This window comes from Abrus precatorius, unplaced genomic scaffold (assembly GCF_003935025.1).
Source record: "Abrus precatorius isolate BTA unplaced genomic scaffold, Abrus_2018 Scaffold11, whole genome shotgun sequence".
NCBI lineage: Eukaryota > Viridiplantae > Streptophyta > Magnoliopsida > Fabales > Fabaceae > Abrus > Abrus precatorius.
This window is the reverse complement of record NW_020874303.1, coordinates 5,761,817-5,883,712: the sequence shown is the minus strand read 5'-3', so window position 1 is coordinate 5,883,712 and position 121,896 is coordinate 5,761,817. Positions and strand designations below refer to the sequence as shown.

General features: G+C 29.2%; 11 protein-coding genes and 1 pseudogene across 38 annotated transcripts in view; 3 read left to right on the top strand and 9 right to left on the bottom strand.

Moving 5' to 3' along the window:
- Nucleotides 1-9,052: 9,052 nt before the first annotated feature.
- Nucleotides 9,053-10,923, bottom strand: LOC113854659 (protein SRG1-like). Its single transcript, XM_027485800.1, has 4 exons — nucleotides 10,669-10,923; nucleotides 9,993-10,240; nucleotides 9,572-9,896; nucleotides 9,053-9,307 (listed from the first exon to the last, which is right to left on the bottom strand). The coding sequence occupies exons 1-4, from the start codon at nucleotides 10,921-10,923 to the stop codon at nucleotides 9,053-9,055; spliced, it is 1,083 nt and encodes a 360-aa protein (XP_027341601.1).
- Nucleotides 10,924-14,569: 3,646 nt separating this feature from the next.
- On the bottom strand, nucleotides 14,570-16,677 carry LOC113854657 (protein SRG1-like). Its single transcript, XM_027485798.1, has 4 exons — nucleotides 16,413-16,677; nucleotides 15,842-16,089; nucleotides 15,242-15,566; nucleotides 14,570-14,827 (listed from the first exon to the last, which is right to left on the bottom strand). Exons 1-4 carry the CDS (start codon nucleotides 16,665-16,667, stop codon nucleotides 14,570-14,572), a joined length of 1,086 nt encoding a protein of 361 aa, XP_027341599.1. The 5' UTR covers nucleotides 16,668-16,677.
- Nucleotides 16,678-23,184: 6,507 nt separating this feature from the next.
- Nucleotides 23,185-25,782, bottom strand: LOC113854656 (protein SRG1-like). Its single transcript, XM_027485797.1, has 4 exons — nucleotides 25,473-25,782; nucleotides 25,073-25,320; nucleotides 24,646-24,970; nucleotides 23,185-23,649 (listed from the first exon to the last, which is right to left on the bottom strand). Exons 1-4 carry the CDS (start codon nucleotides 25,725-25,727, stop codon nucleotides 23,407-23,409), a joined length of 1,071 nt encoding a protein of 356 aa, XP_027341598.1. The 5' UTR covers nucleotides 25,728-25,782; the 3' UTR covers nucleotides 23,185-23,406.
- LOC113854660 (protein NEOXANTHIN-DEFICIENT 1) lies at nucleotides 24,535-33,386 on the bottom strand. 2 transcript variants are annotated; one of them, XM_027485801.1, is made up of 14 exons: nucleotides 33,111-33,386; nucleotides 32,892-32,959; nucleotides 32,584-32,667; nucleotides 32,113-32,176; nucleotides 31,861-31,907; nucleotides 30,154-30,208; nucleotides 29,647-29,685; nucleotides 29,123-29,297; nucleotides 28,697-28,760; nucleotides 28,566-28,622; nucleotides 28,185-28,431; nucleotides 25,473-25,813; nucleotides 25,073-25,320; nucleotides 24,535-24,970 (listed from the first exon to the last, which is right to left on the bottom strand). In XM_027485801.1, exons 2-12 carry the CDS (start codon nucleotides 32,954-32,956, stop codon nucleotides 25,781-25,783), a joined length of 930 nt encoding a protein of 309 aa, XP_027341602.1. In that variant the 5' UTR covers nucleotides 32,957-32,959; nucleotides 33,111-33,386; the 3' UTR covers nucleotides 24,535-24,970; nucleotides 25,073-25,320; nucleotides 25,473-25,780. The 2 variants fall into 2 exon arrangements, with proteins under 2 accessions (XP_027341602.1, XP_027341603.1); XM_027485802.1 differs by lacking the exons at nucleotides 24,535-24,970; nucleotides 25,073-25,320; nucleotides 25,473-25,813 and having other exon boundaries at nucleotides 26,082-28,431; nucleotides 32,892-32,973; nucleotides 33,161-33,385.
- A 1,536-nt stretch (nucleotides 33,387-34,922) lies between these two features.
- Nucleotides 34,923-35,888, bottom strand: LOC113854661 (alpha-amylase/subtilisin inhibitor-like). The gene has a single exon (XM_027485803.1). It carries the CDS (start codon nucleotides 35,809-35,811, stop codon nucleotides 35,224-35,226), a length of 588 nt encoding a protein of 195 aa, XP_027341604.1. The 5' UTR covers nucleotides 35,812-35,888; the 3' UTR covers nucleotides 34,923-35,223.
- A 3,587-nt stretch (nucleotides 35,889-39,475) lies between these two features.
- On the bottom strand, nucleotides 39,476-42,692 carry LOC113854654 (probable sodium/metabolite cotransporter BASS1, chloroplastic). The gene is made up of 7 exons (XM_027485793.1): nucleotides 42,102-42,692; nucleotides 41,436-41,529; nucleotides 41,301-41,334; nucleotides 41,173-41,227; nucleotides 40,295-40,378; nucleotides 39,892-40,179; nucleotides 39,476-39,779 (listed from the first exon to the last, which is right to left on the bottom strand). Exons 1-7 carry the CDS (start codon nucleotides 42,624-42,626, stop codon nucleotides 39,630-39,632), a joined length of 1,230 nt encoding a protein of 409 aa, XP_027341594.1. The 5' UTR covers nucleotides 42,627-42,692; the 3' UTR covers nucleotides 39,476-39,629.
- A 1,922-nt stretch (nucleotides 42,693-44,614) lies between these two features.
- LOC113855519 lies at nucleotides 44,615-51,500 on the bottom strand (annotated as a pseudogene).
- Nucleotides 51,501-51,957: 457 nt separating this feature from the next.
- Nucleotides 51,958-55,167, bottom strand: LOC113854453 (bidirectional sugar transporter SWEET2-like). Of its 5 annotated transcripts, none has more exons than XM_027485429.1 (7): nucleotides 54,875-55,164; nucleotides 54,676-54,712; nucleotides 54,364-54,580; nucleotides 54,103-54,261; nucleotides 53,891-54,010; nucleotides 53,625-53,761; nucleotides 51,958-53,254 (listed from the first exon to the last, which is right to left on the bottom strand). In XM_027485429.1, exons 1-6 carry the CDS (start codon nucleotides 54,933-54,935, stop codon nucleotides 53,648-53,650), a joined length of 708 nt encoding a protein of 235 aa, XP_027341230.1. In that variant the 5' UTR covers nucleotides 54,936-55,164; the 3' UTR covers nucleotides 51,958-53,254; nucleotides 53,625-53,647. The 5 variants fall into 5 exon arrangements, with proteins under 5 accessions (XP_027341230.1, XP_027341232.1, XP_027341234.1 ...); XM_027485431.1 differs by having other exon boundaries at nucleotides 52,846-53,761; nucleotides 54,875-54,948; nucleotides 55,059-55,166; XM_027485433.1 differs by having other exon boundaries at nucleotides 52,872-53,254; nucleotides 54,676-54,781; nucleotides 54,875-55,167.
- Nucleotides 55,168-66,980: 11,813 nt separating this feature from the next.
- On the top strand, nucleotides 66,981-70,598 carry LOC113854707 (trifunctional UDP-glucose 4,6-dehydratase/UDP-4-keto-6-deoxy-D-glucose 3,5-epimerase/UDP-4-keto-L-rhamnose-reductase RHM1-like). 6 transcript variants are annotated; one of them, XM_027485875.1, is made up of 4 exons: nucleotides 66,981-67,137; nucleotides 67,295-67,424; nucleotides 68,100-69,671; nucleotides 69,752-70,595. In XM_027485875.1, the coding sequence occupies exons 3-4, from the start codon at nucleotides 68,109-68,111 to the stop codon at nucleotides 70,196-70,198; spliced, it is 2,010 nt and encodes a 669-aa protein (XP_027341676.1). In that variant the 5' UTR covers nucleotides 66,981-67,137; nucleotides 67,295-67,424; nucleotides 68,100-68,108; the 3' UTR covers nucleotides 70,199-70,595. The 6 variants fall into 6 exon arrangements, with proteins under 6 accessions (XP_027341676.1, XP_027341674.1, XP_027341677.1 ...); XM_027485876.1 differs by having other exon boundaries at nucleotides 67,003-67,137; nucleotides 68,097-69,671; XM_027485873.1 differs by lacking the exon at nucleotides 67,295-67,424 and having other exon boundaries at nucleotides 68,097-69,671; nucleotides 69,752-70,598.
- Nucleotides 70,599-70,898: 300 nt separating this feature from the next.
- LOC113856428 (alpha,alpha-trehalose-phosphate synthase [UDP-forming] 1) lies at nucleotides 70,899-90,572 on the bottom strand. 17 transcript variants are annotated; one of them, XM_027488236.1, is made up of 20 exons: nucleotides 90,322-90,414; nucleotides 89,364-89,632; nucleotides 83,074-83,123; nucleotides 82,097-82,550; nucleotides 81,769-81,866; nucleotides 81,261-81,649; nucleotides 80,002-80,116; nucleotides 79,715-79,816; nucleotides 79,214-79,364; nucleotides 78,090-78,178; nucleotides 76,340-76,388; nucleotides 75,941-76,041; nucleotides 75,578-75,765; nucleotides 74,645-74,762; nucleotides 73,231-73,398; nucleotides 73,039-73,161; nucleotides 72,871-72,958; nucleotides 72,658-72,788; nucleotides 72,476-72,574; nucleotides 70,918-71,575 (listed from the first exon to the last, which is right to left on the bottom strand). In XM_027488236.1, exons 4-20 carry the CDS (start codon nucleotides 82,506-82,508, stop codon nucleotides 71,177-71,179), a joined length of 2,820 nt encoding a protein of 939 aa, XP_027344037.1. In that variant the 5' UTR covers nucleotides 82,509-82,550; nucleotides 83,074-83,123; nucleotides 89,364-89,632; nucleotides 90,322-90,414; the 3' UTR covers nucleotides 70,918-71,176. The 17 variants fall into 17 exon arrangements, with proteins under 17 accessions (XP_027344030.1, XP_027344038.1, XP_027344046.1 ...); XM_027488237.1 differs by lacking the exons at nucleotides 89,364-89,632; nucleotides 90,322-90,414 and adding an exon at nucleotides 83,386-83,437 and having other exon boundaries at nucleotides 70,900-71,575; XM_027488234.1 differs by lacking the exon at nucleotides 83,074-83,123 and having other exon boundaries at nucleotides 70,912-71,575; nucleotides 89,324-89,632; nucleotides 90,322-90,411.
- Nucleotides 90,573-100,684: 10,112 nt separating this feature from the next.
- Nucleotides 100,685-101,674, top strand: LOC113855518. Its single transcript, XM_027487159.1, has 3 exons — nucleotides 100,685-100,807; nucleotides 100,864-101,301; nucleotides 101,513-101,674. Exons 1-3 carry the CDS (start codon nucleotides 100,685-100,687, stop codon nucleotides 101,672-101,674), a joined length of 723 nt encoding a protein of 240 aa, XP_027342960.1.
- An 18,190-nt stretch (nucleotides 101,675-119,864) lies between these two features.
- Nucleotides 119,865-121,896, top strand: part of LOC113855388 (NADH kinase) — a 3,502-nt gene continuing 1,470 nt past the window's right edge. Inside the window, exons 1-3 of one of the 2 annotated variants that reach the window (XM_027487015.1) lie at nucleotides 119,865-120,017; nucleotides 120,804-121,049; nucleotides 121,198-121,278. In XM_027487015.1, coding sequence (XP_027342816.1) covers nucleotides 119,937-120,017; nucleotides 120,804-121,049; nucleotides 121,198-121,278 — 408 coding nt within the window. In that variant the 5' untranslated portion in view covers nucleotides 119,865-119,936. Of the gene's footprint in view, nucleotides 120,286-120,803; nucleotides 121,050-121,197; nucleotides 121,279-121,896 lie in introns of both variants that reach the window. The other variant, XM_027487014.1, reaches the window with a different exon arrangement.

The window sequence follows — 121,896 nt, the reverse complement described above, 5'->3', positions numbered from 1 at the left end:
CCAGACCTATCCAGATGAATGAACAACTCCTTCATTATTGTCAGAAAGAGATTAAAGATCTCTTAGACAAAAATCTCATTAGAAAAAGTAAGAGTCATTGGTCGTGTTCTGCCTTTTATGTTAATAAACCGGCAGAAATTGAGAGAGGCACTCCCAAGCTTGTCATCAATTACAAACCTCTTAACCAAGCCCTTCAATGGATTAGGCATCCTATCCCCAACAAAAAAGACCTTCTTAACAGATTAAACTCTGCTAAGATCTTTTCAAAATTTGATATGAAATCTGGATTTTGGCAAATCCAAATTTGTGAAAATGATAGGTACAAGACTGTCTTTACTGTCCCCTTTGGGCATTACGAATGGAATGTTATGTCGTTTGGTTTAAAAAATGCTCCTTCTGAATTTCAGAAAATTATGAATGACATTTTTAATCCTTATTCAAAATTTGTCATTGTTTATATCGATGATGTTTTAATTTTTTTCCAATCCATTGATCAACATTTCAAACACATAAATGTTTTCATCAATGTCATCAAATAGAACGGACTTGCTGCTTCCAAGACAAAAATTAATCTCTTTCAAACCAATATTAGATTCCTTGGTCACAATATCCACCAGGGAACCATCATTCCTATCAGCAGGTCTATTGAATTTGCTAATAAATTTCCAGATAGAGTCCTAGATAAAACCCAATTACAAAGGTTTTTAGGATGTCTCAATTATGTAGGTGATTTTATTCCTCACCTAAACAATATCATCAAACCTTTACATGATAAGCTTAAGAAAAATCCTCCTTCTTGGACTGATGTTCATACCAATGTCGTCAAAGAAATCAAAAATAGAGTCAGGAAGATAAATTGCTTATATCTTTCCATTCCTCAAGCTTTTAAAATTGTTGAAACTGATGCCTCAGACATAGGTTACGGGGGTATCCTCAAACAGAGAATTGAGTCACATGAGCATATCATTGCATATACTTCAAAACATTGGAATTCTGCACAACAGAATTACTCTATTGTTAAAAAGGAAGTTTTGGCAATTGTTTTATGTGTTTCAAAATTTTAATCTGATTTACTAAACCAAAAATTTCTTATTATAGTAGACTGTAAATCTGCTAAAGAAATTTTACAAAAGGATGTAAAAAACCTTGCCTCAAAACAAATCTTTGCTAGATGGCAAACAATTTTAAGTGTTTTTGATTTTGATATTGAATATCTCAAAGGCACTTCAAATTCTCTTCCTGACTACCTTACCCGTGAATATTTACAGGATAAGTAAGATGCCTAGAAAGGCAACTACCCCTTCCAAGGGAGGGACATCTAGAGGCGGCAGAGTCAGGCTGGCCCTGACTTTAAACAAATCAAAACCACAATATGCTTTGGCAGATTCAAAATCCTCTTCTTCTGGGTCATCCACCCCCATTGAGTCATCGACTCAGAAAGCAATCCAAATTGTTGAGTCATCGACACAGCAATCTGGAACTCCAAAAGAATCTTCCAAAAAGACTGATTCTTCTTTTAAAACTACAAAACAAACCAAAGCAGAATATGCTCTCCCAATAAGCACACTCTTAGCTGTCCAACAAGGAAGCCTAACTAGCCTACCAAAAAAATATGGGTTGACATTGCCTCTGAAGAAAACATGGAAATAGATTTAACAAGTCTAAACACCATACTCCAGTCAACCATTATGTGGCCAAAGGGAAATTTTCCTCAGTTATACAAATGGAACCTGAATTTTGGGACAAAAACCCAAACAAAGCTATTACCAAAGTCTTCCCACCTGGATTTCATTTTAGACCTTATGCGGCAAATAAAACCAGGCAATTCTATGAGTTTATTTTAGTGGATTCAGACTCTGTCTCCATCAAACACTATAAAGACCAAAAAGATCCATCGATCATAACCCATTGCACAATCCAGATCTTAAAAATCTTAACCCCAAAGGCTTTTGGAAAAAATCTGAACTCTTATAAAAAGTTTTCCCAACCTTTTGACCCAGTAGGATACAATTACTGAGATTATATAGATGCATGGACAAGAACTTTCTGGTTCCAAAATAAGCTTAACCGACATTCTTAGTTAATATATTTCAAGAAGAATCAGAGTTATGATTTTCCAAATTGGTTTCTCCAATGGTGGGACTATTTTGGGCCAATCGAAGAAATCCTTCTTACACCTGTCAAAGAAGGATACAGAATTTATAAGGGAAGATATCTGCGAGAATCAAGAATTCCAGCAGACCTCAAATACTTCTCTGACTTTGCCTTAGCATGGGTATTCTCTTGGCAGTATAGATACGGCAAGACAGAAAATGAAGATACTCTCCCACTACTTCATAGATATTCCTTTGTGAAATGGTGGGATCAATTCAATGCTGACCATGCCGGTCCAGAAGGTGTTGCTGAATATTTTGGCAAGAATCCAAAATTATTAAATTTAGCAGATCCAGCAACATTTCAATTCCTAAATCAAAAATAAAAAATTGCAGCATTTTTATCAAGCTGTGATTCAAAAGAAAAGATGAAGAAAAATTTGCAAGATGTTCTTCTTCTCTTACAAAGCCAAGAAGAAGGAGAGTCTTCTACAAAACAAGATACCAATATTGAAGAAATGTATCAAAATGAAGATGACTGCTTCGGCATTGACATCCAAGAGCTTTAAAACCGGTACTATAGTAAACAGTTCTAATTACCAACCGGAATTGTAGAAATAGTACTCAATTTTTTTTTTAAAAAGAGTCCTAGACCATGTTGTGAGTTACCCTTAGATTAAGCAAGTTTAGAGAGATTTAGAGAGAGAAGCTCTGAGAGAAACAATCCTTTGTAAGCTTTCCTCTTTGAGATCTTTTCAATAAAATTTGCTGTTTCAAATTATTTTTCTCTCTTCTCCCTCTTAGCCGGTTCTATTCGAACTACCGTCGTCCGGCTTTCTTCCCTTCTCCCATTACTAGATTTGTGTCGGTTATACCGCCGTTCTAGTTTCTTATATTTTAATACATCATTTTACATTCTGCATTTTTCTTTTCTACAAATCATTTAGTAGTCCTGCTACTGCCTACTTTCCTTTCAGTCTGTTATTTGTTCTTTCCTTGATCCACTTCGGGTTATCTGGTATCAGAGCCTGATGGGGGAGTAGGAATATAACTGTTGATTATTTGTAACTATGTTCTTCTGGATCTGGACTTTAAATTTCTTTATGAAATTTCTGTAACCATGGTTTATAGGATGGACAGCTGACAGGCCCTTTGGGTGAGACTTGTAATAGTCGTCCCTTTCTATAACAACGCCACGAACTAATGGTTCTGAAATATTGCTTTTGTACAGTTCTTTATTTTTATGAAAATCTTTTACTGGAAGTACAACAGTTCTTAGTTCTTTTGAATAAAGCTGTAGCAGTAAGACCCGTGTGGAGATAGGACAGTAAGGCTAATTTGACGATGCTGTATTCAAAAGGAACAAAGATGATAGTTAGTGGCTATGGTAAAAGAATTTTAGAATTTTCAAATTAAAAAAAAATCCACAAATAACCAGATCTAGTTGAATAAGTTATAAATAATTAACAGATATATTATTACGGAACCAGATGAAGGTGATGTGCCAGATGTATTTTTATAATGTCTAGACTTTTACGTTCTTTCTCCCGGATCTCTTTCCGTTCTGGCTCTAGTTCATCTTCTTCCTCTCCAACCAAAAACAATCTTTTTAACGAACAGGAGAAACAAACTCCTGAGATCACACCCAAACATAACCTCTTCGATGAAGAAGTTCGCTTCGAAGAAATCAACCAAAGCATGGATGACTGGACCATTCCAGAAATCTCTCAGGATATATTATATGTTCCTGAAGAACATTTCAAGAAAAACAGTTTTGATTATATTATTAAGACTGTTGAAAATAACATTCCTTTAGGAAAAGACCTAGGAGAAGAATTCCATCTCCTGTCCAAATCTTCCATCAATGAGCACAAGCGTAAATACAAATACCTCCACATAGGATGTGTTCAGGTAGCCATTAAGCCCCTCATAGACATAGGTATAGATGCTGTTATCCTAATGTCTCTTAGAGATGCTCGTCATAATGACTTCAACGACTCCCTTATAGGAACTGTTGAGACCAGCCTTGGTCAAGGACCAATTTATTTTAATTGTTTTCCTAACAAAACAGTGAGTCTTTTAGATGACCATATTCTTGACTCTCTGTTCCTCAATGTCTGCTTTCATGGGTTAAACATGAAAAAGGGATCTATTCCCGCAGCCTTAATTTATAGGATTCAGTACAAGGCCATGAATTCCTGTGCTTCTCGGGTCCTTCTTAAACCCCAAAGAGGTGAGACTACTTTGTTTATCACTGATATGACAAAGGCCAATGTCTCTCTTCCTAGAATTATTAAGTGGGATGAAGTTTCCCTTCCAGAAAAGTGGGTCTTGGATAAGGCTTCGCCTTGTGTCCCTAGACCTGCTCCTCAAATTGAAAATATTTCTCAGGACAATTCTGGGAAAGTTGAAATAACCTTTGATAGAAGAAACTCCTTCTCTTCCAGAATTGATGCTTGTAGCGGTCGATCTAGTTTCGCTACTACTAGGAGGTCATTCTCTTACAGGTCCCATTCTACTAGATCAGAAATTCCCAGATCTATTAACCATGATCCTTCCATAAACCTACAGGGTTTAGATACTTCTTCTAGGATTCCTATAAATGTTTACCAGACTTCTGAAAAAGAAGAAGAGAATCAGAGTATCCAATCTCCAACCTATTCTTCCTTAAATGAGTCTTATGATGTTATCTCATAAATTCATTATCGATAAGAAAACCCTTAGGAAAGATATCTACTCTGAGGAATGGAAACCTCAAAGAGAGTGGTTCTTTCAAAAGTATAAGGGAAAAGACAGATCTGATATCCAAGAGAAATTCTACCAATTTCTCGAAAATGTCAAACAGAACATCTCATTCTTTGGTTGGTATCATGCTTATACCATTCATAATAACATAAATTACCCTTGGCAAGAGGATGTCATTAGTACCTCCTCTGCTAATGTCATATCCTGGCAGATCAAAGATGGACAAATAGTTCAAAGTGAACTGCCACCCGCTTCTCAGTACCAATTACCTAATCTGAAAGATAAGGGCGGTAACCCTGTTACTGCTACTCCTTTTAAATCAAAGAACCCTAAAGAGTCTATCACTCCTAATGACATCCAAGGCCTCATGGAACAGGCCAATTATACCAATAAGTACCTTCAGGTTCTAGGAGAAAAAATCTCTGTTAATCCTGTCAAACCTAAAGTTGAAGAAATTGCTTCTTCATCCTCTCAACCTCAATTAGAAAAACCTCTTTTTAAACCATTTAAGATTAGTGCCAAAGCTAAACAAAAAATCTTAGAACTCAGACAGAGAGAAAAAACCAGAGTGAACGAGGATAATCAGAATGAGTTGCTTAGTAAAATTACTAGTCTTCTTACTACTATTCCCGACACTCCTCAACCCTCTGAAGAATCTAGTGCTAAACCTAGAACTAGATCCCTTACCAAAACTGTCAATGCTATTTCCAAAACTGATTCAGAACATTATTCTGAAACAGATTCTGTTTTAGCCATTAATCCTATCAACAATTGGAAAAATTCTTCCAAGCTTTATTATAATAGAGCTACTGCTCCTGATCTTATTTTAGAAGAAAACAAGATTTTATTCAAAGTTTCAATTCTAATAATATTTATATTTGGAATATTGATGGATTATCTGAATATAATATCATTGCCAAACTCCAAAATATGTCGGTTGTCACCATGGGTTATTTTACTAATCAAAATATGCCTGAAGACACCATTGTGTATATTCTTGTAGCTGGTTTTACTGGCCAACTCAAAGGAAGGTGGGATAATTATCTCACTGAAGCTGATAGAGAAAACATCCTCTCTGCAGTGAAAATTGATGATAAGGAAAAAACTATTGTCAGTGACAATGAGCGTCTTCCTGATGCAGTGTATACATTGTTATACACAATATCCCAACACTTCCTGGGTGATCCTTCTCTTTGGAGAGAAAGATCAGGTGAACTCCTTTCAAACCTCAAGTGTGATTCCTTAGAACATTTCAAATGGTATAAAGATACCTTCATGTCTAGGGTCCTAACCAGAGAAGATTGCAACCAAGCCTATTGGAAAGAAAAATATCTAGATGGGCTTCCCAAAGCTTTCGGAGATCTTATTAGAAGCAAACTCCGAAGTCATTCTCCTACTGGATAAATCAATTATGACAGTTATGACTATGGACAGCTTACTGTCATTATTATTCATAACGGTATCAAAGCTTGCCAGAAGGATAAACTCCAAAAGCAGCTTGCCAAAAAAAAAGGCCTTGAGTAAGAAAGAATTAGGATCTTTCTACGAGCAGTTTGGTCTTCCATCTTGCTCCACCAAAAAGAAGAAACACGCCCCCAAGAAAGAGGCTGTTGAACCTTATAAGAAGCCTTACAAATGTAAGTACAATAGAAAACCTATTCCTAAGAAGCAAGGGGATAATGTCATCCTTACCAATATTCCCAAAAAAACTCAGGACAGGCGTAACCTATTACAATTGTGGAAACTCCTCCATATAGTTCAAATAACAGACTGTTGAAATATATATATATATAAAAGATGATATGAAAAATTTGGCTGTTTGAGACTGACTTTTATGTTTAGGAAAAAGTTTTTGGAAGAAAATAGAGGAGAGGATATATTTTTTAATTTTAAATTAAAAGAATTATATATTATTTTTAATAATAAATACATTATTAATACATTAAATTTTTGTTGATATATTAATTTATATCTTTTATTTTTAAAAATATTAATTTTAAATATATTTATTTAAAATATAAATTTATGTTCTTTCCTCCAAAATTTCCCTTCTCAAATGTTTAAGAGGAGAAGGTAAGAAAAAAGAAGAATTAAGAGGAGTTAACTTTTGTTTAGGAGTTATTTAATTAAGATAGGAAGGGTTTGGGGTCCAAAAAACTCTTAATGCTAGTTTGTTGAGTTTCTTCAATTTGGAGTTTTATTTCTTTCACTAGTTCCTATTCTTTGGTGATTAAGATTTTAACTTTTTTTTTTTTTGTTAAATGTTAATTTTTTATGTAAGAATTTTTTTAAAAAAGTTTATAAAAAATAAAAATATTAATTTTAAAAATATTAATTTTTAGAAAAATTAAAATATTTATTTTTTTATTTTTTAGAAAATAAAAAAATATAAATAAAAGATATAAAATATAATAATATCATTTATATAATTAATCTCTATTACCATTTTCTCTCAATATTAAATCTTCGAACAAAAAAGGGGTTTAACCTCTTTCCATTCTCATTCCTTTCCCTCTTTACTTTTTTCCTTCAAATCCTTTCTCTTCCTCCTTTTCAAACTCTTAAACAAAGCTTTTGAAATTTTTTAGAGTTTTTTTTTTGTCACGAATAGAACCCATAGAAAATAGTACCTAAAAGTTTAATTACTTGTAAAAAAAATATTAATATTTGATTATTGTGTCTGGGCATGTGTTTTATTGTGCTGTCTCTTTGATTATTGTTGAGCTGAATTTCCTGCGTTGTGCTTTGCTTAGCACATATCCTTTATTTAAGTACGACATTTTATGCAATTCAGGGACAACATTTTCCTGTTTTTAAATTCACATTGGTTTTGATTCTCATGGGTCTTACTAACCAGTACTTCAAAGCCAGTTAGTTAAAGAATAAATAAAAGTTAATCTTGATCACTCATATATAATTACATGGCACAGTTATTTTCTTCACTCTGATGTAAAATTAATTTTCTCAGATAATTCCTCATTCATATATTGCATTTAATTTTGCTTCAGTTACTCATTAAGAAGTACTTTTTTTTATTGGATTGAAGATGTAGAATACCTCGAATGAAGCCAATGAAAGTTGGCACAAAATGCCAATGATTCAAACAAAAAATTCTCTAATGCTAAATAAAGGGTTAGTTTGATAAGGTTGTAATGCAATTGAGTGAAAATTTACTCGCAGTTTAGGCTTGTGCGATGATCTTATGAAGTTGGTCTTTGCTGGTCTCCCCAACAATGGTACAAACTCACTAGGATTTTAGGCGTCATCTCGTTCTTAACCATTTTTTCTACAATAAAAAATGTATTTGCAATATTCTTAATTATAGATGTAATGAAATATTTTTTTTATTTGAATTGTTCTTTAAGTACATATATCTAAGTGTAAAAAACATATTTTCAATACAACTTTACTGATATAATATATATATATATATAAATTTTTTAATTAACATTCGTTTTCAAAATTCTTGTGAGTGACATTATTATAATATATTTATGCTGATTATCTCATATATATCACTGTTATCTGATGAAAAACTCAAATATTATTAAGTCTTCAATCTACAATGATTTGCACCTTCGAGCTAAAATAAACAAAAGAGAAAGAGTAAAATTTGATGAGAATATGAGTTAATAGCTATTATTAGTGTTTATTTCTATTTTATAAGTTTTAATTATAGAAACTATGAGTTAAAATCAATTTTGAGTTATAATTTTTTTGTATTTAAAAATTGTCAATATCAATAAAAATGTGTTTTTAACTTTTTAAGTTCATGGCCTTTTAAATTTCTCTTAGTTACAACAAAATTACATCTCCATTAGCCAATTTGAGCTCTGGACTCAACCAGATCCAATCTGATGCAAATATTGGACTTATACAAACTGAGTTGAAAAAATACTAAAATTATTTGGACTTGTATAATTGTAGCCTAAGCTCGATTCTGTGTGGATAGCAAAGTAGACTAAACAAACTGGAATTTATTCGAGCCTTAAATTTGATGGTCCAAACCTTACATTTTGATAGTTATATTATATTCAGGTCTTCAATATGTTTTTGTACATTATTTAGACTAAAAATAACATCAACAAGAACAAATTTAGCCGACTTTATTGTTGTTATAGTAATAGATTTGTTCATAGATGCACACAATTGGGCTACAATCTAGAATTGGCATATAATGCCAATACCAAGCCCGTAGCTAGTTTTAATCAACTTCAATTTCGATGCTCTACTCTCAGGGTATATAGGTAAGACTTTCCATCAAGTTTACGAGCAAATAAACCCTTAAAGTATTCCTCCATTCTAATTCTTTTGTACTGTGCAGCCGTTTGTTCAGTGATTAAGCTAGCCCCAGGACCTACCTCAACCTCTTGATTAGGATTGCAGAATGTTGCAATTGAAAGCCTTTCTTTTTCAGAGTTCACTGTTGCTCTGTGCTCCACACTTTGGTATATCCCATTGGTTATAATCTGTCATGTAACAAATATTTCTGCCCTTAGCCTTTGAATTTACTTATAATCATATACATTTATATAGTAATCTATTCAATTATATAACCAAGGGTTAAACTCTCACATTTAATGATTATTGATAGCTAAATTGAAGCAAACTATGCAGTAATCACTAATCAACATCACAACATAACTATAATAATGCAAGTCGAATTTCAAGAGAGTTATTATTAAACAAATTGGTCTCATAGAAATGCCTAGGATGAATGGTCATATGTTTACCTCAAGTATCTCACCAACGTTTACAATGAAAGCATTAGGCAGGGGCTTAATAGGAACCCACATGCCATCTTTCTTTATTTGGAGTCCTTCTACTTCGTTGACTTGTAGGAGGATAGTGAGACCAACTCCATCTGAATGAGGTGCGAGGCCTATAACCTTCTCTGGTTGTGGACATGGAGGGTAGTAGTTCATCCTCATAGATTGTCTCATGTCTTCAAATAAATTCATTATTTCCATTTCTTCCATCTTAAGAGCTTTCTCCAAATGTGCAATAATAACCATGGCTAAATTTTTCAACTCTTGTGAGTAAAGCTCTATAGTGTCTCTGCATGACAGAGTAGTGATTAAACATACAAACTCTTTGAGACATGAATATATAAATATATACCAACATACACACATTCATAGAAAGAGAAAGAACCTGAAAGGAAGAGGAAGGTGGGGAAATAAGTTGGGCATTCTCAATTGTTTTGGAAATGTGGTCATATAGAACATATCACCCCAATCAAGTTTTTGGTCTTCATTCACAACAAATGCTTGTCCAAACCCCTCCATATGCTGTGGACTCTGCCATAACTTTCTCTTCTCTGACATTGGAAGGTTGAAGAAATCCTCAATCTCCAACTTTACTTTCTCCACCAAGGAAGAGCTAACTCCATGGTTTATCAGCTATAAAAAAATATTTTTACAAATAAGTCAACTACTAATACAAATTAGGCATATTTTAACACTACAATTATAACACTAGCCTTTTCTTCCTAGTACATTGAGTTGACTACATTGATCTCAATCAAAAATTAATTTCTCAGGCATATTTTTCATCATTGAGCATACATTAACACTACTTAGGTGATTTCCTTTTGTATAACTAAAATTTCTAAATCCAAGTGTTTTGGCCGCATAAAATTTTCTCTCCAAATATTTAACGCCCATGTAGGACTTGAATTTGAGATCTCTGAACAAGCTGAAACAACTATTTTTCAGTTAGTTCATGCGTTTAATGATAAATAAATGATTTATAATTTGCTTGCATAAAGTCTTCAGACCAGCCAGCACACGATCAAAGTTTCAAGAAATTAAAAACAAATAAAAAAGACCTGAAAAAATCCCCAATCTTTGCATGCAAGATGAAGCTTGGTCAACTCAGAACTATCAGATTCTCTAGAAAGTAAGCTCTGCATATCAATAACTGGAATCTCAAGTCTTCTATTAGCTTCTTCAGATATGACCACCACGTTTTCATGTTGAGGCTGAATGTATCTCTGTGGAACCTTAGATATATTTTCTTTTGCCAATTCTTGAACTGATGGCACCAGAAGAGAAGTCCCTAATGGTTTTTTGATTTCTTCCATGGCCTATGACTAAAGCACTGCTCTCATATTCTTCTCAATATAAAATGAAATGGTTTATTATTACATTCCCAATGTCTTTTGTTCTTTTGTTTAATATTGTTTAAACAAATAAAACGTGTCAAGTTTAATATACATCGATTGAAATTATTGTCTGTTTTTATGCCTGTTTTAATGTTTCTCTTGTAACAAATATTCGGCATTATTGAGCATCCAATGTTTGAATAGTACTAAAAAAACAAAAATTTCCTAGACCCCCATAAAAGCTGCTAGATCATCTTAGCATTTGTAAATGCATTTTTGCTCGGAAAGTCCAGCTCATACCTTTGATTAAGATTAAGTTTAGAAAATTAATTGTTTCTTTTTAAAAAATCTTTCTTAAAAATAATTACTTTTCTAAACTAAACTAAACTAAAACTTAATTTAATTAAATTCTAAGAAAAAATTATAAGAGAAAAAAATAAAACATAAAATAATTAAAATTTATTTCATAAGTTATAAAGAACTTATTTTTCTATTCTATCATTTAATTTCTAAAATTGGAGGAAGAAAGTTATTTTTAACTTGTAAAATAAGTTTTATTATATATTTATACTAATTCTTTTATAACAACTTTAAATAAGTTTATTTAAATTGAATTTTAAATGAGAAATATGCTTAAATTAACAATTAAGTAGTTGCAAGCTCGATATTATTCATGTGTCATTCACCTTTAAAGCACACTTGACCTAACTTTTTTTATAAATTATGTATAAAAGGTTGATTGTTGCATGACTTATAATAATTATTACACTGAAATTAGACATTTAGTAGTCCTCTTAAATTTAATTATATATTTATAATGTGTATACATACTCTATATTTGTGTCACTTGTTACAAAATAATTTTTAGAGTTCAAATTGATTAAAAATATAATTTTGAAAGGAGAATGCAAGCCTGGGTTTTACAGGTCCATTTAAGTTATAGCCCACTTTGGTTCAGCCCATTTATATATTGGTCCATCGTTGATAAAGTTGCCACTAACAGGCCTCAAGTTAAGGGGTATTACGGGCTCTCAAAGTTGGCTCTTACCCGTAAGTCAACTTGATTTGTCATCAGTTTTTAATAAATTAACAAAATTTAGCTCATAAGCTATTTATATTTTTTTTATTATCCATTTCACTTAACTCACTGGTTAAACGATTCAATTGAGGTAAATTAGATCAACTCGTGAATTTTTTATTTAAATTATTATTTTTATTAATGACAAAAATAAATACAAAATAATATAAAGACTTCACTAAGTATATATTAGCTACTAAATGATAATGAATAAATTTTTATGATATTTTAATATATTTTTTATATATTATTTAAAATTTGGTGAGTTACGTTGGTTGGTTGATTAATATTTTTCTAACTCACTACAAAAGTTAATTAAGCTTAATTAGTTTATTGGTGACTCCAAATCATAATGGGTGAGCTAAGTAAGTTGTATTAGCTTGTTTTTTGGTTAGTAGTATTGATATAAACTAATAATTTTACAAGTTTAAAGATGACTACAAATTTTTTGAATAAGAGATTCTAAACTCTTAACATTAAAATTAACCAAATAAACAACCAATTTATAATCCATCTCTATATACATTTTTAAAATAAAAGTTTCTAATTTACCTAAGATGCCAAAAAGGCCCCAAATTAAGCCCAGAAATCACAACGTCAGAGGAATGAAGATTACAAATAAAGTGAATCACAAAATCACTATAAGTAATGCAAATCAACTCATTACATTTACGGCCAACCATTTTTTCATATATATATCGAGTCATTCACGCTGAGTTAATTTATCCACATTATATTTTAGACAAATTAATTAAAAAATTTTAAAAATATAATAAAAAAATATTTTTGATAAAAAAAAGTTTAGAATTTTGTTAACCTTAATTTTTAATACTGAGATAAGCAGTTAATAATAATAAAATTTTATTAAAAAGAGAAGTATTTATTTATTTTTATAACTTTAATACAATAAATATATATATTTTTTATAAATTTTTTTTATTTGTGAATACTTTAACTCAGTTCAAGACTAATGTTAACAAAATCTAAAAATTTAAATTATACTTTTATTTTTCATAAATACTTGTTAAAAAATTAATCTAAACTTTTTCTATTGTAACCATAAAACAATTGAAACTCTCCACCACATTATTAAATCCTAGCAAACTGAAACTCCTCATCAGGTCGTGCAATTTTTCATTTTCTAGTTCATCTAACAATACGTGCTCTTTTTCTCAAACGTGGCAATTCTGCATCGAACATTAGTATGCTGCCAAGATAGATTTTGGTCCAATTTAAATTACCTTCTCTGTAAGTATATTCAAGAGAAGGGTTAAGAAAATAAATATGATTTTATAAATTAAAATTAAATTATGTACTTTTAATCTTTAGAGATGCTAATAAACCTTCCTAGACAATAATTTGTTGACTTGTAATATCAATAATTTAATATCATTCCCATGCGTGATTATGACAACCCTACAACATATTATATAACTATAGTGTTTGAATCAATTTAATTTTTTTGAAAAAATATTAAATAGTTTCATAAAATTATAAATGATAGAGATTTTTAGTTTTTTTTCATCTATTGAATTTAAAAATTAAAGCGAATCATATTTTCAACTTTTAAGGGTTTTTTTTTTTCCAGTTAACAAGTTAAGTATTCACTCAAAATGAGCATATATCGTATTATAATTTTTTTGACAAATATTAATTTAATGTTAAATATTATTGACTAATTTTATAAGGAGATTAATTCAGCAATAAAATTATTATAATAAACTTATACGAATTCGAGATATTATATATACACGTATCATGATAATAATAAAAAGTCATTTATCAATTGTGTGATATTAGGCTAGTCTTATCAATAACATATATATAAAAAATAGTCTTATCAATGTCGTTTCCTAACCGACACGCACTAATATGTTAGTATAAATAATGTAAGTTTATACTAATAATGCAGTATGTTATACATATTAAAAAAATTGTTAGGAAAAAATATTGATATAAATTATCAATATACATCAAATCCAGTATAATTTATTTTATTGTTAGTATGTATGGTTATCCAATATATATTAACAATTTAACTTTGATTAGAGCAAGATTAAATTATAAAAGATAATTATAAAATTTTATTATTTTTGTTTGTAAGTAAATGAGTAAATGATAATTTGTATACTGTATATGTATATAAAATCACTGACTCATAAAGATTACAAATTTTTTATTTAATTAGTTTATATCTATTATTTCTTTTTTATAATTTTGAAGAGTTAATACGATCGATATTTCATTTTCTTGGATGAAAAAAATCATCAAAATGAATCTAGGTCGTGCGAAAAGGAACAAATTCACCTAAAGATTACAGAAAAAATATGGAGAGTCAAATAAAGGTAAAGTATAAAAACTGAGAATTGTTTATTCCTTGCAATATTAATTATTCAAATGCAAATCAACAAGAAAATATGACCAGTTTGGCTAGGCCTTATTGATTATAACATTAGTTTTACAAGGCTTCATTCCGGTGTGACTTCATAATAACAGCAATTCACTAACTTCATAAAGTGCAGTAAATGGATATTAATTTGATTGGCTTCAAGGGTGATCATGCTCAATTCTCATGGCGTCTACGTAAGACTTTCCCTCAAGTTTACGAGAAAAAAGACACTTAAAGTACTCCTTTACTCCAATTCTTTTGAATTGTGCAGGTGTTTGTTCAGTGATCAAACTTGTCGCAGGACCCATCATTCCATCTTGATTTGGGCTATAGAATGTTGCAATTGAAAGTCTTTCTTTTTCAGAATTTACTGTTGCTCGATGTTCAATACTTCGGTATATTCCATTCGTTATAATCTAACATGTAAAAATATGATCAGTAAATAAAATTAAAATCAAGTAAGGTACTCCATACTCATGAATTGACAATAAGACTTCTTAATTTGTTTTTATCCCTTTCAGTCCAATCATGACTCAGCTAATGATATTAGAGTAACCCAATATTTTGACAACGCTACAAAATTTGAAGAAGGCATACATGTAAATTCATAAAATTTTAAAATGTTTTATAATATATATTTCAAATCAAACATATCAATATTAATTAAAGTATTGATTAGAACATCCACTTATAAGTGAAAATTTACTCATAAATTAACATGAACATGAAATCAAGTTATGGACTCAACATGCATGCTCTAAGTGGAAATTCATGGATCTTCTTGAACCAGTTGATATTGTAAAATTGCACAATAAGAAGGGATATATTACCTCCAATATGTCTCCAACATTGACAATGAAGGCATTAGGTAAGGGTTTCACTGGAATCCAAACATCATCTTTTCTTATTTGGAGTCCATCAACTTCATTGGCTTGTAGGAGAATAGTGAGTCCTATTCCATCTGAATGGGGAGTGAGGCCAATAACCTTTTCTGGTTGTGGACATGGTGGGTAATAATTCATCCTCATCAATTGTAACCCATCTTCAAATAATTCTCTCATTTCCTTTTCTTCCATCTTCAAAGCCTTTCCCATGTGGAAAATTAAAACCATGGCTAGATCTTTCATCTCCTGTGAGTAAAGCTCTAGGGTGTCCCTACAAGACAAAGAGAAGTGAAGAAGGTATGCGAATTCTAAGATCTAGGACTTGCTTGTTTTATAGTTGGATAGTCAATTAATTGTTGCATTTTTCAATACAAGCATACATTCCAATAAAAATATGTGGTTAAAATTAATTTATATCCACACATCTTAAAAACATTCAAAATTAATTTGATCAATATCATATTTACTCAAGTTTATATCAAACAGACATTAAATAAGCACTCAAATAGTACTTGAGGACTACAGTGAGGGAAAGAAAGAGAGAACCTGAACGGAAGAGGGAGTTGTGGAAATAAGTGGCGCATTCTGGAGCTTTTGGGAAGGGTGGTCATGTAAAAAAGGTCAGCCCAGTCAAGTTTTTGGTCTTCACTCATAACAAATGCTTGTCCAAACCCCTCCATATGTTGCGGACTCTGCCAAAACTTTCTCTTCTCTGACATTGGAAGGTTGAAGAAATCCTCAATCCCCAACTTCACTTTCTCCACCAAGGAAGAGTTAACACCATGATTCACCAGCTACCAAAAGATTAACAATTTCATTATTTAAATCAATTCATAATTTTCAAAATTTTGAATTTATCAGCATATATAACCTGCTATATATTAGTTAATTAGTTTTTCTATTCAAGTACACATAATAAAAGAATCTATATAATAATATTTTTTTATAAGGAATCAAAGTAATCTATTTATGATATTAAAGATGATGATTCTTAATTTTTAAAAATTATTATTTATTAATTTTTAATACATATAAAATAATCTAGAATCAAAGTCCAAAAGAACGATATGTGATATATAGCTATTTGGAAAATGAAGGACAAAGAGAGAAAAGAGACCTGAAAGAAACCCCATTCTTTGCAAGCAAGGTGAAGCTTATTCAATTCTGAACTCCCATATTCTAGAGAAAGCAAGCTTTGCATGTCAATAACTGGAATCTCAAGGATACTATTATCTTGAGAGAAGAGCACCATGTCTTCATGCTGTTGAGGCTGAATGTATCTTTGTGGAACCGTAGACAAGTTTTGTTTAGTCAATTCTTGAACTGATGGTACCAAAAGTGAAGTCCCTGATGGGTTCTTTATCTCTTCCATTATTTGAACTAGCCTTCGTCCTATGTATGTTATTCTCAATATATATAATTTCGAGTAACTCACAACTTTGTCCTATGTACAATGCTTGTGTGTACGTGTTATCTAGGGCATGGTACAAGAGCAAACTCCCATGATGCGTGTATGAAACATCAAATATCTATTTGTATAAATATGAATTGGGAGGTGGTGGATAGCCTCAATACATTAGTATAAGATACTAGGCTTAAATGTATTATCCTAAATTAAGTTTACTTTTTATGTAAATATTTACGACAATATTGATTGTTATTTTTCTCTAATATTCTAAGTATAATAAATGAAATATGTATACTAATTAAGTATTTAAAAGATTAAAAATATTAATCAAAAATCAATTAAACAATTATTGAATAATAATAATAATTTTATTATTGATATAGTTTTGTAAGATAAATAAATAAAAATAATATTCATTCTGAAAAATATAAAAAATATTTTATTATTTGAAAATTATATATTATTTTTTAAATACTTAAAAAGATTGCTTTTAATAAACTGTAAAAGTAGTTACGAATAATAATATATCTCAACGTGTGTTTTAATATCGATTTACCAGTAGGCATGACATTAAGAGTTTAGGTAGTAGTAAAGCTGCTGATTTAGGATCATTAATATTAAATTTAGTCAAATCTAAATATATTTTAATGTTGTAAATAATATTTTTTATGTTAAAATATAATTTATCGTGATTTTACTGTATTTTCAAATGCATATATAAAGGATTTGTTCAGAATGCCCTTCGGTTTAGGTGACTGGCCTAACTTTGGTTTATGTTTAATCCCTTCTCTCTCTCCTTTTTTTTTTTATGAATTTTTACTATTAGGTTGACTGGTATTAAAGAATTTGGACTCACGTTATATTTAATGAAACTTACATACTTTTTTTTAATAATAAAAAAGTATTCACTTTCATAAAACAAAATAAAAGTATAAAATTTATCCGATCAAGCAAATTTTCATCTCTCCACTCATATATATTATGCTCTACTTAGTGAAAAAGTTATCAATAATATCATTTTACAAAAGGCCATTTACACCAAATCATTATAAATAAAAAAAAATACTTTCAAACGAATTTATTGAATAATATATTATTGGGTTTATTTCTCACAGCTATATGAATTGTGAAAAAAGTTACGTCTCACGCAAAATTTTTTTTTTTAAATCTCAATAACTTGTACTATGGTAACAAAAAAAAACTCTCTAAATTATTTATCTAAAATATTAACTGTGAATTTGAAGTTTAAAAATTTTTAATAAATTTTTATTATAAAATAAAATTAATTAATTTTTATATTTAAATTTGAGTTTATATGTTTAAATATAAAAAAAATTTCTTTATAAAATTTTTATTATAAATCAAAATTGATTCATTGTCTCGTTAAAATTTAAACTTGTATGTTATATTAACTAAATAGTCTACGTTCAAATAAACAAAATATTAATAAATAAATAAAAAGATCAAAGTAATATAAAATTTACAGAGAGACAAAAAAAACGAAAGAAATATAAAAAAAATACTCTTAATTATGAAAATGATTAACTTTATTAGCATAAAAAAACAACAAGACAGAAGATATTTAAAATGCTACTATGAGTTAAACAGTATTTTATCCTTACATTCATTTATAATTTAGAAGGTATTAAATTTTATTAAAGTTTTAATTTGTAAGAATGATTCACATATTATCTCTCTCTAAAGTTTTGAGCAATTGTATGAATTTGTGCCGAAGTAAAAAATGTAAAATAGTGTAGCATTGTTTATATCAATTTTCTAACTTTTAATACTTTAATTTTTAAACACAGTTTATATTTATTTTGTTTATATACTCTAAAGAAATTTACTTACCAATAATTAAAAATAAGATAGGATCCATTGACACCAGGACTTACACTTAGTGTCAATAGATCCTATCCCATATATAATTAAGAATCAAATTTATACAAAATATTTGAAGAATTTAACAATTTATTAATAATTTTTTTCAAATCATGTGTATTTAATTATATATTTTTTTGTACTTTTTGTTTTGTTTTCCATCTAGTTTAATATGGATCTAATCCTGTACTTTGCATACACAAGGATTCTTGAAACCTTAATTAAATAATACTGAACTGCTTGTCACTCAAACTAATTTTTGTTAATTTTTTTTTTACTTTTTTAAGTAGTGTACATCTTTAAATAATATAAAAATAAAATAAAAATATTATTGTATACATGTCAGTAATTCTTAAAACAATGTGATTTCTTAATTATTAAGCAATGATATCATAAGTAATGGACCTTTATTTTTTACTTAGGTAGATCTACAGATATATTTTATTCATGGTAATTATATTTAAGCTGAATAACATTATTACAAGCAATAAAATTTATATTCAAAAGATCACATATTAAACTAGAATGGTATGGATTAGTTGATCCACTAAAAATATATAAAAATTTTGTTTTATTTTCAATAACATTATCGATTATATTTTTTTTTCTCTTTCATTTTTTTTAAAAACCTCCCTTGTCCTTCTATTGATCCTAATAAATTATGTGAGTCTCGACATATAATTATCATATGATGTTATCGTTTTAGATGCATCTCTTGACTTTTTTAAAACTAAAAATGCATTTTGTTTTAAAAGAAAGGTGGTGTTTGTCCGATCGAAGACATATTGAGAAGGTGTGCTTAATTTTCTTTTAAGAATTATCTCCCATTTATGTCTCGTGACTAAAAGTTAAATAATAAAAATATCCCGTGAATAAATTTATCTAACTCGACTTAAATAATTGAAATATAATATAATCATTAAATATCAAGTAACTAAAAAATTTCAAAGGCACAGTAAATAGATGACTACAAAATATTTAGGTGTGAGAAGTATTTAGTGAGACCCACCAGTTTCTATTATTTGTACAAAGTCTCGAGCAATTCTGCTTTAGTGACACATTCGCATAATCTTGAGTAAAAGTTACGGCTTTGACTTCAATGCCCGCATAATAATTGGGAGCATGCATGTTCAAAATACTCTTGTCCCTTCTTTTAAATAATAAATAAATAGATGGCTCAGATCAACGACATATACATAACCTAAAAGATGGAATAAAAATGAAAAACAACAAAAATTAGCATCTTAGTCCATCTAAAATATTTGTTTGAATTTTCACCATGCTTTTCTCTTGGTGCTTTGAATATGGAAGCTTTAACACTCAAATTAATCGTGTGTTTGATTCTGTGTTTTTATTCAAGAGTTAGCACACAATATTCACGCTACCGAAAGTAAAGTACAAATTGAAAAGGTGCGCGTCTTAAAATATATTTGAAAGTTAGAAAAGGAAGAGGAAGACAATTTTTATTTTTAATTAATATTTTTATTTTCTACTTTTTAAAATAACATATTAATATAATTTAATATTTGATATTTTATTTATTTTATAAATATTAATAACTATTTAAAAATAAAATATTTATCTCTTCCGTCCGTTTCTTCCTAAACTCAACTCTGAAGTTGCATTTCAAACGGTAACTAATAATGGTTAAAGGTTCTCGAGACACTTCCTACTACCTCATTGTGCCGGCGGAAGGGGAAGGAGAGGCAAACTTGGAAATGAAAACCGACGAGGACGTTGATACATACATTCTGGGGTTTGAAAAAATTATGATTATCTTAAAATTTTAAAAAAAGTTAGCACATACTTTTAAAAATAATTTTTAACATATATCTCATTAAGTATATATTAAAGAAATTATTTAATAAAATAACTATTTTGAATTTATATACTATGTATAGTTTAATAATTTATTATAACTTAAATATAAATTTTTATTTAATAAAAATAAATATTAACAATATCTAAAAACTATAAAATTTTGTCGAACAAAAAAAATTAAGTTTTATTTGAAGTGATGCAAAACAACATTGGATCAAAAGATAGTTGTGGTTAAACCTCCACCAATCAACACTCCCTTATTTAACGCGGTTAAGTTAGCACTTGAACCACAACCAATGATTTCTTAAGTGAGGACAAATGTCCACAATACCTATTTCATCATAAGCACAACTTGCGCATCAAAGTTCTTGATTTGGAAAAGTCAAATTTACTTGAAACCTGCTACAACCGTCAAATGTAGTTCATGTCACTATAAATTCAAGCCAAAAGATAAACTAATGTCTATATAAAGGAAGAAAACTTCAGACTTTAGAGATGTTACACACACTTTGCCTTACATATATTCTTTAGCTTCATGCCCTTTCTTCAATAGTCAGAAAGTTTTTTATTACAAACTAAAATTAATTTATTACATTTAAACTTAAATTTATATATTTGATATTCAAATTTTTTTTATATTTATCTCAAATCAAAATTGAAACTTAAATTTTACGTTACGTTAACTAAATAGTTCAAATCTACATAAACTAAGGTAAATAGAGAAAAAAAGAGAACAGATTATTTTTTTCATTCGTCTTCTTTGTTCTTCTGATTTTTCATGAAAATTTTCATGTATTTAAGACAAAACTTGTGTAAAGAGTACGTTCTTTGTTGATTTCGTGTTTGTATCTTCAATTTGAGGTAAGGGAGACTCTACTCCATCTCATTGTGCTTTGTATTCGTTTATTTGACTATTTATTTCAATGTGGTTAGGATAAAATGTAGAGATATATGTGTGTTGATGTACATTTTGTGTTGATCATGAATCGTGTTGAAAATAATGTGTGTTTGAATATAATGCAATTGGATGTAGGTATACGTGCCGTGTGTGAATGTGAATATTGGTATGTAATTTAGATTGTAGATGAAATTATGTGTTAGCATGTTATCGCTTGATATTGAATAATTTAAATGGTTAGAAATGTATGTGAATGATATGTTAGATGCGATTATGAATATTTTGGAAATTATGAATAGTTCAACGATACACTAGAGTGTGAAAGATGGGGCGGTAGAAATACCTTGGGAAAAAAGGGTGGTGGTGACATCAACAATGAGCGTGGGTGCACCATATGCCACACACTCTCTTCCTAACTCGACTTCTGACTAATACCTTTGCTAAGAGATCTGTGACTGCACACATTGTATCCGTTAGGTGGGAGTTATTCGGTGACTATATATGGTGTGAATATGTTATTATTGAATTCAATTATAATTAATCATTTACAAGTGCAAGTGCAACAAGAGTAGATAAAATTATTTTATTACTCTCAATTAGAGAAGACATTTTGTTAACCTAACAATAGAAAAAAAAATAATGAAAAAGAATTATATATAATATAAACAAGTATACAAAAAGATGATAAATGAGACAGACTAATGATAAACATAATCAAGACAGTAAAAATGCAAACTAACTATATGCATATAAGATATATCAAATAATAGTAATACAAAAGACTCTAATAAATATGATTCTATCTATTAGTAGATATATAGTAAAACACTCTTTAACTCAAACGAAAAATATTAGAATTTATAATTTAATATTTTATTTATTTTAAAATTTAATTTATTTAATATAATATAATATTATAATTTTTATATAAAATTATTTAATATATTATTATAAATTTTATGAATTTAAATAAGTCAAGTAAAGTTAAGCTTTAAAAATATAGGTTATAAGGCCCTGTGAGAGCATTAATCCATTTTCATCCTTAACCGCATCTCATAATGAAAATAAATGTAGAGTTAAAATTTGTTGCCTAAATCTATAGCTATTGGAAAGCTTTGATCACTTATATACATCAAATGCTATCTTAAATGCTTCACTCCCTCATGGTCCCTAGTCGAAACCCTTTACTTCCTTTGCCCCTTAGCAACAACAAATCTCCCTCCAATGCTACCTTCAATTTCTTAAAAAATTTAAAATTTTTTACCAACACATTTTGATGATGTTTGTAAGCAAAAATGTTGAACAAAAATATGCAGTGCAGCCCTTGTTTAAGTAAGCAATATTAAAGGATGATCCTTTGATAACACTAACTGATCTTTCTTCCCTTTTTAATTTTCTCTGTGCTTCAATGTTCTTCTTTGCATAGCAACCTTAACTATCTCTACTACCCTAAACTTCCATTCAACATAGCTTAACCCTTAAATTTCTATCTCCTCCTTTGTCATCTTCATCAAAGAATTCACCTGCCATTGTCAACAACATCTTCGTTGATAAACTAGAGATTCTAATTGCACTCTATACCATCCTTGACTCTTTGCATTTTTATATCACTTGTCTATGGCACAATAATCTGTCATCTTCAACTACCTTTCATTCTGCTTTCATTGAGGTAACGATTTTTATTTTTTTTTTAGTTTATTGTATAGATTTCTTAGTTTTGGATTTTGATATTCAAATGCAAATTTAGGTAAAGGGGCAATCACAATTCTAACTATAGTGATTGTCACGAAAGAAGAGAAGAGAGTTTTTAAATTTCATCCTTCAATTTTAGAGTTACACTAGTGTAAAAAGTCTATATATATATACAAAAGAAAACATTTCATCATCTAAGTATACAGAAAAAAAAGAGTCAATTTTCAAGACACACATTTTGATATTGTAGATATGTCTTAGGTTTAGGATATGAAGACTTTAAATAAATTATACTTTATCAAATTAAAAGGAATAATAGCAAGCTAATAATAAGGCACGCACTTGGACTAGGATCAAGCAATGACATGAGAGCATAGTATGACAAGCAAATGAGTCGTTTCAAAGGTGATGCTATGTTCTCAGTGAATCTAGGAAAGATTTTCCTTCAAGTTTACGAGCAAATAAGTTCTCCAAGAAGTCCTTTAATTCAATACTTTTGAACCGTGCTGGTGTTTTCTCACTGATCAAGCTTGCTGCAGGACCTATCACTCCATCATGTCTTGAAGTGTGGAATGTTGCAATTGAAATCCTTTCTTTTTCATAGTTCACTGTTGCACGATGCTCAATACTTCGATATATTCCATTAGTTATAATCTGTCATGTAAAACATGCAAACAAAAATAAGAGTTATACTATTTAAACATATTTTTACAATACTTTTCGTAATAGTACCTGTCTCCTTATTTCTATCTATTACATCATATATCATAGGTCATTTTTTTCTCTCTTTTTATTTCTCTCAAAATTGTAGAATTATTTTTGTACAATTTAAAAATTTCTCAAAGCAAAATCATTAAGTTGAATCAAATTTAATATAACCAATTGTGGGTTTTGGAATTAATAAAAAATAATAAATTTGGTCCAAATACATATGAAACGTATTAACTAAGAGTGAGAATAGTTAATTTTCAACATGTAATTAATCACGATATATTATTAAAATTATATTTATTAAAATAATGTTAACTATTTATATATGATATTATATAAATGAGATTAATTTCTTCTTTCACATTGTCACTAAATATTTTATATATACGTATATACATATGTGAAAGATTAAAAGTTTCTTAAAATTTTATGAACACCTTAAAATAGTCACCTGATTTTATATTCTAATATTGATAATTCACACTAAGATTTAATGAATAATAATAATAATACAAGGAATTTTTCTGATATAAAATTTTGAATAATTTTTTAATCTAAAATATTACCAAGTTATACATATGTTATTAATTCAAGTTTTAAGCATAATTACAAATTTTGAAATATTAAAGCATTGTATTGAGTTTGGGGCGCATTAGATTGAGGTAGATACGCAGAAAAGATGACATGGATATGGAAACTTCCTTTTGATCTAACTTGAACAAATATACTTACCCTGGACTTCGCAACCACCTTACCAAACGCCTAATTGCTTCTGATAGTTAGTATTCACACATAATGCTATAACATAATTAAAATGTTGCTCTTTACCCAACACCCACTCAATTATAATAGTAGAATTTCAGGAATCTGGTCAAACCATACTATGAAAGTGTGATAAGAATGTAATATGGACATATACGTATATATTACGGTTATTACCTCCAGCATGTCGCCAACGTTTACAATGAAGGCATTAGGGAGGGGTTTGACAGGGACCCACATGCCATCTTTCCTTATCTGGAGACCTTCTACTTCATTGGCTTGTAGGAGTATAGTGAGACCAACTCCATCTGAATGGGGTGTGAGGCCAATAACCTTTTCTGGTTGAGGGCATGGTGGGTAATAGTTCATCCTCATAGACTGCATCCCAACTTCAAATAACTCTCTCATTTCATTTTCTTCCATCTTTAGAGCTTTTCCCATTTGTTCAACGATAACCATGGCTAGTTTTTCGATTTCTTGTGAGTAATGTTCTAAAGTGTCCCTACATGACAAAGAGCATGTAGTTACTAGCTAGACATGCAAAAAAAAATTTTGAAGTAATTAGTATGTAAACAGACACACACGTGTATAAGAGAAAGAGAACCTGAAAGGAAGAGGAAAGTGTGGAAACAAGTGGGGCATTCTCAAATGTTTTGGAAGAGTGGTCATAAAGAAGAGATCAGCCCAATCAAGTTTTTGGTCTTCGCTCACAACAAATGCTTGTCCAAACCCTTCCATGTGTTGTGGACTCTGCCAAAACTTTCTCTTTTCTGACATTGGAAGGTTGAAGAAATCTTGAATCTCCAATTTTACTTTCTCAACCAAGGAAGAGCTAACACCATGGTTTATCAGCTAAAAGAATAACTAATATTTCAAAATATATTTGTCATAGTTTTACCTTTTATATGATTTATTTTATTCATATAAAATTTCTAGAATCCATAATCAAACAGAAAGATGCGTTACAAAGAAATTGAAGGATAGAAAGTAGAATTTATAAATACCTGGAAGAATCCCCATTCTTTGCAAGCAAGGTGAAGCTTATTCAATTCTGAACTCCCAGATTCTACAGAATGCAAATTCTGCATGTCAATAACTGGAATGTCAAGTTTACTATTACCTTCTTCAGATATGACCACAATGTCTTCATGTTGAGGTTGAGTGTATCTTTGTGGAACTATAGACAACTTTTTCTTAGCCAATTCTTGAACTGATGGTACCAGAAGAGAAGTCCCTGATAGGTTCTTCATCTCTTCCATGGTTAAGTGTCTGCCCTATGCGCTTCTCAGTATAACTAGTGACTCACATTTTATTATATTTTCTTCCCACACCTACCTTGCCAATCCTGGAATTATTAAATGCCCAAAATCATCTCAATTTAGGAGGATGATAAACGTGTAATATGACGGTTGGTGAGGACTTTTGTGTTGAGTGACTTTCAATATTCATATATAATTTGTCATGGAATTGGTGGACATGATGTTGAGTACAAGTGGGGCTTAAATTTGACCAATGTTTGCGTTTATTCAAATGCGAAATCAAATTGGCAACTAATTTACACACAAAAAAAAAGAGTTTATTCCATCACTTGTTTTTTCTTTTTTTTTTCTTATCTCCTTTTTTCTTACACCCAAAAGACGCCCTTTTAAGGAATGTCAAAATATTACATCACCCTAATAATTATTATTATTATCCAATTCATTATTTTATTTTATTTTTTTCTTCCTTGTTTCATTCCTCGTCTAAAGAATGTTTAAGATGACAACCTCATTAAAATTAACCAATGTTAAGGCATGCGAACATTTCTTGAATATTACTTGTTTTGTTACTTTTTCACGCTACAGAGTATCATGGCCATGGTTAAATAATTCAGGTAGGTTGTGCTTTTCATCCATGACTTTTTTTGTTTATAATAAAATTAAATTTACAAGTTATTCATCTAATTAAAAACATAAACAAATATTATCTGAAAATAAAATACAATAACAATATAAGCCTTATCTCACTAAATATAATCCGTTATCTAAAAACCGATCGAACATACATATAAAACAGTTTTATATGCGACATAAACATGTTACAAAGAGCACAAAAGAAATGTAAGGGGAAAGTGACGCAAGATAAACATTAGGCATCCTTTTTACGTCTACTCAGTATCAACTCCTTTCCTTTAAAAAAAAGAAAACTAAATAGTTGTAATTAAAAAGTAAGAACAATAAAAAAAACTGAAAACAAAACTAACTACTTATTTAGTGATAGTATCTTCACTCTAGTCTAGGTAAAAATATGTTACCCATATGAAGTTATAATAAAACTGTTCAGTTATGTTACGTGTCAATTTATTTATGAGAACTTTGTTTCTCTCTTAGAATAGCATTTTAGTATTTTATTGCAAATGACATTCTATTTGGCTAATTTTTTGTTTTTGTTTCCTGTGTTGTGTTTTTTCTTTTCACAGGTACTGTGCTATTTGCCACATAAATATGTCCCTCCTCCTTACAGCAGCTAAGACCAATGAATTCTACGACAAGAAGATAATGGAATGACAGAATTTGAGCTTAGAAAATTTAAATCATATAGGATGGAATTTATGGCTGTGAAAAGTGAGGAATAGAAAAGATGTAGGAAAGGGAAAGTAAAAACTAGAATGCAGATAACATGTTTTTACATGTTAGTGTACTGTTCTTGGTGTGAACAAGTTATGCCATTTGGTTCTCTAAGTAGGTGTTCGGATTTACCGTAAAAAACTGTGTAACTACAACAATGGATAGAAGTTATTTTTTGTGTGTTTAAATTCACCTTTAAATGACTATATATTCATATTTACTTAAATGCCATCAGTCGTAACTTTTTATGTTAAATTCATGTTTACTAATTTTTCAACCTTGAAACACTCATTATGGTGTGAATTGGACCCACATTAATCGTTTGTTTCTGTCAACAAGTATGTAAATCTAAACATGCACAAAATATTTTATTGGGCCAAGGAGCATTTAAGGCACTCTAAAGTCCAATGTACCTTCCTTACAATATTTCCTGCGTCCAAAAGCAGATAATTTAAGCCCCCAACTCACACCTTCTGTGATAGAATATTCAGCGGTTAAGAATCATGACTTACCCGCAGATAAACAAGTTTCTATCATCAGATACACACTTTCCATACATCATTATTTTGTTAGAATATATATATATATATAGTGCCTATGCGTATATTTCACATTCCCCTCATCATTGAATCAACACCTTCACCTACATCTTTTACCTTAAACAATCTAACGGGCTTTTGGGCTCATAAAGGTTCGGTAAGATCATGGATAAAACTATGCCTTTATTTAGGCAACTAGATCCTCTATCCAGTACCCTTAGTAAAAACAAAATTAGCACGTCTGTTTTATTTTACTTTTTTCAACGGTGTTATTAGGCTGAGTTCAAACATCTAAAATATTATATTTTTATTGAGAAAAAATATATATATTACATTTTAATGCAAATTCGGAAGATATTGCCTGCTCTTAATTTTGATAATCGGTAATATATTAGAATAAGTTTCTATTATGTGTTTCTTTCTTTTGTTAGCTCTGAAAAGTTGAAGCTACAAGATAGCAAAAAAGTAGAGGGGAATTACATTAATAAATAATTGTTACAGCAAAAAATCTCAAAACAAATAATCAGTTCTGCATTTGCAAAACTGAGCTGCTTTATGGAACAGAACTGACCGTAGTTTGTAAAGAATTTGAGTAGTGGGAAAGTACAATGGGAGCTTGAACCTGCATCTTCATTTGACTAAACTTGAGTGCTAATATGGGTTTTGATAACATCACACAAGTGCTGAAATTTTGTCCATCATTTCTATGATCTTCAGCCTCATTGCTAATGCCTCCACACCCTTCTAAAGATTGTTCATTGTCATCATTTGTTGAAGGGAACGCTCCCGAAACCTTCAACGGTTGCAATGCTTGCACCCTATTCATTGAGAAGCTATTTCAGACTCTTGATTGGCTCATATGTCAAAAATCATAACATGTAAATAGTATGCAATGCAAGGAAAACTTGCATTGATTGGTTTTTTTTCGTGCTTTTGAAGTAGAAAAGAAAACCTGCATTCCATCTGGCAAGAGTACTTTAGGAGATTAGGATTATATTCTGTACCACCACTGCAATTTTGGAACAAAATAATGAATATAGGTTATGGATTACTCTGGTAGCAGAATGTGGACTACTAATTTACCTAAAACTTGGTAGTGTCATTCTGATTGTTGGCCCCATCCAGTGGCCAGAGCTCAATGCAGGCACTGATATAAACAGGCTTGTAATTAGTAAAACCTTATTGTGTCAATAACAATTAGAGGGAAACTACAGAAATAAAACACAACGAAAACTATTGTGGTGCATAGCAATTTCTACCCTCACGCTATTGTTAGCACTATTAACACCATGTCAAGCATTTTGAATAACTATAAGCAGAATCACTCTATGGGAAATTTTTGTTCATTAATGACCCCAAGTTGGTGCATACTCAATTATTCATTGATTATTTTAAGGTAAAATTAAGCAATCATTCTGAAAGAGACTAAAGCAACAAGAGGCATAGGCAAGTGCAAAATATAACCAGAGATGTATCTTTCAATCAAATCAAATCATAAAATCCACTCACCTGGACTGGTGAGACTAATATTAATATTACAAGTATCTTCTGCATCAAGACATTTGATTTTGGTTACTTGAACATTCAGGTGATCCGTTGGATTGGAGGACTTGGCATCAATTCCAGTCATATTAAAAAATCCACTCCTTCTGCCCCTCGGTTGTTTTGAGATTGCTTTAATTGTCTGTTCGAAGAATGAACAAATCAATGTATGCAATCTTCATGCCCAAAATGGCCTAGACTTTACAGAATTCAATTTTTTTTCTCGTATCAAGTTACTGTAGTCTAAACCTGTGGTTTTAGATCTTCCTTATTGGCACACAACGCAATATCAAATCTACAGTAGATTCTAAAATTATGTTAAATTGGACGCTTAACTCAACGTAAAAAGCTAAGTCATAAAAAAATATACTATTTTAACCTTTATAAACTCTATTTTGACCGTATTTAAAATCGACGTGAGATCTCTACATGGAGCAATACATCAACCTAAAAGATTGTACTACAATGATGCATTAAATCTAAAGAATTACCTTGGAAAACCTAGCCATCTGACTTGGTAGCCCCACCTCCTGAAGAAAAAATGCGAAATACATCAATGAAAATATAACAACAAACTCAATTACAAAAGTTTATCTCAAACCATGGTGATTGGCCTACTAAAGAGAGCATTTCTCATGTAGCTTAAGGTAGCATACTAGCATTTGACAGAAGTGCTAAAAGGAGATATAACACAACATTTTGATTCTATTCTACGTTTGGTACTTCATAGAATAAAATAAAACAAAGTTAGAAAATGGTAAATCTTGATTCTACCAAAAAGAGTAGAATAAAGGGGAGCAGAACATAACAGGGCGTTTCATTTTATTCTATCCACAGTCAAATGCTACCTAAATGTATGTCAATTACATATGTAACATTATTTATGAATTATTTTGAACAGCTCATACAACTTCACTCTCCTCCTTTGTGATAAGGTAAATTTCAATAAATTTTTATAAACATTATTTAGTATGCTTCTGGGAATTTTCTTCTCCTACCTTTCTTCCGTGACAACAAGCCTCATCGTTATTCACGTACACTCTCGATGCCCATCTTTTAACAAAAAGAAAAAAGAGTTAAAATCACAGCTTTATACAACAAAAAGAAAATTTTTAAAAATTTGCTGTACAATCGTTCCTAAAATTAATGCTTCATAAAATTGTTATGATTAATCATTTAATCAAACGTAAGAATTTGGAGTTAAAGCATAAACTAATTTCAAAAAGAAAAATGCAACATGCTTTAAAAAGAAAGGAAGAAGAATAGCACCAAAAGAGAAAGGCATCCAGAGAGTTAATCCGCTATGATTCATCGATATATATAAGGCAAATGTTAACAGCTCTGAAAACACTGATAAGCAATTTTTCATATAATTCGTTGATTAACATGGGCTTCAAAGTCTACTGAATAACCTCAACCAAGTGTTATGACATAATGGCTTGTTAATTGAAATATAATGTATCATTATTTTACTACAAAGGATGATGAAGTAATCTGTGTCATTTATAATTCTTTAGTCAGCTCAGCGTATTCTTCTTAATAATTTTCTTAATATTAAATGAAATATTGATAAAAATATATGCATTGACTTTTTTTTAAATACAAAAAGTAAATAAATTTTTACATAATAAAATTTTATGAAAAAAAGTATTAGTACATGTTTGATAATGCTTAAATTTGAGTAATACTTGAATTTTTTTAAGAAAATCTTAGGAAGCAAATAAAATAATAATTGTTTTTTTAAAATAAATCAAACTATATATGACTAAGATGATTTAGATTTATTCATTATATTAGAGAAAATTGTGTACAGCTTATCTTTATGCGCATGTTCAAGAGAATGGATCGTATGAATTTTATAATATATATATATATATATATATAGATTTAAATATGTCATTGGTTCTTACATTTTTGTGAGTTTTTATTTTGATTTATTTCACTTATGTGACTAACTAAATACTGTCATGAGTTAATTTTTTGTCTAGCCATATCACTGAGAGAAGCTAAAATAAAAAATTCATAAAAATATAAAGACCAAAATAAAAAATGTTCAAAAGAAATAAAATAAAATAAAACTCACAACAACACAAAATAAAAAATATATATTTAAGACATTATTTGACAAATACTAAGAGTATACAGGTTTGCAAGACTCCAAATAATTTTTTTTTAATTTTATTTATTGTGAGACATTGTAATACATTTATTTAAGTCTAAGTTTTCCTAATCAATATCATAAAAGTATTAGTTAAAAATTTATTAAAAATTACAATATGCATGTATTAATAACATTTTTCACAAAAAATCTCTTCTTTAACTTTTTATTAAGATAATAAATAAGAAATAAAATAATTATGTATATGGTTATTTATAATATAATTTTTTTTATAATTAAATTTTAATTAATAACTAAAAATGTAGTTAAAAAATGTTAAAAATTACGTTAAGCTGAACATATGTGGGATCTACACAGGCTAAGCCAAACTCATTTTGATTGGTCAACTAACAGGTAACAGCAGCAGCCCACATGCAAAACTACAACGACTTCAAAAACAACCTTTGAAAACAAATATTTTTATGACTTTGGAACTATAACCATGTTCCATTTCAGTGCTACTCAGCCTATTTTTCTCCACAGTTTATTAAATAATGGAAGAATTAAAAAGTTGCAATAATATAAGAGATGAAAAATGGGAACATACGCGCAGGATGTTGGGCGGTTCCATACAAGTCCTGCAATCACAACAAGCTGCTAGCCATCACAAAGTTATTATGTCAGCAACACATTGCAGTAATAAAAATTTAATAATATTTATTATATTTGAGATTTAAGATTAACAAAATTGATAAAAAGAAAATACCATGTCTTTTTAATTTCCAAGGACCCAGAATTTAAGGAAATGTGATTCATAAAACATCTGAAGCAAAAGCTGAGAGTAAAAAAATAGCATCACCTCATCAAAGACTCCAACGGGACTGTCCTCATAACTGGCTAGAAAGAAGCCACCTAGAGTGTACCTGAAGTAATGAAGAAACTAAGCAATCACAAGTTTCAAAAATAATCTTTTATGTTACATCACCCCTCTTCTCACTCCACTCCTCAACCGCGTGTTTAGAATACTTCCATTTTAGAATTAAAATAAATCATTAGAAAATCATATATAAAATTGCTTGAATGTACAAGTCATCAAAGAATATACACAAAACGATTGAGCAAAACAATTGAATTCTTGAAACAATTCCAACCAAGCGGTTTTTCATACAATCACTCATTTATATATGAAATTAATTGTCTCATTTTGAAAGCAAGATAATATAATTCAATTAGGAAATAAACTAGCATAAAACCACTTGTCCTTTTAATTGCATAAACTAATCCCAGCAGTGACCCATCTAAAGCAAGTTTGATAAGAACAAGTACCTACCCAAAAGCTTCAACCAATTTAAATTCTTTTGGAATGCATGCTCGAGCTTTCTCTGCCTTCACAAGGTGGAGTTGATACCACGCACTGACAAACCCAAAAACAGAACTAGTTATAACTTGTTTGTATTCGTGTTTAAATGATCATGATTCCACGTTTACTTCTTCAACGCTACAAAGTTAATTTTTGTATTGAATATACGTTTACAATTACTTCATCCTATTTCTAAATACACACTTGGTTAAACCCCACCCACAGAGACAATAACAGAGCAGAACATCAAAAAGAAATTGGTACACTTGCACACTTACCTGCCTCTAAATACCCACGGAGGCTTGCCATACCCAGACGAAGATTTACCCTCTAAAGCTTCCATGAACTCTGAATAAAGAACTAGTGAAATTTGCAAGAAACAGATTAGCTAGCAATTGTACTAATTGATTGTAGAAGTTATGATGAAAAAACAGTATGTATTTCTGAGTGATGATACACTAATTACATTTATGAAACAAGCAAAGCAACATATATACCGCGGTTATATTTTACAGTATCACATTAACATAAGGAAGCCAGAACTTACATAATTGTGCTTGGTGGCCTAAGAAATGAACGAAAGAAGCGAAAGGGTAGGTGAAGTTAAGGATTTTTTCCTGAAGGAGTGTCGAAAGCACGGTGAATGAAGATGGAAGTGGTGGGAAAACGGTGAGAGAAGAAGAAAAGGAGTGACACAAGAGGTAAGGTATGGTACAGAACTGGAATATGTGGAAATGAATGGATAAACCGACACTTCATCCACCGTGTCCTTTTGTAAGGACATAAACCAAACAATGATACAATGTTTGGCGCCAACATAAAAAAAAGGGGAAATGTTTCTCATACATTTAGAGGACACAATATTAATTTTTATACGTTGAAATAACATATTCTCTAAGTAAAAATCACGCCCTTTCACCAAAACATATCTTAGATCCGGAAAAAAAAAATTATTTTTGTTTTTACATTAAGGATAACTTATAGTCTTTTAATTCACATGAGAAAATTAATTTCTTTCGACACGTAAAGATGGTATAAGTAAATTTTACCTTTCCAATACAATTTAATTAGGGTTTAATTTTATATTTGCAAAAAATTAAATATAAATTTCATTGATTTGATTTGAGAATTGGGTGTACCATATTTATTATTGTGAGCAACTTGCCAAAATATCCAACTTCCGGGCACCAAAATATTGTGGGCAAATCGGCCATAGGTTAAACTACTGTGATCTTTTCACTGTTTCTTTAACAAAAGGGCAATGATAGAAATAGATGATTGGATATATAAAGGAATATCTATCTTGATTTTATTTTAGGTTTCTTATTGTCATAATCATAACAACATGCCTTTAGTTTTTTTGGGGCACAATTTGCGCCTTTAGTTTGCCACCAGAATCTGAGGAAGATCGATCGTATTTCGGCCTTCCATATATGACGTAATCGATTTATTGTGTGCATGCCACTTACCACTTAACAACTCTGATTTTTTTGCGAATACAGTATACAATTTATAAAAAATGTGCAATGAATTAAAACGATGATAAAACAATCAAGTTTTACTCAAAAATATTTTAATAATATTTTAAATTCATTAAATTAATTATATTTATAAAGACTCTGTATTTTTGTGTGATTAATTTGGCTTATTTTTAAAATAGTATATCGTTAAATTGTTTATTAATTTTGAAAATATTATTTTCTCAAAATTAATTCTAACTAAACATTTCTTTTTACAAATTTCTTTTATAAGAAATAATCTTACTTAAAACACCGTCAGACATTAATGTAGACATCTCTTTCAATAAAACAAAATATTTAGATCTTTATTTATAAGACTAATTAGATGGCTTATTTTTTATATAAATTTTGGATCCTTTTTATAAAAAAAATTGTTAGATTATGTTAGATCTTCTCATGTTAAAAGATAATAAACAAAGAAGTTTAAGAGTTAAAGATATTTATAAAAGTTTCATTAAATTATAAATATATTAAATATTGAGACACAATGTTAGTGAGGAGTTCAAGATTGTTAAAATATATATGATTACAAATCATTAATTTTATACAAATATTATAAACATATTAGTTATTGTACTATTGATTATATTATAAATTTAAAAAAAAAATGAATTCATAAGCTAACACGGTTGCTCCAAAGCTCTTAAATGAATTAGGATTGGGCTAACAAAATTTCAGCCATGCATGCAACTTAATATCACAACCCAATTCACATTAGAAAAGTAGCCTCCCCAGTTTAAAATAATGAAGTATATGCTCTCACAAACTTTCACTCCCAAGAACAGTAGAAAAGTAAGATGTGATGAAATTTGATTGAACGATGATACCATGACAAAAACGCAACTCGGCAGCCACATTTTCTACTAGACACCACAAACACATACACTGACTTTTTAATTACGTAATTATGAATACAACAACTTGAGTAGGAGCCTTATTCTATTAATTAAGAAAAAGAAAACAAGAAATAAACTCATCGTTCTTTTCTTTTATGATCATATCTATTTATGCGGATGGTCATAGTAGCTCCAACCATTAGAAAACAATTACAAGTACACAAACACAAATTTTTTACTAGAAGCTACACATATTATGCTCTCTCAAAAACAACTGGGAGCACATTACCATCCAAGGCCAATAAAATCTTTCCATTTTCACGCAAACCATCAGCAGTGCCACAATTAAACTTACACAAGGGGCACACATCGGTAGGACAAAACCGAATATTATATATACCTCCAAATTGGGTCTCCACAATTCTAAAGTAACTTCCATTATTGCTTGTGATAATGAGCCTTCTTCCACTCTTAGGATCCTTCTCACCCAACAACTTCCATTCTGTGGATTGCACACACTTTGTGGCAGCTGAGAATGCCACCTTGAAGTCCCTATTCACCTTCAGAACAACATCTTCTTTAGCAAAAGGGGTGAAGATAACGGGTAAACCTTTTGATGCATCTGAATTTTCTTGACCAACATATAAAGGGCATGACCCATTTCTATCTATCAAAGTGAAACGCCCTCCACTATCTGTTATAGCAGGTTTTATGTAGTACTTTTTGCCACGCTCAAGAGGGGTACCTTTTGTGTCAAGGACTGGGGCATTATTGGATTGAGCTAATGTTGTTGTGGCAATTAAGAGCCACACAACAAGGCTAAGACTTGCTTTAATACCCATGTTTGTGTGTATAATTAACGTTACTCAAACTATAGAGAATGGTTTTAATTGAGGATTTATGGCTTTGGTAAATGGGTTGAGCTGTGTTTTCTTTCTAGCTGTGCAGGTATTTATAGGATATGGTACGTAATGCGTGGCATGTTTTGGAGATGACATGTGTTAGATTCATGAATGAAAGTCTAACATGACTTATCCAAATGCATTCACCGAATAAGAAAAAAGTATAATAACTAATAATTTGATTTTAAACTTTTTTTTGTGGATTTTATTATTCTTTGTTGACAAATAATCTATCAAAATTGGAAGGATTTGAGGGGAAACTGATTTGGTTTACATTTAAGTATATACCAACATAAATAAGAATCAGAATCATAAACATATACTATTGGATTTTATTTAAATGATTAAAATTAAAAGTTATATATGTATATAATATTTTAAGTGATTGTGTAATCATCAATTAACTTTTAATTTTGACTGTATTTATTATTGCCTGGTCTAAATTTATGATTCTCATAATAATAAATAAAAATAATTTATATTAGATAAAGAGTCAAATTTGTCCCAAAGTACAAAGCTCCAGTATCCAAATGAACGTTATCTTAAAAACATTTTGATATCCTTTGAATTTCCTCTAAGTGAATGAAACAACAGGATGTGAACTTCATAAAAAATCAAACGTGCTCTATACAGAGCTTTCCATGGAATATAAGACCAACGAGCATGTTCCAAAATACAAGTTAAAACAAGACACAAAATGTCAAGGCGCAGCCGTGTAGATAAGCCCATGTTTGAATCTTGCGGTCACGATAATACAAAATGAGAACTACGACTTTAGCCACAAACTTTGATTAAATTCTCCGTTAAAAATTGAATAAATATATCGATGATATATATATATATATATAATATTAACACACTTTTTTATAGACTGAAATTTAATAAAAATTATACAAAATACATTTAATTTATATTTAATAATATAAAATATCTTTGAAAAAATGTGTCAAAGAGAATATTATTGATATTTCTTTTATTTTAGTACTGCATAAATTTTAATTCTTACAGTTAACCAGAAAAGCTGGTTCTTTTGCCTTTACTTTACCTTCTCTTTGGATTTATAAAAAATAAATAGAAGGAAAAAAATTAAAAATAAGTTAAAAATATTATATGTTTCCTTACGAGTTTTAAACAATATGACATGAGTTGTGACTAGTTAAGAATTGTGACATCGTATATGAGACTGTATTAGTAAAGGGATCAAAACTAAACACATGTAACAAATAAAAATAAAAAATGTAAAGATAATAATAAAGAAAACTAAAGCAAAAAATTTGCAAAAATGTATGACCAAAAACGTATTTAATAATTAAAAAAAAACTCTCTTAGAATGAAATGGGAGGGAGGAGTTAGCTTTCTATTTTCTACTTTTTTATTTTAAAAAATATTGTTTATAACAAAATTTAAAATATTAATAATTAATTTTATGTCAAAAAATATAATGAAATAAAATATTTAATTTTTTTGAGTTAAATTTTTTAATTAACTTAAAACTTATACAATTTAATTTAACTTTTTTAACATCTTTAGTAATTATTCAAATAAATTGAGAGACATTTTTCTATATCTTTCCTTAGTTACATTCGTATAAACAATATATTAGTACCACTACAAGAGGATGATTAATGCAAAAAATAATTTTTTGATAAAGTATTATAATATATTATTAGGGATCATAATAATTTGTAAAAGACAAATATTAAATTATTTTTATTTCAAAATAAATGACAACATGTAGGTGTTTATTTAATATTATTTTTCAGAGAAAAAATAAAAAAACGAGTTCAAATTTATTTATTGATAAAAAATTTAAAATAATATTAATTATTTTTCTATTTTTGTTCATATATTTTTTAAGTAAAATAAATGATAATTCTAATTTATTAGTTTACATATTAAATAAAAACCTACTAATAAAGGATAAATTAAAAAATATTATTCAATAATTTTAGTCAAATAATTGAATTTATTAATTTACATAATTTTTTCTCTAAACTGATAATAAGAATGACATTAAACATGTGTTCTAAATTTTTAAAGATCACTCAGATTTAGGAGTAATAATAGGTGGGTCAAACAAAACTTTGTATGGCTTGATGAATCCAGTCTAATTTGAGAATTTAAGACCTAAATTTAACCTATAAACTTGTTTAAAAACTCATTAAGTATTTTAAATTGATAAGAATTTACGTTGAAGTAGACTAAAGACCTTAATTTATCTTTAAATTAACAAACTTATTTCTTTACAGTAAAATTGTCTGCATAATATTATTATTTACATTTACTTAAAATATTTAATCTATTATTATTTAAAATATTTTTAGATGATCTAATAAAAATTTTAAAAAGTTTATTCATTTTATTTAACAAATAAGCGTAATGTAACTTAAATTTAATGTAAACTAATCCATAACTTTCAACGAATGATGTCACCTGTTTTTATCCGTATTCGTGTGTCATTAATTAATTAGATAGTGGTGTAAGTGTAACTGCTCCCACAAGGGTTATTCAGTGCTTACTTTCTATCTTTTTTTTATATATTAAATGTTTACTTTTATTCATATTATTTATGATCATATATATTGTTGCTTAACTTTATTAAATCTCAATTTAAATTTGAAATAAATTTAAAATGTTGATTTTTGAAAGATAAAAAAATCTTAGTCAGTTTTGATTTATTTTTTTATTTTAAATTTTAGTACAATGCATTAAATTATTAAACATAAAGATTACATATCTTTGTTAAAATAATTTATTTTAGCATTTTTTTATCTAATTGAAAAAACTATATCTTCTTTAATTTATTCTTACTTATTAAAATTGCCATTAATTATTTAATAATAATATCCTTATACTTTTTAAATTTCAAATTTTACCGAAACTTAAAAATATTAGCATAATAAAAAAAACTTGTTAGGGTAAACATAAAAGTCAGTGTTAGATCTCCCTATTATATCATGCTGAAATGTCTAAATTTTGGGTGATGCTCAAACCCAAAATGTCGTCATATAGTTAGGTCCATTTTAATTTTGAATATTTTATATTATATTAGCCTTTAAATACGTTTTTAAATATAAATAGTTACATAAGCATATTTACTTTATTAATTGTTTGTGTTAAACAAATTTTTTAACATTTTTAAATACACACAAGAAATATATATACTTATATTCTTAAACGTTAATTTGTGTTTTCTGGTAAAAGAAAATTCCTTAAACATAAGGTAACATGTGGTTGGTGAGTCAAAAAGGGACAGAACAAATTATTTTATTTTATGTTCGGTTCATTTAAAAGGTCAAAAAAGTTTTGAAAAAGTGACACATTTGATTCCATTAAAAGAGTGAAATTAAAGAGAACAAAAAAAATTAAACATTTCATTTTATTTTTGTTTGTGCATCCAATCAAGATGCCAAATCTGCTTTTAATATAAAATCTTGTGCTTTCATCTAAAAAGCTAACATGGTAAATCAATGACAGCATAAACTGAAACATAGACACAGGACAGTCATTGGAACAGTTACTTGCAAAAAGTATGATAGAAGGGAGGGGGACTCAGACCTGAGACTGGGGAGGGAAGAGTTTGGGACTGAGGAAGGCGGATTTGCTTAAACTAAATGAAACTGAATATTCAGTTCTTGTCACAACTGGAAAAGATACAGATGTCTTAACAACCAAGATGAATAGTTTTACTTAGCGAAGGAAACTGTTACAAGCCAATAATAAAACATTCCCAATGCAAAAAGTTATGCTAGATATTTTCAGTCCATCTCAGTAGGCACAGAGCGTCTCCATATTCCTGCTAGGATGCTACCAAAGATTGAGTGACACACACTTGACACAGCACAAGGCACTGTAGTTAGGGGATCTCCAAAGTGCTTGGTAGCTAAAACAACCCCAAGAACCGAGTTCTACAATATGAAGTGGATAAAGGGGTAAATTATTATGACTTGAACCAATGATCACAAAAAGGTGTAGCAAACTGCCTGTGTTTAGTAATGCAATTATAGAATACTAAGTTACCTGCATGCCAACCTCAATGGATATGGTTCGCGATGATGACACGTCTAGCCCGAGCATCCTTGCAAGTATGTAACCAAAGAAAAACCCTGAAGCATGAAGAAGAGATGATGCTAAAATTACTTGTCCACCAGACATAAGGATTGCTGAAGAGCTCTCGGCAATGGCATTTCCACAAAGAATTGCCACAGTTGCTACTGCCATGGTTGGCATCAAAGGAGAGATAAATTTAACAAGAGAGTGGAAATATTGATTCAGAAATGCACCAGCCAACACAGGAAAAAACACAACCTGTTGATAGAGAATGGAGAGACAACTCTTTTTTGGTGAGAGAAAGGAGTGACAATGACAAAAGAGCACTATAACATGTTAGAAAAAGAGACAGTATTTGAGAAGGAAACATTACTTGCAATGTTGAAATCAATAAGCCAGCTGCATCTACTGCTACATATTTATCAGCAAGTATGGTTGTCAGAAAAGGAGTCATGATCTGCCTTGTCAAGTTTTCAGCCAGTCAATGTGAGAAAAAAGTTCACAAAGAAATACTACACATCATAAAATCTAACAACTTGGTTTGAAGTTTGAACACCTCCCCCCCCCCCCCTCCTCTCCTTTTTCATTTTTAATTTTTTTGCTGGTGCTTCATAGCCTCCTGAAGAACTGAATTAGGCCAAAAATATTAGAACGCCATATGCAATATTAAAGTTTGTAGAATCTCTGCAGATTATTGTAATAAGTACTGCATGGTTAATGGATTGATAGATAATTTCAAGTTGTGCTTGAGAAGTTTGTTGACATGTAACATACTTAAAACAGTCCCATTGATATTCCATTCAATTTCATGTAAAACCTGATTTTGTTCAAGATAGAATCTACTTTTCAAATAAACATACGAAAGATAATATACCTTTTTGTATCAAACCGAAAAATATACAAAGAGAAGTAGAAAAGAATCATACATGCTTCAGCATTTAAATGTATAGAAAATATTTTCCAAATAGTTTTCCATAAAACAAACATCTGTATGGAAGCCTTTAGTTTAAAAAATTGCCACTGCTTTAAACTTGGAAAGCACCCAAAGCACACAACTCCTTCGCCATCAAACTCAAGGAAAGATGGCACATTTATAATCTTATTCTTCAGAATAATAAATTACTTATTCTAATCAACCACTCTGGCTAAAGACAGAGTTCATCGAACAATCTCATATAATTCCTCCCAGTACCACATTTTTGTCATCAAGAACAAAAATCAAAGATAGGACTAAAATTATATTATATGTACCACGGCAGATAGAGTGCTTGCAGCTGTCATTATCACTGAAAGCGCCACATTTCCACTAGCAAAAACAAACCGATCATCAGATCCACTAAAAGCATTATTTGGAAAAACAGTTCGGAGAACTAATATACCGTGCAAGATATGTAACAATATTACTTGCTGTGCCTGCAACCAACCAAAGTAAGCGACCCAGCAAAGAATATATAAAAATAAAATAGGTAAAGGATATATAGAAGCATAATGAGATGGAAGATTAAAATTCATACCTCCTGGACAGCAGCCAACTAATATTAAACCTGCTGCATAATGAGATGGAAGGTTTAAGATTTTGCTTACAAAATATCCAGACAGTGGCATCACCTGAAAAATGTCAGCAATTCTTAAAAACAAGAATACTTCGTCAAGATAAATGGTTTTGAATACTATTAAATTGGAAAATTAAGGTAGCTCAGCATATATTTCTTTAAATAACTTAGTGCATATTCAATAAAAGCCTTTTAACATTTATGCTTACTTCATAAACACTAAATTCAATAAGTTCATTATGACACTTAGGCCTAGTTTGGATAAACTTTTATATAAGTACTTATAGAGAATAAAATAAAGAGGTCATACGAATAAAACTTTTTTCTTCAGTTAAAATCAACTTATGCACAGTTAAGTTTTAAAAAAGTCAAATCACATAACTTCTTAAAAAAAGGTAGAAAACATATGTTAATTTAAACTTATAGAAATGATTGAATTCGTTTTACTTCCTTATTTTACATTCTATAAGTAATTATTGAGAAACTTGTCCAAACTAGGCCTAAGCTTAAACGAACCTGCACTAAGTTATAAGTAACGTTCATAAACTTAATCAAACACTTTCCAATTTTAGCTTAAGCTCCTATATGATAAAATAAGTTCAATAACAGATATTCTAAGATACTAACCGAATATTGAAGGACAAAACCAGAGAGGACTTCCTTAGGCATAGCAAGAGCCCCACGAAGATCATCAAGAGTGAGAGTCATACCCATACCAAGCATAATAATGGTGAGGCCCACAATACTCAATTTTGGAGTGACCCAATTGAAGCAATTGGGTTTCAACAACCCCAAAACACACCCAATTGTCACCCACAACGGAAATGCCGTTGATAGGACCTCACCAACCAGCTCAACCCATTCCCTCAGACTCTTACCTTCGTTTGCACCATACCCGTTAGACGAAATGCCACACCGAAGTGGACCCACCTTGGTGTTGCATATTCTCGGTGATTTTAATGTGAAAAGGTTCAGCAGTGGTTGAGGTTGAAGCTTGCATCTGAGTGTGAGCTTAGAAATTGATTTGGATCGAGTCAAAGTAGAGTTATGTTTGAGGGAAGTGGTTGTTGGAACAAGGTTGGTGTGTTGTGATTGCACCCTAACTTTGACAACTCCATATGCGTGTGGAGAACATGCTATTGATGCTTGCATTTTTTTTTTCCCTCTATTTTGGTTCAACAACAAAAATAACACACCAGGAACTATGAACGAAACTATGCAACTCATATATTTTTACTCTTCTTTTCTTTTTATATATATATATTCTTCTTTTTATCTCTTTTTCTTTTATCACACATCACATGTTAAATATTTCTTACTCTGCTTTTCTTCTTTTTATTTATATCCCTTTTTTTCTTCAACCTACCTACATCCAAAAAAAGTGGATGTAAATGCATTATTTTACTAAAAATACGGTTTAACTATTTGAGAGATTCCTGCAACTTTCGAACATCCTTTTATTACTTTTAAAAAGAATAACGATAATGATATTTTAACTTTTTTAAGAAATTAATGTAATAATACAAATATTTAAATAATTAATGTAATATTATTATTAAAAGATCAATAATATGTTAAATAAATAGTTATCATAGCGGAATAACAATTTTTTAAAAAGAATTCTTAAAAATTAGTGATTAAAAACTTTCACTTTTGTATAAATGCATCTAGGGACAAGAGAGGTAAAACTAAAAGTTTACTCAAAGATTTATATAAATTTAAAATGACATAATAAGTTAACCAAAAATACAAATTATATTTCTTCTATCAAATAAATTTTTTTATAATTTAAAATTTTTTATTAGCTCAGTATCTAATTTTATTAATTCATAAGAATTTACCACTTGTCACAATGTCATTGCCTCTATGACTATGCATGACTATCCAGTTAGATGTTATTGTATATTAGTTTGGATGGATAATAAAATAATAATAAAATTAAGAGTTTAAAAATGATAAAACATTAATTTATTTCTAAATAAATGAATAATAAATATATAAACATAACATTATAATTAATATATTAAGAAAGAAATAATATACTAAATTTTAAAATTTAAATTAATACAAATTCAAAATATTAAAATTTACTTATATTCTATAAAAAAAATTAAAAAAATTGTTAACTTCAATTATTAGAGCTAAATTTAAATATTTATAAAAAAATATATAATTATTATATTAAAATTATAAAAATATAATAAATATTTTTTTAATAAAATTTTATTATTATTAACTGTTTATTTTTAACTATTAACTTAAGATAAAAAAATTAATTTTTTTAAAAAAGAAGAGAGAGAAGCTTATATTTTTTTAATAAAATTTTATTATTATTAGTTATTTATTTTTAACTATTAACTTAAGATAAAAAAAAAATTACTTTTTTAAAGAAAGAAGAGAGAGAGAGAGAGAGAGAGAGAAGCTCTCACCGCCTATTAAGGTTTCTTTCTCCTAGATTTTTAGATCACCCTTGGAGCTAGTGGAATCTAGCATTTATTCTTTTATGTTGATGTATCAGAACCTACATAGGAGGGTTGTTCCCATGTTATGCATCTTTCATTAATAAAATTCATTCTCTTTTCGCTATCAAAAAGAAAAGAAATAATTAAATGAACACAACAATTACCAAAATCTTATGTCACGATAAATAAATTTTAAAATATTAAGATACGAACACGGTAATATATATTAAATAAAATATATTTAAAATTATTTTTATTATATTAAATATTTTATTATAATTTTAAATAAAATTAGAATTAAATATAAATTGAGTCTTATATAAAATAAAATATATTAAAATTAAAAGATATACAAGAAAATGGACTAATACACCTATAGTCTTAAGTTTTAGAGTTGTATTGAAATGGCATACTCATTGTAAGATACTCTACTTAAAATCTTCTTTGTTCAACAAAATTTAGTTAAATATTAATTTTATAAAAATAAAAAAATCTTAAAAACTTATAAAATATAGAAAATATCACTAAAATAGTCAAATAACACAAATATCGTGAATGTCAAAATTGGCACGCAAACACAATAGATATAATTTTATTATTAATAAATGGTAAATAATAAATAGCATAAGAATAAACATGATTATAGTTATTAGCAAAAGCTTATTCAGCTAGATATTTTCAGTTGTTCTTGGTTTCAACAGGCACGGAGCGTCTCCAAATTGCTGCAAGAATATACTACCAATGATCGATTGACAAACACTTTAAACAGCACCAGGTACTGCACTTTGGGGATCTCCAAAGTGCTCCGTAGCTACAACAATTCTCAGAACTGAGTTGTACAATTAATATGGAAAACAAACAGTTAATTTGAAGTTGAATTTAACCAATATATGATCCCCCAAAAGCTAGCAAGCTGCCTAAACTTAATAATGCAATTATAAAAATAAATAAATAATATTCTAGTTTTTATATATAATTTATTTTTTATTTAGTAATTATGTATAAGAATTAAAATAAAATCATTTAAATATAAAAAAAAGTAAATTATAGGAATAAAAAATAACCACAGATACAACCTCAAATACAACCTAAATTAACCACAGATCCCCCCCCCCCCCAAAGCAAGCTGTAGTTTTTATATAAAATTTATTTTTGAAATAAATAAATTTTTAGTTCTTATACAAGATTTTTTTTAATTTAATTTTTATAAATAAAAAAATTATATATTAATCTATATATAATATTTTTTAATTTTATCTCTATCGATATTTAACAAACTATTATCTTATGTGGCAAGTTTAAATTGTCTTTTAATTCTTATACAATATTTTTTTGTAATTTAGTTTTAATAGATAAAAAAATTGTATATGTTTCTGTGTAAAAATTTATTTTTAATTTTGTCTTTATCATTATAGTGATGTACATTATCAAATAATATATTTCTATTATCTTCAAAGAAATATTCTAAATTATTTAAATAAATCTCATATCTTGCTTTATATTTTTTCATGTATAACTACATATTTTGATATATCTCAATATGAGCATTACATCTTACATTCTTTCTTGTATTATTGGTATAATTGTAAGAAAATCAGCATAATTCTTTAAATCATCACTATCATTATCATGAAAATATTGGAGGCAATGCTCATATAAAAATAAATCAAAATATGAGGTTCTTTTGGGATGGTTCTTACTTAGGTTTAAAGCAAAAAAACATTAGCTGATATGATGAAACTAAACATTATGAATTAAAAAATGTATTGAACATATTTAAAACTTCTTTGAAGAATTTAAAATATTTCTATAAAAAAGTTATAGAAAAATATCATTTGACATTTACATGAAATTATCATCATAATAATAAAAATAAAATTAAAAATAAATATTTTTACAATTATATATAATTTTTTTTACAGAAAAGAGTCTTGTAGAGAGAATAAAAAATAACTTAAATCTACCACATTGGATAATTATTTGCTAAACAGAAAAGACATCTAATTTCGTTATAACAAACTCTAACCATAGAGACAAAATGGGAAAAAAAATTATCTAAAAATTGATATACAAATTATTTACTTATAAAAATTAAATTATAAAAAGTTTCTTATATAGAACTAAAAGTTCATTTTTTTTATTTAGTCTTTATAAAAAAAATTATAAGAATCAACATATATATATATATATATATATATATATATATATATATATATGGGACAAGATTTTCTTACAATGATATAAATCTAAAAACTCTTATACTTTGAGTTTTTCCTTTAACTTAAATTTAATGGATTATAAAAATTGTATTTGATATTTAGGTAAAAAAAAGATTTTGCTTTTATTGCTTATCAAATGTTACAAGGAGAAAATGTAAAATAATTTTTACATAATAGTCATTTTTTTTACTTCAAAAGTTACTCACATTTTTCTTTTTAGTTGCCTTTTATTGTTAAAATATATAATTCAATTTACTCATACTTCTAAGTACAATTATAATAAATTACTTTCTTTAAAAACAAAACTAAAATTTTCGAACGTCAAAATATATTCCTTTTGTCAAACTTTCAAACATTATACTTTTATAATATTTTTCATAATCACATTAATCTGCGTTTATATTATTTAAAATTAATAAATCACCTATATTATGTCATGAATCATTGTAATTTCTTTTAATTTTTTTAATGGTAATCTTTATTTTAATCTGTGTATAACATTTTTTCTTCATTTTAGTTCCTGTGAATGATACATTTGTCGTTGTTGTCCCTGTATGTAACATATTCTTTTCCTATAGTTTAAACTTTTTTTTCATATAAGGACTGAAATGAAAAAAGTATTATATATAAAGATTATAATAAAAATATTTAATTATTTTTTGTTTAACATTAAACTAAGACTATTTTAAAAATATTTTTTTATTTATAAACTTTCTGTATTAGAAACCAAATCTTAAAAACGAGGTTCGTATGAAAATTAAAATAATATTTAAACCTGTAAAAAAAATTATAATTTGTATCTATAAGGAATGATTGTGAAATATTTAGCATAGTCAAAAAATTATATTTTTAACATAAAAATACTTTTGAAAATTAATTTATTTTTTAGTTAATGTCTTCGGCCAGACAGCACACTATTACTAACGCGACAAAATATAATTACATTATTATAAGCATTTTTTATTGTTCCTTAAAGCTTCAACTCAATAATATAATAAAAATTAATATCAACTATATATCTTAATTACAAAAAAATTAATTTTAATTTTATTAAATAATATAATATTTTTAAAATATTACAAAAAGATTTATTCATCAGTAGAAATGAAAATAGGTCATATGGGCCTAATTTTTTTTAAAACCTAATATTACTTGAACTATTTAAGTTATGGGTTTAATTTAAATTTTTTAAATTGTTTAATTAATTGAATAAGTATATTTGAACTTAAGAAAAAATTTATTAAGCATGATATGATAGAATGACTTAATTAAGACTCATAAAATTTATAATAATATTTTAAATAATTTTACATAAAAATTATGATATAATATTATATTAAATAAATTAAATTTTAAAATAAATAAAATTTTAAATTAAAAGTTATAATTCTTTTCATTCAAATTGAAAAGTGTCTATACTACATATTTTAGTGTGTTACGTGTTAGAGTCTTTTTTGTTTGATATATCTTTTTTATTAATATCTTTATACTTTACTTTAAAATAATATTTTTATTTGTGTATTTTAAGAATTTTGTTTGTTGCATTTGTTCATTTTAACTCAAAAATTATTTAATTGTATTGTGTTTATTGATTTAAAGTGTGAAACTTTATGCTACTAAATTTATTTAATAATTTATCAATTGATGTTTATTCAATTGTATTTGTTGTATGTTTAGTAATTTACGTATTTAAATTAAATATGTAGTTTGAAAGTGATAAATATAAATATATAATTTTATTATAAATATTTAAGATGATAAACTATTTTTCTCATAACTTCTTTAGCTATAAATCTTATAATTTTTATAAAAGCATACTTATTTAAATAATTTGATAGTTTATTTATAAAGAGACTTAATAGTCTATTAAAATTCTCAATATAAAGTAAGTTATTAAAAATGTTAATAAGTTAAATAAAACTTTTAAAAACATCATATTAAACTTAATAAGAGCATATGATAAATAATAAATAAGTTAAGCTCATAATTTAACATTATTAAATATGACTTGTTGTTTACTTATTCAAAATCTTATCCTATTTCCATCCTTAGTCATTAGAAAAGGAGAAAGTTTACCTGCATGCCAACCTCAGCAGATATGGTTCTTGTAGATGACAAATCAAACCCAAGCATAATTGAAAATAGGTAACCAAAGAAAAAGCCTGAAGCATGAAGAAGCAAGGTGGCTAAAATTACTTGTCCACCAGACACAAGGATTGCTGAAGAACTTTGGGCAATGGCGTTTCCACATAAAATTGCAACAGTTGCCACAGCCAAGGGTGGCATTAATGGAGAGACAATTTTAACAAAAGAATGGAAAAATTGACACAGAAATGCACCAGCCAACACAGGAATAAACACAACCTGTTGAGAGAGACAATTCTTCTTTGGTAAGAGAACGAAGTAACAATGACTAAGGAACATCACATCACAACATCTTAGAAAATGAAATTACAACACTTTGAGATGGAAATTAAAGCTTAATTACTTGCAATGTTGAAATCAATAGGCCAGTTGCATCCACTGCTACATATTTACCAGCAAGTTTGGCTGTTAGAAAAGGAGTCATGATCTGTAATGTTAAGTTTTCAATGTGAGAAAAAAAAGTACAAACATGCACTATTAATTCCATCATAAAATACACTAACATGTATGCATCGTAGCTTCTCAGAATTACTTAAAGCAACCACATAGGGTTAATTCAGACAGAGTTCATAAAAAAAAAATCTCACATTGAACTTGCCAGTTGCTTATGGTGCCATTTCAAATCGATTAATTGTACCGTTGTTATGCCCAATACTTAATTTTGTCATCAATTTCACGTTTACAGCAGAACTAAATATAAGAGTAAAATTATAGTACCAACTATGGCAGCTAGGGTGCTTGCAGGTCATTATCACAGAGAATGCCACATTTCCACTAGCAAAACAAATGGGTCATCAGAATTCAGATCACCTAGCTCATCAAATTAATCCTTTAGAAGCATATTAATTGGAATAACAGTTCTAAGAGCCGTAATACCGTGCAAGATATGTTATAATGTTACTAGCTGTGCCTGCAACCACATCAAAGACTAATTAAAATAGTCAAAGGTGTATAGAATGCATAAACCACAAAATTAAAATTCATACCCCCTGGACAGCACCCAAGTAATATTAAACCTGCTGCAGAATGTGATGGAAGATTTAAGAGTCTGCTTATGAGAAATGCAGATATTGGCACCACCTGAAAATTGTCAGCCATTCATATACATAAAAACAAGGATAAATCATCAAGATAAACGGTTTAAAAGGATAGTAAAGAGTATTTCTATGGTTTAGGAAAATATTCTCTATTTTCATTGTATTTTTTATAAATAAATAGATTTTGTCTCTATATGTTGCATTTCCATTTTCCCTTTTCGGTATTATTTTGAATAAAATTTTTAATAATATGTTGAAATTTTAAAATAACAATCTTAAGTATTCTGCTAATATTTTCTTTTTAAATGATTTTTATATTTTTTCTTACTGATTTTGCATTTGAAAATTTATGCTTTTTAAATAATCTTTAGTTGATTATTCTTATTAATTTGTTAATATATTGTATACCAAGTTAAATATATTTTTAGCATTTAATTTAATACTTGAAATCATTAACTTAACTGACTGTGTGAGTTTATATCTAACAGGTATTGGGTGCAATTCTCTTGAGGCCTTGTGGTCTACAATGATTGATGGGATTCAACATGTGGATAGTAAAAATGACATTATTTTGGGGCTATTGAATTTTTACAAAATATAATTCAATTTCAAAGAGTATTTATTAAAATAGTATTATTTAAAAATAATTATTAAAATGAATAAATTTAATAAAAATATACTTAACGGGAAAATGTTATATTAGAGTTGGCAAAATTGGTTACCCGGTTGAGTTGGCCTACAATGTATAGCAAACTTTATCTGATCAAACAAAAAGAGTTTGGATCTAGTTAGTAGTTGGGGCTCGCATATTGTTTAAATTAGATAAAACTCAATTTTTTATGAGCTTAGCTTACATTGAGTTTGATTAGATCATGTTAAAAATGTTCAAATTTAATTCGAATTCAAAATATAAAGTCAAACTCATACATTTTATTAAGTGATTTCAAGTGAGCTTAGATGAATAAGCTTATTTTTTCATCTCTATGTCATGAACCAAAACACAACAAACGTTGTTTCTTTTTCTTATACTCCACATGTTAAAAATTGAAATATAATGTATTATATATGATATCTTTTAATGCAAAGTTTGAATTTTAAGTTTTAATTTCTCTTCATGTTGGTTCAAGTTTCAATTCACAATTTGAATTTTATTTTTCTTCTCACGTTAATTGAAATTTTAAATTTAAAATTAAATTCTTTTTTTACTAAAACTTAAATTCAATTTTTAAAAATTTTAAACTTTCGTCAAGAGAAACATAAAATTTTAAATTCAAACTTCAATTTTAAACTTTAATTAAAGTAAAAATAAATTTTAAATTCAAACGTAAATTAATGTGAGAGAAAAATTTAAATTTGAACTTAAAATTTAAATTTTGTTTAAAGTAAAAAAAAAGTTAAATTTAAACTTTGATACTAAAAATGTAACATAGATGAAAATGTATCCCGTATGGATTTTTAATATATGAAATAAAATAATTAGACGTAACACGAATTTTTAAATGATAAAATTGTGGTAAATAATATTTAAAATTGCATGCATTGTGGGGCAAAATCCATCACATAAACCCAAGAAACAAGAAGAGTAGTAAAATAATAAATTCGAAACAACTAGCAGAGTGTAAAGATAACTAACGGAATACTGAAGAACTTGCTTAGGCACAGCAAAAAGCCCACGCAAATCGTCAAGAGTGAGAGTGATGATATTGAGACCCGCAATTCTTAATTTGGGAGTGACCCAATTGAAATAACTCGGTTTCGTTACCCCCAAAACGCACCCAATTGTCACCCACAATGGAAATCCCGTTGATAAGGCCTCACCAGCACGCACAACCCACTCACCGACACTCACGCCCTTACCTTCTTCTACATCGTCCCCATTGCCACACCGAAGTCGTCCAACGTTGCAGCTGTGTTTTTTGGGTGATTTTGATGTTGAAAGGTTTAGCAGTGGTTGAGGTTGAAAGTTGCATCTTACTGTGAGTACAGAAGTTGGTTTGGTTCGGTTCAAAGTAGAGTGAGGTTTGAGGGGAATTGCTGGGACCAGGCTTGTGGGTGATTGCAGTTGCACTCTGACAGGTCCATTTACCCGAGGAGCGCATGTAATTGATGCTTGCATTTTCAGATTTTCTTCCCCAAAGAACGCAGCAACAGACAACTAGGAATAAACTTTGGAAAAGGAATAGAACATTTGCCTAAAGATGATATGACTTATGCTCAAGTTTAACATAGTTGTGCTCAAGCTTTTTGGTATAAACTTTTAAAGGCCATGACATTTTGCACAAAATTTTAATTTATACAAATTATATATCTATTTTACATTAAAATTTTAGATTTATTAAACTAAACTCATTTGAAACTCCGAACATAAATTACCCAAGAGTATTGTGTCATCTTTGCTAATACAAAAGAAAATTATATAACGACTTTTAACATCTGTTAATTTTTTTAATAATAAAAAATATATCAATTAAATATAATATCATCCATCACCTTTAATATCTTATTATTACGAATAAGACAACAATGCAAAAAATGATTTAACAAAAAAATTGTAAAAATAAAAAAATAGAAAAAACATTGGAATTTTGAAATAAATTATATTCCTTTCATAGTTTAAGTTAAAACTAGAGCACAAGTATGTTAAACTAAGCATACTCGTGTTAGCGTATACTCGTGTTTATTGATTAGCATGATCGTGCTAGTGCATAAAGAAAATACTTACAAATCACAAGTATTCTCACTTTTGTGAGACTTAGTTTGATTATGGTTGTGCTTAATTCTAGCATGGGGTATATTCCAGTGTAAATCACCTATGCTTTATGCAGCTTATGTACAAATCATAAATCATTCTACGCTAGTATGATTTATGTAGTAAGTACCATTAGGATATTTTTCAAATTATAATTGTTCTGCTTAAGTATATTTACACATTTTTATTTACGACATTATCCGTGGCTTGCAATTGTTGGAGGAGATGGTCGCTAGACTTGCCACCACTTTTGTTGCTGCTCGTCGTTAGTTGCTCGCCAGTAAAGACTGATGGTTGAAGTTCGAGATGAGAGGAGAAAAGCATATGCAACCTATAGGTACGTAGAAACTGGAGGAAATACTAGTATGTGGAAGTTAGAAGGGAGGAAGAGACAACTAGGTCAGATTTTTTAAAAGAAAAAAAAACTCCAAAACTTTAAAATTTTAGTCAAAAAATTTCATTTCCCGTATCCAAAATGTAATCCATAAGAAATGTCGTATCCATGCTTCAAAAGTTGTTATATTATACAATTCTTTAAATTTTAAAATAAAATCTTTATCTTTTCTTTTTTTTCAAAATTCAACTCTTAAACACACACTTGCATGTATACACAGATGAGCCATATTCAATTAATCGTTACAGTAAAATAAAAAAGTCTCAGACATACTCAAGCACAGAGATTTAAAAACATGAAAAGGAAACTATTTGTAAGGAACTGTAAAACAAGCAATCAAGAACTACCTTGGCACTCCATATAGAATAGTGAAACTCATTTTTCGCATATAATGACTCTTCCACCTATCCACTACAATAATGAGATAATCACTTCTTACTCATTATGTTGCATGTAAGCAGTCAAGTAGGATCAAGATGGAACAGTAGACTAAAATAAACAATACATTTCTGTCAGATAATGTGTATATAGATTATTCTTACATCTGGTGAATTTGGAAATAGTCTCAATGCAAGAGAAGGCAGCTTAGGATGTCACCAACAACTGTAGGATTGGTGCAATATATGGACAAGTTCAAGTTATTCATGATCACAACTTCTGGCCACTCTCAAGGATGCAACAGCAATTGCTCCAATAAGTTGAATCAAACAGGAATGTTGCCAACTTTAGTTTCAGGCCACATCTAGCAGCAAAAGGTCATTTCTAACTATGATTCTGTTTTGTGCAGGAACAAGCAACCGTTACAGTTAGAACTACTCTTGAAGATTTATTGTAGAACTTATGTTAATGGAGTTTGCTTTTTTTCTTATTAACGGTTATATGCAATGTTGATTTACAAATTGCAAGTTTGTCCTTTCCCTAAGACAATATATTTCCCCTTGAATAGTAATAAATTAAAGTATGACATTTTGTTACTATTACAGCTAACAGGTAGCATCAAAACCAGAAAAAGTTGAGCTACAAAGAGAAAAGTATAGAGCATAAAGTCAATTCTTTATTATCTGAGCAAGCATGGATTCTTTTAAATCAAGCAAAGATGTACTCAATTGCTTTTTAATCAGAGATTTACTCGTTTGCTTTTTACCTTTATTTTTCCAGCAGAATTGATCATGCATAAGACACTATCAACGGTTCTCTGGAATTTTCTCCAGATTTATTCTCATAATATAGGTATAATAACAACTGTATCATTCCCAAAATGGTTCCTATCCCATTTGGCACCTACAAATCAAGCAAAGATGTAGATACATATTATATTGCAAATATAAGGCACCAAAATGAACATTTCAAAGTAAAGTAGGTTTTTCTGGAATAAATCGAAATATAAAAGGGAGTTGAAAGGAATCTTACATAAATGAAGGCATCATCATTGAGTAATCCATAAAGGAAGAAAGAGGTGCTCATAAGGAAGGTGGAAAGTGAGAGATAAAATGGCATAAATTCAATACTCTTTGTCTGAACAACCAGTCTCTGAGAAATATATATAGACAATATAAGCAAATTCACCTACTAACAGATGCAACTCATATTACTGATGAATATGTAGGAAATGACACACTTACAATTATAAACAATGGAGAAGCAAACATTGAAATAAGAGATGCACAGCTCAAGAATCCCACGAAGAGCCGGAGCATTAGAACATCAACTATTTGCAAGCTTATAAACAATATGATTGCAAATATGCCAAGAACTGCAAGCAATAATCCAAGCATTCTCACCTATTCAATGGCAATTTAAAGTATGACAGCTTAGAAACTAACCACTGAAATTTGCTTTATCATATCATAAAAATAAGCTTCCAGTAGTATCAGAAAGTTAACCTTCTTTTCTTTCTCAGCATACATCAGGAAGAGAAGTATGTACACAAACTGAAAGACTGCTCCAATTGAATTTACAGTAGTAACCAACAAATTATCAGGTGATACCAAAGGCGTTCCATACCACATGCAGATCAAGCAATTCAGGAGAGAATAAATATATGGCAACCCTGAGAACATTTCTGTTGACCTATTTCTCATAATCCTCCTAAATGTGGGTCTGCATTTCAAAACAGAACAAGAGTTACACAATGAACATAAATCAGCAACAAAGTCCTGACCTCAATTGTTCTTCAGAATCAAAATAAAACTTACATGGGAGATACAAACAGCCCAAAAGCAAAGACATTCCCTGCAAATAACCAAGCTCATACAGATGATGAATGTGATCACCAACAACCAAAAATGGGATTTTTTTTCTCTGTTTGTTTATCAATCATCCAAAATAAATTCCCAGAAAATAAATAATAATAAAAAAAGGAATTGAAGAAAGTGATGGAAAGTGAGAAAGCACCAGCAAGTCCAGCTGCATCCTTGGCAACTTTACAGATGGAAAATGCCGCAAAGAGAGACATGACTCCTCAAACACTAATTTCAGACACCAAAAACTTTTTGTAAATGAAACCAAATCCCAATTTATATTTACACTCTATAACAAAATTCGAGACATTCCATTTGTAATCTGTATTTTTCCTTACCAAGTACTTATCTTTCTCTCTCTCTTTCAAGACTAAAATATTCCCCCTCGTTTGCTAGTAACAGGGCATCAAAGGTTTCCAATTCCTTGTTAAAATGTACTTGAGGGTGATTAATGCTAACCTCAAAAATTACATATATGATATTTCATTTATTAGTGGTTGGTTGTGGTATAGTAAATAAAGGACCTCACAAATAAAATAAAAAGGCTTTTGAACCACGAAAAAGGAACCAACTTGCATTTGCATACGTCCACACGTTGAGTGTAAGTTGTTGCAGAAATCGAAATGAATTTTTGTATTTTCACGCTCAATTTTTTTTATTTTCGTTTTTCTTCATCTCTTTTTTAATATTAATTATTTATAATTATTTTCAATTTTATTATAAAAATAAATATCTTATTTATCAAGATAAATAAAAGATAGTAATATGTCATAATTATACTTTATTCTAAAATTTCTCATGATGTTAAATGGTTAATTATTTTTATATATTAAATGAATAAAAATATTTATTTATATGAAATATAAGTGACTATCTTGTTAAAAAATTATATTAAGTAATAAAAAATAGTAATTAATATATATATATATAATAAATATTTATTTATATATTAATTTTTAATAAATAATAATTTATTATTTTTTATAATTAAAAAATACGAGTAAATATTATTTATAAAAAAATGAAAGTAATATATCTATATTTTATTTATCTCACTCTGTTTTTTCTTTCATTTTACAAGGGGTGTGATGTCTGTGTTTGACTGCTTGGCTGAGATGAAGTCTTAGAATTAAAGCTAAATGATTAAAATAATATTTTTTTAAAAAATTAATTACCAAAATAAATTAAAACTCAAACTATTTTCTTATTTGGAGTAAATTTTTGCCTACTTAGCACTAGTTTTGTATAAAAGTCAGACAAAATTAATTTTTATTTTTTTAATTTAATTATTTTGTCTAAAAATGGGACGAAACACTCAATTAGACACGTGTTAATTTTGTATGAAACTAGGACAAAACTTTAGGATGTCGACACGTGTCCGTATCTCGTTAAATTCGTCTTAATTTTGGACGAAACTACAGGATGTTGACACGTGACACAATTTTGTTAATTTCGTCTTGATATTGTCATATATAAATTCGTCTCACTTTTGGACGAAACCACAGGATTATGAAACGTGGCACAATCTTGTTAATTTTGTCTTTATGTTGGACGAAATCATATCTAAATTCGTCTACACTCAAGATGAAATTCATTTGGATCCCCGGTCTCTTGCATAATGCTGCCCCCAAATATCCAACAAAATTTTAGTATATCATGTATGCAGATGGGATCTAAATTGAAGTGCAAAAGTGTTTGTAAACGTTCGAAGACTTGTTCTTCTCCAAGTTAGTAAATTTTGGATATTTTATGAGTTTTTTTGTTATTAATGAATTATTAAAATTATAGAAGTTAGGAGATAGTTAATATTAACTTGTGTAATAAATAAAAATGATGTTATATTTGTTGTAAGAATTTATTTTATATATGTGAAATATGTATAAAAACTATTAAAATATTTGTAATATAAAATGATGTAAATGTAATAATATGTTTGTGTATGTCAATAAAAATATAATAATTTATTATTTATATTAATAAGTATAGTTAAAATTGTTTATTGATATTTCATTTTTTTTTATAAATACAGGATGAGTGAGATTATTATTATTGTATATTGTAATGGAAAAATTGTTGTTAGAAACGAAGGTGTGACATTTGAAAGTAACAAAAAGATGATAAAGACAAGAAGAGGGATAAGTTTTATGAATTTAAAAAAAAAGATTTATGACAAGTTGAATCTTAGTAATAATCATTTCATATATAGAATAATTTCTCGTTTTATGGTTGATTTAAGCGCTAAACAATGCACTGCATTAAATATATGTGATGATGAAGACATTGATTGTATGATTAGTGCGTATCAACAACAAAGTATTATAACTGTTATCTATTAATATTTTTTAATCATAAATTGAGTTATCATTTTCCATTTTTTAATGTTATTTAATATTAAAAAATAAAATTTTCATTTTCAAATTTATATGTATTCGAAATATCATTTATTATATTATTAATCAACCAATCTTATACAACTATTTTTATTTTTCTATTCTAAATATTATTTAACAATTTAATCTAATGTATTTAATTTATTTAATTTATTTTTATTTATTTTTAAATTTACACCTCAAATTACTATGATAATTTTATATGTAAAATTTTATTTTTTTACAAATTAAGCTTATTTTTATATTTCTAAAAATTACTAAATTAAATTAAAATCAATTTTTAATATAAACTACTCTATCAATATTTTTCTAATCAATAAAATTTGAATTATAAATAATTTAAATAACCTAAAATAAAAGTTACCTGGTGTAGATTTTTTCGGCTAAGCATAGTTTTTCCGGCAACAGACGACTTTGGTGACAGTGGCAGTTTGTGCAATATGTGACGTGTCTCCACTAGCTCCTACCTTTCTTCTCCCCTGTCGCCGATGGCAAAGGTTGTGAGTTTTCCCAACTATCTCAGACTTCCAATCCAAGAACAGTGACAACTGACAATGGAAACGGACGAAATCACAGACCTGTAATGGATTAAGAACAAAACCACTTGCTCACTCAAAAATCACTCAAAAAAACAACAAAAAATCTTGCTGCGTGACGGAGCAAAAATGGTTATGGCTTCCAGATCGAACAAGAGGCAGAAGGGAGAAGGAGAAGAGGATTCGCGCAGCCACTATTTCGTCTAAATTAGAGACGAAATTATCCCATTGGTCCACGTGTCTGCAAGGTGGCAAAATAAAATTCAAATCTTTTTGGGGGTTTTTTTTTTTTAATAAGAGACACATGTTATTATTTCGGTTATTTCGTCCCACTTTTAGACGAAATACTTAAATAAAAAAATAAAAATTAATTTTGTCTGACTTTTATACAAAACTAGTGCTAATTTGGCAAAAATTTGTCCCAAACAGAAAAATAGTTTGAGTTTTAATTTATTTTGATAATTAGTTTTTAAAAAAACATTATTTTAATCATTTAGCCTAGAATTAGGGCGAAGGAAGACATCATCAATGAATTCACGTTCGAACAGATCGACATTCTATGCATTCTGATTTTTGTTTCTTAAAATTCTGAATATAGTTTTTAAAATGAAAAAAAAAAAAAAGCTGCGGTAGTTTATATATTCTTAATATGTTGATGGCATTGACATAAATGCCAACGTTATCTACGGAGCAAATTATCAAAGTGAATAGGAATGCTTCCAAATCCCTATTAATCGATTGTCCTTTTGGATATGTTGGTGATTATAAATAAATTGATTGTACTCTTTTTAAATTATATAAAGATATTAAAAATTATTTATTTATTTTTAAATAAACTACTTATTCTACTATTAAAATTAATTGTTATAATTGTTTCATGTATAAGAAAGTATAAAATATCTTCTTAATTTTTAGATTAAATAGAATTTATCTGTAAATCAAAGTTGGATACTCAAGAGACAAGTTATTTGGTACAAATTATTCTCCAATTCCAGGGATTACATTGCATTTATGTATGAATAAATTCTATTATACCTTTGTATTTAAAGCAATATCTTTTTTTATAGACAAAACATATATTATTAGAAAGAGTTTAAGAAGAACTCAAAACTCATATACACAGAAAAAAAAAATCAACACTTACACAAGAAAATAAAAATATAGAAATATAATCATACTAAGTTAAGGCAAATGCAATTTTGTGGGTTCAGATACCAATCAGCTAACAAAATAGCTTCTCTCTTACTAACAAGTGATAACCACTTCTAAGACCTTAAAATAATAGAATCTAAGACTTCTTTCTCATCTAAAACACTATTAGAAAACATCATTCTATTTCTATGCAACCACAAAAACTACATTATACTTACCCAAACAATTAATAAACATATTCCTTCACTTTTATTACAACCAACATCAATCCAAGCAAGCAAGTGAGTCGATAAATTTGAAGGCAAAACCAGCGAGAATCCAAGCCAACGCGCAATAAAGTACCAGATTCGAAATGAAACTGAGCACATTAAAAACAAATGACTTGGAAGTTCCTTCAAACCATGACATAAACAGCATGTTATATCATCAATTTGAACACCACGATTAATCAACAGACCTTTACAAGGAAGTACATTCAATAGCAATTACCAAGAAAATACTAGACACTTAAGAGGGACCTTCTCTCCATAACCTTTGCAAGGCGTCTGCCGTAAATTGATCTATACTGTTAGGATCATCAAAAAGTTTAAATAGTCATGAATACACAAATTGCAATGAATAACAACCTGAATAATCTGTCCTCTGTACCAATTTATCTTCTTGTAGCACCTTATTAGAAACCCCGTCAACAAGCTCCAACAAAAGATTAAAATTTGAGATCTCGTGTTGAAAGGGTCCTCTGCGCCAACTAATATCCCAAACTCACCTTATGCCATCATGAAAATCATTATCCAATACACAAGATTCAACATTCTTTGTCACTGCAAACAATCCAAGAAATGTCTCACAAAATCGCACCCGCCTACCTACTTATCTCTCCAAAAAAGGGTGTGTAAACTTGTACCCACACTCCTATCCAACTTCTCATCCAGTTATGAATTCCTTTAATGAATAACCTCCAACAAATCACGTCACTACAAAGAACATCTGTTGTGCAGTGATGGACACTGAATAGAAGAAGTTAATCTGCCATATCTAGCTTCCAACACTCGCATCCACAATGAACTAGAACAATTAATACCTCGCCACAACCATTTACTAAGAAGCGCCTAGTTAAACCACTCCACATTCCTAATGCCCAAGACACCATTCTTTTGCGGTCTACAAACCGTTTCTCATTTCACCTAGGAGATTTTAGATTCATCCTTAACACCTTTCTACTAAAAATTTTGTTACATAGTGACAATCTCCTTTATCACTAACTTCAACCCCTTAAAAAAGGATAATGAGTGCAATGGTATAGAATTAAGAATGTATTAATCAAAGTTACCCTACCTCCAATCGATAAATACATATGCTTCCATGATGCCAACTCTTTTTAAGAGTCTCTAACACATCCTTCCATGCACTAAGCTTCCTCAAGTTAACACCTAACTGTAACCTGAGATACTTTAATGAGAAGCTACCAATCTTATAATGTAGGAACTCCACAGCCAAGTTTTCAAAGTCATCGTCAGTATTAATCTCCAATACACAACTTTTATGAAAGTTAATTTTCATACTTGATATTAACTCAAAGCTACGTAATATTGCTTTCAAAGTCCACAATTTTGAATTGAAGCCTCTCCCATAATCAATGTATCATCAACAAATTGCAACAAAGAAATGTTCGGTCTCCCAACCCCAATCTTCACACCAAAGAACAACTCGCATGTCATTGCCTTCTACATAAGAACTCCTAACCCCTCTGCTACCATAAGAAAAAGAAAATGGGCAAGAGGATCCCCTTGTTTTAAACCACGCCAAATATGAACCTTCGATGTAGGACAACCATTAATCAAAGTTGTCAGGCTACCCCCACACACACAAGCTTCCATCCAACTAACCTATTTTTCTAAAAATCCAAAGCTACATAACATAAACAAAAGATATCCCCACTCCACCGAGTCATAAGCCTTCTCACAATCAAGTTTTAACACATGTACATTATCTAACATGTTCCTTCTCAGGATAAAAACTTATTGTTGTTCCGAAATTATTGAATCCAGAACCCCTTTCAACCTATTCACCAAAAGCTTAAAAACAATCTTATAAAGGCAACTTAGCAATTAGATAGGCCAAAAATCAGAGATCCATTATGGGCAAGACACTTTTGGAACAAGCACTACAAAGTAGGATAATAAAGACTTAGATAGTTTCTCATTTCTAAAAAATTTAGCAAACATACCCATCACTTCTCCCTTAATCACTCTCTAAAACCTCTTAAGAAATACAAAATTAAAACCATCAGGCCCCAAGCTTTTATCACCCTCTCACTCCAAAATCATCCTCTTCACTTCCTCCTCCAAAAAAGCATTAATAAGGTCATTATTTTGTAGAACCGAGACTCTTGACAAATCATTAACATCAATAGTAAGTCGAAGTCAGTCTCTACTACTAAAATGATTTGCAAATAAGACACCACACCTACTTCTCTCCCAAATTTGGAGCACATGTATATTATTCCGTCATCTTCTCCCGTTAACACACAAATGAAAGAACTTTATATTTAAATCACCCTCTTTTCCCCATCTCATAAGAGCTTTTTAAGTTATGAGACTCTTCTTACAAATATCACATACCAATATCTGTTGATACTCCTTCTTTATATCGGAAAGTTCCATCACAAAATTCTTATCACCAATATTTGAAGTGATATTATACCCCTTTTATAAAATCTACCCTATAAATTAAAGTGAAAAATTAATTTATCATTAGATTTTACTTTAATATAAATTATTAATATTTATATTTATTTATATGATAATAGTAAATTTTTATTTAAATAATTAAAAATATATTTTAAATATTTAATAAGATTTTTAACTTACATTAACATAACTATCTGTCATGTAAAAAATATTTTTTATTTTTATTTTTATTAAATATATAAATTGAATATTTTAGTTTTTCAATAATTGTAACAATATTTACTGAAAAAAGTTATAAATTATAAAATAAAATAATAAAAATATATGTATTCATGATAAATGGTTGAATAAACTTCATAAATTTTTTTAATTAAGTAACATTTTTTTTATCATAATATAATATTTATATATTTTATGATCTTTAATTTTATTCTTAGAAATTTCAGTAAAAATTAATTTCATAGTATTTATTTAACTTATATTCTTTTCCAATTATAATATATTTTACTTTTGTTTATTAAAATATTTATAAATATACACAAGATGTGTGTTGAACCAAAAATGTTATATATAAACTTTTTTTTCTAAAATTGAAAATATTTAATTCATATTAAATGATTTTACTGGATAAAATTGCTTTTTATGATATATATATATATATATAATTTTGAATGTAAAAAATTTTATTTAAAAATATGGTAAAGCATATTTATTTCAAAATAATCAATAATACGTTACATAACTATGAATCCTCGTATACGAGTGAATTATTTTATAATATAAATATGTTTTAGTTTCATTAAATTTTTATAATATAAATGTTCTATTTAATTTTAAAAATATAATTTATAATTTTTTATTTTATTATTTTTAATTTAATTGACCTTATAACAAACTTGATTTAGTACTAATTTCGTTTCTAAAAAATTGAAAAAATCTCATATGATCGTTTTGCAATTAAAAAAATTTATAACACATTTATTATTAATTTTAGCTTATTTAAGACGTGATTTGAATATATACATATGGCTAAATTTTATTAGTTAAAGTATAAAAGGTGTTGATACACTCATATTTAGTAATTATAATTGAATTTATAATTTATTTATTTAAAAATAATTAAAATAATTAAAAAAATATTATTTTTTCATTTATTTATTTCTAATTTATTATTTATATCATTATGTTGAAAAAATACAAAATTTATTGTGTTTGATAATTATTTAAATTATTGTTAAAATTGTCATTCTGTTTAGTATAATAAGTACTCCCAATTATATCATGCAAACTCATCTTCTCACTCTAAATATATATACGAGGAGATAAATAAAATATGTAAAAATTTTATTTTGAGTTTTACTTCTACAAATAAAAAGTTTCATTTAATAGTCTCCAAAGAAATTTGGGTAGCCTTAATTTTAAAAACATTCATAATATAAATTTAGTTTATATAGTTAAAATAGGTTAAAGAATGATTAATATTCTAAATAAGTCATAAGTTAAAGTGTTATTAGTGAAGTATAAATTTAACTTAGATAATATACACGCTATACTTACTCCAAGTACTGTTTAGAAATTGATATGATCATAGGAGACATAAAATCTCTTTATACTTTTACTTGTGATTATATAGTTACAAAATAAAAAAGCTTAACTTAGTTTAGTTTTGGGCCATATATTTTGGCCATGGGCATGAGAAGTCCATTGAACTTTGGGGTGAAGTTTCTTGTATTCAGTTCAACCCACATATTCTTGTTACTTGTTCATGGCTCATTAGAGATGTATTTGAGCCTTGAGTTATCTTACCTATATATAGGTTAACTCCCTTATAAATTCATATTGGAATTCATTTGTATGGTTTTCTCACTTTTATAAGTTTAAGTTCTCTAAAATTCTTTAGGATCCACATCTCTTATCATGGAACTTTTTCATATTATGAGGCAAAGAAACTTATCTCTAATCCTTTAAAGTGATGCCATTCATTCTTAATTCATTGTTTCTATTTTTTTTCACTTGAATTTTCTCTCTTTTGGTTCCTTCAAAATTTGAGATTCACTTCTTTTTCCATGGCAAATTTAGAGCAGTTTTCATGGATTTCACAAGTAAGGAAGTGTTGTTTATCCTCTTAAAGATCCATTTCATAAGACTTTCTTGAAGAATGCTTCAAGAAACTCATGAGGACAATCTTAAAACTAAATTTATAAACTTGTTGATCTTGATCTTAGTATTTCTGAGTATCTTTTAAATCTATCTATAACTTCTTTTTTTATTTCTTATAATGATTGAGATTGAAAAAAGTTATCTTCTTATATTTCAAGTCTAATTATTCTCAAAATCTACTGATGCTGATGTAGTTAGTTAGTTTCTTTCATCAAATGATAGTTTTTAATCTACATATATTTATATTTATATATTTTTATTTTGTTTTTTCACCTTATATAAACTTACAACTTTTTTTATAAATATCTATATTTACATTTATATAATTAAAAATACTAAATATATTATTTGCAATACTCACAATTGAAATTCTCAGCAATTACTCAACTTTAGTTTCATTCAAAATACAATACTGAATTTGCAAGTCCATTATTTCAATAATTTTTCCTCTCAAATTTCACATTATTCTCGAATACCCTTTTTTAAGGTCTTTTTTCAAATAAGCTAAACTTAAGTACATGTCTTCTTTTTTCTTTTTCTTTTTTGAATATTTAGTTTATTTTTAAGAGTTTTATCTCTTAAACTTACGCTGTATATTTTAAAATTAGTATAGTTTTATTATTTAAATATATATTATTTGTGATTACAGAATTAACTTAAATAATTTTTTAAAAATTATTTTAAATATTTATATATATATATATATATATATATATATGCATTTTTTAGTTAGCTGCAATGAATCTTAAATTCATTAAATAACTTATTTGAAAAAGGAAAATAATAGTAAGAATTTTTATTATATTCGTAATATGTTTTTTATTCAAGTGTAAAACATTTTTTTTATTCAAGTATAGATACGAATAAGTCAGATAATTTGGTAAGAATTTGGAATATAATTTAGATTATACTTAAATTAGATCAGCTTATTTACTAATAAATTTATTTAAAATTTTATTCAGTAAATTTTGGATCATCCAAAAATATTTTTAAATAAATATAAATTTTTTATTATTGATGTTATATTAAATTTTCTGGACAGGTTTTATGGACATAATAAAATAAAATAAGATACGATAAATTTTTCTACCATATCCTATTTTTAATGTTTGTTTAATTAATATAATATAATAATTTTATTCTATATGATAATTTTTTAGTGCAAATTTTTGTCATACAAATTTAAACATTACACATAAATTATTATATATATATATATATATATATATATATATATATATATATAACTAAAACTTAATCTTACTTTGATCGTTACATTTAAATAAAAATATTTTTAATTATTATACATTTGTTAAGAAATTTAAAAATAATTTTTATTTATGTAAAAATAATTTTTGTCACTTTCAATTATGTAAAATTAACATTAAATATTATTTGTTGTTCATAATTGTCGACTAATATCATTATTTTAACGAAAGTGATTAGTAGTTATTATTATTTTTATTACTTCTCTATTTTTCTTTAACACTTTAGTAATTTTATTTTATTCATATTTCTTGTTCAGTTTATAAATCAATAAAAATAATATTTTGTTTATAATTTTATTTTAAGTAGTTTTTTTTAGTAAAAGATAATAAATAATTCCTGAGAACCTTTCAATCAAATTATTATTGAGAGTAGTAATTGAATTTGTTTTTGGAAACAAATAATCACAGCATTCTAATTTTGTTTTATTTAAAATCAAACTCTTACTGTATTGAATTTTAATAAGTTAGAAATGTGAGGCTAAATATGTAAAAATTAAAAATCTTCCAAAAATATTGTAAAGTGTGTAGGGATGGCAATGGATAGCGTATAGGTTGGGTACTATGGTATCAATTCTCATACCTATACCCAGCCCCATATTCACGTGGGTATAAACATTAATCTTCGTATACGTACTCTCTGGGTATCCGCATATCCATCTTGTACCAATTACCTGCGCTTGTTTGAGAAAAAAATATTTATAAAGAAAAATATATTTATATAACTTCACATAAGTAGCATAATAATACAAAAATTTAATATGTAGTTGTCAAATAAGGTACAAACATAGATACAAAAACAAATATTCAAATATTACAAGTGCTAAATGTATCTTAATATAATAATTTTTTAAACTAAAATTCTTAGAAACAATAAACGAAACTAAATACACAAGTTATTTGTTAGTAATAACCTTATATTGTGTGAGATTCGATCAATCAACAATGTCAGAGTAACAATAAAATAGATCTGCACAATGAGTGTTCCTTTGTGTGGGATCACGCGGTGACTTTTTGTAGCGACATTAACAACTAACTCTAATGAATAACGTTTCATAGTTGTTAGGTTTTAATGAGACAGACATCGAGAATGAGAATAGAGTTAGGATAGAATTTAATGAATACTCGCATATATATATATGCGAGTATGGGATAGGGTGGATACTTAAATACCCATACCCGCACTCATTCCCATTAAAATTTACGGATTTTTACCCACACCCATACCTGTATCCATATAGCGGGTAAATATTCTACCCATTATAAGTAAATTTTATGGGTACCCATCGGGTATTTTACTCATTGTCATCTCTAAAAGTGTGTTGTGTTAAGGACTGATAGAAATATTCAAATATCTCTTATAAAAAAGACCAAAAGAAATAAATGAGATAATTAATATAATAGATGAGGAGTATATTAAAAAAAATAATTAATAACATTTTGTGAAATTTAGAATACAAAATATTTTTTAATTTTTGTGCAAAATTTTAAACATTCAAAAAATGAAAAGAGTAAATGAAAAGTATAATAAGAAGTTAAGTAATGAATTTTTACAAAATTTAAAATAATTTAAAAATAATAAAAATATATTTTTTAAATATATTCTTTAACATACATTATATTTGATTTTTTTTAAAAGGTAAAACAATATTTATAAAATAATCAATTTATGAAATAAATATTTTAATTTTATAATAAATAGATTAATAATGAATAATATATTCAAATTGTTCTATTATTTTTCTTAGTTTATTTGTAAACATTAAACCTGAAACTAAACGACTAGCAATAAGAAATAAGCATAAAAGTATCAGAAGGACGATTTAATAACACATTTAATCTTTCTTTAAAAATACACAAAACATTGCATCAAAATCAGAACTAAACGACTAGCAATCTACACCAAAGGTACACTTGGACATTGGATGGAAAAATATGAGTACATAATAAATAAATAAAATAAATTGGAGGGTCCCACGTAAATCCTTGTAGATGGGAGGGTATTTCTGTCATTTGAGAATATCCTCTGGCGCCTCTTAACTGTCTGATCCATAGTTCATAAATTGCATACAAAAAGGGCATTTATAAATAGAAAGAGTTGAGTGTCCAAATCCAAATTGAAATCGGGAGAGAGTTCCATCTTCCATTTCTTACGCGTCTGAAGAAGTTCTCTTTCTTGTCATCGTCTTTTCTTCTTCTCTAATCGTTTTTTATCTTCCATTTCGTAAGTTGTTTTCTCCATTGCTTTTGCTAGTTCTTATGGATGATCTGGTTGTTGCCCCATTTGCTGTTTCTTATTTTTCTTTTGTAAAGTTTTGAAATTTGGGGTAATAGGCTATTTTTGTGATCTGGGTGTTGCTTCTTTTTGTTGGATCTGTAAGGAATGAGGATCGTGGAGATTTTTTTTGTCCTGTCGTGTGTATTTCGGCTGTGTCGTGATCGACGAGATCGTTTCAGCTCAAGCTAGTGAAATAATAAGATCTATGCTGGATTTGTAATTCTGAAGCTTGGGTAATTGGTTCTGTGAATAATTCACTGCATTTTATATTGTTTGTGTGGAATCTGAGTCACGATTTTAATATTTTTAATTACCGCTTTTTCAATTATTTATTCATATATTATTTATTATTGATTGATTTGTTTGTTTTTGTGTGTGTGTGTGTGTGTTCCCACTGCTCAGGGAGAGTGGGAGCGGAGAAAAAAATTCCAGGTTTAGATATTCCCTTTCCTCGATGTTAGATGGGTGGATTTCTTATTGGAATTTCTTATAGAATATGATATAATGGATTGAATTTTGTAATTTTCATCTTAACAAACTGGATCAAGGAAATATGTTTTTACTATCCTTTTTCTTTCTCTTGGACTTGTTGTGTGAGCTTTGTAGCTATAATCTGTGGATCATTTACCTAGAGATGGACAATTTCCTCATGGTTTCTTTCGTTGTGCACATAAGGCAGGGAGATTCTGCACGCTACCCAAAATTTTGTCCTATTTGCTTGATTTCCTCATACTACTGTCATATCAACTTCTTATCCAGAAGTTTGCTTGTTTTTATCGTAGAATATAGGTTTTTCGGTTTACGATTAGATGAAACTTGTGGTATGCTATGTTGTTTTTTTATCTTTATTTTTTGGTGATTGTGGTTCTAATTGGTATATTGTGATTTGCTTCATTTTGTCGTAGAAGTTGCTTGACATGGCTTCGTATACGCCAAAAAATATCCTCATTACTGGAGCTGCTGGATTCATTGCATCTCATGTTGCCAACAGGCTTATCCATAATTATCCCCACTACAAAATTGTTGTTCTTGACAAGCTTGATTATTGTTCAAATCTGAAGAACCTCACTCCTTCAAAATCATCTCCCAACTTAAAGTTTGTGAAGGGAGATATTGGAAGTGCTGACCTTGTCAACTACCTTCTCATCACCGAGTCTATTGACACAATAATGCACTTTGCTGCTCAAACCCATGTTGACAACTCGTTTGGTAACAGCTTTGAGTTCACCAAGAACAACATATACGGTACTCATGTCCTGTTAGAAGCCTGCAAGGTAACTGGCTTAGTCAGAAGGTTCATCCATGTGAGCACTGATGAGGTCTACGGAGAATCAGATGAGGATGCTGTTGACGGAAACCATGAGGCTTCTCAGTTACTTCCCACAAATCCATACTCTGCAACAAAGGCTGGGGCAGAAATGCTTGTCATGGCATATGGTAGGTCATATGGGTTACCTGTGATCACGACACGCGGAAATAATGTTTATGGGCCCAATCAATTTCCTGAGAAATTAATTCCAAAGTTCATTCTCCTGGCTATGCAAGGCAAGCCTCTTCCAATTCACGGGGATGGTTCTAATGTGAGGAGTTATTTATATTGTGAAGATGTTGCAGAGGCTTTTGAAGTTATCCTTCACAAGGGAGAGGTTGGGCATGTTTACAATATTGGAACTAAGAAGGAAAGAAGAGTTATTGATGTAGCCAAAGATATATGCAAGCTTTTTTCCATGGACCCACAGACTAGTATAAAATTTGTAGAGAACAGGCCATTTAATGACCAGAGATACTTTCTTGATGACCAAAAGCTGAAAATCTTGGGTTGGGCTGAGAAGACCACTTGGGAAGAGGGCTTGAAGAAAACCATGGAGTGGTATATCAGCAATCCTGATTGGTGGGGTGATGTCAGTGGTGCTTTGCTTCCTCATCCAAGGATGTTGATGAGGCCTGGTGGGATGGAGAAACATTTTGATGGGTCTGAAGAAGAAAAACCTTCATCATTTGTCTCCACTAATACTCGAATGGTGGTTCCAACATCCAAGAATGTTGGCTCTTTGCAGAAGCATACTCTCAAGTTCTTGATCTATGGCAGAACAGGCTGGATTGGGGGTTTGCTGGGGAAATTATGTGAAAAGCAAGGAATCCCCTATGAATATGGTAAAGGACGCCTAGAGGATCGCTCATCACTTGTGGCTGATATTCAGAGTGTGAAACCAACACATATTTTCAATGCAGCAGGAGTGACTGGCCGACCCAATGTTGATTGGTGTGAATCTCATAAAACAGAAACCATCCGCACCAATGTTGCTGGGACTTTAACATTGGCCGATGTCAGTAGGGAGCATGGGCTCTTGATGATAAATTATGCAACTGGATGCATATTTGAGTATGATAAAGCTCATCCAGAGGGTTCTGGCATTGGTTTTAAGGAGGAAGACAAACCCAATTTCACTGGTTCTTTCTATTCCAAAACTAAGGCTATGGTTAGCTTATTTACATGTTATGGTTTTATTCCCTTTCCATTATGATTGTATATATCTCTTATGGCTTTGAATTTTGACAGGTTGAAGAGCTCTTGAAAGAATATGACAACGTATGCACCCTCAGGGTTCGCATGCCAATTTCATCTGACCTGAGTAATCCACGCAATTTCATTACCAAGATTGCTCGTTATAACAAAGTCGTTAACATTCCAAACAGCATGACTATTTTGGATGAACTTCTGCCTATTTCAATTGAGATGGCAAAGCGAAACTTGAGGGGTATCTGGAACTTCACAAATCCTGGAGTTGTGAGTCATAATGAGATTCTTGAGATGTACAGGGATTACATTGATCCTAAGTTCAAGTGGGTTAACTTCACACTTGAAGAGCAAGCCACGGTGATAGTGGCTCCACGAAGCAACAATGAGTTGGATGCATCCAAATTGAAGAAAGAGTTCCCAGAGCTCCTTCCCATCAAGGAATCACTGATTAAGTATGTGTTTGAGCCAAACAAGAAAAGTGCTTAAAATACTAAGCAGTTTTTCATGTGTTAAACATCACAGACTACGCATTTTTGTGGCGGGCTACGTAGATCACTCATTATTTCATTGTTAGTTTCATCACGTTACTGTGTTTAGAGGGTAACTAAGTATTATAGTTGGGTTAGGTGTGGTTGCTAATTTAACATTCCCACAGCTTTATTCTAGTTTTAGTGTCTTCTGTTAAGAGAAAACATTGGATAAGGTTTTGTTACTCGAAAGCCTACAGGCAACTTTTTACGTCCTTGACGATTTCTATTCTTGTATTGCTCATATATATCCATTTTGTGGGTTATGCTTGTATCATATTTGCATTGCATATGCAGTGAAATGGATGCAACTGAGATATTCTTTTAATTTTCTCCGGTTATAGTATTTGTGTTATACGGTAAGTATTTAAGTTTGGGTTGGGAATGAGATTTTTACACGACAAGGTCTCATAAGGAAGAATAGATTTTTTTTTGAAAAAAAAAAAACCCACCCCCTCCATTTCATTTCTTTTTTGCTAGAAAACAAAATATCTAAATAAATGAAAATTAAATTTTTTATTAAAAGTCACTCCTCTCAATTCCTTTTCACATAAAATCGCCCCATTCTCTAATGGGTAAAATTGACTCTTGTGTTGCTACCAGTTTGATTCTTTAGTTCTGTCTTCGGGCTTCATGTGTTTATTACACACACAAAAATAGAAAAACCCCTACGCACAACACTGTAAACTACAGATTTATTTAAGAAGTTTCAAATAATTTAAGGATCTACAAATTAATTTAGCCGACAATTAATTATGAATCCCTACGCAAGAAAAGGCTAAATGAAGCGCGATCATGTACAAGAATTTCTGTAAGACTAAAAGCCTAATTTCTTTATCTTGCACTGTTGGTATTTGAAGGAAATAAGATCGCTAGGATATACCAAATTCTAAAGCTGGGAAGTATCCTAAGGTGTGAAAACATGTAACGTTAACTCTCAGAGAAAAGAGGATTGAGATGCATCTGCCATTTCCTTCAGAAATGCAACAACGTCGTCTGATGATCCAAGCGTATAACGAGCATTAGTTTGTGTTCGTCCAACGGCACATGAAAAGTAATTCTCCTTCTTGAGGTCAAGGACATTCCAAGATATCTTTTCAGGAGCTGGCCGACGTTGTGCCCGGCAGATATGATTAGTTGCTTTCTTCTCAGAATTTGACACAGACCTTTGTCCTTTATTTTGAGATGACTTTGCTCCATTCGTACTAGCTGGAATCTTCAAAGATGATATCCTCTCCACGGGAAACTTCACTCCATCTGTTCCCTTACTTCGTGGAAGACCCATACCAACAGAAGGAAGCTCTGGCTCAAAAAACGCATATATATCTTCATCCTGCTGCAACCAATTGTGTAAAATTCAGCAGCGTACAATATCATTGCGCAAAATATTTTTCAAATGCTCATGAGGTAAATGCAAAGCACGTAAAACATAAACGGGCACCATAGATCTAAATCCATTTTAAATCGAGAATACTTCGTGAAAACCATCTAGACTCCCTTTCAATGGATTTAACTAGAAATCGGATATCGAAGAATGAGCTAAGAGCGGATGACATCAAACACGTCCACATGTATTTACTAATAGAAACAAAAATATAATTTTGACTTAAACCACTTTGCTTTACACGTCTAAGTTCTTAATGTTATTTCATAATAACACATGTTACAATCAGAAATGAAACCTAACCAGCAAATTGGTGGTTAAGTGTAAAGTACTTGTATACCACAGAAACAAGATTTTGACAGCGGTTGAGGTAGGCAGCACATAAAACAATCTATAGTGTGTTCAAAACGAAGTGAAAAAATTAAAACTCTTCAACCGATCAAGAGTTCTCTATAATTACGTGAAGTCAAGGGAGATGGAATGAAACAGGACAATAGCAATGGTAACTTCCCAAGCGAAATTTAACTAATGAAATCTCAGCTTTTGTACTTCAGGAATGTTTGTTTGAATTTCAACCTAGAAAGTTAACCAAATTTTAAGCTTTCAATTTTTCCACTTTATTAAAAGTTTGTGCAGTGTGACTGTGTAAGGCATTATTAAAGCTTGCTGAGGAATAGGTGCAAGCATATGCTAGACAGTCTTGCATGTTATGGAAACAAATTACAATTAAAAATTGTCAAATACGAAAGGATGCTCAAAAGGACCATAGAAACAAACATAATTTCTCATTAGACAGATAAACAAGATAATAAAAATAACTTGCAAAACATATCAAATGAAAATTTAATTCACCTTTGCCAGAAAATGTCCTATACACAGAACGTAATCAATTGGTGTTGTCATGGATTTACTGTGGACTATCTCCCCCAGAATGCGATCAATAGCTGCACCCTGATTAAATAAAAGATAGATGTATATGAAAATCCTCAGGTGAAAACAGACCCGACAAAAGTCAATTATTAACAAGAGGTTACCTTGGTAACATTAGCAGCTCGCACCTCAACAGATCGGCTCCCCTGAACAACTTCAACTGATGCATTAGAAATTGGACCTGTCCAGAGATGCTGCAGCATGTCCCGTGCTTGGAGTCTTCCAAACTCAACATCTATATCAATGGTGAGAGGATCAGTAACTGGAAACACAGCAGCAAAACATAAATAAGGTCTCCCTAAACATAAGTCAGTCACCTGCATGTCTGTAATTCCACACAAGTGAAGCTTCTCTTTCTTCAAAATGTGAACGAGGAGTCCTCTCTGTGAAGTACTCAAAAACATGCTGAAACATAGAATCATTAATTTAAGTCAATATCATGAAGGATAAGGGCAATCAAAACAATTGAAACTTCAAATAAGCACCTTCACACTGTCAACCCATTCCATATTCAGTTGCTCAGGCATTGTGGTCATCCATTCTCCCTTTGAAGGATTTAAAAACATCCCATTCTCTGCTGCCAGCCAGATGTCATATTCTTTAAAGTTCTGTAATAGCGATAAGTTAAAAGCGGATCGAGTAGTTCATAAAGAAGGAAGTAATGTACCAAGAATTACTTCATCTAGAACTGTTCTACAACTTCCACTAAGCACAACAACTGTGGTGTTTGGGTCACTGCAAAGTTCTGTCAAGGGTTGTTTCAGTTCTGGATGCACTGTGAGTTCCATTTCTTTATACTGATCACCCTTTCTCTCAACTGGTTCGGTTAGTGTTCCATTGAAACCCTGCAGTGTGTATCACCAATGTCAAGGTAAAATGAATATTATGACAAAAGCTAGAGTTCATGATTTTTACTAGTGAAACATTGAAAAACAACCAAAAAAATATTGGAGTATTTGAATGAAGAAGTTCTTACACTGGAGTTTGAAAAATTATGTAAAAACAACTTTGGAATTAAATCCTTTACTCTGATGACGTCTAAATTATTAGACACATTTAACATGGCTTTCAATATTTCAATAAGAATGTAGCTCCCACAGTCACCCAGTCTTTCAGAAATATTCATCTCACGACCTCTCTAGATTCCCTGACTACTTTTACAGCTTATAATGCTGTATATGTTCATGATTTCTTGTCTTGACGTACTACCACAATAATCAAGACTCATCAGGCACCTCATTTGTCTTCCTTATTTGGCTATAAACAACTACATTGTGCCAAGTGTAATATGAATTTTTCAGATGCTTAACAATATCAAGTCATACAGAAGTCCATATCAAGTTCTTGCAAATTTCCCCATTGGACTTTCCTGAACAGAAAAATGTTCATGTCTGATAAATTTTGTCATCTTTAAGATAAGTTCATCCACATTTTAGGATCGAGTTATCCTTTTATAAAATCTGGTAATTGTACTACATATTATAAGTTCCTTTGCTTCAAAAAATTGAGGAAGAACATGCAGTTTATTGGATCTCAAAAGAAAATGGCTTGCTTATCATTTTTTTCCGTTTCAACTGACAATTCAATGCAGTAATACACTGCAGATCTATCCTCAACCTTCCAAGTTTTCATCACAATGAGAACAAAGTGTGTTTCACTAGGTCAGATCATTTACAAAACAACCTAGTGTTTGTCTTTTTAACGTACTTAGTAGGGAACATTCAGAAAAGTACTAAATGTTAATGTAGTCACATGCCTTTCATATTCACATTTTTTCAGGGCGTCATAATTATCATTTCTTCTGTACTTTCATTTATTTCATAATAATAGGAAAGTCTTAGGATTTTATTTTTCTTTCCTGTAAATGTGCTTTAAATAGATGTAAGCTCTCCTGGAATATCCCACCTGTAAAGTTACAGAATATCTATTTAAGAGGGAAGTTAATTTTTCCCAAACACAATTTTCTAAATATTTTGATATTGTATGTGTGATATCTGACACTAAAATACCTGGAGAAAACAAAAAGGTTTAAAAGAGTTCCTTAAAGACCAGTATTCAAGGAAGCATAAGCTTCATGATAAGATAGCATACCAAAATAAGTAATCGGTTCTTTGCATGCAGATAGCGTTCAATTGCAATCTTGGTTGGTAGCCGTGGGGGAACTTGTTTTGTTCTTAGCTGTGCCTCAACAACAGTATCATTTAGTTCACTGCAAATATTAAAAGATAAGGATCATCATGGTATTATGATAGGAACTGAGATTTTTCAGAACCAACATAGGGAGTACCCCCTGGTATTACAAGCAAGGTAATGGAAACAGAAAAATGGAAAACAGACCGCAGCAATCCAATAACCAGTGAGAAATCCTCCTATAGCCTTAGCTACTCCCCAATGACCTCCCCAGATATTTCCCACCCCTTGTCCTATGCTCCTCCTGCCTATATTACCTCTCTTTCTCCCCTGAATCTCTGCCTCCTCATCCTAGCCACGTATGCTGATTTGTTAGTCTGTTAGACAGCCTCCTGGTTAGCCCTTTCCCCATTTTACCCGTCTTTCTTTGATATGTCTTTAATGGGGGTCCAATTGGCTTAGACCCAACATATTATCAATCTCTTTTAAAAAATCTATGCAAGTGATCTATTCCTTCATAACATGTTTTGGTTCAGAATCTAAATCAAGCATCAGCATGTCCTCCTATTCCTAAAATTACAGCATCACAAGTAAACAACCATCATGTTTGAGTATAATTCTATCTACATAGTTTTACAGATTCTTCCCTACCAACAGTACTCTTAAGATACAATCAGAGAGGACTATAATTAATTAGCCAAATCAAGCAAACAGCTTCCAGTGTTATTTTAGAAAACCATCCAGGATGGTTCAGAGGCAGAACTGCAGACTCAATTTGGAATTGATATGTATGAAATCAACAGGCTGTAATGAGATATATCAGCCTCACTATAAAATATAAATCATAAACTTATAGTGTACTAGACCAGATATCGAGAGTAGCAATATGTATACCTTACAAAAGTTTCTGCCCATTCCTGTGCAGTGTGGGTTTTTACATGATGAAAATTATGTCTATGTCTCTTCTCTCTTTCTGATGATTGCATATTCAGAGCTTTGGCAATTGCAGCAGCAACTTCTGTGATGTTCCAAGGGTTGACCAGAATTGCCCCAGCACCAAGTGACTGTGCAGCACCAGCAAACTACAAGAAGAGTACCAAATACCAAATGTTACCTAAATACATACGACTGTAGGAGCATAGTTCCATCCACTAACTTTTGAATCTATTCTTTAATAAACATTATTTAACATTAACAGAGCCTGAATTGAGAAATTAAAAATAAAAGATAAATACACTAATAAGTTTTAGTAATTACTTCACTAAGTATGAGAACCCCTTTCTTTTTATCTTGGCAGGCCACAAATTCGTAACTTACAAGATTCATTCCATCCCTCAAAGACGTGACAAGTGCTACATCTGGGTAAGAAACAGAGTATGTACACACTATTGACAAAAAATTCACAATAAAATAATTGAATAAATCAACAAGCAAATTCAGTCCTTCAATGGCAATTGAGAATTCAGGGAAATAAGTAATAGAGTTTAATAGACTTGGGTCAGTGCTCTAGGCATAATGGGCGTACTTTCATCTTTCTCCAAAAGGTAATGTACCAAAATGTAATATTTTAAACCTGACTTCTTTTCACAGTGTACAGATAAATCTTCACTGGACTTGGTTACAGAGAAAAAAAATCTAAAAGCACAAGAATTGTACCCGTAACAGCATACAAAGCACATAGTGCTTGAAAATCAAGAGAGCGGTCCTGCAGCCACAGCAAATTCGTTAAGCTGTAGCATTGTAATGTGATTAATAATAATAAAGGATATAGATTGGTCATCAGAATAAGCATATAAAAATGTCTAATTTAATTTAAATATGATATCATGACATATCTAACATTAAAAGTACAGTTTTAAGTTGAGTTAATTGTGAACTGTTGTTTGAGCTCAATCACATTACTGGTTAAACTCTAATATTTAAAGAGGCTTTTACTCTGTTATCTTCCAGTCTAGCATAAAAGTGCAACTAAATATTGAACTGACAGACTTGAAAAATATTTGAGATGTCTGTTGTCTGATAAAGGAAAAGAAATAAAGCAAACTAAAAACAAACTAAACAAGTAAATTCAAATTTCATAATTTTAAATAAGTCAACTCCAAACTTTAATTTGCCTTTTTTAAATACAGGAGACAACCTAGAGCAAGTGCTCAATTTACATCTACTCATTTTCACCCTTAACTCTATCCTTGGACCCTGTTAGCTTCATACGTCAACTGTGTAAAGTTCAATATAAGCAAGAAGAAAATTTTGATTGAATTGAAGTCAAATGTTGTTATTCAATAAAGAAAAAAAGACAACTTTACAATCAGTCATGCTGCCAATAGCTGATTATTAACCAAGTTGGATCAATTTATCATGTTTTGCAATTTAAAATTGGACACTTCATTAGTGGAAACTGCGTGATACACCATATCCAAATATGAAAAAAAATACTGTTCTAAGCTGCAAAGGTAATGGTTGCTAGTATAGTAACCAAGATAATATGATACATAGACATAGTTTATTAGAGTTTTTAAGGATAAAACTAGTAGAAGTTTATTTGGACCCACAAAAATTAGTGTAAAAATATATTACTATGTTTTCAATATAGTAAGAAAAAAAAGGGAAAAATTTAAATGCTTTAAAGTAGTTCAAACATGTATGCATAGTTATTGTGCTTGACCCCAAAAAATGGAGAAAAAAGAGCACCAATTCAGGGGTTTGGTACAAAACTACAAATACATATCCAATACAGCTATATGGACAAATGAAAAATTGAAGTATGTTATTAGTCGTTCTTGCATAAAGAAAAGATCACAAAAACAAAACATAGGATTTGTAAACCTATCTCATTGAAAATAGGAATATCAAACATTCTCCCTATTCAAATAATCTCACTGTAAGTAATTTATAAAATTTCACTAACCCACATGTTAAATAATTTTACAAAGCTTTATATATTCAGACCAACATGAAATTTATCTTTACACATTTTCTGTTTCAAAAATTTATACATTTTCACTAATCCACATTTGACACAGATTTATGTATTCAGACCAACCTGAAATTTATCTTTTCTCATTGTCAGTTTCACAATTTATGTGAATTTGACAAGGTTTGTTCGCTACTGTTTCACATGAGCTGGCCTCGTAAATGAGCCCAATATGGTGTCAAACAAACAAGTGAAAATAATAAATCTTGCTCAATATTCATTCAATCACCATTTTCACCCCATTCCAAAGAAAGTGTTGGGATAAATACAGCATGACAGAAAGTAACACAACCACATGCAACCAGCATTGTTGAAATAGTTAATCTAACAACATTTATGTAACACACAGAAATGATAAGCGTTGAACTTGATGTGACAGTGTATCAGCATTTTTATAATGATCATCAGATGATCAGTGTCTTAAGAACTCACCAGGTGATGTATAGGAACAGTAGTTAGTGTTCCAAATCTGCCATTGATGCGACCAACAATTTCATGGACCTGGCTTGTAAGCTTTTGATCTGTAAATATGCAAGAAATGAAAAAATATAGGCAGATAATGCTTGTTGAAGATATAATATTATCCTTGGCTTTCCACCTAAACTGCTTAAGATTTTTGTAATGTTGGTCACACCAGTTAAGCATGTTCACATAGAAAAACTATCTCAAACTATTAGATATAAAACCACTATTGAAACTTTAGCTAATAGTTTAGATTGTTCTTCAACATGGAACTACAGGTTTTATGACCAACTGGTCAGGAGTTTGAAACTTACCATCACCTAATAGCTTAAGCTTTTAAAAGAGCTAGTAGTTTTAACACAAACAATCAAAAAGGGGTAAAAACTGCCAACTCAAGACCCCCCCAATATTGGACTCAAGAATTGAACACACAAATATTTATATTTTTACTAGAATTATCTAGTTTATAGACCAGATTGTAAGAATAATACATCAACTACACATGGGTTTCCCCTAAAAAGGAGTTTCCTCCTTCAAAATACCCAAAACAACAAACTGATGCCTTAACTACCTCCAACAGGTTGACACACCTCATATATAACACTATAACTGTCACATCATATAACATGACTGCCTAATAGAATTTAGCCAATAACCCAACAAAATCACAAAGTACATAACTTCAAAGTAAATGAAATGGCATAATAATAGTTCTATGAGCACAATACAGTGATTGTGAACCCAATTTCCAGTGCAACATTTCTCCATAATGAAAACCTTAATACAAGAATTTGAAAAAACAATTAAATATAAAATCATATATAGTACTGTACAATACAAGCTCAAAAATGATTTGTTTCCTTTTTATTTGCTTTTTCCATTTATGCATAAAGGACTTTCTTTTTGTTCACTATCAGAGTTTAATATAAACTACAACATGACAGAAAACATTATATTTTCCTTTTAAATAAATAAAAAGTTTTATCTTCCACTTCTTGAGACAACAGGAAAATAAATATACCAAAGAAGACTATGTTACCTACCACCCTAAAGATGGTACAAGAAAAAATACTGAAATCATATAAGTATCATACACTCAGGAACATCTGTTCTTGTTGGCACAGCAATTTGAAGTAGAACAACTTTATCACGCCAATCACGATTCTCTTCCAAAAATTTTTCAAATGCTAAAATTTTTTGAGGGATTCCTTTAATCATATCAAGTCGATCAACACCTAACATTACCTGTCAAGCCATGAAAAGGTTAGGCGACTGTTAAATGTTAGAACTGAATGAAAGTAGCACTTGGATCTGGGAAAGAAAGGATATCATGACATGTCATGTCCACCAAACAAATACATTTTTTATAACATAAATTTATAAATACAAAAATTCAAAATAAAAAATCCTTAGTGTGATAGCCCAGCAAATAGTGTATACTTTTCCCAAATTGCCATTACTCTATAATCCTTAATTTATAATAGAAAAAATTATAAATCAGAAACAATCTCAAAATTAATAGGACCAACATGTAGAATACAACATAAGACAGACCAAAAAGAGCAGTTAATACCATAAAAAAAAAAAAGATGCACCTTTCTTCCTTTAAATCTCTCTTTTAATTCTGTTATGTGATCCTTGACTTCAGGAAGGTCAAGTGCCCGTATGAATCGTTCTGAGTCTATACCAATTGGAAACTGACATGCAGGAGAAAAAGAAGTAAATAAGTTCTAATTTTAAGCTCTTCATGTTAATTGGTTAAAGATAAAGAGTAGTTTCATTCAAAATGTTTTATGTGAACTTTGTTTTTAAATTTTCAATAAATAATTTTGAATGTCAGTGTGAAGCATGAGTAATATAGACAAATTTTGTGAGCACATACTGCAGCAACTCGGGTCAGCTTCCCTTGATTCTCAACCCCTTCAGGTGTGCCCTCAAGTCCAAGAATGCGAGTACATGCACTAACAAAATGTCGTGCATAATCGTAGGTGTGAAAGCTACTCAACAAAATCACATTTATCCAAGTTAGAGGAAATGAAAATATAAGAAAAATATGAAAATGATTAAACTGGAAATAAAAATGAAAATTACAGTTATTCAACTTATTATTAGTTTTAGTCCCATTGATTAATTGTGGGCAAGAATCAGGTTATGTGCAGTAAAGATTTTAAGAATAATGGCTGATTAGTCAGAAAGGAAATTGATAATGAAACAATGCTCTATAACTTCATAATGTTTCCATGGCTCATGGAGGTCCATGTTTCAATTTTTGTTAAAAAATTACTATGGACAAGGTCAGAACTCAGAAAGGATTGTAATGGCTGATTAAGCACAAACTGTTGAAAAAAGTTAGATTTCATGAAATTCTATTCTATTATAAATATTTAATAAATTATATTTATAGAATTTTTATCATAATCAGGAAGGTTATTGAAGATGTATGCAATAAGCAGTCAAAAGGAGAATACAGCCCCCTTTCGTTACAGATATATAGAATAGACAAGATGTAGTGTGTTCAAAGCCCAAGCCTCTCTTTAGTTCAGAGGAACTTGATTTTCTATCAACTATTTTGACCCCTGCACTGCACATGCTCCATAAATTTTTTCCGTTATTTTTGTTATTTCTTCTAACAACAAACAAGTTTAGAGTATATGGTGCTCATCTAAACTAATGTGGTGTATAAATTCACTTAATGCATAACATAGTTGTAGAAGCAGCTCATTATTTTGAATAACAACTAATTTGAGAAATTGAAGAGAGTAGAGTAGTTGACAAATCGTGACTAAGAGAGAGGAATTGAATACAAGACCCCAAGCTACCCAAAATGTTGATGTGGCATAAAGGAGTAGTAAAAATCATGCTTAGATGTCAACACCACATTTTGTTCTTCATACATAACTAGTAGTTTTGTCTCAAAATCAATGTCCCAACAGTGAATACAGCACAGGTAAAATTCTTACTTATTGACAAACAAGCATATACTGAGTTTTATGCACAACTTCAAATCATCTTATGGGGTCACATGAAACAATCTTATTGCAAAATCACCATGCCCACAACTCAGTTTTCTTTCAAGTAACAAAATGAGATGAATGAATAAAAAATATATTTATTGCTAAATGACAGCAAAGTGCAGCTTACCCAACCAAATCAGCTGCAAGAACAGCATGCAGGAGCTCTGAACGAGATGGCAGTGTCCTGTGAATTTCAGAAGATGGAAATGGGGTATGCAGAAACCAGCCAACCTTCATTTTCCTGTTGTAATTCTTTAAGCATTGTGGTAGAAACATAAGATGGTAATCATGACACCAAACAACATCACCCTCTTCGTAGTGCTTGTTTACAACATCAGCAAACATTTGATTTGCTTTCTGATATGCTTCAAACTGAGACTGGAAACTACGTGTGGTAGCAAGGCGATCTTCTTGGGGAAGTCCAAGGTAATGAAAAAGGGGCCACAAAATATTGTTGCAGTAGCCATTATAATATTGATGAACAATCTCTTCATCAAGAAATACTGGGATACACCTCTGCAACCCAGGCAACAAGCAAGAGAAAGATTAATATAAAAAACAGTAAATCTACTGATGAAATGGCAAAATGATAAAGGCAAAAGTAATTTCTAACGCCGATGAAAAAACTCAAGTACTTTTTCAGCCAGTGCCTTAGTAAGTGCCTTTTGCCCAACCTCATCTGGCACATTGACACCAGCCCATCCTATCCACCTCGCTTCAAACTCCTTCACACCTTTGTTAAAGAAGAAGTCTTGTTAGATATCTCATTGTAAATTTGTAGACCAAGTTCATCTCAAAATATAACATATGTATATTTGGGAACCCGCCTTCTAAATCTAATAACAATTTAAATAATATGGAAATTTCAGACTTCAGAGCAGACACAGTACACTCGGAAAAATGGTAAAATAAAGAGGTGTAATACAGAAAGAACAAATACTGATAGGCTTCGTCACCACTTACCTAAAAGAGCGCTCACCAAGCCACCAGCACTTATTTCCAAAGACCACGAATCCTCGCCTTTCCTAATTGCCGAGACAGGTAGCCTGTTGGCCACGACCAAAAGCCGTTGTCTGAAAGGTTTTCCATCTTCCCTTTCGCATCCCTCACTAAGAACCCGCGCCGCCCCTTCCAGGAATCGTTCAGCATTGGAAGCACTGGTGTTATTATCTTCTCTTAAGCGCAGGTCATGCTCAAAATATTCAGCAACCACATTACTACAGTTATTACTATCAAGAGATTCATTCGAAAGAGAAGCCCTGCTGCTTTTTCTTAGCTCTCGTCCTTTCACAAGTCGTTCAACACGTCCCGGAAAACTATTAGAATTACCATTATACATGTTCCCAGGCATGCGGTCACTCTGGAATCCAACCATTGAAGTTGAGCATAAATGTCGTAAGAAGCCAACCTTTCTCCCCTGCATTTCGTTTGCAAATAAAATAACAAAGCATCCCCAATTCAGCCTCCTAATAAAACAGAGTATATAACAGTAGTGAAAGAAACAAGAAAATTAAGAATCTAAACAGAACAGGTGTTCCAGTGCCATATAAGAAAATTCTCTAATCGCTGAAATTGAAATGAAGTACAGACAATTAGGAGAAAACAGTGTCCACGACGGAAGGCAACAAGAAGGGATCGACAGAGTCGCAAATGAGTTGGAAATTTCACATTCATTAGCTTATATATGGAAATGGAATTATCCGCATCTCTGCTTGGTACATTCATGAAATGGAATACAAACAAAGCAGGGCAATGGGAACAGAGGAGGCAGTCGAAATCCCGGATAGTTTTTATTAATGAAAACTAGTATGTCACCCGTGCTGATGGACGGGTAAATTCATTATGTCTGATTTATTGTTCGTGTATTGAAAATACTCGAGCAGTAAGAGCTGCACATCTGATGCAAAGACTTAATCAAGTCATAGAGTAATGAAAATTACAGGAACGAGTTCAAAGGCCAGCTCAGGAGACGCCTCGGAAATCAGCGGACCTGAAAGCAAAGAGACAATTTTGGGTTAATGAGTCAAATTTCCAGCTGGGTTAGGGGCAAAGGGTTAAAGTTAGATGATGAGAGGGAACGTAGAGAGTGGAAAATCTGCACTATCAAATGGCAGAGAATTAACAAAACTAGAGAAGAAAAAAAAAAGAGAAGGCAGTGGAATCCTCGTGTAAGCTTTATAAGGCACATAAAGCCTCCCTGCCATGCAGGTGACACCCAAGATTTTGTTGAAAACAGAAAGAAAATATTTTACTCAGAAAAAATAGGTAAGTTACTCAGCGTGAAAATGATTCCAGAACCAACCCGCTTAAGCCTCCAACTCCATGCACCTATATGCATTCAGGCCTTTCTACGCGAATTTTTTAACAAGTGTAGAAAGTCATATATAGAAGAATTAATAAATAATACTTTTTTATTAAAAAAAAGTATAGTAAGCAGGATTTGATTGAATAATTCTTGAAATTCCGTTGTATTAAATTGAAAAATTTTGCTTTTTCACGTGACTATATAAAAAATGTGCATAAATGGAGTGTAAGGAGTAATACAAACAGCCACTTAACTGTATTAATAAATTGAATTTCATAATTTAAAAAGTATTATATTTTATTATGTATCTTTGAATATTAAAAAAATTATTATATATTTTTATTATGTATCTTTAAATTTTACTATTTTTTCTTTTTATAAAATTTCTTAAATTTTAAATAAAAATTAAATATTTTTATATTTTCAAAATATACATATATTTTTTATTTTATACTTATTATATAAAATAGTAAAAAAAATTATTAAAAAATATAAGTTTGAAAATATAGGAAAAAATTTTAAAAACCATTTTATATATGTATAAAAATCTGATATTTCTTTCTTTTAGTTAAAGATTAAAATTATTAGCCTGTTTGTATTAGCTTTGGAATGGATTTTGACTGCAGTAATTTATTTTTTATCACTTTTTTCTCAATTCTGGTCATTCATCCATCATAAATCGTGCACGTTATCTCACCGTCCATCCAAACAAGCATTTTAAAAAATTTAACATATCAATTAAGTTTTATTCTCCTATTTGTAGTTAATACAGTGACGGTGTAATTTAAAAGAGAACAAAAAAGACTATTTATTTATTTAAAGGAAAAAAAAAAAAAAGAATACGTCAAACCTCTTTCCCCTCTGAATTACCCACATCTTTTGGAGCAGAGACCAAAATCATATAGACGAAAGAAAAAATAATATATATATATATATATATATATATATATATATATATAAACATAAATTGTTACTACCATTTACCAGCAAGTTATGACAGCACACCAAAAATAATTCACATAATATTAATGATCACCATTTATTTCTTTTTTCTATCCCTTGCTCCAGTTTTTCTTCGTTAAAATCAATGGTACATGGTATTCCTCAAAGCATATTTTATCTGCAACTAATATTGTCCTTTTCAAACTTGATGAAACTAGATAGCATAATGGTAACTTTGCTTTGGATGAAGATAATAAGAGTACCAAAACTTTAATTTAGGAACATTAACTGAATTTTGGAACAAGTTTTATACTTCCAAACCTATTTTTTATCTTCATTTTTCTTTTCTATCACATTTTTTATTTTCTCTCTTTTTTTTTCTTTCATTTATTTACCATCTATTCCACTCCCCGTTTGTAGGTATCAACAGATTAATATACTAGAAAAAGGTTAATGTCTTTCTACATATTTTTCAATCCATATTAATATTTATAAATCCTCTGATATGCACACCTTAGAACTGAGTTTCTAGAAAGTGTGATAAATATTTTTTTAAATAAAAAGTTACTACTTTAATGTGCTTAAATTTAACTTTTTACATTGCGGGTATCATTTTTTTATCAATATAATTATGAGAGAAAAAAATTTATTTTAAGACAGAATTATTTAAATAGAAATTATAAAAAGGACTTAAAGAGTTATAATAGACACTTATTTTTGTAGTTGTAAGTTTAATACTAATTTAAGCAAGCTCTTTCAATGCTATTACCTTTTTTTTTTTTTTAAATAACTTTGAATTTTTGACAATTAAATACTTGTGAATATGTTAGCGTGCAACACAGCTCCTTACGACTAAAAAATTTTAAACTGCAACATGACGCATTTTAGAGGGAAAGCATGGTGTCCCATTATAACATTAGGAAGATGTCACAAGCATTACAGGAACTACTTACACAGACCAATAAATGAGTACCAACATGCACATTTAAGTCTGTACTTATTTTATTATATAAGTATGATTTTATTAAGGATAAAAAAAAGTGAATTGTACTTTTGTCAAATCATATATATTATTATAAATACATGTTTAAATCTAAATTATTTAAAAAAACTAATAAAATTGAATATTTCTTAGAAAATGAATTAAACTAAACAAGTATTCTACACAGATTTAAAATTTCAGTCAAAATTTGTCCGCTGATGAGTTCATGTGATGAGAAGCACTTTTTTTTATTAACAAATTTTTATAGTAGAGAATGATGCCTCAAAGTAGAGAAAAGTAGCAGGACATAAAGAGTACTCATAGAAGAGTTATATTATAAAGGGCTTACATTAATCCGCTCTAAGGAAACAAATAGAAGTTCCTAAAACCTGTCGGATTCAATACTCCGTCTTACTCCACCTAACAACTAACCTGAGTTTGAGAAGCACTTGTTTATCCAAAAGTCAATAATAATATTAACTTATCTAAATGCATGTTTTCCATTCACATAGTTGTGATACTGATTTGTTACGCAAGTAATAGCAATAGCGCAGAACACAGACTGATTTGGGTGGATATGTTCTACGAAGGGAAAAACCTCTAGGAATATATAAAATTCTTTCTAAGATTTCACAATCGTGTATAATATAGTAAAACCGACCATCAAACGATAGTTTTTAATATTTAATGCAACCTTGTCTTACATATGAGCAAGTCATAAATATTAGAAATATAATAAACCAAGAGAAATAAAATTGGAATTTTATAGAAATAAAGAATACAAAAACCACGATCATAAAACATATAACATGTGACTAAATGGACGCAAAGGTCCACTGGTTCAGGGATAGGAGACAAAAGTTGTAATAATGAACACAAAAGATCTGCAGCATTGTTATTTTTCTATCCTAAATGAAGGCAAAGGAAGTTGGCATTATTGAATTGTCTAAGCGAGATATGTGAGATCTAACTTTTAAAAGGAATGGCCCCGGAAAAGCTATCCAGTGAATTCCAATAAACCGCAAATTTGTCATACATGCTGGTAAGGTCGGTACCACAAATTTTATGGCCCATCACAAAAGACTTGGAGACAGCATGGCCAAAGATCTCATCACCTAGAGCCTATTTGAAAATAGACGCAACCTAACCTCCGTTTGTGCGCTTAAAATTTGTCATATATTTCAAAATGGGTAGGTTAAATACAAACCGGGTACTAGTCAGACCATTATCTTGACAATTCAATCTGGGACAAATGGACAACACATACTAGTTACTAGTAATTGCTGGGACAATAAGGTTGATGGTCGATACAGATAATTAAGCACGCACCCTGATCAAATCCTAGATCAACCAAATAATTTCATTTTTGCTATCAATTTGGAGAGATTCCCATTGTGTGATCAAAATGCAATCCCTCATGATCTCTTCAAACAAGAGAGAACCAGAAGTGATACAGGCTTCGGAATGTGCATGTGTAAAAGCACAGGATATTGAATGGATCTCTAATCTGCCTACCCATAATATCAGTATGATAATATCCTTGTGTGAATTCCCCCTAGCAACAATAGCATGTCTCACTTCCAAACATAATAAAAAACATATGTCCGTGTGTATCCCGGTTATAGAAAGGGAGTGTGCAGGCCCGAACTATAGACTACAGAGTCTATCTTTCTAATAAAAATAATCAAACATACCGTCTAAAGCATTTCTTTTTTCGGTAAGGACTTTATAAAGCACTTAAACAAGCTGAACACAAAGAAGTAGAGACTTCTGGCGTAAGAAGGACATTTAAGGATGGAAAAACCAGTCTAATTCCATAAAGATTTTGGATATTAACCCAAACCAAGCATACACGACAGCGGTTAATGAATGAGAAGGAATGGGCAGAGGGAAGCGACTGCTTTGAGAACAACATGCTGAGAATAATTAGTCGAAGCATCTGAGACAAAATGACTGCTTTTAGCAGAAGAGTCAAACATAAAAACTTGCACTTAACCAAGAAAGAGACAGATCCTCCTTTATCATGTAACTTCATGGAAAATGGGTATTATACAATATACACCCATTAGATGGTGCACTTTTCACTGTTCAATAAAAGATGAGGTAGATGGAAACGAACTGTTGGTAAAAAAAACAGGGAGGTAAAAAATAGAATAAAAATTTAAGTAAAAAATATATTATTATCTGAAATATTTATTTTTTAGTGAATAAAAAATTTAAACAGAAAATTATCTGAAAAATTTTATAATTATAATTATTTTAACTAAGCAAAATATTTTATTTTTATTATAATTTTTTAATAAAAAATATTTTAAATATTTTATATTATATAAGTAATTGTTGAACATTAAAAATAAATAAAACATGAAACTTTGATTATATAGATTGATCCAATTCTTCAAATAAATCATTTTTTATAAAAATTCACGTTAAGTGTACAATGTATACAATTAAGAACATCTTTATCCATGTAACAATTAAAGAGCTAATGATTTATCTCATTTTACATATAAACAATTCTTGAGTTGTACAAATGCGTGCGCCCTATTTCTGTGATAATTTCATTCTTTAATATTGAATTTAATATTATAATAATTATTATTATTATTATTATCATCATCATCATTATTATTATTATTATTATTATTATTATTATCATTATTATTATTAGTTGTTCAAATTTATCCATTAACATTTTTTATTTATATTAACTTTGATTTTATACCTTACACCCAATTACTGCTCAATTTTATAATAAAATTTAAATATAATTTTTTTAAGTATTTTTGTATTCTTTTTAATTAAGTAAAATTCTACCTTAATGTTTTACTATAAGAGTAAATGTCTACTTGTTTTTATTAAAACAAAATTCTAATTCTAGTTTAAAAAAAAAACACCAAAAATAGACTATGCCTCGCCTTAGCAGCTCCTGGTTCAAGAAATACTACGTTTATCTATTATACATTTCTTCTGACGTCAGTGCCAGTCAATTTGTCTGCGTCTCTGCTCTGAATACTGCTGGTCTATTGACCTCAATCAAGATTTTTATTCTCAACTGCGGTATGGTTCACCATCCAGCAGTGTTGTATACTTATATGTCAAAGTGAATTAAAAATAAAACGGAACAGTTTTTTCGTTACAACGGGTAGATATCAAAAAAAAAAAAAAAACACAAAACGTCAAGGCAAAATAACGAAACAAAACCCCGCAGGATTAAAAAAAAAAAAACGGAACACGTTATGAATTCAATAACGTTTGTCTCACTGTTAAAGAGGAAAGTGAAATGGATGGAAGGATGAAAAATGATTAAAAAATGAGAGAAAAAGCGAGGAATGTGATTAATAATAATGAATGGAAAAAGAGCAAAAGAAAAAGATAAGATAAAAAATTTGAAAGGGGAGTGCAAAGCAGAGAATTTGAAAAGACAGAGTTGATTACATAAATTGCAGATTTAAACCACATCTCAAGACCAAGCGCACGAGGCACATACACTTGAATAATAAGACCATTTACACACTCATTTTCTCCTACAAGAGTTATATCTTTAAACCCTCTTTCTTTTACATATATTTTTTAACTCTCTTTTCTTCCTATTTCTCTTGTTTTCCTATCAAATCCTTTACTTTTTTCATTTTTTCCTATTTCTCTCTTTTTCCAATCAAACTACATCCAATTTCAAGAGTGTAATTGTAACATTTTCGTTTTCCAATTGCTTGAATCTTCTTACTGTACTAAAGTATAGCGCATGACTAATCTCAACTAAACAATCGTGATCAGCTGACTAGGTTGAATTCTCATTCTAGTCACTAAATTTTGGCCGACAAAGACAAGGTTGAAGCGGAATTTCCGTACTAAGCTACAAATATTACTAGTATTAAGTGCAAAGGCATTCCCCTTAGCACATATTAGAAGGGCAGATTTTGCATGATCGCATGGAATTTGAAGAGGCACAGAGAGGAACCTTGAGAAAAACTACTTCTAACGGAGAAAACGGGAGAAACCTCGAGTAGAACTCCTTCAGGGTCCATCATTCCTGGCATCCACAAACTCCACCACATGGGTGCCTGAGTGAGTCACATGTGCTGCTCCATCTACACAGAGACGAGAACCATCTTTAACTTAAAAGCCTATCTTTAGAAGCCATGGCCCGATTCATTTGTACCGCTTCTTTTTCCTCGTCACTATATCATAATACGACGTTTTCTTTCTCTTTCCACTCAGCCGTGAACTACGAGCCAAAGCACTTTGGAAACAAGTCTCACAGACTAAACTGCAAGGTAGCAAGGGGCATTTTAAGAAACAAGAGAGGGAATTTTCACGGAGAGATGCTCCCACCCCAAAGAAACAAACTAACAAACACCATAGGGGACCACAAACACGCAAAAGTTACGTCACTCCCTGTATTCTTCCAATATTTACCAAAATATCTACCTAGAAAAGCTAGTGTAAGCAATTCCAAGCATTTTGACCATAACTGTGTTCTCTGGTTCTAGGATAACGCGTCAACTATGTTTCAAACCTGTGAGTTCGCATTTCTATTCGGATATATCATGCTAGATACTGACGCAGGGATAAATTAAATTCACAAAAATAAAAAATAAAAAATAATCATGTCAACGAAGAAACTGAACCAGAACTAACTAAGAATTCGGTACGCACGAAAATCGCAAGTGAACCACCAAGAACTAGGGACTGTAGTTTGCATGCAAAAAACAGAGATACAGCGAGCGAACGATGTCGTTTTCGTTTTCTCGCTTTGTTTTCTGATTCTCTTAAATTCCCTTGGCAGCAAAACAGACTAGGTCTCAATCTCATTCAAATCACAGAGAAAACCAACACATGATCGTCACAAGAATTTTAGAAAAAGTAACCGAACAATCAAGCGCTTAGCCAGATCTAACTCTTCAATTGGCCATCGACGTACAGAAAGATAGAGAAAGAGAGTGTGAGAAATCTGACCTGAACCACGCGAAGTCGTAGGAATTGCAATTGCTTCTTCTTCGTTTGAGTGAAAATGAGGAGAGAGAGAGAGAAATGGTTTTGGTGTTTGTGAAAGAGGAAGAGAGAAACGGAAGGGTTTATATAGGAAAGGAATGAGAGAGAGGGTGCATTTGGCAGACATGGTATCGTCACGAACGCATTCCTTTTGGCGGGACACAGAGGTGTGGGGGGCGAAGAGAGTAGAGTTGCCCTGCTTTGCTTTGCTACTGCCCAATCACTTGGAGGGAATTTGTTCTACTTTTTATTATTTTTTAAAAAGTTTAAATTTCCTTTTCCTTAATATTAATAATTATTAGAACCTTAACCACTCTAATACTGATTAAGAAATAAAAAAATAAAGTTTTTATTAAAAATTATGTTGAACTGATTGAAAATCGTTTAAAAAAACACGTATTAATTAATAATATTTTAAACTAATTTTTTTTTAATCAGTACCTTTAAAAAGGACTACTTAGTATTTGTCTGATTATTATTGTTTAACACAAACCCACGGTTGTGGCTTGTGGTTTCAAAAGCACTTTCCTCCACTCAACTTATTCCCTCTAGTCCCTTGAATGCTAGCTTAGAGATGAAAGAGTTGGGAAAAAAATATAGCAAGTCTTGGTGTGGAAATTCCTTAGGGGCAGCTACATACAATTTGTTTAGAAAATATTCTTTTGCTTTACAACTTCGGCATCTTTTCTGGGTGCCTTGGGATGCCTCATAGCCTCGTAGGGCTGTGCTCAAGTTGGAAAAATTGATCTTGAGTTGTGTTTTTATTGATAAAGATTCGTATGGGGAGATATTATAAACACCTAATTCGTATGGGTGTATATATAGAATGAAAATTGATATCGTGAATAAAGCAGGTTTTTAATCATTGTTTCATTTTGTATAATCATGTTATCTTTGTTTTTCTTAAATGCATTGCTAAAAAATCTATAAAAATTTGAAAATATTAACTAATATATGAGGCTTTTTTATAGAACAAAAAAGTAAATACCAAAATATGGGATTTCATATGGAAATATGACAAATTTTCAAAAGTCGGCAATAAAAAATTTGTGAAAGATGGCCAATAGCATTTTTTAGTATTTAATATATATATATATATATATATATATATATATTAAATGTCATTGGCATTTTTTAGTTTTTTAAACTTTTTAGTAATTTTTTTCGAAAAACGTTATTGCCATCCTTTAGTGTTTTAATTTTTATTAATACATAAACCCTAAACAACATTTTTTAGTTTTTAAAATTTTTTGTAATTTTTAAATATTTTTTCAATGGTAATTTTTTATACTTAATTTTTTTAAACTTCTACCTCTACTCAAGAATTGCTAATAAAATTTTTTGAATTCCTGTATTTCTGTAATTTTCTCTAAAATTTCATATTTTGATATATATTATTTTTAAATATTATATATAAATAAAAATCCAAAATATGATCTTGAAGTTTGTGCAATATTAATTAAAAACTTAAAGTTGTTTGATCAAGCTAGTTCGTAGTTAGACAGGTACTTGAAGGGATTATTTATCGCTACATTATTCATATATCTATTGTAACTTTTATTTGAAAAAAATATAAATATATATAATAACTCTTACTATTAACATGATTGTAAGAAAATATATATTTTTTAAATAAAAGTCACTTATAAGAGAATAATAACAAATATTTAGGAATAGCAATATACCTCCTTTCCCAAAATATATTAAATGATTAAAAAATGTGTTAAGGTTATTTCGTGAATATAAATTATTTAAAATTTTAAGAATAAAAATAAAAAAATATTAAAAGTTAACTTCTTGAATTTTTATTTGAAATAAATTTTTACAAGTTAAAGTTTAAAAGAATATAAGTGCTATTTCGAAAGCTATAAACCTCATTTATCTTGTATTTAGCAAAATAATTCTATTAAATTATTAATAAAAAATTTATTATAAACTTATTTATTCAACTTACTCTTAAAACTCAGCCGAAGACTACAATCTTCTATGTAATTAATTTGGTAAACAATTAAGAGAGTAGTTAAGTGGAAGGAAATCTTCCAAAAAAAAGTAACCAATAATTATTAACATTTTTGTTTGGAGAAGTACTTATTTTTAATCCGTACTTATATTGTTAAAAGGAATATATTTTATGAAAAATATATGTAAGGTAAAAACTAATAAATAAGATAAAATACATATCTTACACTCGTTTATCAATTCTTCACCCTAGGTAATTTAAAAATCTAGTTTGTTTCAATTATTAGTTTTTTAAATTTTCTACTTAAAATAAATTTTTAAATATATTGTAAGTTGAAGGTTAATAAAAACATCTTGATTTTAGTTTTATTGTCTTACGGATGTTTAATTCTTTAATTCTAAGGTAAGAGTAAGAACTATTTGGATATGTTTTTTATACGTTTTTTTTTTTTTTTTACCTTCTAGTATTGTAATGACTTAAATAAATATGACTATTTTTATAAGAAATACTCTAAAACATAATTTAGTAAAAATTTTAATAGAGTTTTTTTTTATTGGTAAGAAATAAATGTAACTAAAATTTTTAGATTATTTTCCCTTATTTTATAAACATAATTAAGCTCGTTGAGTTTCAACCAAAGTGTTGATTAAGAGTGTTAATGTGGATATTAGTCCACTCTATTTTTTAAAAAAATATGTTAGATTTTTTAATCTAACCTATTTAAAGGTGAGCTGGCTAGATAATAGTTCAATCCATCAAAAACTTAAAGAATATAATAAAATAAAATAAATAGGTTGACTAGTGGGTTAGCAAGTAAACTCACTAGAAATTAACATTAAAATAAAAAATTATAAAAATCAATTAAAACTTATAGAAAGACATTAAAAATATTTAATAGTATTTTATAATAAAAAATTAACATTTACGTAATAGATAATTATATCTTATTTTTAAAATTTTCAAAAATGCACCAATAAAATAGCTTATCGTTGACTCACATTTTAGCAAGATAAAATAAATTGAATTAAATGAGCCAACAGCTACAAAACTTTTGGTATAGCCTAGCTCATCAAATTTAACCTAAATTGACATCTCTAACACTTAGGTCAATGTGTTTAGAATCTAATGTGTCTTAACAATGTTAAATTCAAGTAGTCTGTTAATAATAAATCCAAGAAGACTAGACATATTCAAGGAAAGTTGAGTGGCTATAAGTCTAATCCCAAATTTAATGACAATAACAATTCTAATTATTCGACCACAATCAATTATATTATTCTTAAATCAAATGCTTTAGACGTATACTATTTTCGATGTTATTCGTTGTTGTGCTTTAACATATGTCATCTTTATTCCTTGGAGTAGGAGTTTATGTAACGTCTCACCATTACACATTTCATAGTGTTGGTTTGATAAGCATTATAAATTTTAATAACTATCAAATTTATAGGCATATATTTGATAAAAATTTGTGATAAATAAATTTTCTTTTTTAAAAACATAATTTCGTTTTTTGTAGTTATATAATTCTTTTAGCTAAAATGCATTTTTTTTAAAAGAAAGATATAGAAATGAAAATATTGAAAAAGGAAATTAACTAAGAAAAATGATATAATATCTTAAAGTTTGTGAAATATCACCAATTAAAAAGTAATATCTTTTTTGTAGTCAATTACATTTGATAAATAACTAATGGCGATGGTCCAGTGAAAAGGAACAGTCTAATAAAAGTAGCGACCGGTTCAATTCCTATAAAGAAAAGCATTATTGTTTAATGTGTCTGACCATGTTTCAAAGAAGATATTTCTTGTGAAAAACATAGGTGACAAAATAATTTGTTAAACAAAAAGAAAAGTATAATAAAAATATTATAATATTTTTTAATTAAAATTTATAAAATTTAATACATTGATAACAAAAATGTTATAATTTATTAAGTTTTCGCTGAGTGTTCTTGGACACACATTTAGAAGAAGAAAAATTATTATATCCTCTACCTATACTCATTTTCCTAGTACTTTATAAAGTGAATATTAAATAAAAAACTATGCATTTATTATCTTATAAAATTAAAATATATTAAATAATTTATTTCTTTATGTATTTACATAATTTATAAGAATAAAAAATAAAATATTTAAAATATTCTTAAACTTTTATAAATAAACTGTCTCAATGCAAATTCAATTTTACTAAATTCTTATCCTTTTCCCTTAATTTATGATTTTTTTTATTTCAGCTACATTAAGTTGATACAGTAGATTATATTTAAATAATCAACTAACGTTTATTCGTGTGGTATATGCTTTATTTTTTTTAAATAAAAAGTTGGATTTAATTATTGCGAATGAAAAAAGTTTTTGCTGGGAAAGCTAATCACACCATGCTATGGACATTCCTAACTCGGATGGAATTGGATTTTGTAAAGGATACCTATGATTTCAAAATATATATTTAAATAATAAAAATACAATCATTATTTTTATTTAAATTATGTAGAATAAGATACAATAAAATAAAATATCATGAAACGCGTTTTATTTTATCTCTCTTTTAGATGTAAAATAAATTTAATAAAAAATGGAGACGAATCTATCGAGTGTCTTTTGAAACATGTAACTTCTAAAATCAATGTATCAATTTCCATCGTGATTTCAATTTTTGTACAATTTACAAAATCATATGTATACATCAAGGTTAGATATATTCCAAAGTATTTGCATCCCTATTTTGACTACTCATAATCAATAATTTAAAATATATACCAACAACTTTATATGTGTCAAGTGTAGATCGAGGAAGGAATTGGAAGAGGTATTTTTTTGTTATTCCCAAATATTATAACAATAAAAGGAATGTGTTTGAAAATATATAGATAAAAATTTATATTAACATTTGCACAATACTAAGAAAAAACATTTTCAATGACAAAAATTGTTGATAAGGGAAAAAATTCGTTTGATAATAGGAATATGTTGACAACTTTTCGATGGCTAAAAATCTATTCATATTTTCCTTGTCGGTAAATATATATTATCAACAACTTTATTAATAGCCTCGGGAATATTAAGGACTAAATTGCCAGTTAGAAACATATAAAATAATGTAATTAGTGGTCGACAAAACTATATATTAGTATATTACTAACGGTTAAGTCGTTGGTAACTATCATTAGAATCACGGATGACTTTACCAATTACCATCAATAATTTGAAGAAAAATTACTAGATTTCATCTATATCTGTTTTAATATTACATTTTATATTTTTTATGGTTTAATTTTGTAAGTTAAATGCTGTAATAAATGATGATAAACTGATGATTATATTCAAATGCAACTAATGAATATCATTTTTAATAAATTTAAAATATATTAAAATTTTCAAAGTAATTAAGAATATATACACAAAATACTGTAACAATGTGTTAAAATAATAAAAAAAAATCCTCATCACAATTAGAGATAGGTAGTTAATCATTAGCTTTTGGGAGATGAGATTGAGACAATCCATGGAACTACTGGTAGTGACAGTAACTGTAGTTGTAACTAGTTTTGTATTTATCACAAGATGTTCTAATAAAGCTCGTATTTTATTTGCACGGGCTGAAGTTTTATTTTATTTATGAGATTTTGATTTTTTTTTGTTTTTATCTTTAATTTTTTAATTTTTAATATTTTTAATCTTTAATAATAATATGACTAATTAGAAAATTGTTACGTGTTAAGTTTTTATGTCACGTGTCTTATTGTTGTTGGGTGACATTATCTATTATTAGAGATTAAAAATTAGAGCCAGCAAAATGGGTGGATAATGGTATTGGACAGAAAATTTTCATTAAATGGGTAGGCTTGAATTCTAAAAAATAAGATTTGAAATTATTTCGAGCTATTTTAGTCTAATCCAAATATGTTTGATACTTGATAGGACTTTAATCAAGCTAGCTTCATCAGCCAACATATTATATTAGAATTTGTTTTATATTTTTGTAAACTTATTATGTGTATAAACTTTTTACCTTTAAAAATTTGTTTAATTGTAAACTTATTTATATTTTTTTGCACTTATTATGTGTATAGAAATATAAAAATAATTGTTACAAAAAAAAACCCAATAGCCTTTTATAACTTAATAAAAAAACATAAAAAATAATCTAATACAAAAATTGGAACAAAAAAAGTAGCATATTAAGTTGATACAATAACATGTTAGAAACACTAAAAAAAATAGTGACATGTTGTTACAAAAATAGTAAAAAAATGGCATGTTACAAAAATTAAAAAAAAAAGCAATAAAAAAAATTATCCAGACTATTGAACTGGCCCACAGAAATCAGTAGCTTCAATAGAATAAGGCTTGAGTAGTACAAATGCAAGGCTATTTTTATTTTACGCTAAATAAGTTTAACCTATTATTTGAATCCGCTATTCGTATCAAGCTGTCTTGCCTATTTTGATAGCTCTATTAAAAATATTGAATTTAAAATAATTAAATAATAAAAGAAAAACAATAATTAGGGATTGAAATCAAATTTATATTTGGGATAAATTTTCAACATGTTTTTATCGAATTTTAAGAGTTATGAATAAAAATTTAGGTAAATACACTATTTTCCTTAATTTAATAAAAATATTTTTTATCTCTGTACTTGCTCACAATTTATTTCATATTTTCAACTTTTCATGGAATTATGGTTTTAGAAAAAACCCATAAACATTATAGTAAATAATTAAAGACATGTAGGAAAAAATTCCAAGCAGCATAAGTAATTAATTTACTACATTTATATTAATATTGTTAACATTATATATTCAATTAAGCGTGGAGATCAAGAAAAAATAGAAAATAGTAATGTGAAAATATGGAGAAAAAAAAGGTAAAAGAGAAAAGAAATTTCAAGGAAAGAAGATTTAGAGCATGTTTAATTTATATTTTAAAAATAATTTTTATTCTTAAAAATAAAATATAATACAAATTTATATTATTCTTTCTATTATTTATTCTACTTTATTTATTATTTTGTTAAAAGTAGAAGAGCGGTAGAAAGATACTCACTCTTTAATGAACATTTTTAAATATATTTTATTTGTTAAATGAAGTTTAAATTAAAATTAAGAATCATATAATTTTTAATATATGTTAATATATTTAATAATAAAAAAGTGTATTATTATTATTCTTAAAAGCTTTACAGTACCGTAAAGCACGTTAAAGATCTCATGTTCTGCTAATGTTTATTGTATATTTTGATTAAAATGCTCTTCATTTATTATATACATGAATCATGTGTCCAAACTTAGTTATTCAAACGATTGGAAGCATAATTAGTAATTTGGCCTCGTTATTTAAGATTGTAAGCATAGGAATAATAATTTGTGTTCATCAAATTATCTGTAATGGTAACTCTAGGTTTTTAATTTCATAAATTATGAATGACTTGGATTCGATGCCCTGGTTTGAAGGGTGATTTCTTGATTTCAATTCCATATCTTTGCTTTATCACTGCTTCAAGACTTATGTTATATGATGAGAAAAAGAAAGCATGTTTAAGGAATATTTGTAAAAATACTAGTGGAGGTAAATTTGAATGGCAAGAGGCTTGATATAGTTTAAGAAAGATCTTGGGTTCAAATTTTTGTATATACAAAAAATTTCAATAGTAAATTCATCTATCATATCTAGATGTGCAATTTAGGTTAAATTCAAATTAAATTGGATAAAAAAATATTTATAAAAATAACAAAAATAAATTTTTTTTTTGTAAAACTAGGGTCGAGCTGACTTTAATATAGGAAAAAAGTTAATTTTAATATGAGACATTTTCATAGTTATTAAAATTATTATAATTTTATTTAGCTTTTTTCATATTTTTAGATATAAAAATACTTCTTAAATTAATTTACATTATTATAAACTAAACTAATTTTTATATTATAAATAATTTTATAAAAAATATCTTATTTGTTGATTCAATAATTAAATTAATTTTATTTTAATTATTTGAGTCAAATTTTATTAAATTTGAATAATTTTAACAGCATAATTAATTTATTCTTATATATATATATTAATTTAATGTATTAAAATAATGTATTAAATAATTTTATATCAATTTAAAATTTTATAAATATAATTGATATGATAAATTTTAAATTTTAATTATTAATTTTAAAATAAAATTACAATAATATAAAAATAAACATTATACCGATATAATTTAATTATTTCTCACTCTCGACACACGTGTATATACAACACCCAAATGTTTATACCATCCTATGTCATTTCAAACTAAACATGTCCCAACAGAGATCGTGAGAAATTTGGAAACTTGAAACAAAAGCGACAGGAAACAAATTATATAAAAAAAATAATTCTTTCACAATTTTTAATTTAATTTTATTCCATTGTATAAAAAAACACCTGTATATTACATTATTCATTATATTTTTTCTTTTTTTCTTTTTCTATTTTTCACGGTGTGAGAGAATAATTGTTGAAGAGGAAATCATCTCTATTTGCAGGAACCTGGTGTACCTAGTTTATAACCCACAAATGAACAGGGAGGGGAAATAAATCACAATTTAATCACATGCTACCAAAAAAGAAGGCTGCTATGATTACTTTTTAAATTATATGAACCGTGATATCCAATTTTTTGTGGTCACCAAAGAGACCATCAAAAACAATTTCTAAGTTTCAAAATCGCAATCGGGTTTTCCTCCCCATTCACAATCGCAATTACAATTGGGTTTTTGTTTCCTTCCATCGGCTTCCGAGGTCTCGCTTGAATTTTGGAATTAGGACTCCAAGTCTTACTCCAAAAGCCATCAATTCGTGCTGGAATTTTTGGCTTTTGGACCTGCAGAGATAGGATTCTTTCATTTTCTGATTGTTCTCCTTGAAAAAAAAGAGATAACTCTCTCTTTGTGATCATTGACAGAATGCACTTGTCTATCAACTTAACGAGGCATGCAAAGGAGAAAATTGTGGGTACAAAAGTGTTTGCGGAGAGCAATGAAACGAGACACTCTTTTGTCATAGGAGCTACAAAGACGTCACGGAATACGTATGCGGAAAAGCTTAAAGCACCCCGTATAGTTGAGACACACATAGGACAGAAGTGGGTGAAAAAGAAAAAACCTTGGGCTCACCTTGAGTTTGAGGTGAATGTGGGGCGAATTGAGGAGTGTAGAGGTGTTATGGTCATACGCCTTCATAGAAAACAAGATATAAAAAATATGCGAGTGGCTCTTCTTGCGAAAAGGTATGTTGGATATTAATCTCACGACCATGGGTGATGATATAGTGTTGGTGGAATCTGATGCGGGGGTAGATTTAGAGGATACAGTATCGTTCAACAAATTGTGGTGGGAGAAATGGTTCTATGATCTATGAGAGTGGCACCCAAGTATGGTAGCTGCACGAAGGGTGACTTGGGTACGTTGTTATGGGGTCCCTTTGCATGCTTGGAGTGAATTATTCTTCCATAAGTTGGTTTCTTCGCTTGGTGATTTTATCCAGATAGACCAAGTCACAGTAGAAAGACGATGATTGGATTATGGGAGAATACAATTAGGTACTACCATTGCTGAGCTTATCAAGCAAAACATTATAGTGAAAGTCAATGATCATTTTTACTCAATAGTCATGCTTGAAGAGTATGCCTGTGACGTAGTAGCTGCAACAGAGAAAGGCGTGATTAACTCTTTTGAGGACGACAATGACTCATCTGAGGTTGGTTCAATAGAGTTGGAAGTATTGGATAACTATTCTAGTGAGGAGGAGGGTGTGCTGCAAGGTGATATCAGAAGTAAGGGGCGGTTGGTTGATTCTGTGATTACGGGGTAAACTGTCAGTAAAAGGGAGTTTCGTGGATGAGGGTTTAGGGGCTGGTGGTGTGGATGCTATGGGTCTGACAATGGCAGTCTGTGATGCTGTGAATGAGCCTTCTGAAAATGTGGAGAGGGAATTACCAATAGTAAGAGATGGGTTGAATTTGTCAGACCCGTTCAGATTAGATGCATTGATTTGGAAAAATCCAGAATCACGGGGTATGAAGACAATTGGGACAGCGCAAGTCGACCCCTCTCAATCCAAAATTGAGATAGAGAGGGTCAATGTGCGTGAATCCCTTCGGATGGTACGCTCTGTGAAAGGTAGTCGAGGTAATGAAGGAGGGAAGAGACATAAGAGCGCAGTTTCTGTAGAACCCGCTTAAAAAAACCTTAAGAATCATAATAAAGAAGTGTCAATGTCATTGCAACTTAGAAGACAGGTATCGCTAACTGATGAAATCTCAGTTAATGCTTCCAAGAGCTCCTACAACTCGCATCCTCCCAATCCTTCAGTGGAGGTGGGGGAGTAAATGGCTGCTATAGATTGTGATGATGATATAATGGCGTCGAGATTACTAGACATTGATAAGAAGGTTGGTTTGGTTGTATATGGAAATCATGAGCAGGTTCGAGAGAAATTGATTGAGATGGAGGTACGTGATAGAACGATTGCAGAAGAACATGGGGTTCGCTTTGATTCTAAATGAAGATTGACTCATTTAATTGTCGAGGGCTGGGGAGCGAGGTAAAGCAAAAGAAGGTTTGTGAGATTGTTCGCTCTGAAGGTCTGGAGTTCTTAGCGATTCAGGAAACAAAACTTGAGACATGTAATAGTAATTTATGTGCGCATTTGTGGGGTTCTGTGGATTTTGATCGGTGTACCTTGCCCTCCATTGGCAGAAGCGGGGGTATGCTTTTACTTTGGAATACTTCCAAAAGTCAAATACTTTTCTCCTTTTCTGGTACTGGGTTCCTGGGTGTTTGCTTGCAAGTATTAACTACTGAAAACCTATGCGTTATGGTGAATGTCTATGCATCGTGTAGACTAAGTGAGAAGAGAAATTTATGGGAAGATTTGCTCATGACAAGAAGAAGTTTTGACAAATTTATGTGGTGTATATTGGGTGACTTCAATGCTGTGAGACAGGTGAAAGTCTAGGAAAGGTTGTCAAACAGACCATCATATCTCTGAAATGGATGGCTTCAATTCTTTCATTCAGGAAATGGAACTTGTGGATCTTCCACTTGTGGGTAAAAAATTTACATGGATAAAAAGGGATACTTCTATGATGAGCAGGCTGGATAGAGTCCTTGTTTCTAGTTCCTAGCTTGATTACTGGGGAGATGGTTTCATTCAGGTTCTAAGCAGAGATGTGTCTAATTATTGTCCTATTATTCTTAAGCACAAAGTGGTTAACTGGGGTTCGAAACCGTTTCGATTTAACAATTGTTGGCTGACTTATAAAGGAGTTGTGAAGGTGGTGGAGGAAGCGTGGAAAAGAGATATTACCCTCCCATAGGCTGCCCAGAGAGCTAGCCAGAGATTGAGAAATGTTAAAATTGCATTGAAAAAATGGAATATTGAGGTATTTAGAAATGTTGATAAGGTGATTTTTGATTTGACACCTGAGTTGAGTTTGATGGATTATAAAAATTCTATGATGGAACATTCCGATGTGGAGAAAGAGCGTCAATAGATATTGGTGGGTGATATTTGGAAGGTTAGGAAGAATAGAGAGAGTCTCATAGCCAAAAAAGCTTGGGTGAGATGGGGGAAGAAGGGTGATTTAAATACAAAGTTCTTTCATTTGTGTGTTAATGGGAGGCGGCGACGAAATAATATACATACACTTCAAATTGGGAAAAGATGTGTCAAAGAGGTTGATGAGATTAAAGCAGATGTGGTGTCCTATTTTGCGGTTCATTTTAGTAGTAGAGGTTGGCTTCGACTTACTATTGATGTTAATGATTTAGTGAGAATCTCTAATCTACAGAATGAGGGGCTTGTTAATGCTTTTTTGGAGGAGGAAGTGGGAAGAATGATTTTGGAGTGTGAGGGGGATAAAAGTCCAGGGCCTGATGATTTCAATTTTATGTTCCTTAAGAGGTTTTGGAGAGTGATCAAAGAAGAAGTGATGTGTATGCTTACTGAATTTTGTAGAAATGAGAAACTACCTAGATCTTTGTTATCTTACTTTGTAGCACTTGTGCCAAAAGTGTCTTGCCTGCAACAGATATCTAATTTTCGGCCTATCTCATTATTAGGTTGTCTTTATAAGATTGTTTCTAAGCTTTTGGCAAATAGGTTGAAAGGGGTTTTGGATTCAATAATTTCAAAAGAGCAGTCAGCCTTTATCCCGGGAAGAACATGTTAGATAGTGTGCTTGTGACTAATGAAGCAGTTGATTATGTGCGGAGGTATAACAAGAGGTGTTTTGTGTTAAAGCTTGATTATGAGAAGGCTTATGATTCGATAGAGTGGGGATATCTTATGTTTATGTTCTGTAACTTTGGATTTTTCAGAAAAATGGGTTTGTTGGATGGAAGCTTGTGTGTGTGGGGGTAGCCTATCAACTTTGATTAATGAGTGTCCTACATTGGAAGTTCATATTGAGCGGGGCCTAAAACAGGGAATCCTCTTGCCCTTTTTCTTTTTCTTGTGGCAGCGGAAGGGTTATGAGTTCTTATGCGGAAGGCAGTGGCTTGTGGGTTGTTCTCTGGTGTAAAGATTGGGGTAGGAGAACCAAATATTTCTTTGCTGCAGTTTGCGGATGACACATTGATTATAGGAGAGGCTTCGGTTCAGAATTTGTGGACTTTGAAAACAGTATTGCGTAGCTTTGAATTAATGTTAGGTATGAAAATTAACTTTCATAAATCTTGTGTATTGGGGATTAACACTGATAATGACTTTGAAAACTTAGCTGCGGAGTTCCTACATTGTAAGATTGGTAGTTTTCCATTAAAGAATATCGGGTTACAGTTAAGTGTTAATCCGAGAAAGCCTAGTGCATGGAAAGGTGTGTTAGAGGCTCTTAAAAAGATGTTAGCGTCATGGAATCATAGATATTTATCGATTGGAGACAGGGTGACTTTGATTAATGTTGTTCTTAATTCTATGTCATTGCACTCATTATCCTTTTTTAAGGTGCCGAAGTCGGTGATAAAGGAGATTGTCACTATTCAACAAAATTTTTTATGGAAGAGTGTTATGGATGGATCTAAAATTCCTTAGGTGAAATGGGAAACGGTATGTAGACTGCGAAAGAATGGTGGCTTGAGCATTAGGAATGTGTAGTAGTTTAACTGGGCGCTTCTTGGTAAATAGATGTGGCGAGGTATTAATTGTTTTAGTTCATTGTGGGTGCGGGTGTTGGAATCTAGGTATGGTAGATTAGCTTCTTCTGTTCAGCGTTTATCAATTCACAACAGATGTTCTTTGTGGTGGCATGATTTGCTAGAGATTATTCATCAAGGGAATTTATGGCTGGATGAGAAGTTTGATAAGAGTGTAGGTGCAGGTTTACACACTCTTTTTTGGAGAGATAAGTGGGTAGGCGGGGTGTAATTATGTAAAGCATTTCCGCGATTGTTTGCGATGGCGAGGAATGTTGAATTATGTGTATTGGAGAATGGTTTTCATGATGGCAATAGGTGGGTTTGGAATGTTAATTGGCAACGAGGACTCTTTCAACATGAGATCTCAAGCTTTAATCTTTTATTGGAGCTTGTGGATGAAGTTTCTATTAAGTTACTACAAGAAGATAAATGGGTATGGAGGGCAGATTCTTCAGGTTGTTATTCAGTGCAATTTGCGTATTCATGGCTATTTGAACTTTTTGGTGGTCCTAATAGTGTAGATCAGTGTACAGCAGATACCTTGCAAAGGCTATGGAGAGGAAAGGTTCCTCTTAAGTGTCTGGTATTTTCTTGGCAATTGTTGTTGAATGCACTTCCTTGTAAAGGTTTGCTGATTGATCGTGGTGTTCAAATTGATGATATAACTTGCTGCTCTGTCATGATTTTGAGGAACTTCCAACTTATTTATTTTTAACATACTCAGTTTCATCTCAAATCTGGTACTTGACTGCGCGTTGGCTTGAATTCTCACTGGTTTTGCCTTCAGATTTATCGACTCACTTACTTTCTTGGGTTAGTGTTGGCTGTAGTAAAAGAGATGGGATATGCTTATTAATTGTTTGTGTAAGTACAATGTGGTTTTTGTGGTTACATAGAAATAGAATTGTATTTTCTAATGGTATTTTTGATGAGAGAGAAGTCCTAGATTTTATTATTATGAGGTCCTGGAAATGGCTACTTGTTAGTAAGGAAGAAGCTATTTTGTTAGCTGATTGATATTTGCACCCACAAATCTGTCTTAGTTTTGTATAAGTATATTTTTACTTTCTATTTCTTTGAATAAATAATTTTTTTCTATATATATGAGTTTTGAATTTCTCTTGAATTCTCTTTAATAATATTTATTTTGTCTATTAAAAAAAAATATGCTACCCCAAAAAAAAACGGTAAGAGAAACAGAGTGAAGGACAAACGTACACCCCATTACACTAAAAAGATCATACATGATAATGAGACGGGGATATATTCAAAAAGGTTCTAGACCCGCCAGTAAACAAAATAAAACCCCCCTCGAAAAAGAACACATAGTTTACCAAATTGTCCAAACAAATGTTGGAATCTTACAACATTATTTGCAATTTTTTTTACTTTATTCAAATTAGGGTTTACAATCTAAAGCCACGTCACAATTCCATGAAACATATATTATCATCCATAAACAACACTCAATCTACACGCTGTAAACCAAAATTGAATGCATGTTTAAAATAAAATGGAGTGAATGGGTTTGTTCACCTCAAAAAATTCTACAGGGTTTTGATGAGAGGGGTGATGCTGCATTGAAGAGGGTGAGGTGTCTGGAATCCACTTCGATTTCCATCAGGATCTTTATTTATCGAAGGCACGTTGATTTGAAAATGCCTGACCTTTAGGGCTTGTCTAGTTGTGTGTGGTGGAGGCAGCTTTTGTGGCAAAGCAATGGGATACGCGATATCGCGAGGATGTGATGGCCCCTCTTCTCTCCCCCTCAATTCCCCTTCCTTTACATCTCATTGCTTTCTAACTCTTTGTTCGCCCTCACGTGAGGTCACCAGCACCATCCACTTTTTCGTGTCTGCTACTTTTGTCCTTCCCTATTATCTATATATAGTATATTATATTTTAATGCTAAAACTTTACATTTTCTTGTAACTCTTTTTTATATCAACTCAGTGCTATTTCACTTCATACCTTTAGCCATAAAGTATATATTGATATTTAATGCGCCAAATCCATTCCCTATTGTTCAAAACTCAAGTGCACAGCATGCAGTTGTGATCTAATGGTGCTTATTTTTTCTTTATTCTTACCAAAATATAATTTAAAAGAAATGAAGGGTCAGATTCACAATTGCACCATCCAATTAACTTTTCAAGTTTAGAGAATCTTGATCCATGCTTTAACGCGTTTCGAATAGATTAATTTTTTTAAAAAATTACTTTTTTACTAATTTTTTATATAAAATTTAAAATGTTCGCATTCATTTATCTAAATTTAAGCAATTTTAAGCATGTGGTTAGTTTTGACTGAAACTTCTACTTTGCTTCGTACGAATGAATGTGTTTAGAATACAGGCCATGTTCCGTTTTCAATTTTAAAAGTCCTAAAGCATGATTTGAATGTCTTATCTCTTATGATTTTTGTCTAAATCGTAATTTAAACTTCGTAACAATAGAAAAAATAAACCCATCGACAGTTAAAAAAATATATTTTATAATCATCCATCATATGTTGTATGCTTTACAATAGAAGAAACTAACCTCGTCATATTTAAGGGTTTACATTTAGTTAATCACTTATTTAATAAATCTGTATTATATAAAAATTATATTTTAAATTTTGTTGATATAAATTACATTTGTTTTATTTTAATAAATTATATAAAAATAAATTAAAAATAACTTATAAAAACCGTAAATTATTTTTATAATTTTTAAAAAACTCTTTTAAATTTGCACTACTTCTTTTATCGGGGCTTAGTTGATTGGGAGTTGTTTAGTACGTAGTTTACGAGTTTTACAATTAATCAGTACCAAATCATATTTACACCGGGTTTATTTAAATTCGTTTACGAAGCATATTCATTGGTATTTGGTACTCAGACAAATATATTTTGAAATAAATTCATGATTTGTAAAGTAGAAAATTAACTTAGCTTATTAGTTAATTAGATAGCGAAATCAGTTGAATGTACATTCTTTCATTGCTTGGTCATTAATTAAAGGTTCAGGGCCAACCAAATTACGAGCCAACTTATTTTAGGTCTCTATAAAAATTACACTTATCAATGATAATTTTTATATAAAATAAAAATTATTATTTAATAAATAATATTAATATGTTAATAATAATATTTTTTATTAAAAAATCTTTAATCTTATCATATCTTCTCTGTTTCATAAATAGAACTTTTATTAATTCAAAAAGTCTCATCTTGTTCTTAAAGATAAAAGAAATCTCATTTCAACATTTATTTTAAACCTAAATACATATTAGACATTTCTTGTAAATATTAATAACACATTTTTTTTATTCTTTATATTTTTAAAAATATTATTTATCGAATAAATTAAGTATTTGTACGATCCACATCATGGTTACATGATACACGTATTTATTAAATTATTATGATAACTATAATTATTTTTCATTGTAAATTTTCAACTTCTTACAATATAAATACATAATTTATAAAATTATTATAAAGCTCTCTAAAGATAATAATAATGCAAAAATAAAACTCAACTTTGTTTAAATGATTTATTTTACTTTTTCTATGAATTAAAAATAAAACTTTGAAAATTTGCCTAAAAGTATTAGCTGAATTTATATGCGTTAGAATTATACGGACAATTGAAACTTTTAAAATTAATGGCAATAAAATTATTTCCGCACAATATTGATTGTTTGAATTATTAGACATAATTTTTAAAATTTTTAGCTTCATAAAAATTTTAGTCCTTATTTTTTTAAGTTTATATCTTATTTTGTTCACTTTAATTTTTATTATTTATATTTAGACTCTTAATTTTTTAAATGATCAAATTAAGTTTCACTCTAAAATTTTATTTTTTAATTAATAAAATATATACTATATCATTAATTTATATAAATTTATAAAATAAAATAACTTTTATCATATTTTAAATATTTCATTTGATATTTTTTTAAATATTTTATACATTTTTTAAATTTCATTTTGAGAAACTGTCTATAAATTTTTACATTTTTAATCAATTAAAATATATCACAAATATAATTTTATATTAATTATTACTGAAATAATATTTTTTGTTGATATGATAATGTATGATTAAATGACAGCGTAAAATAAAATGTTTTTAAATTATTAATGTATTTTTATATTAATTTAATTATATTTTTATTAATTATTGAATAAAATTTAATTTGATATACTTAATTTGAGTAATTAAGAAACTAAAAAAATAAATGGATCAAAATTGAACATAAATAAAGTATAAAGAAATTAAAATTAAAATTAAATTAATTTTTCATTCAATAAATAAAATCTAAAAATTTAATTTTTTTCTTTTTTTATATTTAGAAAATTAATGCATTAAATTGATAACATTAAATAAGTATGCATATACTCAAATACTTGAAAATTGTATTATTTATTATTGAATAGTTAAAAAATTTACTTTCATAGGTAGGATTAAAATGACATATTTTAGCATTTAGTTTCCCCGAAATAAAAACAAAAACAAAAACAAAGCAGAGACAGAGCAAACACGCATGAATGATATCCGCTATGATACACTAAAAAATGTCTCACTGAAAATTGACTTGGTTGGCATAGGTGGTGCGAGTAATGTTGAGGACTGAAAGAGCAAGAAAAGCCAAGTTGAAATGAACCGTACACGAGAGGAAACGACATTATGATGGAAGGCCTTGATTTGAGGAGCAGAATAGATTATATTCCATATTCCATGCACGTAATGTAATGATCCTTTCAGCTTTGTTTCAGATTCTCTGACGTACTCAAGATTCCATGCAATTGATACAGACATTTACCAATAATCTTAGCTTCATTGCTATTGCTAATCCAATTCATTCTGCCCTTCCATGCGCTACAACCCCCCCTGCGACCCTACTTTATCCTATATTGCTAAATGCTCCTTGCATTCATACTTGCTGCCTACTGCTGATCAATCTATATTTTATTATCATATTCTTAATTCTTAAATCAATAAAATGCTAAACATTTTGTTTATTTTTAATATTCAATGTATTTATTTTTTCATTTGATATTTTATAATCTATTCAAAAAATTATTAAGAAAATATTGTAAAATGATACGAATTCTTTTCATATTACTAAACATTTATTTATCAGTAAAAATATTTAAAAAGTTTACTAAAAATACTATTAACATTTAATTTACAGCTTTACATAACTGGCCACGTAACAGAGAACATGCTTACTTTAATGCTTTTTTATATCTTTCTCTTTAAGTCATGTATCGTTCAAAAGTTATTATCCATGTATATATTAATAAATTTACGACACTTTAAAATACCTTTTTTAGTATTTTCAATAAAACAAAATATTTTTATGAGGTTTTATTTTAAATTTTTCTGTTTTAATTTTATAATATATATATTTAATACTTTTAATCTTTAGTAACTGTTAAATAATGACATAGTTAATTAAGAAGTTGTCACATACTGTTGTTTTTTAGGATTATGTTAATAAGAGAAATTAAAAGTTTTCAATTTGAGAAAATTAGTGTCAAATTTTAAAATATTAAGAAACTGAATAGTTAATTATGAAAATATAAAAAGCATATTTTTAAACCTTTAAATATTAAAAAACATTTAGTTCATTATTTTTTAAAAGTAGTAATAAAGTTTTCATAATATTTTTTCACATGGTTTTTATGTTACTTTTCCTTTGTTAAATTGATTAAATATTTTATTTATTTTTTGATTTAATTTCTTTAAATATCATAATATTTTTATTTAGTTTCGTATTCTCAAGAAACATAGACATGTAACAAACAAAACGTAATAGAGACTACATCGAAAAGAAAGAGCTACTAAGACTAAAAACTATGTTATATAAATTAAAGAAATTAAAAAATATAATATTTTAAAACTAGAGAGAAAATCAAAATTAATAATATTTATAAAAATTAAAAGTATATTTAAATAAAATTATTAATTTTTTCAATTGAACTTACAACACTTCATAAAAAATTATCATGTGATATTGTTATAATAGTTAAATTGTTACATATCTAGGCATGTCAGATTCAATGAGTCATTCTTCCCTTACAAAAATCCTAATAATCCTTTCCTACCATCAACTTCTTTTATGTTTATACTTATTACTTCCACTCCAACTCTCACTATTCTTTTACCTTTTACTCAAACTGATCTACATGCTAATAATGTTCTTGCATCTATTACTGATATTCCTTCTGTTTCTGATAATGCAATTACTGTTGTTCCTCAATACAAGATATAGTTAACTCTCACCCTATGACTACAAGAGCTAAAGCAGGAATCTTCAAACCAGAAACATATGCTGCAGCCATTCCATATCAAGAATGTGACTATATTGTTGAACCAAATTCAGTGAAAGAAGCTCTATCTAAACTTGAGTGATGTAACGCAATGAAAGAAAAATTTGAGGCTCTACAAAAGAATGCAACATGGGATCTTGTTAATTTGCCAATTGGTTGTAAACTAGTAGGTTGTCGACGGGTATTTAGAATTAAATACAATGTTGATAGTAGTTTTCAAAAGCATAAGGCTAGGCTTGTCGCCAAAAGGTACCATCAAAGAAAAAGTTTAGACTTAAAAGACACATTCAGCCCTGTCATAAAACTAGCTACAATTCGAGTTGTCCTTACCTTGGCTTTGGCAAATAATTGGCATATCTACCAAGTGGATATCAATAATGCTTTTCTCTATGGAAGACTTAATGAAACTATATATATGAATCTTCCACAAAATTTTTCTTCCAACTATAAAGACAAAGTCTACAAATTAAATAAGGCAATATATGGCCTTAAACAAGCTTCTAGGTCCTTGTATCAAACTCTGAGTTCCCAGCTTGTTAAATTGGGGGGGTTCAAATCTGCTAAAAGTGATACATCTCTTTTCAGTCGAAAAATAGCCACATCCACTACTGTTATGTTAATTTGTATGGATGATGTCATCATAATAGGCAGCTCAATGCATGGGATAAGCATCCTCATCTCTCAACTCAATTCTCTTTTTAGCTTTAAAGATTTAGATCCCCTCAACTATTTTTTAGGAATTAAGGTTGTTAGGATTTGAGGTTTCCAACCCCACCAAAGATTAAATTATGTTATCTCAAACCAAATACATTAGAGGATTACTTCATAAAGCCAAATTGCATGAATTTAAACATCAATTAACACTTGTGGTCCTTGGATTAAAATTGTTAGCTACTGGATCTTCATCTGTAACAGATCCAACCCTCTATAGATCAATAGTAGGAAGTTTATAATACATTTCCATAATCAGGCTTGAGCTGTCTTATTCAATCAACAAAGTTTGTCAGTATATGCATAATCCTCAGGACCACCATTGGAAAATTGTAAAGAGAATTTCAAGGAATCTACAAGGTACCTTACATCATAGATTGCTATTCTTAAAGTCAAATCATCTCAGTCTTCTAGCCTTCTTTGATTATGATTGTGGGTCTAATCTAAATGATCAAAAATCTACTACAAGGTATTGTGTCTACTTGGGGTCAAACTTGGTATCTTGGAGCTCAAGAAAGCGAAAAATAGTGTCTAAAAGCAACACTGAAATTGAGTATCGTAGTCTGGTAACTGCTATAGTTGATTTAGCTATCAAGCTCGTTACTCCTAGGATCTATTGTGACAATCTAGGAGTAGTTTTATTAGTTGTAAATCCAATCATACATTCCAGAACAAAACGCTTCGAGTTAGATTTGTACTTTGTAAGAGACAAGGTTTTTTAAGGTACACTGAAGGTTATTTATTTACCAGCTGACTACCAAGTAATTGATACTTTAACCAAAGCGATAAGCAGTGACCAGTTTGTCATGTTCAAAGACAAACTCATGGTTTTTTATCCAGAAAATATGAGTTTGAGTGGTGTTAAGACTATTTTGAAAAGTAGTTAGTTATATGATTTTATTGTGGTTAGAGTATGTTAGTCGTCCGTTATATATTCATTTGATTAATAAATCTTTTGTTCACTTTTCTATCATCTTTCTTTCTCTCTCTCATGTTTGTTTCTACTCTTACAATACTAAAATCACATTTTTTTAAAAAATAAAATAAAAAATTACAAGTACTAAGATTAAAAATAAATATATTTATAAAAATTAAAAATATATTTTTAAACTAAAGTTGTAGTCTGACAATAATGAAAACATATTATATTTCTCACATTATAACTTAATAGACTATTATTAATTATAAAAATTAAAAGTACATATATAATTCAATAAACGTTAGACTAAAAATAAACATTTATAGGGATAAAATAAAAAAATACATTTATAAAAATTAAAAATATATTTAAAACCAGTGAATTAAATCAAACATATATACACATATAAAAAAACAATATATTTATGTATTAAAAAAACAAAAGCGCTCATTTGTTCCATAATATAAGCACATAATAACTTAGTGTTTTTAGAATTAAATCAACAAATTTAATCATACCAATTTGAAACATATTATTATTTCATTACTAAAAAAGAAAGATACATTGTGGAGATTATATTTTGAAAATGATGTTATTTTGAAAAACCATCTGTAAACAAAGTTGAAAAGAAAATGTGATTAGAACAATTTATATTTGAAGTAAAGATATAAGAGATTTATTAGGTTTAGTAGAAATTAGGTAAAAAAAAGGCATGATGTGGAAACCTAGGCCTGTTTTACAAATTAAAGATGGTGTGATAATGAACAAAAAGTAGCCATTTGAAAGGCAGACATATGGTTGTGGTGGTGGAGATGAATCGACGAAGTCAACAATGAGAATCATCGTTCACAAAAATCAAAGTAATTAATTGGTTTTTTAGGATTGTTCTGTTGCTGCTTGCAATGACGGGAACCCTTTACCTGAACTTTAGGTCTCCCCCACCAACAAACACCACCGTACATTACCAATTGACCATAGCGTTTTGCGTCCCCACGTAAGCACCTAAGCACTCACCTCCTCCAAAATCAGAGGCCACACAAGAATCGTATTTTATGCAATTCAGTTCAATTTTTTATTTTTATAGTTAAAATTTAACCAAATTATAAAATACTGAATTTATAATATTTATTTTATATTTTTAAGAAACATAGCCTGATACATATTTTATTCAAAGCATTTTTATTTTTAAAAAGGCTTAAAATTATTTTAACCTATAATTTGCAATTTAGATTAAGTTGTGATTGATTATGAGATTTTAATATTCTTAATATTTTTTCTCATATTTAATATGCGTTTTATTTTTTATTTGATAAACAATTTATCTTAAATGAAAAATTAGTCACTTACGTACAGATTTAAGACCCTGCGCTTATTCTTCTTAAAAAAATTATTTGTTTGTTAACAAAACAGTAGAATATTATTCTTTAAAAATTAATAAAAGATAAAAACGGAAATAACATATCAAATTTAAATTATAAAAAATTAGTTTAAATTGGTTTAATTTTAATAATAATCTTAGATTAGTCCAAATAATGATGATAAATGTATAATTATTATTGTCATGGTTGGTGGCCGAGGAAGATTAATTGGGCTTTAGAATGTCAGATTTCAATGCCCAACTATGTTTCAGGCCTCTTTTTAAGTACCACGGGCGCCAAGTACAGTTTCAATTTCACATATTAATTTGATGATCAAATATACAGAATGGAGACTTTGGCAAAAATATAAGATTCCAAACGCTACCAACTAATTTGAAGATAAATTTTGCTTTGTTGATTTTATCCATTAAAGGAAGTACATCACTATCAGAATGGACCTTTCGTTTGTTAGGCGCATGGATAAGGTTTGGGTTGAGCCTTGAACAAAATTATGGTACATAGACAAGAGTTGAACAATGAACATGGGGAGCAGGTAGAGAAACAATAGAGAGACGGGTAAACTTGCAACCAAACAGAGTCAAATCATATCATGTTGTTAGGGCCCCTTTTTCTTTTCCCACTTTTTCTTCACATTTATCAATGGCCTCTAACTTTAGGAATTTGATTTACTTGTTCAGAATATCCTTGACAAATAGGATCTCTAAGATGTGATTTGCTAATTTGTTCTTTTATAGATGATTTTCCATTCAATCTTGCCACCATTTTCTGGTAACAATAAATTTTATGTAGCCAAACGTGAACACTACTCTCCGCATTTTCTTGTTACCAACTCCAGCACTGTACATACATTTCTTGACAAATTGGCTGAAATGTTCTTCTAGTTGAAGGAGATGCTTTGGATCAAACGACAGCTCAGTGCCACCACGATCACCGGCAAATAAGACACAGAACACTAAACTTAGGGTGCATTTGATAAAAGTAGAAAAACAAAGTTAGTTGAAAGTTAAAAAATTAGTTGACAATTGAAAAATAAAAGTTAAAAAGCTAATTGATTGAATTGAGTGTGTTTAACCAAATTAGTGTTAGATAAATACATCATTAATTTATATTTCAAAATTTGAAATTTGATAATTACATATTTTTAAATAATTATAAAATTTTAATTTTACACTTATTTTATTTTTTTATTAAATAAAGTGAGATAATATGAATTAATTTATATTTTATTTTATATTGTAAAATAAAAAAGATTCAATAATTTATTATATTTTAAAAAAAGACTTAATGAAAAAGTGGCTTTAAAAAGTTGAACGTGATAGATGTAAATGCAGTAGGGTTTTGAAAATTGAAAGGTATAAGAAAAAATTATTAAAAATCAATAGAGACAAAATAAATAAATAATTTTTTTTAAATGTTAAAAATAATTTGTCTTAAATTTAATAAAAAAAAATATTAGAATAAATTAAAAATATTTTATAAAAATTATAAACTAGCAGTTTATAAGCTTGTCTAAATATATTCTTAATACGTTTGGAAGGAGCTTTTCATATGGTATAACATATACTTGCCTTGGACATCTCTAAAATGTAAGCCTATATAGTAAAACACCTATATGGGCTTCGTAGGGTCCATTATTTCCCTCAATACGATCTAATTTAGATATGAATGCTTAGTTCTGAAAAAGAAGAAGATGTGAATGGTTAGCAATCTATTATTGACGTACATAATAGTATAATTAAAGGGCATATTTGTTTTAAAAGATAAGTTTTTTTGACAATTATTATAAAAGAACTTAAAAAGTAATTATTTCCTAAGCACAGGCATATTTTTATTATTTTTTATATTTTGATATATATATATATATATATATATATAAAATTATATATTTTTTATTCTTTATTAGGATTTTTGCTCTCACTCTTTTTTTCTTTGTAGGTATATCCCTTTTCTGATATTATAAGGAAACCTTAATCGCTTATAATATTGTCACGAAGGTCGAACAATATTATTTGCACATTATTTTTATTATTTCATTCTTACATGAAAATAGAAAAACATATACTTCACAAGACACATATGAGTGAGAGTATCTTTCCATAAAAATCTGTGCAGCGTCATATTTCAAAAGTTCTATGGTTCAGTTGTATACCCTCTTCAGTGCTGCATGGCCTTTTGGATAATCTTCACACGGGGCTATGTACAACAACTATCCCATTTTCCATTGTTGGGGTTTGAGGGATTGCTTAGGAATGGAGGAGGAAGTACTAAAACGATGTCGTCCAGGAGCAATTATAGGTTCTTAAGGGAAAGACTAACCTAAGATGTGTGTGATGCACATTGAAGACCAATGCAAACACAACGATACATAATAAGTAATTATTGAGTCATGACATACCTTTTTATATGTTTGTTGTTTGGGTATTAAATGCATAGCACAAACAATAGTAAAACTAATAAATGGAAGGAAAGAAAGGAAGGCAAGCTCTTGAAGGAGAGAAGGAGGCTTGAGGGTAGTGCAGGACAGACGAAGAAATGGTTGAGTATTTCTTAATTATTTTTATTTAGTGTTTAGCATTAAATAGAAAAAGAAATTGTCTTGGTAAGGTAACTTGTAACTTATTGACTAAAATTTGATAATACATTTATAAAGTTTGTTTGGTAAATAAAAAATGAAAAGAGTTTGTAACTAAAAACCCTAAACCCTAAAAGCTTTTTAAAGTAAATAATATTTTAACTTTCAAAAGCTAATTCCAATAATTCTATTATATTCTTATTTTTTAGTTTTTTTAAAAAGACAACTTATCATTTCATAATTCAAATTTCACATACATAATTTAATGTTTGTTAATGTTATTGTCTTTTGTTTTTTTTCACATTCACAATTATTCAATTTTATTTTTATTTTTATCTGCTCCTTTATTTTTCTATCTAGATGTATTTTATATTAAAATAAATATATTTTAAAATATTGTATATTTAATATATATATATATATATATATAAAGAGAAATTATATTATTATTTTATATAACTATTTAATTAATTGATTATAAATAAATAAAATAAGTGATAATTAATTTTAATATTATATTAATATGATATTATATATCTTTTTAAATCATTTAACACATTTACACAAATAAGCTAGTTGCATAATTAATAAGCTCTTAATTTTCAATTCATTTTATCAAACGTAACTTAAGTATTTTATAGTAGTTGCTTTTAGATTTCATATTTTTAAAAATTCAAAAAAGTAATTTAATATTATACGAAGATGTACAACAAAATTTAATAAAGGAATGAACTTTAAGTACACGGGAGGGAGAAGGAATTAGAACTTAAAAGATAAATGTGTTAAAAGATATTTATGGTAGTTGAAATTCTTATATTTCTAGTTGTTGGAGAAAACATCATTAATTTTTAAAAAATAGGTTAATATTAATACATGTAAAAATATGTTGTTTTAGATCTTGTAGAAAAATTATTTTGATCTTGTTCTCGCAACTATATTTGTTTTTTAGCTTTTTAAATTATATATAGCTTTTTATTGATCATATTATTGGTAATTTTAAAATTCAATTTACCACATCTCCTTTTAGGATGAAGATACATTCTTTGAAGTTTTTTTTTTTCATAAAATTGATACGTATTTAACTATCTCAACTAAATACTCCTTACAAGGAATTGAAGGTTAAGTGATCGAAATTGAGATGAAGAAAGTAAAACAAGTTTTATAAATTCTAAGTATGGATATCAAAGAAAAGAATATCAATATAAATTAGAAGTTGCATCTCATTAAGTTACTTTACTATTACTTGATGGTGATGCTTTCAACTTATTTTAAATCAACATTTTGTTAAATCCAATTCACACGTTCAATAGGCATTCATGGGCTACAATTAATTATTTTAGGAAATTTACTTTTTTTTTTTTATCTCTTCTTTTTACTTCATACCTTGCTCACGTTAATTTTTTTTTAATTCCACTTTTAAAAATATCCATCAATATTAAAGAAAACAAATATCGTACATCAACCCCTTGCAAGCACCACACACGACCATTTTCTCACCACTTTGGTGTATGACAATAATCCTCACCTGGGTACACTTCCTTGGCTCCCTTCTTACCCTTCTTATTCGTAGCTTTGAGCCATGTGTCTCAGAGGTAAAAGAAATGTTTTTTTCTTTTCAGCCCCATCAGCGAGGATCTAAATCAATGAAGGTTGAATGTTCGTGAATATGTTGCATGAATACGAATATGAAATATGATAATTTTTTAAAATTAGAGACGAGTACTTTAATATATTATTTTAATGATATAAATGAATAATATAATACTAGTACATGGTTGTATAATCTCTAATATAAAAGAATTTGAGAAATTTATATTACACATTTTATAAGTAAAGATAAGCATATTTAATTCAATAAAAGAAATATATATCTATTAAAAGTTTGTTATTTTTTTAAAAAATAATCTAGTTAATATTTAAGATTTAACCCGTAATATCTTTAATCATGTCTAGTCTAATTAGAGTTATTTATATGTTGCATATAATTATTTAAATAATAATAATTTTGATAAGTATCTAAATATACTCAATGAATATTGATGCCCAATATTTACCGAATACAAATATGATTGACAAAATGAAATATTTGTACTTCAAATTCTTAAACATAAAATGGCCTACAGTTGAATAGCAAACACGACTAGTAGCCAAATTTTTATACTAACATTGAGGGACCTTTTGGATGTGCCAAAATTGCTTTTGTTCACAACAACGGTGATTCAAGGAGGTTTGTAGAAAATACTTGTGTAAAATAAAAGTTTTAAGACAAGTCATTATTCATGGCAATACAGGTTAAAACAATTCTCACATTATTCATTTTCAAGTCTTTATTTTGTCAAGTGTTGATACTTTTTTTTTTTAAATCTATGCATTAGTATATTAAAATTGTACTAGAAGTTGCTCCAAGACAATACACAACAATGATTATTGAAAAAGGAAGATGTTAATGTTAAATATGTCAATTTAGTCACCTATTATTATTAGACTTGACTAGATAAAAAATAAGTTTTATTTTTTTTTATTTTAGTTGAATTTTTATAAGAACTTTTAAGACTAATTTTTCATAAAATTTTTTATATTCTTCTAGCCATATTTATGCCAAGAGTTATTGAGAAATAAAGCTCAAAATAGATAAATTTCTTAAACAAATACTTATAAGTAAACTATTAAATAGTAAAATGAATCCAATTTCTTTTTAAGTTAAAATTAAGTTATATATATTTTTAATTTTTTTTATTTAAATTCTCTAAAATATAAGAATATAATTTTTTTTAACTTATAAAAAATTATATTATTTTTCTACTTTTATAAAAACTTATCTAGAATGTCATCCAAACTCAACTTAATTATAACATGTAATCATTCTACATTATTTTTTCAATAATTTCACAAAAATATAAAGTTTGAAATAATAATTATTACTTAGCTTATAACTAAGATAATATTACAAAACAAACCAAGTTACTTGTGATCTATAAAAAAATTATTTAAAATAAAATAAAATTTTACTTTATTTTAGTTTTACTAGTAAATTCTAATTGAGTTCAAGTTCTACATTTTAATTTGTTGTTTTCAAGATGTTTTTTTAATAATTTTTTAAAAAATGTTATTTTTTATCTACACCCTTAAAAAATTATAAAAAGATTTACAGTAACTTTATCTATTCACAGCACTTGAATCTACAACTTTATTAAAGGAAAATTCATTTTTTTAAAATCATGTTTTTATCACTTAAAATGGTAAAACCTATCTATTTCAATAATAAACATCAGATACATTATAATACATATGCAACAAAAATATAATAAGAGATAAATCTTCACTTTAATTCATAAAATATGCAATATGTCTAAAATTAATTTTAAAATTTAAAATTTTAATTTTTAAAATTAATAATTATTGTTAAGTAACGTTAAAATTAGATAATAAAGTAATGATATGTCATTTAACATGACATGTGACAATTTATTTTAAATATAAAATGATATTATTTTAAAATATTTTTAAAATATATCATTTTTGTTTTTAAATTTTGAAATTTTTAAGTAATAAAGTCTCTTGTCTTATATTTTACTTTACTTCATGTCTTCTTTCCTTTTTCTAGCAATTGCTGCTGCATTGACGTGTCTTTCTTCTATAGTATTTGCTTCGTCTTCCATCAAATTAGTCTCCCCCTTCCTCTCTTCCATAATTCTTCCCTTAGTTCAACACAAGATTTTATTTTATTTTTCTCTCAGTCACAACCTAACAACCTTAAGTTTCCACTAAATCAAGCTTCATCTTTTAACTTTCTCTCTTTCTCTACTCTCATATCCACTAAAATCACCTTCAAATTTAACATTTTTTTAAAGTCACTGCACATCTCAAGGCCTTTTTCAATGATGCGACTCAAAAAATTTCTCGGCTAGTCCTTATTGTGCTTCCTTTTTTATTATTCTACTTTAAACCTTCACTAAAATTTCCATGCTTGAGGTTAGACAAAAAAATTTAAATGAAAAAGTTTTGCAATATGAACACCATTGCAGTTTTGAAAAAAAAGTGTCATAGAAGAAAATGAAATAAAAAATAAAGTAGAAATTTTATCTTAAAAATTTTAAAAATCATGAAAAAATATTTATATAATTAATCTATTATTTAATTTTAATGTTTTTTTTACTCTAATGTAATTGATAATTATTAATTTCAATAACTTAAATTTTAAATTTAAAAAATTAATTTAAAGAATAATACATATTTTAAAGATGAAAATAATTTATTTTTAAAATATTCTAAAACAATGTTTGTATATATTGTCATACTTAGTTGAACGTGATAAATTATTATTTTATTATTTAATTTTAATATTTTTTAAAAATAAGAACTAACATGATTCTTAATTCTAAAATTTTAAATTTAAGAAATATAAGTACGAATTTCATGGACTATATTCAAATTTTACTCTGTTACGAGCAAGCACAAAGAGCGTGCTTTACTTTGTGCTATTGGGATTGCTAGTTGCAAACAGTTTTAGGAGAGTTGAGAGAGGTAAAAGGAAATGGTGATGAAGAGACTGTTACTGCTGCTAAAACCTTTAAGCGTATCTTCACAAGCTTCCCACACCCACCCTCAGCCTCAGGTATTCGATGGCTTCTTCCCAAATCTTAATATTGGTTGCATCCACCATGTTTGTTTGTTTCCTTTTCTTTTCATATTCTCTTTGACATGCTTTGTTATCCACTTCTTGCGATGGTTTTGTTTGTGTTACTGAGTCTTCTTCTAGAAGACCTCGGTTCCCATGTGCATACTTCTTGCTTGACAAAATGTCAATGTGGTGGGGTTTGTTTGGCTGTCCTTGGTTGGAATCTAAAACGGGCAAGGTGGGAAGTCACAATGATCAAACATTTGTATGTATCTTTCAAGCTACATTGTCATTTCCCTCTTTCCCACTTTCATCTCAGCCTAGAAAAGTTTTAGTTAAATGCTCAATGCTTAGGTGCTTGTTTATGTTAGTAAGCTAAAATGGGGCTGTAATTCATTTCAAATGAACTAAATCATGAAAATAACTCTTCGTGTGTGCATGTGCACACGTGCGTGAGTGAGAATCATGTTCGATGAGAGCATGCTCTTGTTAGAGGAGCTGTCTTGACTGAGCAACGTACAATCACAGATAAAATTAACTCCTCTTACCTGTTATGCTCTCACTCGGTATGCTATATATATACATACATAAAGGATGAGTGAGCTGAATTTTATGCTATGGTTCTTGTGGAAGTGCCCTGGAATTTGACCCTTACATAATATCTTACTTAATAAGGGATGCTTCCTTGCAGGATTTTTGGCTTACATTATATGTGGTTATTAGGCATAGTTGTAGTTTTTTCTAGTGTATTTTGAAATTTGAATTCTGTTGGGAAAATTGCAGATCTTACAGTTTTTGGAGAGTAGGCATAAAGTGCACAATGATGCCATAAACTTTTGTCAAGCAATTCTGCAGAAAAAGTCAGTTGAATGGAAAGCTGTGCGACGTAACAACTTGTTTCAGCCCATCAATGATGTGGATCTAGTTGTTACAGTTGGTGGTGATGGAACTCTTCTGCAGGCTAGCCATTTTATGGATGACAAAATTCCTGTTCTTGGACTGAATTCTGACCCTACTCAGATTGATGAGGTTTATATACATGTAGTTTTGGTTTTAGTGTTAAAACATTGACTCCAGAGATTAGTCATTTTATTTGATAATCTTTTGGCATATGCCAGTAAAAAACAAACCTGACCTGGTAAATGGTAAAATTTTGGTCTCATTTCATTTATGATAGGTGGAACAGTTGAACAGTGAGTTTGATGCTACCAGAAGCACCGGCCAACTTTGTGCTGCAACTGTCGAAAACTTTGAACAAGTAAGATTATCTATTCTTTACATGTAGATGGAACTTCAGCAGTAGTCATTTTTTTCATCTTTTCTATGCCTTGAAGGTATAGCAGCTAGCATGTTGTGGAATGAAAGTTTGAATATGCAATAACTTGTAATGTTCAAATTTGATGACACTAATGGTGCACCAGTAATTACTCCAGTGAAACCAATTTAATTATTGTGCCGTGACTTACCTGTGAAGGCCAGTTTAGCATGGAATAAGATAGGAATGCTTTGAGGTTTAGAATGTACATCTAATCAAATTGTATGTGATGAAAAAGGCTTACATATGTGCATCAATACCCATTTCTGTCCTTTTAAATACTTTTTTGGCCACTCAACTTATATGCTGTCTGATTAAAAGAAGAAAACAGAAAACTTTGATGCTGGTTTCAATTTTGTTAACAAATTTACAATTTAATAAGAATCTAGTCCATAAGTTGATGACTGCAAGCCTGCATCACAAGTGGTAATATCTTTTGAGGGGGAATCTATTCCAAAAATTAAAGCTCATAAATTTCTAATATGCACTAAACAATTTGATATTTCTTGAAATTAAAATTCACTTGTTGATACTTGATATGTTACTCTATTTTTATGTAAA

Coding starts and splice junctions, on each gene's coding strand:
- LOC113854659 (XM_027485800.1), bottom strand. CDS start 10,923: ATGGAAGAAATCAAAAAACCATTAGGGACTTCTCTTCTGGTGCCATCA. Junction 10,241..10,668: donor AAGATTGGGGATTTTTTCAG/GTCTTTTTTATT, acceptor ATTTTTTTATAG/CTGATAAACCATGGAGTTAG. Junction 9,897..9,992: donor CACCTTCCTCTTCCTTTCAG/GTTCTTTCTCTT, acceptor TCTGTCATGCAG/AGACACTATAGAGCTTTACT.
- LOC113854657 (XM_027485798.1), bottom strand. CDS start 16,667: ATGGAAGAGATAAAGAACCCATCAGGGACTTCACTTTTGGTACCATCA. Junction 16,090..16,412: donor AAGAATGGGGTTTCTTTCAG/GTCTCTTTTCTC, acceptor ATCTTTTGGTAG/CTGGTGAATCATGGTGTTAA. Junction 14,828..15,241: donor ATGTTGGAGACATATTGGAG/GTAATATATCCC, acceptor TTTACATGTTAG/ATTATAACGAATGGAATATA.
- LOC113854656 (XM_027485797.1), bottom strand. CDS start 25,727: ATGGAAGAGATGAAGAACCTATCAGGGACTTCTCTTCTGGTACCATCA. Junction 24,971..25,072: donor CACTTTCCTCTTCCTTTCAG/GTTCTCTTTCTC, acceptor TTTGTCATGTAG/GGACACTTTAGAACATTACT. Junction 23,650..24,645: donor ACGTTGGCGACATGCTGGAG/GTAATAACCGTA, acceptor TTTACATGACAG/ATTATAACTAATGGAATATA.
- LOC113854660 (XM_027485801.1), bottom strand. CDS start 32,956: ATGGAAGCTTTAGAGGGTAAATCTTCGTCTGGGTATGGCAAGCCTCCG. Junction 32,177..32,583: donor AAATTGGTTGAAGCTTTTGG/GTAGGTACTTGT, acceptor TCATTACTTCAG/GTACACTCTAGGTGGCTTCT. Junction 28,761..29,122: donor TATTAGTCTCACCAGTCCAG/GTGAGTGGATTT, acceptor TGTTTATATCAG/TGCCTGCATTGAGCTCTGGC.
- LOC113854661 (XM_027485803.1), bottom strand. CDS start 35,811: ATGGGTATTAAAGCAAGTCTTAGCCTTGTTGTGTGGCTCTTAATTGCC.
- LOC113854654 (XM_027485793.1), bottom strand. CDS start 42,626: ATGCAAGCATCAATAGCATGTTCTCCACACGCATATGGAGTTGTCAAA. Junction 40,180..40,294: donor TATTGATTTCAACATTGCAA/GTAATGTTTCCT, acceptor CTCTATCAACAG/GTTGTGTTTTTTCCTGTGTT. Junction 39,780..39,891: donor CCATTGAGGTTGGCATGCAG/GTAACTTAGTAT, acceptor TTCATATTGTAG/AACTCGGTTCTTGGGGTTGT.
- LOC113854453 (XM_027485431.1), bottom strand. CDS start 54,935: ATGTCTCTCTTTGCGGCATTTTCCATCTGTAAAGTTGCCAAGGATGCA. Junction 54,581..54,675: donor GGGCTGTTTGTATCTCCCAT/GTAAGTTTTATT, acceptor TTTGAAATGCAG/ACCCACATTTAGGAGGATTA. Junction 53,762..53,890: donor ATGATGATGCCTTCATTTAT/GTAAGATTCCTT, acceptor CTTGATTTGTAG/GTGCCAAATGGGATAGGAAC.
- LOC113854707 (XM_027485873.1), top strand. CDS start 68,109: ATGGCTTCGTATACGCCAAAAAATATCCTCATTACTGGAGCTGCTGGA. Junction 69,672..69,751: donor ATTCCAAAACTAAGGCTATG/GTTAGCTTATTT, acceptor GAATTTTGACAG/GTTGAAGAGCTCTTGAAAGA.
- LOC113856428 (XM_027488228.1), bottom strand. CDS start 90,484: ATGTCTGCCAAATGCACCCTCTCTCTCATTCCTTTCCTATATAAACCC. Junction 75,766..75,940: donor GGGTTCTCATACTTAGTGAA/GTAATTACTAAA, acceptor CTCTTCTTGTAG/TTTGCTGGTGCTGCACAGTC. Junction 73,162..73,230: donor GTAGAACAGTTCTAGATGAA/GTAATTCTTGGT, acceptor TCGCTATTACAG/AACTTTAAAGAATATGACAT.
- LOC113855518 (XM_027487159.1), top strand. CDS start 100,685: ATGGCTGCTATAGATTGTGATGATGATATAATGGCGTCGAGATTACTA. Junction 100,808..100,863: donor AGAAATTGATTGAGATGGAG/GTACGTGATAGA, acceptor TTCTAAATGAAG/ATTGACTCATTTAATTGTCG. Junction 101,302..101,512: donor ACTTCAATGCTGTGAGACAG/GTGAAAGTCTAG, acceptor GGTTTCATTCAG/GTTCTAAGCAGAGATGTGTC.